Below are 127,580 nucleotides of genomic sequence, written 5' to 3'. Positions count from 1 at the left end.
CCTATGAGACAAAAAACATTAAATTATTATCAGCTAGCAACACCTAACATTTAGTTATTAGATTATAATAATAACAATAATAATGGCTAATGTCGGGGGAAGAGAGAGAATCTCCCTCTGCCCTTTCCCTTAAGGTTCTTCTGGCTGGCCAAATAATCAACAAGACAGGTTAGCAGGAGAAAATAATACCAAGTTTAATAACATGTATACATGGGAGAAAGAAGGGACACTGCGTTTTCTCAACACAATAGCAGAAATTCTCGTCTTAAATATCATTTTCAGCCAATGACAAAGGAGGATTTTGGGGGTGGGGGGAGTCAGTTACAGGAGATTACCACTAAAGCACAGTAAACAAGAGTAAGGTTTATTATGTAGCTCAAGGTCTCACCTTCCACATTGATAAGTCACTAGAAATGAGCTCAGCCCCCTCTCTTCTCCAAACAGAGAGGGAGATACCTTTACAAATGGAGGTTTCCCTTATAAATGTAAATGATTGTCTGGCAACTCTTCGCAGGGTCATCCAGAGAATGTGGCCAGAGAGACAGAACTTCTGATAAGAGGGGCTTGTTGGTGCCTTTCCTATTGTAACATTTACCCTACGTTATCTTTACAGCCATCATGATAGATCTGTTCCAAGAAGGAGCCACCATGTCAAATTCTTTAGGCAGTTAGTGGGGGAGGTCAAATGTCCCTCAGAGAAAACAATCAAGGTAAAGAGATATATTTCAGGGTGGCCAAATCTTGATCTCCCACAAAAGCAAGCCTGGGCCTAAAAGACAAGAGTTTTCTATCTTTTACATCTAGTAGTGAGTTCTATACATGTTACAAAAGAAAAGCAAGATATTTGCCTGGCAGAGGCAAAGTGACAATTTCAAGGCTAGAATCTGTCAGTGATAAAACGATGCCTCACACAGTGTTGTCTGGCCAATAACCAATCAAACTCAGAGCTACCACACTGGCCCCTCCTTGGATTCAATCTTAAATTCAGTCTTATAGGGGTGGGTAGGTTCAGTAGGTACCTACTTGGTATTGTGGGAGATCAAGATTTGGCCACCCTGAAATATATCTCTTTACCTTGATTGTTTTCTCTGAAGGACATTTGACCTCCCCCACTAACTGCCTAAAGAATTTGACATGGTGGCTCCTTCCTGGAACAGATCTTCTATCATGATGGCTATAAAGATAATGTAGGATAGAGGTTACAATAGCAAAGGCACCAAGCCTCTTTTATCAAAAACTCTGTCTCTCCCTGACCACATTATCTATAGATGACCCTAAAAAGAATTGTCCTCCTGCCCTCTGCAGTCCCAGGCCACTACCCACCCCCAACACGTTCCTCGCCTTTAGCTGCAATCCTTAAGCAAGCAGCTTAGACAGAGGGGCGAGTTGCTCATTTCTGAGTTTCTCCCATGTATACATGTTATTAAACTTGGTATTATTTTCTCCAGCTAACCTGTCTTGTTAATTATTTGGCCAGCCAGAAGAACCTTAAGGAAAAGGGCAGAGGGAGATTCTCCCTCTTCCCCCGACAGTGTGATTTGAGGAGAACTGAAATGCTATCACTAATCGAAATGACTTCTCCCACTGGCCCTGCCATGAGGCCTGCAATTCCCTATTAATCACTTCTTTCAGGTTAAGGCATCTGTCAAAATGTAAGTGCTGTCTTCAGTCACTATACATTATACTCATTAGTTTATCACTTTCATTCTAATCACCAGACAGGTGTGGGACACAGGGCAAATGATTCTGAAGGGGAAGGCAGAGGGAAAGATTCAATGTGTTGTATGATGGGTAGCTAGAGTCCAGTAGGGCCAGATCAAGACATTTAGAAGCCCCAAGCACTGAAGAGATAATGTTACAAACCCTACACGCCCATATATAATTGAAAAAAGAAATAACCTGTAACTAACCAGTAAAGTAAGCATAAGATGGTTCAATAAAATCTGATCTTTCCCACAATTACTACTGCAATTCTTTTTTTTAGTGTCATATCATTCACTCTTTTTTTTTTTTACCACATAACACATACTTTTTTTTTTAATTTTCTGTTTATTGCAGTAACATTGGTTTATAACATTGTATAAATTTCAGGTGTACATCATTATACTTCTATTTCTGCATAGATTACATCATGTTCACCACCCAAATACTAATTACAACCCATCACCACACACACGTGCCGTAATTCACTCTTTAAAAGTACAATTCAATGGCTTTTAAAATTGATCACCATGATCAATTTTAGAACATTTTCATCACCCTCTCCCACAAAAACAACCCATATTAGTCACTCCCTATTTCCCCCCATCCCCTCCCAGCCCTAGGCAACCACTAATCTACTTTCTGTCTCTGTAGATTTTCCTATTCTGGACATTTTACATAAATGGAATCATACAATATGTGGTCTTTTGGGTCTGGCTTCTGTCACTTAGCATAATGCTATCAAGGTTCTTCCATGTTGTGGCGTGTATCAGTACTTCATTTCTTTTTATGGCTGAATAATATTCCATTGTATGGATATACCACATTTTATTTATCCATTCATCAGTTGATAGATATTTGTGTTGTTTCCACTTTTTGGCTATTATGAGTATTGCTGCTATGAACATTTGTGCATAAGTTTTTGCATGGACATATGTTCTCAATTCTTTTAAGTATATACCCAGGAATAGAATTGCTGAATTATATGGTATCTCTATGTTTAACTTTTTGAGGAACTGCCAGACTGTTTATCAAAGTGGCTGTACCATTTTACATCCCACCACACCAATACTTGTTATCGTCTGTCTTTTTGATTATAGCCATCCTAGAGGGTATGAAGTGGTATCTTATTGCATCAATCCTTTTTTGAAATATCGAATATCTAGTTCTTTAAAAAAAATCTTTAATGCTTCTAGTTAGCTGGTTTCCTAAGCATATGCTTGATTTGCGTATTATTAGGCCATCCAGAACTGGCAATCACCTTGATTTGATTCGGTTCCTGGGGTTGGAGGGCACGTAAGGGAGGGCCTACCGTGTAAAACACTTCCAACACCAAAACAAGATAAAAAGATGACTAAGCTGACTCTTTGAGACTTGGCCTCATTACGTTTAGTCTTATGTCAACTTGTAGGACTGCACTGACGAATGGCTGTAAAGTGCTTTGTAATTCTAAAGTACGTTATAAATAGTAATCTCCCATTGCAACATTCTTAGCAACAACAAGCAAATCCTACTCCAGTAGTTCCTCATTGCCCTCTCTCCACTCTACTATTTTACCTGAATCGTTCCCATTACACCTCTTTGCATCAGTACACCCCAAGTTCTGGAGACAATGCTTACAATCAGCTAAGCCTTCAGAGAGTTATTGCAGTCACAGAAGCACTTTGATTCAGTATTTTGCTTTGGAAATAGAAAGCAAGCCAGAGAGATTGCTCCCATTTCATAAAGGAGATGCTGAGGCACATAGAGATTAAGTGACCCAATAATTTTAAAGAAATCATGTTATCAGACTGAAGTTCTGTGTGTCCCCCCGTCTTACCCCTACCTCTATCCATGAGAAATTGTAGTTATTAAGATTGTGGGTTTGGGGTACCTACTCCCCAGGTTCTAAGCCTTTCTCCTGAGAGTAGCTAAGAGTAAGCAGGCTGCCTGAGCACAGCTAACTCATATTCAACAGACCAGAAAAGGTAATTTCACTTTTGAACTGCTCTCTGCTTTTCTGAAGTGGGACTCAATTGTGCTTGAAAATGTCAAGCACAACCTAATTGCCCTCAACCATCTGTCTAAACCCTGCTCAGAGCAATGGGCCAGTGTGTTGTAAAAACATGTGACTCTGCCCAAGGGAGGCCTTGGGGGAAGCCCTTTGGAAAAGAGAGACCTCTAATCATTTATTTATTCAAATATTTATTGAGCACCTACTAATTTTAATACTTCAGAGTAGTAATAGCATAGTGTTTACCAGCAAGAGTTCTGAAGGCCGACTGCCTGGGCTCAAATCCTGACTCTAATGGCTGCTTATTGACTTTAGTTTCCCTCTTGGTTAAAATGAAAATAATAAAATTACTCAAGCCATAGGCTAGGTGTGAGGATGAAATGAGATCCATATGTGAAGTACCTAGCACATTGCCTGGCACATGGGAAGTATTCAATAAATGTTAGTAACTATTGCTATTCACACAGAATCAGAGCAAACCAAGGATCAATGGATAGGAGTAAAATTTTACAGCCCTTCAGTCAGCTTCATGAGCCCATTGCTGGAACCACTCTGGGGAAGAAGCACGTGCTAAGAGTGGTAGGAAAGGTGCCATGATTGGAGGAGGTACAGCAGAAATGACACTTAGATGCCAGAGAACTAATTGTTGCACTACTGAAGTTTCAGAAGAATAGCAACATCAAAGAGGAAATTATTGCACATCAGTACACTCTGTTCTAGGGTAAATGATTCCTGCTAACACAACCAAGCCCCTACCAATCTTGTTTTCCATCACACAACAAAGAGCACAATACATACTAAGGGCAGTGATTCTTGGGTGCAAAGCCCAGAATCTAACAAATTATTCCAACTTTCTCCCAGCAGTATTTTTCCTGGAATTAGTCCTGCGAGTCGGGGCACCCCAATTGACCCCAAGAAAAGGCAAAATGTGGCAGAGAGAAAATCCAATTGATGAGCTAACTGAGGAGAGGACTGATTTAGGACTACCTTGACGGGTAGAGGGTCTTTTGCTGGGAAAAGGCTCAAAAGGAACTGGAGAGGGTGGGGAGTGAAGGTGATATTACTGTTTTGATCATGCTAATGGCTGTCAAGCAGGAATCTTGAACCCTATTCCTAGCTCTCATGTTTATCAAGTGTCTACTCTGTGCACAGTAGTGCTAAGCATTGCAAAGGACACAAAAGAAGCAACAAATGAGCTTCCTGCTTCCAAACTGTGATTAAATTGCAGTGGGAAAAATAGTCTGCATTTTCTGCCTGTAACTTAATTCCTGATTGGACAGTACAATGGTAACAGCTGCACTAATTGCTTTTATTTTATATACAGCACTTAGAGTTAGGGCCTCTTGAACTCAGTTCACAAAGTGACATAAAACCATGCGTGGGCATTTCTGTTTGTTATAGGATTGCAGCCAGAACTGTATAAAATTCTATGTTTATGCTCTCTGCTGCACTAGTCTCTCATTGGACCAGCATTCCACAGTGTTTAAACAACGACCAACCCAGTGAAATATCTCTGGTCCTCCCAGGGAAGGGCTGGAGGGCCCCAAGGGCATACACACAGTGGGTTAGCATCATTGGGCACTCCTGTGCCAGCTCTGCTGTTTTCTCTCAAGTCCCTTTGCCATTTAGAGGCCCTGTTTTTGTTTTCCACTCCTGATGGGCTGAACCTCAGAAACAGTGGGCTGGTGAACGACCATTTGTGAACAATCTAATTGTGAGGGAACCAGGGCAGTGGCAGACTGAGCAGAATGAACCCTAAGCACCAACGAGCTACCGACCCACGCATTGGTACACTCTCCAGATTCCTGTGTCTGAGTTCCTCACACCTCCCACTTAGGGAAAGAAGGCTCAGAGTGAGGGGGAAGTACTAGGCAAGGCAAGTAATTTGCTATGATCATTTTTCTATTCTATAAGACATTCTCAAAAAGTTCTCCTTTGCTGGTCTGGGGTGGGTTAGGTGTTGTTCTGCTGAAAGCAAAGAGACGGCCTCTTGCAGCCATGTGAATCTCTGGTTACACTCCCTGACTCCCACAGAGATGAGCCAAGTTTAGCACCCACACTGTCTATTCTCTTTTTCTGTTCAAATCTACCAAGGGCCAGGCTACCCAGAAGATCTCTGCTTTTTGAAAGCTTGCTGCTGCTGCTACTACTACTACTTTTTTCACTGTTCCCTCCTCTTGGGGAATCTCAGCCCAATAGCACAGCCACTGAGGAAGTAATTCTGACCACAAGGGGAGAGAGTCTGTGAGGTTTCCAAGAGGGGCTGATATTTAAACTGGTCACCAGGCAGAGAAGGGCGTTCCAGGCTGACAGCAGCATGAGCAAAGGCACACAGGGATGTAAGTGCATGGCAGGTTCAAGAAAGTGAATAGCGGAGTGAGGCTACAGTGGAAGGTATCAGAGCAGTGAGAGTGATGCCCAAGAGACTGGAACAAGGGAGGGTGGGGCAGATTGTGAAGGGCATTGAAGGACATGGTGGGGTGGACTTACTTCCCTAGGCAAAGGGGTGTTCTAAGCAGATAAGGCACAAGCCAATATACATTTACAAAGAGAGCTCTGGTGGGAGTACATAGGCCTGATAGGCAGAGGTAAGGAGACCATTTAGGAGGCGCTACTAGATAAGAAATGAAAGCCGTATCTAGGGTAGTGGTAGCGGGAACTGAAAGGTGGCAGATTTGAACAACACTAAGAAGCAGTAGGGTGCCGGTAAACAACCAGCTATCCAGAAAAGAAAAAGAAAAGCCCTGATTTATAGGGTTGGTTGATTTCCATTGTGTAAATACTTCCCCACAGCTGATTTCAAACTACCGACTGGACGTCACTGGATGTGGAGTTGGGAAGAGATGTGATCAATCGGCTCTCTCAAGCCAGTGTGAGCCAGCCTACCACTATAAAGTGACCAATTTGATGTGGGGAAAAAGACAGAGAAATTAAAGTTGATGCACGTGTCGAATTTGGAGGACTCCGTAGATGTTCAGTTAATGGAGAGAGGGAACCCAAGAGGAAAAACAGACTTCGTGCATTTGTTTTTCTGTCTGGGGTTGGGGAGGATTAAGAGGCAAGAGGCACACCAGGAGGGAATTATGACTTTGGTTTTGGACAGGTTGAGTTGGAAGTGCTGGCCCTGGAATTCAGTTATCAGTGAGGCTCTGCCTTGTGACAGTAAGTCACATTAATGGAATACTTACACTGTGTTAAGCACATTATATATTTTTATGTTCATTCAGCTTTACAGCAACCCTATGGGTCTAGCAGAATAGGCGGCATATAGTAGTTGCTCAACAAATAAATGAATTATGAATTAAACGAGTGAACGAATTAGGTATTGTTTTCTTCATTTTACAAATAAGAGAAATGACACACAAATTGGTTAAGTAACTTGCACAAGGGCACACAGCTGGGACTCAAACTCAAGCCTGTGTGATTCTGAAACCACTTTGCTACACTATATATGTGTGCTGTGGAGACAAACCACGGCAGGGACCTTTTCTTTTTTATCTTTCTACCTCTAGTCTACCACAATGCCTATACATAGTGTTATGGACTGAATGTATGTGTTCCCCCCAAATTCATATGTGGAAGCCCTAACCCCCAATGTGACTCTATTTAGAAATAGGGTCTTTGTCGAGGTGGTTAGGGTTGGATGAGGTCATAAGGGTAGGGCCCTGATCTGATGAGATTAGTGTCCTTATAAGAAGAGGAAGAGACACCAGATCTCTCTCGCTCCCTCTCCATGTGCACGCACCCAGGGAAGGCTATGTGAGGTCAGAGCGAGAAGGTAGACATCTGCAAACTGGGAAGAAGGCTTTTACCAGAGGCCAAATTGTCCAGCACCTTGATTTTGGACTTTCCAGCCTCCAGAACTGTGAGAAAATAAATGTCTGTTGTTTAAGCCACCCAGTCTATGGTAGTTTGTTATGGTAGTCCAAGCTGATGAATACACATAGTACAGGATCACTAAATATTTGCTTAATGAATGAGGACTGATCTTAACATTTATATTGGCATCACTATTTTTCAGAGATAAGACCTAGTAGCACATAAGGAAGAAATAGGAGTAAAAAGAGGCTCCACTTGATAGATCATTGGTGGTGGATTTTTCTGTGATGGAAGCTTTTCTCTGGGGGACTAGTGAGGGGTTTCTTGTCAGAGTTTACAATGATCATTAGCCAAGCCTCAGAAATATCTTTTCCTGAGGATCATCATATACTGCTTCCTCCATTCTTGATTTACTTATGCCATTAGGAATGCAATGTGAGAATTAGAGAAGTATTTATTAATTTAACAAATATGTATTGAGTAGCTACTGTGCTATAATATGTCCATTATAGCATTTATTTTTTACCACAAGCCTTGAAGATAGTTTATATTATCCCATTTTGCCAACGAGAAAATTGAGGTTGGTAGAGGCTAGGTAATCTGCTCAAGATCACCTTATAAACGGAATCACACATTTAAACTTGTGTCTGACTTTAAAAAATTACCTTCTCCCTTTCCTTACCACTATCAACCAGCAGGGTGCATCCTCTGCTCAATAGACCTTTTCTCTACCTCTTGGCTTCTGCTTATTTCCACATGGGGGAACTGTGCTAATTGCTCTATATGCATTCTCTGATTTCATTCTCAGGACGATCTTATGCATCTTGTGCAGTAGCTAGCACATAGTATGTATTAAATAAATACTTTTTCGAAGGATGACTGTGTAATAATAAAAGTAACTAACATTTATTGAGTCTTCTATGGGCCAGCATCCATTCTAAACACTTTACATGCATTAATTCATTTAATTTCCATACCAACACAATGAGGAAGCGACTATTATTATCCACATTTTTATTTTTTTTTATAATTTTTATTTATTTATTTTTTCCCCCAAAGCCCCAGTAGATAGTTGTATGTCATAGCTGCACATCCTTCTAGTTGCTGTATGTGGGACACGGCCTCAGCATGGCCAGAGAAGCGGTGCGTCGGTGCGCGCCCGGGATCCGAACCCAGGCCGCCAGCAGCGGAGCGCGCGCACTTAACCGCTAAGCCACGGGGCCAGCCCTATCCACATTTTAAATATACCTAATGATAACTTTTTGGGTTTCACAGGCATCTCAAACTCAACATGCTTAAAATTGAGTACTTCTTCCCCATATCGCCTTTCCACACAACCACCCTTCCCCCTACATCTTGCTCCCCTGAGTAGACATATCTGTCTGACTAACATCCTATTGGCCTTGCTTCTGGAAAAAGCACACATCATTCTTTAGAGAAACTGGCCCTTTTCCATTTCATTGGTTCTTGTGGAATTATGAATCACAGCACCCTGATGTCCCTGCCACAGCAGTAGGCATGTGATCCGAGCAAGGTCAGATTCTTTCTTTTAGGAATCTGAATCTCAAGTGCATATGAAGACAGAAGTTGGCTAGGGTTCGGTTATCTAATGACAGCACCCTAAAGAAACATCCACAATTTCTTGCTACAGAGAAACCTATAGTTGCTCTGATCCTATCCTTTCTAAGGTCTGGTAGCTCAGTTCTTCCTTCAGTTGTGACCTACCCTATATCTTTCCAATGAATTCCACATTTTTTGTTTAAGTCAGTGAGAATTTTTTTATTTATTTTTTATTTTTTTATTTTTATCTTTTTGCTGAGGAAGATTCGTCCTGAGCTAACATCCACTGCCAATCTTCTTCTTTTTGTGTGTGAGCCACTGCCACAGCATGGCCACTGACAGACGAGTGGTGTAGGTCCATGCCCAGGAACCAAACCCGGGCCGCCAAAGTAGAGTGTGCCGAACTTAACCACTAGGCCACCAGGGCTGGCCCTATTTTTTATTTTTATCATTTTTTTTCTGTTTGCAACCAAAGGAGTCTGATTAAACCAAACTCAGTGAATGGTACCATTTTATTTACCCAGTAGTTTAGGTTAGAAACCTGAGAATACTGAGCTAATAACACACTTCTATATCATCAGTCATAAAGTCTGATACTGATTCTACTTCTTATTCATTTATTTTATTTATTTATTTATTTATTTATTCTGATGAGGAAGATCAGTCCTAAGCTAACATCCGATGCCAATCTTCCTCTTCTTTGCTGAGGAAGATGGGCCCTGGGCTAACATCCATGCCCATCTTCCTCTACTTTATATGGGATGCCACCACAGCCTAGCTTGATAAGTGGTGCGTCAGTGCACGCCTGGGATCCGGGCCTGCAAACCCTGGGCTGTGGAAGAGGAGTATGTGCACTTAACCGCTGCGCTACCAGGCCGGCCCTTGATTCCACTTCTTAAATATTCCTAATCTGTCTCTCTATTCTTATTGCTACTGCCTTGATTCAGGCCCTCATCTTGCCTTAAATGCAGCAAAAGCCTCTTAGTTGGTCTTCTTCCTTCTGGTTTAGTCCCTTCCAATATACACATGCTATAGTGCTTGCTTTCTGAAAACCCAAATCTGATCATGTTACTCTGCTATTTAATACTCTTTGTGGTTCCCCATACCATTTAAGATGAGTTTGAATTCCTTATCTTAGCACAAAAGGCAATTTATGACTAAGTCCCTGGCCACAATTCTCCCTCTTGAATAAAAGATAAGATAAAATTACTATTTTTGTGTTAACATTCAACTACCATCCCACACACACAGTACAAACCAATAAGCAGATGTTTTCAAAATATTCCCCCAAAAGACTTTAACTCCTGGAGGGGGGCAGACCGTGTTTTATTCATCTTTGTAATCACAGTGCCTACTTGTAGTAGACGCACGATACTTAATTCCCTTCACTCTCTTTCCCATGTTAGATATTCCTCAGTAATTCAGTGGCATTACTTCATTCTATTTCTTTGTTGCTTTGACTCTTCTGTACAAGCCAAAATGTACATATTATTATCTTTTCTTTCTGTGGTAGTCCCCCAATGAGCCCACGCCTCCCTGTATTCACACCTTATGTGACCTATCCCATATCCTTCCCTTCCTCTTGAATCTTGACTGATCTTGTGACTTTCTTTTGACCGATAGATAGAAGTGACTGTTTGAATGCTGAGGCGAGGTCAGAAGCCTTACAGCTTCTACCTGGGCCACTTGGACCACTCCCTCTCAGAACCCAGCCACTATGCTGCGATAAGCCCAGGTCACATGGAGAGGGAACGTGTAGTTGCTCCAGTTGACAGCTCTAGCTGAGTTTCTAGCCCACGGCCAGCATCAGCCACCAGTGATTTGAATGAGCCACCTTGAACATCTAGCACAGTTGAGCCTTTTGATGATTCCAATCCCAATCAAGAATCACCCAGCTGAGCCCAGTCAGCCCACAAAAGTGTGAGAGACAAAAATAATTTTAACTTTGGGGTGGTTTGTTACGCAACAAGAGATAACCAGAACACTTCCCTCATTCCATCCTGTATCTAAAGAAAAAAGACTCTCATAGGTAAACTAGCTCATGTTGTAGGATTGAATTTTCTTTCCTAGTCATACTATCATCTAGTCTAACAAGTTTTTCCTCCTAGGACAAGCATTCAGAAAAACTAACCTAGATGATTCAGCCTTAATCTACATCTTCTACAGTTCTCAGTTTCTCTTTAAAAGATTGAATATATTCATTTCGATTTTTGTTTTAATTAGGAATATTACTGATTATAGGATTTCAGTAATTGCAGGCTTGTGATGAAGTACTCTGAAATTCATCCTAAGTAATGTCTGGGTACTTTTTCTTTCAACTCTAAATGTCTGCCCTAGAACTCTTCTATTGGTAGCTATAGAACCCACAGACATCTTTATCCATACACTTGGTCTCCAGGAGCAAATCCCTCTTCTGTTTGCAGTAGAAAGATACTTAATAAAAGTAAACCACTGACATCTCATTCCCATTTCTTTTCCAATGCTTCCTTCTCCTTTTTTCCTTAGTGGCCAGTCACTGAATTGTCAGTTTATTTTTACTTGGTGCATTTTTCTGACAATATACATCAGTGGCAACCATTACTTAAGAACCAAGTTAACTATTTTCTCCATCTCACAACGTCTCCTTGCAAATCTTCAGTATCTTCTTGACTAAAAATTCTCACTTCAAAAGAGAATTGCTAGCTAAAGAATCCTGAGTTCATCAACTACTATCATTTTAAGCAAAATGTTTCCTTCAAAACCAATCAGATATAGGAACAATGAAACTTATTGTCTTCTCCATATTAGTGCTTAATGGTGGTAAACTGGGTGAAGAAGTAATGATAATAATGGTTAATATGCATCAAGTGGTCATTATATACTAAGCACTGTTCTAAGTGCTTTACATGTATTAATACATATAATTCTTCTAACAACCCTGAAAGGAAGGTGATATTATTACCCCTACTCTACAGATAAAGAAACTGAGACACAGAGATTAAATGACTTGCCCAAGGCCACACACCTAGAGTGCGGCAGCATCTAGGTTCTAACCTAGGCAATCTAGCTTCAGAGTCTGCTCTCTTAACCACTGTAGTATTAGGTCAAGTTTTTCTTCAAAGCTTCCAGACACTCAAACTTTTAAAAATGGAATAGAAAAAGCAGAATTATCCAGTATCTATTTTTCTTCTGTTTTCTCTGTGTTAGAAAAAGATTATTCATTGGTCTGTAAAGGGTAGAACAATTACTGGTATAAATATTATATCCAAAGATGAGTTAAACAGCTCCTAAGACAACATCTCAACAATCTGTAAAAATTAAATTCTAGGGACGTGGGCCAGTAATTTACCCATTGCTCCTCAACTCTACTGCAAAGGTAACCATTAACCTGACTTTTATGAGAATCACCTCTTCATCTTTCTTTATAGTTTTACCACCTAAGCATGTATCCCTGAATATTAATGGTTTAGTTTTCCTGTTTTTTGAACTGTTATATACATGTAATCAAACAATATGTATTCTTCTGTGTCTGGCTCCTCTCATTCAATGTTATATGTGTGAGATTCATCTATTCTGATGCAAGGAACCATAATTCATACATTTTATCGCTATATAATATTCTATCGCATGAACAAACATGGCTACCAAACAAGGTCTGATCTGAGATTGTATTAATAAAGTAGGTAACATTAGGTAAAATATCAATGAACTAGATGGTATGCTGTGAAGGATGACCAAGACAGTAAAAGTCTAGTTGTTTACACTGGCCTGGAAAAAGAGAAGGCTTGAGACATAGAAGAAAAGGAGCCACAGCTGTCTTAAAATTTTTAGAGTTACCATGTAGAAGAGGAATTGAACTTATTCTCTGCATTTTCAGAGGGCAGAATAGGTAGATGATATAAATAAGTATCTTTCAGCCATCTTGTCACTATATTCTTGTCCTTATCATCCCATAAAATTCTTGAGATAATCTGGTCAGACAGGCAGGCCATAGCAGCCTTCTAAATATGGATAAACTAAAATGATCTGCATGGCTAGTTGCCTGAGCCCAGGGTTTTCAAATGTAATAAAACAGTTATAGAAATAATCCTCTTCTCAGCATTCTCTGCAAGCTTTCTGTTGAGACTTTTCAGCTGGAGTAAGCAGAGGTGAATCAATAGAAAAGATAGGCTAGGAACTGTAGTAGATACTGACCATACGAATCACGGGAACTAAATAATGTGAAGACCTCTGAATTGAAAAATTAGGATGCCCTTTGAGTGTTACACTAATCTTAAAAGTCAATTCCTAATCTAGGTAATGTTGGGAATTTTTTTAACAAAAAAGGTGACCTCAAATATATAAAGTTAGAGGAAAAAGACAGCAGAAATTTCTTGGAGCCTCTGTGTGTGTATGTGTGCATAAATGATATCTGCCTTACAGAATTATAAAGTTCAAACAAGATAAAGTAAATATAAGCACTTCATAAACTCCAAGGTGCAATAAACTGGAAGATGAGCTTAAAAAGAATAAGGTTTCCAAGAACTCTCAGAAGAATTAGCCTGAAATTCCAAACCAGGGTTTGAATAATTTTTCAGAAATGAGGCTACTAAAAAATTACCTGATGAGAGTCTTGAATAAAATTAAAGACATAAGAAGAATTAACCTCTAGAGAGGGAGTTAATTTTGTGGATAATGAATAAACATAAGGAGGTATACCATTAGACTTAAGACTCTCAGGTCAAAATTTTGCTAAGAAAAAGCTTCTCCTAGCCTACCACCTCTTTAAATACACGACCAGAGGTTTCCCTTTTACAGGCTGGCCAAAGCACTAAAGGGTTGCTTAAGTGGTAACTGTAGAGATAACTGATAACCAAAGTGGTTTTTGCTAAAGTTTATTCCCCTAATCTAAGCATATTGAAGAAAGAGGAATGGAATCTGATGTTTATAGTCAGCAGAAGAATGAAAAAGCCCTCTCAGAGCCTTCAAATTCTAAAGATTTTGGTGAAGAATTTCAATCATTTGTAATAATATGAGTACAAGGATTTTAATTATACCTCTCTCAATTTACTATTAACCATAGTATGATGCCTCATTGTACTTAGATGTGGGGGGAAGAATGGAGATAAAGAACACGATATTTAAGAAAAATTCATGTCCAACAGAAAAACCAAATAGATGTGGTTGGGCTTTTTTTTTTTTTTTTTTTTTGAGGTTAGAGAAAATGAAAAGACAGAATAGAAATAAAAAAATCTTATTTAAAAGTTGCAGAAGACAGAAAAATTATAAAATATTGCTGAAATTTGGGGCCAGCTGGTGGCATAGTGGTTAAGTTTGTGCGCTCTGCTTCAGTGGGCCACGGTTTGCAGGTTCAGATCCTGGGCACGGACCTATGCACCACTTATCAAGCCATGCTGTGGCAGGTGTCCCACATATAAAGTAGAGGAATATGGGCACAGATGCTAGCCTAGGGCCAGTCTTCCTCAGCAAAAAAAAGAGGAGGATTGGCAATAGATGTTAGCTCAGGGCTAATCTTCCTCACACACACACAAAAATAAGGCTGAAATTTAAAGAAACCTAAATAAATGGATTAATATATTATGTCCATAGATTAGAAACCTCATTATTTTTAATACGCTAAGATTCAATACAATCTCAATAGAAATGCCAACCAGGTCTTGTTGTAGAAATAAACAAGATGATTCTAAAATTTATATGGAGGGCTAGTCCCAGCTGCCTAGTGGTTAAGTTTGGCACGCTCTGCTTTGGTGGCCCAGGTTCAGCTCCCGGGTGCGGACCTACAGCACTCGTTTGTCAGTGGCCATGCTGTGCGGGCAGCTCACATACAAAAAGAGGAAGATCGGCAGTGGATGTTAGCTCAGGGCGAATCTTCCTCAGCAAAAAAAATAATAAAATAAATAAAATAAAATAAAATTTATATGGAAATGCAAAGGTGATGGAAGAGCCAATGCAATCTTCAACAACAACATAGCTGGAGGGCTTACACTATCAGATGTCAAGACTTGTATTATAATGCTATGGTAATTAAGACAGTGAGGTATATGTGCAATGAAAGTCAAATAGACCAATGGGAGGAGTGACATCAGCCAGATGGTCACATAAGACGTCCTTTGCTCATATCCCCCTCTCAACATCAATTTGGCATCCATCTATAGACAAAACTACCTTTCTGGGAGCTGTGGATTCCAAGTAAGAGATTATGAAACCCTGGTACAGTCTAAGAACACAGAGAGCCATTTTGAGATGACAGGCCCGCACTCAGGCTGCTGACTTGCCTACCGCAGCCCTAGCTATAGACCTGGAAATAGCTCCATACCCTGGAAGCCTTGGCTACAGCCCTGTTTAGCCTTGGTTCTCTCACCAGCACCATATGCCAAGGGACTCAGGAGGAGTCTCACCCACCCATATGTTGGGTAATAGGCACACAGATCTCAGTCCAGACTGTGGATCCTGAAGTGGCCTGTGAAACAGGTACAGCCCCTCTTGGCCACAGTTCAGGAGCCCCTAGAGAATACCTATGGACAAGAGAGCCTTTGTGAAAGTCTAGGAATCCAGAAGACAAGTTCCAACACACTGTTGGAGCAAAAAAATCCAAGATTGGATGCACTGGAGAGAGTAAAATGAACAATACGACTTTACTCGCATCTCTTCTCCCTGAAGGCAGTACAGCTCAGTACCAAGAGAACACGTCTTGGCCTACGATTTCTCCCACAGCAGAAAATGAGAGCATGTGAGTGAGCACTCGGTTTCCCCAGCTGTGCAGGACACTGCCAGAAAGGTCCATATTTCTCTTGCCCCACCTAGAATACTGAGTCATGAGTTGCACAACTTGGGGTCAGTGAGCGGCTGGGAGAGCAGCAGCTGGGGCTAAGAATGGAACATATCGAAGGGACGTGGATCCTAATAACTGTGTTGGGAGTCTTTCCACGAGCTGCTGGGGACCATTCACCTGCAGATCACCCCAAGTGGCCCATAGACACCCCCATAGCTCCATGTGCCTCACCCACATCTCCCCTCACCCCTTGACCAGCTCCCTATGCAAGCTCCTGATGATGGCAAGACTGAGCTTTCGCAGATGGCTAGTGAGGACGTGCAGAAAGCCAGCCTGAATCTGTGGGCCTGGAAGAGATCACAAACTTGAGCATTTAGCACCATGCTTGGAAGAGCAAAAGGGAGGGCATCAGGACCTGGCCTGATGCTTTGCAGGATCAAGAGAAAGTACACAAGCTTAAGAATTCTGCCACAAGAGGGAGCAAGAAGTGTGGAGCAGGCGTATCTATAGAAGGTCTAAGAAAGCCTCGGAATCCCTAACAGGGCTGATGGAAGGTATCTCTCCCTAAGTCATTTAGTAAAGACTGAAGGAAGCGACAGCTACTTTGAATATGAAGACAGTACTGCAGGACTTCAAGGAACATGAAAAATCAAGGAAACATGACACCACCAAAGGTCAATAATTTTCCAGTAACTGACCCCAAAGACATGGAGATCTACAATTTACGAAATAAAGAATTCAAAATACCTGTTTTAAGGAAGCTCAGTGAACTATAAGAAAATAGACAATTCAACAAAATCAGGAAAATAATACACAAATGAAATAAGAAGTTTAACAAAGAGATAGAAATCATAAAAAAGAACCAAATAGAAATTCAGGAGCTGAAGAATACAATGAATGAAATGAAAAACGCAATAGAGAACATTAACATAATAATGAATCAAACAGAAGAAAGAATCTGTGAAGTAAAAGAAAGGACCTTTGAAATTATCCAGTCAGAGGGAAACAAAGCAACAAGAATGAAAAAGGGTAAAGAAAGCCTGCCAGAAGTATGGGATATCATCAAGAGAAACCATCTGTGAATTATTGGAGTTACAGAAGGAGAAGATAGGAAGAAGGAGGCAGAAAGTTTATTTAAAGAAATAGTGGCTGAGAACTTTCCAAATCTGAGGAGAGATTTGGTTATCCAAGTTCATGAAGTTCATAGGTTCCCAGACAAATTCAACTCAAAAAAGTCTTGTCCAACACACAATATAACAAAACTGTCAAAAATCAAAGACAAAGAGAGAATCTTTTTTTTCTTTCCTTTTTTCTATGTTTTAAAATTAAGTAATCAAGTTGTTTTCTAGATGATTTCTAGACAGAGAATAAAAACTCATTCAACAACTTGCAGTCCTGAACAGGAACAGAGGCAGCTGTAGGCACTGGCTCCTCTCTGAGTCTCTCTCCTGGACCAAACGTGCTTTCGCCAAGTGTCCAGGTACCCCAACTCCGGCTGCCCTCCTGTGCCACTGTCTGCTCTCTGCTTCCTCGGAGCTCTGCGTCTCTAACAGGGGCTTTTATGGCTGCTCTGGACCCTCTCTACAGCCACAGCCTGCCGGTTTCAGCCTCCACTGCTAGCTGTTTATTCTCTTAATGTTTTCTAGTTCCAGTTCCCCAGAGACAGATCTGTCCAGGCTAAGCCTGACCACAAGTAACTGGCCAGCACATGGACTGTCTGTCTTTGGTCAGGTGCCCACCCAGATCCAAGCAGCTGTGACCAGCAGGACCAGGGTCATGTGACACTCAACATGGACAATGCATCAGTCAGGGTTCTCCTGAAAAACAGAACCAACAGGACATGTATCTGTGTGCGTGTATATATATATACATATATACATATATATAGAGAGAGAGAGAGAGAGATTTTAAGGAGAGATTTATTGTAGAGGCTTGGCAGGTTCAAAATCTGCAGGTTGGGCTAGCAGGCTGGAGACCCATGAAAGAGTGGCTATCTGAGTTCAAAGGCCATCTGTTGGCAGAATTCCTTCCAGCTCGGGAGACTTCAGTCTTTTTCTCCTAAGCCCTTCAACTGATTGGATGAGGCCCACCCACGTAGTGGAGGGTAATCTGCATTACTGAAAAGCTACTGACTTAAATGTTAATCTCATCTAAAAAATACCTTCACAGAAACCTCTAGAATAATGTTTAACCAAAATATCTGGGTACTGTGGTCCAGCCAAGCTGACACAAAAAATTTACCATCACAGACACCCAGGCATGCTGGGATGTAGCCTACTTGTTACAACAAATACTGTAATTTAAACAATTCAACAGGTTAATTGTAGTTGTTCCTACAGAGAGAGACAGAGCTTGCTCTTTGAGTTCAGCAAAATAAACAGATAAATCATGTTATCCCATTGGGCACTCATCCAAGACTTAGCTAACTGGCAGGCAGAAGGTCACACACCCTCGGCACAAGCCAGGCCCAAGAAGTAGCCAATTTCAGGCTGTACCAAAACAAAATGATTTTTGCTTGTTGCTTTTCTAAAAGCCTCAAATCAGGTTAACTGTGTTTTAATTGCCTCCACTGAGGAAATGGATCATAAAATGGAATCAACAAATATTGATAACAAATAGTTACTCTCTACCCAAGGGGCTCTGAGAGCATCTAACCTGGGGGGCTTCCTATACACTCAGAACTCAAGAAGTTTTTAGGAAGACAAGAAATGCAATCCAAGTTAATTATTGAATGAGAAAACATTTTGAGTGCTAAATGAGATAGTTTCATCAATCAGAAAATATCACAGGGTCAAGAGGTGTGGGGCAGACAATAAACCCCAAAAGGAGCTGACAAGAGATGGTTTGAGGTGAATCATCAGAAAGGCTTCTGAGGGAACAAAAAGGAACCCTGCCTTATCCACAACTCTCTGGCTGGGATGCTGGAGCAGTCTTCTTTCTTTGCACCAAGTTTTCAGAGTTCTTCTCACAGGCCTTCTCCAGTGAGAAAATGAGAAGCCCTAATGCAGCCCCCACTGTATAGAAGGAGATGGTTCATCTCCAGCATCCAGATGCTAGCAAGGCAGGATCCTTGGAAGAACAGTATGTCACACAGTTTCGAGTATCCACATCCGGGAGCAGCGGAGCTGGCGATCTGGCCCCTCTGGGAGCTGCATGTCTGTTGTTGAAGGTACTATCCCTATTACTATATGGAACAGTTTTCTAGGGATACAAAAAGCCATCCAGGGGTCATACATACTAACCAGTCACAAATCTCCCCTACAGCACACTCGTGGACTCCACACTCATTTCCAAGTGCCTTCTAGACATCTCCACCTCAATATCTCACAAGAATTTCAAGCTTACCATGTCAGAAACCCAAAGCATTACTCTCCCTAAAAAAATGTATTTTTTCTTCTGAATCACTACTTTGATCCTCCAAACCACTTTCTCATAACTTCCAACCTGGAAGTTGTCCCCACCTCAATCCTCACCCATTTAAGGAGTTATGAAATCCTGTTAACTCCAGTTGCTCCTTGTTGCTCAATCAACTTCTGTTCTTTCTACCCTCCCACCTCATAACCACTGAGAGTCCTGGCCCTGCCCATCACCCCTGGACCGCCACTGAGACTCCTTTCTGGGTACCCTACTTCCTGTGTCCGCCCTCCCCACAGCCAACAGAAGATATGTCACAGCTTTGCCCCTGCCACTTCCCTGTCCAAACATCTCTGGGCCCCTCCAAAGAGAGAATCTTAAAAGTAGCAACAGAAAAGAATCATGTCACTTATAATGGAACCCCCATAAGGCTTTCAGTGGATTTCTCAGCAGAAACTTTACAGGCCAGGAGAGAATGGGATGGTATATTCAAAGTGCAGGGAAAAAATTCTGCCAATTAAGAATACCTTATCCAGCAAAGTTATCCTTCAGAAATGAAGGAGAGATAAGGACTTTCCCAGATAAACAAAAGCTGAGGGAGTTCATTGCCACTAGACCTGCCTTACAAGAAACGCTGAAAGGAGTTCTTCAAGCTGAAATGAAAAGACGCTAATTAGTAACATGAAAATATACAACACACTGGTACAGGTAAGTATATAGTCATATTCAGAATACTCTAATACTGTAATATGGTGGTGTGTTAACCACTTAACTCTAGTAAAAAAGTGGGACAAAAGTATTAAAAATAATACAGCTACAATAATTTAATGAATACACAAGATAAAAGGGGTAAATTGTGACATCAAAAACAAAATACGGGAGAGAGTAAAAGGATAGATTTTTTGTATGCAAAGTTAAGTTGTCATCCGCATAAGATAGACTGATATCTATAGGATTTTTTATGTAAACCTTATGGTAACCACAAAGCAAAAACCTATAGTACGTACACAAAAGATAAAGAGAAGAGAATCACAGGATACAACTATGGAAAATCATCATTTCACAATGGAGGACAGCAAAAGAGGAAGAAAGGAACAAAACAGCCAGAAAACAATGAATTAGTAAGTCTATACCTATCAATAATTATTCTAAAATGTAAATGGATTAAGTTCCCCAATCAAAAAGCATAAAGTGGCTGGATGAATAAAAAACAAGACCCAGCTATATGCTGTCTACAAGACTCACTTCAGCTTTAAGGACATACATAGGCTCAAAGTGAAGGGATGGAAAAAGATATTCTATGCTAATGGAAACCAAAAGAGAACAAGGGTAGCTACGCTTATATCAAACAAAATAGACTTTTACTCAAAAGCTGTAACAAGAGACAAAGAAGGTCATTATATAATGATAAAGGGGTCAACTCATCAAGAAGATATAACGATTGTAAATGTATATGCACTCAACACTGAGAACCTAAATATACTAAGAAAATACTAACAGATCATAGATCATTGGAACAGAATTGAAAGTCACAAATAAACCCATACTTCTATAGCCAACTGATTTTTGACAAGGATGTCAAAACAACTCAATGGGGGAAATAGCCTTTTTAATAAATAGTGTTGTGACAAATGTATATCTCCATGTAAAAGAATGAATTTGAGCCTCTAACTCACACCAAATAGAAAAATTAACTCAAAATGTTCTAAATATAAGAGCTAAGACCACAAAATCCTTAGAGGAAAACACTGATGTAAATATTCATGACCTTGGATTAGGCAACAGTTTCTTAGATATGATACTTTAAAGCATAAGCAACCAATGAAAAAATAGATTGGAGTTCATCAAAATTTTACAATTTTGTATACTAAAGGGCGCTATCAAGAAAGTATAAAGGCAACCCACTATTTGCAAATCATATATTTGATGAGAATCTTGTATTCAGAAAATATAAAGAAGTCTTACAACAACAACAAAAAGAGAAACAACCCAATTAAAAAATGGGCATAGGACTCAAATAGATGTTCAACATCATTAGCCATTAGGTAAATGAAAATCAAAGCCACAATGAGATACTACTTCATACCCACTAGCATGGCTATAATTTTAAAAAATGAAAAATAGCAAGTGTTAGTGAGGATGTGGAAAAAATGGAACCCTCATACGTTGCTGATGGGAACATAAAATGATTGCGGACACTTTGGAAAACAGTTTGGTAGTCCCTCAACAAGTTAAACATAGAATTACCATATGACTCTGCAATTCTATTCCTAGGTATATACCCAAAAAAACTGAAACAGATGTTCAAATAAAAATTTGTATATATGAATGTTCACAGCAGCACTATTCATAATAGCCAAAGGTGGAAACAACCCAAATGTCCATCAACCGATGAATGGATAACAAAATGTGTTAAACCCATACAATGGAATATTATTCAGGCATAAAAAGGAATGAAGTACTGATATATGTTGCATAATGTTGAAATCATAATGCTAAGTGAGAGAAGTCAGATACAAAAGGCCACGTATTGTATGATTGCATTTATATGAAACATCCGGCATACCCAAATCCATAGAGACAGACACAGATTGGTGGTTGCCTGGGGCTGGGAGAAGAGGGAGAAATGAAGAACAACTGCTCAATGGGTATATAGGGTTTCCTTTTTGGGTGATGAAAAAGTTCTAGAACTAGAGATTAGTGATGGTTGCACAACATTGTAAATGTACTTAATGCCACTGAATTGTACACTTTAAAATTGTTAAAATGGTAAATATTACATTATGTGTATTTTACCAGAATTAAAAAAAGTAATAAATGTAAAACAGAGAGTCATTTTACCAAAACTAGCCTTAAAAAGTGCTTAAGAAACCTAATAATATGAAAATATAAAATATGAAATGTTAAGAAGTCAAAGTTAAACCTTTGGTGATAGAATAAGACAAAATGCTAGAAAAAAAATTTAATGCTCGTTAATGTCAAGGAAAAATCTGAGACCTGGGCTAAAAAGAGCTAATGTAGTTATTAGCCAATATGTAAATGGCTCTTGCGTAAATGGCTGATGGGGCAGGGATTTTCAAGAAGTGTAGATCCCAGCAAGACTCAATTACTGTCTGACCCCTAGAACTTGAGTCATAAGCCAAGAATCCTCAAGTTCTTTAGGGAAACGGCTCTTTAAAGTCAGGAAGGGCAGAAAATCAGAAGAATTGTACTGTAGCTCCCCATTCAGCTCAACACGCTCATTTTCCCTACTCTAAGCTTTCTCTGCACTTACAGGGGCTAAGTTGCAGAGGTTGAATTCTTACTTTCTTGCAGTGGGGTAAATGTCCAGCAGAGGGAGATGGTAGGTTGTCCTAGATTCAGGAATAACATGGAATTCTAAACATGACTAAGATTTTTTTACACAGAGCATTTTAGAAACTGGATTAAGTTTTTGAAATAAGCCTAATTTTTAAAATTCTCACCTGAAATTAAATAGATTAATACTTTTTTTTTTTTTTTACAATTAACCATATAAAATGTGAAAGTTTCCCAATGCTACTTAAAATATCATTCACTCTGGCTGTATCTTCATGCAGAACAGGAGAAATTAACTAAATATTTTGTTAGAAATCTAATTGTCATTTGTTTAAATACAGCCATTATAGCTATATTATATATCTTATTCTTGGTAGAAACATATGCAAATTCCTCTAAAACTGATCAAAAACTTTAAGAGAAATAATATTACAGTGATTTTTACCCACATACAATTTCATAATCTATTTCTACTTACCTCTCTGTATTTTAGAAAATTATTCCAGTGTATCTGTTTTCCTTGCTGATCCTAAAATGTCTCAAATAAATATGTAAATATGATATTTACCTTTAAAGATTCTTAAAAATACTTGATAGATGCACAATTACCACATACAATTCACCTGGCATATTCCTAATTTCCTAGACTGGAAGAGGACAAGGTATGAGATAGAAGAGAAGCAAGTAATGATTTTATGACTATAATTTTTCTAAATTTATGTTATATTATACAGTTAAGATCATCATTATGCGAACACAAGATCTTTAAGATTACTCATCTCATCCTTTTCCAAAACAGGACTTAAAATAGTCCTTACAAGTTTTTTTTAATGGCTTTAGTGATGTAATTTAATAACATAAAATTCATCCATTTAAAATGAAATAAAATTCAGTAGTTTTTATTATACTTGCAGAGCTTAGAACACTTTCATCATTTTTATTTTTTGTGAGGAAGATCAGCCCTGAGCTTACATCCATGCTAATCCTTTTTTTTTTTTTTTTTGGTGAGGAAGACTGGCTCTGAGCTAACATCTATTGCCAATCCTCCTCCTTTTTTTTTTTTTTTCCCCAAAGCCCCAGTAGATAGTTGTATGTCACAGATGCACATCCTTCTAGTTGCTGTATGTGGGACACGGCCTCAGCATGGCCGGAGAAGCGGTGTGCCGACGCAGTTGGGATCCAAACCCGGGCTGCCAGTAGGGGAGCGCACGCACTTAACCACTAAGCCACGGGGCCGGCCCGCTTTCATCATCTTAAAAAGAAACTTCATACCATTAGCAGTCACTCCCTGTCTTAGTCCATTGCGGTTGCTGTAACAGAATACCATAGACTGGGTAGCACATAAACAACGGAAATGTATTTCATGCAATTCTGGAGGCTGGGAAGTACAAGATCAAGGTGCTGGCAGATTCAGTGTCTAGGGAGGGCCCACTTACTACTTCATAGACAGCCATCTTCTTGCTATAACCTTACCTGAGGAAAGGAGCAAGGGAGCTCTCTGGGGCCTCTTTTATAAGGGCACTCATCCCATTCATGAGGGCTCCACTCTCATGGCCTAAACACCTCCCAAAGGCCCCACCTCCAAATATCATCACACTGGGGATTAGGTTTCAACACATGAATTTTGTGGGTGGACAAACTTTCAGTCTATAGTACTTCCCATTACCTGCCACCTTATCGCCACCAGCTTTAGACAACCACTTACTACTTTCTGTCTTTATAGATTTGCCTATTGTGAACATTTTCATATAAATGGACCCCAAACAACATGTGTTCTTTTGTGACTAGCTTATTTCACTTCTCATAGTGTTTTTGAGGTTTGTCCATGTTATAATATGTATCACTTCTTCATTCCTTTTTTTTTTTTTTTTGCCAAACAGTATTCCGTTATATGGAAATAGCGTATTTTATTTTTCATTCATCAGTTGGACATTTGAGTTGATTCCACTTTTTGGCTATTATGAATAATGCTGCTATGAATATTTGTGTACAAGGTTTTATAAGGACATGTTTTCATTTCTCTCGGGTATACAGCCAGAAATGGAATTGCTCAGTCATATGGTATTTCTATGTTTAAATTTTTGAGGAACTGCAAATTATATTCCAAAGTGGCTACACCAATTATAGTCCAGTCAGCAATGTATGTGTTTCAATTTCTTCACATCCTCACTTGTTGTCGTCTTTTTTGATATTCATCCTAATGGGTGTGAAGTGGTATCGCATTGTGGTTTTGATTTGAATTTACCTAATTAATAATGACGTTGAGCATCTTTTCATGTCTTTATTTTCCATTCACATACTTTTCTGGGGAGAAATATTCAGATTCTTTGCCCATTTTTTAATTGTCTTATCTTTTTATTATTGAGTTGTATGTTCTTTATATATTCACAAGATACTAGATACAAGATTCTCCCATTCTGCGCATTTTCTGTTCACTTTCTTCATGGTCTTGTTTGAAACACAAAGTTTCTAATTTCAAAGTTCAATTCATGAATTTTTTATTATTTGTGCTTTTGTTATAGCTACAAAATCACTAACTCAAGGTCACGAAAATTTACTCCTACATTTTATCTAGGAGTTTTATAAGTTTTAGATATTACATTGAGGTTTTTGATCCATTTTGAGTTAATTTCTGTATATGATGTGATATAGCGGTCCAACCAGATTCTTTTGCATGGGGATATCCAGTTGTCCCAGCACCACTTTCTGAAAAAACTATTCTTTCCCTATTGAATTGTCTTGGCATCTTTGTTGAAAATCAAATTGACCCTAGATAAATGGGTTTATTTCTGGACTCTCAATTCTATTCCCCTATGTGTATCCTTATGCAAGTGCAACATTGTCTTGATTATTGTAGCTTTCTAGTAAGCTTTAAAATCAGGAAGTGTGAGGCCTCCAACGTTGCTCTTTTGCAGTATTTTTTGGTTATTCATGGCCCCTTGCATTTCCATTTGAATTTTAGGATCAGCTTGTCAATTTCTGCAAAATGCCAGCTGGGGTTTTGATAGGGATTGCATTGAAACCATAGATCAGTTTGAGGAGTATTGCTATCTTAGCAATATTCAGTCTTCTGATCTATGAACACAGGATGGCTTTGCATTTATTAGATGTATTTTTACTTTCTTTAAACAATGTTTTGATATGGTGTATTACATTGATTTTAAATCAACCTTGAATTACTGGGATAAATCCCAATTGGTCATGGAGTATAATCCTTTTTATGTTGCTGGACTTGATTTGCTATTTTCTTCAGCTTCTTGAATGTGTATTGTTTTTCATCAAATTTGGGGCATTATCAGCCATTATTTCTTCAAATATTTTTTCTGTCCCTTTGTCTCCCCCTCTGGTATACCTATTATGAGTGTGTTTGTGTGCTTGATAGTACCACATTTCTCTAAGGCTCCATTCATTTTTTTCACTTTTCAAATCCAGAATTTCCATTTGTGGTGTGTATGCACTCTATCCTTTACTGATATTTTTTGATAGGTCGTCATCATATATTCCTTTAATTATTTAAACATGGTTTAAGTTCTTTGAACATATTTATAATAGCTGCTTGTAAGTCCTTGTCCACCAAGTTCAACATCTGATCCCCTTCAAAAGAAATTTCTACATTTTTCCTGCATATGGGTGACACATTCCTGTGTCTTTGCATGTCTTATAACTTTTTATTAATCTGAACAGTTTAAGTAATAAATTGTAACAGCTCTGGATACTGATTGTCCCTGCTTCAGGGTTTGTTGCTATTGTTTAGTAACTTGGCTGGACTAATTCTGTAAAGTCTCTTCCCCAACAGTGAGTAGTTTCTAATTTTCCTGTTTGGATTATTTTCTTGTTTTTATCTTTAAACCTGGCTTCCTAAGGACGCCTGGGTCAGTACAGTTTAGCAGTCAGCCACAGATTAATCAGAGTTGTGCTTAAGCCCCTGAGCCAATACAGTTGTAATTTTTTGCTGTTTCATCTGTGTGGCTTGGAGACTGCTTTCACACTTCATGGAGTTTACAAAGTTTGTCCCACATTTAGTCAACGACTAATAGTAAAGCAGTTTCCTCTCCAGATGCTCCTGAGAGAGTGTGGCCTTAGGTCTGTGCACATTCTTCCCTATCCCCAGGCCTCCTTTGCTGTCTCTTTGATCTCCCTGTTTAAACTTCTGGCTGGTCTGCCTCTATTGGTATCATACCATGCTTCTGGCCTCAACTTATTGTTAGCTGATTTTTATTTTGGACAATTCCTTGATGGCATAAATTGTACCACAACCAAAATAAAGTCAGGCCCCTCAGGCAGGGCCAGGGTGTTGCCAGTCTTTGAGGTTTTCTCTGACCTCCCCCCTGGCAGAACCTCTGGATTATGGACCAGTATCTGGGGGAGATGGAAGCTGCCACTTACTGACAAGCCAGCTAGAATACCTCTTCTGCAACACTGAGTTGGGTGGGGAAATGGGTGTAGTCTCAAGCTCAGATCTTACAGCCTCCTACTACTGAGTTCTGTAGATTTTGAATAAATTGTTCTCAATTTGTTGTAAATCCTTTTATCATTCGCCAGAGACTTTGAGTGATTATCTTTGTTAATTTTGACCAATAAGACAGATATTTCTCTGGAGATCTCCATTGAGCTTTTCACATTGCCATCCAGAAGTCCTCCTCATTTCAATTTTCAACTAACTGCAGAAGCTGGTGAGCAAGTCTGTGAATTTAACCTAGTCCACAAAGCTGATTATAAGTAGAAAAATGATTCATTTCTAATTTTTTAAGTTGAAATTAATGTCTAATTTAAAAAATTATCTACTATCTTCTCCCTCATTACTCCAGGTAACAGCAAGTTGCCTACAAATAGATACAAGGGGAAAGTACAGCATATAAAAAATTCAGTCTTATTCAATTTCATATGGGATTATTAACTCTGTTATTGTATCCAGGGCTGGAATACTCATAAATTCCCAGGATGTCAGCCTATTAAATAGGTGTTTATTCATTCATACTTTCAGCAGTTTTTCCAGAAATTCTCAGGCAACCTCTATTCACCAAAAAGATAAAGTATAGAAAACGCTCATTACCTCAGTAAGCTGTTACCTTCTGGAATAGTCTTCAATTGCACTTCTCTAAGTTATACTTTGAATACATATACTTCAAAGGTAGGAAAAAATTGTTTTTCCCTCTTTTGGGATTTTCAATGAAATTTTACAGATTTTCTATCATTTTATATGCCAAAGCTTTGAAAGGTAAGACATTAGAATCTAAATTTTATTGAAGAGGGAATCAAGGGGCAAAGTACTTACCGAGGTCATACAATTCATTAATGATAAACTTAGAACTAGAAGCAATGGAAGAACTCCTTGACATCCAGCCTTCAGCTCTGTGCACCAAATCTAGTTAGATAAGCTAATATTCTTCCTGGCAAGCTGAAAAAATTTGTTTTCCTGTTACATACTTAAAAGTAGACTTTAATTTACACATACTATTATGCTCCTTGGGAAGTTATCCTTTTCCGAGTATTATAAAAATAAAGCATTGATAATTCAGGTCAACAATATATTCTGTTAAAACACTGTTGCCCATTGTCTTAGTCAGATCAGGCTGCTATAACAAAAATAGGATAGACTGGGTGGTTTAAAAAAAATAGAAATTTATTTCTTACAATTCTAGAGGCTGAAGTCTAAGATCAGGGTGCCAGCGTGGACAGGTTCTGGTGAGAGCCCTCTTTCAAGCTTGTAGACAGCTGCCTTCTTGCTGTATCCCCACAAGGTGAAGAGAAAGATCACATCTCTCTTGTCTCTTCTTATAAAGGCAATAATCTCATTCATGACAGCTCCACCCTCATGACCTAATTACCTCCCAAAGGCCCCACCTCCAATACCATCACACTGGAGGTTAGTGCTTCAACATATGAATTTTGGGGGAAACAAATGTTCAGTCCATAGCATCCATCTTTATTAGAAATAGAATTTTTTTACATGACAAAAATAAAGGCTCTCTATATTAAAAAACCTAATCATTCAAATGAAGTGAAAAGTAGTATCAATTGAAACCAGATTTTAAAAATATAATATAAATTTTAGAGAATAATTTTTCTTCTTTCTAGTAAACCATTTTGTGATGTAAGATGTATCTGATCTAAAGAGAGAATTTCTACTACGTTAATAAAAGTTACGTGAGGCACTATAGACTTATCCACTTTTCTTTCCAGATCGTCCCAGAGACCAAGAGAAAGAAGTTATGATAAAAAGGAAAATAAAATGTTAGAAATCTAATAGCAACTTTAGTATTGAACATTAAGCCAATATTTATAACACCAACAATTTTATACAAATACTGGGCAAAGACAGTATTCTTTTTGTACAATTGGGATACTAAACCAAATTTTCTATTTCTTTTCTTTTCTAGACATCTTTTGCACTGAAGCAAAATAGCTATTCTTATTTAAATCTTGTTTTTCTTTGCCATGAAGATTCCTCAAAGAAAAGTTTTCAAATAACTAGATTTGGCTTATTTGTATAGTCATATATCTGCTCTTAAATGGGTTAAAAAATTCACCAAGAGAAGACTATGTGCAAAAAGGTATCCAGGAAATCATTATTGAACAAAAAGACAAACCTAAGGGAAAATTTTTTTCTCCTGGTACAAAACTTAAGTTTAGAAGTTTCTTCCATGATCTGAAGATTGTTAGGGCTTAAATTTCATGAAAAATAACCAAATCCCTTCTCATAACTGAAAGTTCTACATTATCTTAAGGACAAAAATATCATGTTCTTGAAAAACAAGATGGTAAGTTATCTGGAATACAAACTTAAAAACAAGAGAATTCTCTATAAATGAGAAAGGTCACCCATAGGGGAAGCTATCACATTTACTTCAAAGCAGCTAAAACTTCTTTTTTCCAGGTATATAGGCAACATTCCGTATCCTTAAATACTCCCTCCATTTTGAAACACTTTCTTCACCTGGCTTCCTGCACACCAGTCTCCTGACTTTTCTTCTAGTTCACTGGTGGGCCCTTCTCAGTCTTTTGCTGGTTCCTCCTATTCTCCTCTACTTCTTACCGTTGGCATACCCCAGAGCTCAGTCCTTTTCCATCTTCTCTTTTCTAGCTGCACTAAGTTATCTCATTAAATGCCATGGCTATTCAGTAGTGACTCCCAAATCAATTTGCCAGTCCCATCTTCTTCCCTGAATTCTAGATTTGGATTATCCAACTGTCTACTCAGCATCTCCAACCTACCATGGCCAAAATAGAACTCCTGATTCCATACTTCTTCAGATCTGTTCCTCCTCCAGTATGCCTCATCTCTGCATCCCAGAATTCACCCAGCTGCTCAGTCAAAAACCTAGGAGTCATCCTTTACCCCTCTCTTTCCCTCTCCTTATATCCAAGCTATCAGCATATCCTATCTTCCCTCCCTTTAAAGTAGAGCCTGAATCCAATATCTAACCACCTCCTCCTCATCAACCACACTAGTCTGACTCTTGCCTGGAACACTGTAATATCCTAACTGGTCTCTCTGTTTTCACCCTTAATCCTCTTCAGTCCAACTTGCATACTGCAGCTCCATACAGGAAAGTCAAATTATGTCACTCTTCTGCTCTCAATCCTTTTAATGGTTTCCCATTATATATCCAGACCAGGCTATAAGGACCTTCATGAACTACTCTCTGGCTTTCTCCTTTATTTCATTTCTTACCATTCTTCTCCCATAATCACTATGTTGTAACCTTACTGGCCTCTCTGCTATTCCTCAAACATGCCAAGTAAGTTAACATTTTTAAGCCTTTTCACTTGCCTTTACCTCAGAATGCTTTAGCCCAGAATGCTCTTTCCCTAAACTTTCACCAGGCTCATACACTTATTCCATTAGGGCCTCTGTATGTCACCTTTTCAAATAGGCCTTCCCTAACCACCTTATCTAAAATAACAACCCTTTCAACATTCTGTCCCTATTCCTTGCTTTTTCTTTATAGCTCTTGATATTATGTATTTATTTACATTTTTATTGTCTTCTCCAGTGGGATGTAGTAAATTCCACAAAAGCAGGTACATTGTGTTGGTCACAGTTGTATAATAAGCACACAGAAGAATACCTGGCACAAAGTAAGCTCAAAAAACAGTCTGAACACTATCCAATAATATAGTTGAGGGTTTGTTTTGCTTTAAAAGAAAAAAAAAAGAACCACAAGAATGTGCCCTTCAAAAATAAATGCAGCTTGATTTCTCTCAAATGATATGAATTTTATTAAAACGGGGGTGGGGAGTTTTTCAGTAGCACTGAAGCAAAATTTTATAGTAAATTTTCAGCAGGATATTCTAGCTATTATAAAAATCTTAAAAAGCTTCAGAATTATCCCTGAAAATAAAGTTGCAGTTAGTTCATTTGGACCCAAACACTTAAAAATGGGATATATACATATACATACATGCACATACACAAAATAGAGCAATTTCATGAAATCAAACTGATATAAACAGGAATGTCTTGATTATCCCACAATCCTCTCCCCTTCCTTTTCTCATCAAATTGCTACCAATGAAGGCCCAGGAAGCTACCGACTACTTAGAGCCAGCTTTTAGAGTTAGAAATGTCGCATCCTGTTAACTTGGTGCTGGCACTGTTGTTCACAATAAGAAAAATGGCAATATCCACAAAGTTTCATAGAGGCAGCAGAGTATTTTGCATGAGTATGTCTATGGCTTAACCACCACTTGCATGAGTATGTCTATGGCTTAACCACCACTGTATATTACCTGCTCTCTTCCATCAATGCAGCTTATAGTCCACAAGAATGTGAAAAATCCCACCACAAAATAGATGTTTCTTTACGTATAATTTGGTGGAAGGCACAGCCTGATGACGAAGTCACTAGGAGGCTAAAGAATCTAGATCCTGAAAAATAGTTAGCCACACCGAGGCTCTCCTGAGCCATCGATGGAAGGCCAGTCCAAGCACTCTCTGAGGATGGCAGTCTGTTGGTGAAAAGAATATGGAAACTCAAGTTGGCCTTTCTAGCAACAAGGAAGGAATTTAGTCTCATGTGCTCAGTTTGTTTATGTCAACCTTCATTTAATGTTGATCATATGGTTTATGTTCTCTGATCAGGGGACAGAAGAACGATGAATACTACTTCTTATGAAAAGTTTCAAGCCTTGTAATCCCTCTGAAAATAAATAGTCCAAATACCAATTCCATTTCTTTCCCTGCAGGCACAAAAAAGGGAAAATTACTTATCAAATATTTACTATGCTTAGTCTCTATCTCTTCTTCTTTACCTAGGAAAAGTTCCCAGCATCCTGGATGCACATAGCAGGAGTTAGCTCAGAGAAGCCAGGTTCATAACCGGAACTCAGTCACTAAGTAACATTCAAACCAGAAAGTACTCAAAGTTTAAAGGCTAAACATTCCCCTTATTGGCAAAAAAATTTAGCTGTTCAACTTAATAAGTACTGTGAAATGAAAATGGGTCACCATTCCCACACTCCAGGAATTTAACATTTAAAATAGATAACGCAGAAGCAGACATTATTATATTACTGCCTGTATTAAATATGTACACAGCAGAGTTTCTATAATAATAGACCACTGCGCTCAGTTTTGTTAAATCAGCCTCATTACAGTCACACTCTGAATTCACGCAACTGTACTATAAAATGAGATAAACAGTCACAACAGCAAGAGTCAAACTATGAATAGTTATATCTTAGAGAAGACTGTAGAGGGTATGTGCCAATTAATTCACAGAAAGTCACGGGAATGAATTCAGAAGGCAAACACTTCACTTTGACTTTGTGGAGGCAGCAGACTCAAGATTTCGGAAAAAGTAAAGGTATATATTCTTTTGATGAAATGAAGCTGTATGAAATCCCTAAACATGATGAAAATAAATAAATAAATGTATTTACCCGAATAGAGCTCATGTTTACTGTCCTTTCTTCTGGCCATTCCTTAAAAAAACAAAAACAAAAACAGGAAGTGGGCAGATATGAGGATGGAAATATTTGGTTAGCAAAAAATAGCAGAAAATTAAGATAGTTCTTCATTGTCTGATTCATTTGCTACATTGTATTCCTACCACCACTCCTGGATTCCTTTTGAATCAACACCCACTATAACCTTCCATATTTCTCCCTAGAAGCACAAAGAGAAGGAAAATAAAATCATAGTGGATAACGTGAGCACCATTTTGCTAATTTATGGCTTCATTTTTTTTTATTCTGTACTCAGCCACTAGGGTGGAGAAGGAAGATGTTCGAGAAGGCTTCTTCTGAGGAATATGATACCCGAATTGAGTCTTGAAGGATGAGGAGGAAATCTGATGAGGCAGTCTGTGTACATAGTAGATTCTATGAGACTCCGTACTTCTTTATGAAAACTCAGACCTAGGTGGGCCCATTTATCCCCTGGCTTTAACAATCACCTACTGCATTTCATTGAAAAGCCATCAATTCTAACAAACAACATTTTTTATATATCACTAAGAAAAAACTCTGCCTATTAAACTATGTATCACACAATGTCTTTTTAACACTTAGAATTTTTTATTTTATAATGATTGAAAATTTTAGATGTAGACAGATTTTGATCATATATTACTTTTATAAACATGAAATGGTAAACATTAAGTAGTGAAAGTATTTCTAAAACTTCACATCAGAGTATAACTCTTCTGAATTACATTTCTACTCAAGAGTTGCGGATATCTATGTTTTTTTCACACAATATCATCCACTGTGCCAGAGTGTTGATTACGCAGCATTTCTTAAAAGAACTAAAAATTCCTGGTGCTGGGGTCCCAATTATGTAAAGCTAACCTACTTATGGCTCCTGCTTCAAGGAAAGTCTGTCACATGTATGGTTCACCGCTTCCTTCCCCTCTTTCTCCAAGTCATTTGGTTTTGGGGGCTTAAAACAGTGCTCCAACATTGTCTCCAATTTTTTTCCCCAAGCTGCTGCCATCCATTCGGCAAGGTCTGATTCTGGCAATTTGCCAGTGCACACTCAAAAACAGCAAACAACAACTAGTTCATGATTGCTGGCTGGCTGACATAGATCACAAGATGCATCCTCATCTCTGAGAAGTTCAAAAGTGAAAAAAAAGTGTGTGTTTTGGAACTGAAAAATATAGTCCATGCTGATGAATTCCATATTTATTTCTCTAGTTCCAACCTCTCTCCTGAGCTCCAAGCCCCTATTTCAATCTGCCTACTTACACTTCTTGGATGTCTAACAGGCATCTCAAACTTAAGTAGGTCAAAACAGAACTCGATTCTCAAATTGCCCTCCCCAAAACCAAAAATAACCTCTCTTGTTCTTTCATCAGTATTTCTCTTACTAATAAATGGAACTACCATCAATCCAGTTGCTCAATACAAAAAACTCAAAAGTCCTTTTCTTTGTCTCATTCCCACTTCTAATCAAGCCATCATCAGGTCCTATCTGTTCTATCTCAAATCAGTTCACTTCTATCCACCTCCACTACCACCACTTGTATACACATCACTATCAATATCTCTTGTCTAGACTTCAGCAATAACCTCCTAACTGTTGCCCCTGCTTCCACTCGGACCTCCTCTTATAACTACAACCTCCACAAAAAAGCCAGAGTAGTCTCTATGAAACATCAACCCAGACCATACTATAACCCTGCTTAAAAATCATTCGTTTCCCAATGCACTCCTAACAGATCTGTAAGATAGATGACCCTTGTATTATATCCAACCTTATTTCATTCCATTCTCCCTCTTGTTCCTTAAGCTCTAAGCCACACTGGCCTTTCTTTTTTCCTTGAATCCCTTGAGCCATTGTACCATTCCCACTGCCTAGAGCGCTCTTCTTCCAGCTATCCCTAGGCTGGCTTATTCTTATCTTTTAGAAGAAATCTCAGATAAAACGTCACCTCCTCAAAAAGGCCTTCCTTGAACACTCACCCCTGACAACTCCCGTCATTCTCTCTCTCATCTCACCCTGTTTATGTCCTTCATAGCATTTCTCAAAATTTAAAATTATCATGTCTACTTATTTCATTACTTGTTTATTGTTTGTTCTCATTAGAATATAAACTCTGTTTGGGTAGAAATCGTATCTATCTTCTTAAGTACTATATTCCCAGTGCCAGAAGCATAGTGGACACCAAATAAATATTTGTTGAATAAATAAAGAAACAACTAGTTATTAGTTCAAAGATAATTTATGATAAGAAAACGTAGAGCTTTAGAATTTCCTGAAATGTAAGTTCTACAAATGTTCAAAATATTTCAACTCATTAAAGTGAGCTGAGCTCTTTGATACTGAGAACTGATTGGCCAAATTAAATTTACTAAATTATCACTAGAAGTCTGGCTAATCTGAAATATTTACAATGTGATAATTCAATAAAATAAAACTGTCAGAATTAAATCATACCACCATGGTATCAGAGGTTATTTTTACTATCTCAAGGGTAAGATACTTAGATAGTAAGCAGTTAGCTACTGACGAGGGCTCAAAAGGCATTCTTTTTTTATTTGTTTGTTTTTTGTTTGTGAGGAAGATCAGCCCTGAGCTAACATCCATGCTAATCCTCCTCTTTTTGCTGAGGAAGACTGGCTCTGAGCTAACATCTATCGCCAATCCTCCTCCTTTTTGTTCCCCAAAGCCCCAGTAGACAGCTGTATGTCATAGTTGCATATCTTTCTAGTTGCTGTATGTGGGACGTGGCCTCAGCATGCCCAGAGAAGCGGTGCGTCGGTGCATGCCTGGGATCCGAACCCAAGCCGCCGGTAGCGGAGGGCGCGCACTTAACGGCTAAGCCACGGGGCCAGCCCAAAAGGCATTCTTTTAAAAGACAGACTGACATTAAAGCCTAGTATTTTCAGAACCATACAGAAACATCATCAATTACAAAAACGGTAGTTTCACATTTTGCCAAATGTGCTCTATGCTGCTAGAAGGTAATGTTCCAGAACCAACCTTCCTTAAACATTTTAAAAACTATTTTCTGATTTAAAAGAATATATCAATTCCTGATTCTCCAAAACAAGTTTGCTTACTTATGTCCAAGTTGATAATATTTGCTACTTTAGAGACTGAGTCTTATAATTAAGACACACACACACACTCTCTGTCTAGGAGAAAAAAAGAATTGACTTATGAAAATCAATTCTACTCTATTTATGATTCATTACATACTTTTCCAAATAAGAATTGGATGCAACTGTGTTGACAGGGTATGGAGAAATGGACACCCATTCATTGTTAGTGGTAATGTAAATTGGTATAAATTCTACTGAAAGTAATTTGACAATACCTAACAAAAGTAAAAAGATATACCCTTTGAAAGCAATTCCACTTGGAGCAATTTTATCCAACAGACATACCTGCATATGTATGAAATGATGTACATAGTTCAAGAACATTCATTAGAGTGTAATTTAATAACAAGATTAGAAACAACTTAAATGCTCAACTTGTAAGTTATATGCTTAACTTACATTAGATCCATACAATGCAATACTATGGAAATATCAAAAAGAATGAAAGCAGCCCTTTATGTACAAATATGAAACAAAAGCCAAGATATTAAGTCAAAAAATCAAGAGGCAGAAAAGTGTATATAGTGTACAGTGTTGAAAAAGATCATTTACACAGAAATGGAGAGTATGTCTCCGGAAGCATATTCAAGAAACTGAGAGTGGTTGCTTAATGATAAAAACTGTCCACGTGAAGTTCCACTTCCAGGATGAGATCACGAGGAGTTCTGTGGACCCACTCCCCAGCAAAATGGGCAAAGTTGGCAAAAATTATTTTTAAAAACCCAGCATTTAGGGGCCAGCCCCGTGGCGTAGCGGTTAAGTACATGCCCATTGCTTTGGCAGCCTGGGTTCGGATCCCAGGTGCGCTCCAATGCACCGCTTGTCAGGCCATGCTGTGGCGGCATCTCATATAAAGTGGAGGAAGATGGGCATGGATGTTAGCCCAGGGCCAGTCTTCCTCAGCAAAAAAGAGGAGGATTGGCAGATGTTAGCTCAGGGCCGATCTTCCTCGCAAAAAAAAAAAAAAAACACACACACGCAAAGGACCTGAATAGACATTTTCCAAAGAAAATATAAAGATGGCCAACAAGTGCATAAAAAGATACTCTACATCACTAATCACCAGGGAAATGTGAATCAAAACCACAACGATATACCACCTCACACCCATTAGGATGACTATTATCAAAAAAAAAAAAAAACCCAGAAAATAATAAGTGCTAGTGAGGATATGGAGATATTGGAACCCTTGTGCACTGCTGGTATGAATGTTAAATTCATATGGAAATGTCTATGGAAAACAGAATATACCCAAAAGAACTGAAAGCAAGGACTTGAACAGATAATTTTATGCCTATGTTCATAGCAACATTATTTACAATAGCCAAAAGCTGGAAGCAACCCAGGGGTCCATGAAAGGATGAACAGATAAACAAAATGTGGTATATACATACAATGGAATATTATTCAGCATTAAAAGGAAGGATATTCTGACACATGCTACAACATGACTGAACCTTGAAGACATTACGCTAAGTGAAGTGAGCTATTTACAAAAGGACAAACTGTATGATTTCACTTATATGAGGTACATAGAGTAGTCAAATTCACAAAGACTAAAAGTAGAAGGAAGGCTGCAAAGGGCTGCAGGGAGGCAGGGATAGGGAGTTATTGTTTAAAAGGTATAGAATTTCAGTTTTACAAGATGAAAAGAGTTCTGTGGATGGATGGTGGTAATGGTAGCACAATGTGAATGTACTTAATGCCACTGAACTGTATACTTAAAAATGGTTAAGATGGTAAATTTTATGTTATGTGTATTTAATCACAATTAAAATTAAGTAGAAAAAAATCAATGAAACCAAAAGTTGGTTCTTTGAAAACATCAACATCATTGACAAACCTTTAGCAAGACTAAATAAGCAGGGGTCAGCCCCGTGGCTTGGCGGTTAAGTGCGCGCACTCCGCTACTGGCCGCCCGGGTTTGGATCCCGGGCGCGCACTGATGCACCGCTTCTCCAGCCATGCTGAGGCCGCGTTCCACATACAGCAACTAGAAGGATGTGCAACTATGACGTACAACTATCTACTGGGGCTTTGGGGGGAGAAAAAAGGAGGAGGATTGGCAATGGATGTTAGGTCAGCGCCGGTCTTCCTCACCAAAAAGAGGAGGATTAGCTCGGATGTTAGCTCAGGGCTGATCTTCCTCCAGAAAAAAAAAAAAAGACTAAATAAGCAAAAAGGAGAGGAGATTCAAATTACTAAAATCATTACCAACTTTACAGAAATAAAAAGTATTGTATGGTATACCAATAAATTAGATAAACTATATGAAGTGGACAAATCCCAGAAAAACAACTAAATGTAGAGTGACTCAAGAAGAAATAGAATATCTGATTAGATCTATAACAAAACAAGAGGTTGAATAGTAATTTAAAACCTACCCACTAAAAAAAGCCCATGACCAGACGGCTTCACTGGTAAAATCTACCAAACATTTAAAGAAGAATTAATGCCAATCCTTCAGAAACTTTTCCAGAGAGTTGGAGAGAGAATACTTCCTAACTTATTCTATGAGGGCAGAATTAACCTGAAACCAAAACCAAAGATATCACAAGGAAAACTTAATATCCCTTATCCTTCACAAACTACTGGGAAACCAAATCTGGCAACGTGTAAAAGGTATTGTTTCCCATGACCAAGTGGGATTTACCTCAGGAATGCAAGCAACATCTGAACATCAATTAATATAATATACCATATCAATAGAATAAATGGCAAAAACCACATGATGTTTGTAGATGCAGAAAAAGCATTTCACAAAATCCAACACCATTTCATGACATAAACTTTCAACAAACTAAACATAGAAGGGAAGTTCCTCAACCTAATAAAGGGCAGCCATGGAAACCCCTAACATCGTACTGGTGAAAAACTGAATTGCTTCCCCCACCATCAAGAAAAAAACAAACTTGTCCATTCTTGCCACTTTTCTTCAACATTCATTGTACCTGAAGTTCTAAGGAATGCAATTAGGCAAGAAAAAGAATAAAAGGCATCCAGATTTGAAAGAAGGAAACGAAATTATCTGTTTGCAGAAGACATAATCTTATAGATAGAAAAATCTAAGGAACCCACTGAAAAGCTATAAAAACGGGCCGGCCCTGTGGCTTGGTGGTTAAGTGTGCGCGCTGCGATGCTGGTGGCCCGGGTTTGGATCCCGGGTGCGCATCGAGGCACCACTTCTCCGTTCATCCTGAGGCCGAGTCCCACATACAGCAACTAGAAGGATGTGCAGCTACGACATACAACTATCCACTGGGGCTTTGGGGGGAAAAAATAAAATAAATAAAATCTTAAAAAAAAAAAAATCAATTGGATTTCTATACAGCAGCAATGAGCAATCCAAAAATGAAATTAAGAAAACAATTCCATTTACAATAACATCAAAAAAAAAAATACTTGGAATAAATTTAACAAAAGGAGTGTAAAACTTGTACTCTAAAAACTACAAAACGTTGTTGAAAAAAACTAAAGAGGACCTAAATAAATGGAAAGACACCCTATGTTCATAGATTGCAAGACTTAACATTAAGATGCCAATACTATCCAAATTTATCTACAGATTCAAGGCATTACCTATCAGAATCTCAGCTGGTTTTTTGTAGAATCTGATGAGCTGATTGTAAAATTCATATGGGGGGGGGCTGCGCCTATGGCCTAGTGGTTAAGTTCAGCATGCTCTGCTTCGGCGGCCCAGGTTCAGTTCCTAGGCATGGACCTACACCACTTGTCGGCAGCCATGCTGTGGCAGCGTCCCACACACAAAATAGATGAAGATTGGCACAGACGTTAGCTCAGGGCAAATCTTCCTCAGCAAAAAAATAAATAAATTTAAAAAAATAAAATGAAATAAAATTCATATGGAATTTCAAGGGGCCAAGAATAGCTAAAACAAGCTTGAAAGAGAAAAACAAAGCTGGAGGTCTCACGTTTCCCAATTTCAAAGCTTATTACAAAGCTACACTAATCAAGACAGTGTTGTACTGGCATAAGGATAGACGCAGATAAATAGAAAAGAACTAAGAGTCCAGAAATAAACCCATACATCTATGGTCAACTGATTTTCCACAAGGGTGCCAAGACATTTTAGTAGCGAAAGAATAGTTTTTTCAACTAATGGTGTTGAGACGACTGAACAGCCACATGCAGAAAAATGAAGTTGGATACCTATATCACATCCTATACAAAAATTAACATGAAATGGATCAAAAATCTAAATATAAAAGCTAAAGCTATAAAACTCTTACATAAAACATAGCAGTAAATCTTCATGATCTTGAGTTAGGCAGTGATTTCTTAGCTATGACATCAAAAGCACAAGTGATACACTAACAACAAATTATTCAAAAAGGAAATTAAGAAAACAATCCTACTGGGGCCGGCCCCACGGCCGAGTGGTTCAAGTTCCATGCGCTCCGCTTCAGTGGCCCAGGTTCACAGGTTTGGATCCTGGGCATGGATCTACTCCACACATTAGCCATGCTGTGGAGGCATCCCACATACTAAATAGAGGAAGACTAGCACAGGTGTTAGCTCTGGGCTAATCTTCCTCAAGCAAAAAAAGAGGAAGATTACCAATGGATGTTAGCTCACAGCAAATCTTCCTCACCAAAAAAAAAAAACCAAAAAATCCCATTTACAATAGTTTTGAAAAGAATAAAATATTTAGGAATAAACTTAACCGAGGAAGTGAAAGACTTGTACGCTGAAAACCATAAAACACTGATAAAAGAAATTAAAGTATACACAAACAAATGGAAAGACATCCCATATTCATGGATTCGAAGAATTAATATTGTTAAAATGTCCATACTACCCAAAGCAATGTACAGATTCAATGCAACCCCTATCAAAATCGCAATGGCATTCTTTACAGAAATCAGAAAAAACAATCATAAAATTCATGTGGAACCACAAAAGACCCTGAATAGTCAAAGCAATTTTGAGCAAGAGGAACAAAGCTGGAGGCATCACACTTCTGATTTCAAAACATATAACAAAGCCACAGTAATCAAAACAGTACATGTTTTGTCCATTTTGTCCATTAGTATATATTGACTACACTAATGGACAAAATGGATTAAAGACTTGAAGGTAAGACGTGAAACCATAAAACTCCTAGAAGAAAATATAGCCCGTACAATCTTTGACATTGGTGTTAGAAGGATCTTTTCGAATACCATATCTACTTGGGCAAGGGAAACAAGAAAAAATAAACAAATGGGACTTCATCAGACCAAACAGCTTCTGCAAGACAAAGGAAACTACGAACAAAACAGAAAGACAACCCACCAACTGGGAGAAAATATTTGCAAATCATATATCCAACAAGGGGTTAATCTCCAAAATATATAAAGAACTCATACAACTCAACAACAAACAACCCAATCAAAAAATGGGCAGAGGATGTGAACAGACCATTTTTCCAAAGATATACGGAGGCCCAACAGGCACATGAAAAGATGTTCAACATCACTAATCATCAGGGAAATGAAAATCAAAACTACAATGAGATATCACCTTACACCTATTAAAATGGCTATAATTACCAGGACAAAAAACAAATGTTGGAGAGGATGTGGAGAAAAGGGAACTCTCACACACTGTTGGTAATGCAAATTGGTACAGCCGTTATGGAAAACAGTATGGAGATTTCTCAAAAAATTAAAAATCGAAATACAATATGACCCAGCTATTCTACTCCTGGATATTTATCCAAAGAACTTGAAATCAACAATTCAAAGAGATTTATGCACCCCTATGTTCATTACAGCATTATTAACAGTAGCCAAGACATGGAAGCAACTGAAGTGCCCATCAACTGATGAAATGGATAAAGAAGATGTGGTGTGTATATATACAATGGAATACTACTCAGCCATAAAAAAGACAAAATTGTCCCTTTTGCAACAACATGGATGGAACTTGAGGGTATTATGTTAAGTGAGATAAGCCAGACAAAGAAAAACAAACACCGTATGGTTTCACTCACGTGGAAGATAAACAAATACATGGACAAAGAGAACAGATTAGTGGTTACCAGAGGGGAAGGAGGCTGGAGGGTGGGCACAAGGGTTAAAGGGACACATATATATGGTGACTGACAAATAATAATGTACAACTGAAATTTCACAATGTTATAAACTATGACACTAATAAAAAAATAAAATTAAAAAAAAGAGAGACATATACACCAATGGAAAAGAATACAGAGCTCAGAAACACACCCATGTGTATATGGTCAACTGATCTTTGACAAGGGAGCCAAGAATACACGATTGGGAAAGGATAGTCTCTTCAATAAACAGTGCTGGGAAAACCGGGTATCCACATGCAAAAGAATGAAACTGGACCCCTACCTTACACCACTCACAAAAATTAACTCGAAATGGATTGAAGACGTAAATGTAAGACCTAAATAAAACTGTAAAACTCCTAAAAGAAAACATAGGGAAAAGGCTTCTGGATATTGGCCTTGGCTATGACTTCTTGGATATGACACCAAAGCATAGACAACAAAAGCAAAAACAGACAAGTGGGACTACATCAAACTGAAAAGCTTCTGCACAGCAAAGGAATCAATCAACAAAATGAAAATGCAACCTACTAAATGGGAGAAAATATTTGCAAACCACATATCTGATAAAGGGTTAATATCCAGAATATATAAGGAACTCTTACAACTCAACAGCAAAAAAAACAACTTGATTAAAAAATGGGCAAGGGAATTGAAAAGACATTTCTCCAAAGAAGACATACAAATGACCAACAGATAATGAAAAGGGGATCAACATCACTAATCATCAGAGAAATGCATATCAAAACCACAGTTGAGATATCACCTTACACTTATTAAGATGACTTTTATCAAAAAATAAAAGATAAGCATTGGCGAGGATGTGGAAAAAAGGCAACCCTTGTACACTGTTAGCGGGAATGTAAATCGATGCAATTGCTATGGAAAACAGTATGGAGGTTGCTCAAAAAATTAAAAATAGAACTACCATACAATCCAGCAATTCCACTTATGGGTATACATCCAAAGGAATTGAAATTAGGATCTTGAAGAGATATCCGTACTCCCATGTTCACTGCAGCATTGTTCACAAAAGCCAAAGACATGGAAGCAATGTAAATATCCATCAACAGATGAATGGATAAAGAAAATGTGGCATATACACATAACGGAATATTATGCAACCTTAAAAAAGAAGGAAATCCTGCCATTTATGACAATATGGATGAAGCTGAAGGCAATTATGCTAGGTGAAATAAGCCAAACACAGAAGGAGAAATACTACACGATACCACTTATATGATGAATCTAAAATAATCAAACTCATAGAAGCAGAGAGTAGAATGGTGGTTGCCAAGGATGGGTGGCAGTAGGAAATGGCAGGCATTAATAAAAAAGCAGAAGTGATAAAAGAAAAGATTCACAAATTAAGAGTTCATCAAAATTAAAAACTTTTGTCCCTTCAAAGGAAACCAACAAAAAAATGAAAAGGAGAAAACTTTTGCAAACCATATATCTGATAAGTGACTTAAGTCTAGAATATAGAAATGGCTCTTATAAGTCAATAACAAGACAAATAACCTAATTAAAAATGGGCAAACAGTCTGAATAGACATTCCTCCAAAGAAAATATACAAATGGGCAATAAGCACATGAAAAGATGCTGAACACCAATAGCTACCAGGGAAATGTAAATCAAAACCACAATGAGATACTACTTCCCACCCTCTAGGATGGCTTGAATCAAAAAAACAGATAATACCAAGTCTTGGGGAAGACATGGAGAAAATGGAACCCTCACACACTGCTGGTAGGAAAGTAAAATGGTGCAGCTACTTTGGAAAACAACCTAGAAGTTCCTCCAATAGGTAAACATAGAAACACGGCATGATCCAGCATTCCCACTCCTAAGTATATACTCAAGAGAAATGAAAACATATGTCCACACAAAACCTTGTACATAAATCTTTACAGAAGCATCATTCATAATAGTAAAAAAGTAGAAATAACCCAAATGTCCATCAACTGATGAATGGATAAGCAAAATCTAGCATATCCATACAAAGGAATATTATTTGGCAGTAAAAACAAATGAAGTACTGATACATGCTATGACATAGATAAACCATGAAAACATTATGCTAAGTGAAAGAAGCCAGTCACAAAAAACTATATGTTGTATGAGTTCATTTTTATGAATTTCCAGAAGAAGCAAATCTACATAGATATAAAGTAGATTTGTGTTTGCCTAGGACTGGGGAGATGGGGAGTCTGGGGAGTGACAGCTAACGGGTATAGGATTTCTTTTTGGGATAATGAAAATATTCTAAAATAGATGGTGGTGATGGATGCACAGCTCTGTGAATATACTAAAAGCCATTGAACTCTATACTTTAAATGGGTGAATTTTATTGTATTTGAATTATATCTTAATAAAGTTGTTAAAAAAAGGAAGAGAGAAAATTTTTAAAAAGTGTCTATATCCTTTAGAGGTATATAACGAAACATTTACAGTAAAATTGTATAACATTTGGTATTTGCTTCAAAATTGGGTATAAAACTGGATGGTAGGGGGCCAGCCCCATGGCGTAGAGGTGAAGTGCGCGTGCTCTGCTGTTGGCAGCCCGGGTTCGGATCCCAGGCGCGCACCGATGCACTGCTTGTCAGGCCATGCTATGGCGGCATCCCATGTAAAGTGGAGGAAGACGGGCACGGATGTTAGCCCAGGGTCAGTCTTCCTCAGCAAAAAGAGGAGGACTGGCATGGATGTTAGCTCAGGGCTGATCTTCCTCACAAAAATAAAAAAAAATAAAAAATAAAATAAAATAAATAAATAAAAAATAAAACTGGATGGTAGTAGAGACTGAGCTGGGTGATGGGTACATGGGGGTTCATTATACTATTCTTTCTACTTTCGTATATTTGAAATTTACAAAATAAAAGGTTTTGTAAAAAAGGTAACAAAGAGCTAACAATATGGTAAGGAATGCCAAAATCTATGGTAAGGTAAGCCAAAATCTAGAAGATGAGAACCCAGAGGGTAAACCTAATACCCAAAGTCACTCTTGGCCTGAGGAAATTTGCCAATCCAGAGGAATCAGTTGCAACACTGAGCTGCATTTCCACAGTCTTGAAGGGGTAAGGTGACTAAAGTCAAGCACCGGGTTTGCCCAAAGTGGGAACTCATAAACCAACCCCCAGTTTAAACTACAAACCCAAGGTAAGAGTGCACTAGAAGTAAATCAGCCTTCTCACAGGCTTTCCATCTGTCTGCCTATGGTCTGAGAATCTCGGGCATAGAACTTGGATTAGGGTGGTCCCAGACAAAGAGCACCCCTAGGTACCAGTGAGAAGCAAATGAAAGCCCTCTTTGCAGGAAGATACCATTCTAATCTTAATGATTCTTTCTACAAAAATATTTCAGGTGTCCAGTACATGGTCAAAAATAACCAGACACACAAAAAAACTATGCAACATGAGGAAGCAGCAGCAAAAAAAGAAGGCAACAGAGACAGACACACAAAAACCTGTGATACTGGAATTATCAGACACAGATTATAAAACAATGCTTACTAAGTTTAAAGAAAGGAAGTACCAGATAGAAAAAACAAGCAGCAATAAAAATGGCTTCCTAAAGGCAGAAAAAGAGAAAAAATGGAGGAGACAAGGATGGAAGTGGGATTTCTATAGTTTAGAATTTGGAATCATGTAAATGTTTTACATATTCCAAGAATCAAATTAAGTAAAAAAGAAAAAAAGCAATCTCTAAAACATGAAAACAAACTGAAACAAATGTAAACCTAACTGTATGTAAAATAGAGTATGTGCACTGTACATGTGTAGTAGGATTTAGTCCAGGGGCAAAAAGAACTAAAACTATTTCCAATTTCATCCAGGAGTCTCATTATTAATATTATTAACTTGAAACAAGTTTTTACATATTGTATGATAAATCAGGCAAGTTATTATGAATGCAAGAAAAAGAGGAATATCAGAAAATCACTAAACTACACTGTAGCCTCTGAAGCTCCTCTATGTACTTTAAAAATGTAATTTTTATTCATATATTGAAATCAATCAATGTTTTTGAAGACCTACATATTACTTTTCTCACCATCTCGTCCTTGACTACATTTCAAAACCTCATCTCCTACCATGCTATAGTCTAGACCAGTGGCTCTCAACCCTTGTTGTATATCAGAATAATTATATTTAATAAGCAGATCCTGGATGTCACCCGAGTTATTATTTTTTTTTTAATTTTTTGTTTATTGCAGTAACATTGGTTTATAACATTGTAAAAATTTCAGGTGTACATCATTGTACTTCTATTTCTGCATGGACTACATCATGTTCACCACCAAAATACTAATTACAACCCATCACCACACACATGTGCCGAATTATTCCTTTCACCCTCCTCCCTCCCCCCTTCCCCTCTGGTAACCACCAATCCACTCTCTGTCCCTATGTGTTTGTTTATTGTTGTTATTATCTACTACTTAATGAAGGAAATCATGCGGTATTTGACCTTCTCCCTCTGACTTATTTCACTTTGCATTATACCCTCAATGTCCATCCATGTTGTCACAAATGGCTGGATTTCATCGTTTCTTATGGCTGAGTAGTATTCCATTGTGTATATATACCACAGCTTCTTTATCCATTCGTCCCTTGATGGGCACTTAGGTTGCTTCCAAGTCTTGGCTATTGTGAATAACGCTGCAATGAACACCGGGGTGCGTGTACCTTTGCAAATTGGTGTTTTCAAGTTCTTTGGATAAATACCCAGCAGTGGAATAGCTGGATCATATGGTAGTTCTATCCTTGATTTTTTGAGGAATCTCCATACTGTTTTCCATAGTGGCTGTACCAGTTTGCACTCCCACCAGCAGTGTATGAGAGTTCCCTTTTCTCCACATCCTCTCCAACACATATTGTTTCCTGTCTTGTTAATTATAGCCATTCTGACGGGCGTGAGGTGATATCTCATTGTAGTTTTGATTTGCATTTCCCTGATAGTTAGTGATTTTGAACATCTTTTCATGTGTCTGTTTCACCCGAGTTATTAAATCAGAATCTCAAGGTGGGAGCAATCAAGGATGTATACTTTGGAAAAGCACCCTGGGTACTTCTGCTGCTCAGTCAGGGTAGAATCCCTGTTCAAGCCCTACAATTCTACATAAGTTCCTCAAACACAGCATGCTCTAACACAGGGGTCAGCAAACCACGGCCCACATCCAGCCCAATGCATGTTTTTGTAAATAAACTTTTATTGGAACACAACTATTCTCATTTGTTTATCCATTGTCTACGGCCACTTTCATGCTACAACGGAAAGGTTGAGTAGTCTTGAGGGAGACCACATGGTCTGCAAAGCCTAAAATATTTGCAATCTGGCCCCCCACAGAAAAAGTTTGCTGCTCCCATTTCCTCAAATACTGCTCCTGTCTTGGCAAGCTCATACTCATCCTTCAAAACTCCAATCAGCATCACTTCTGTAAAGCCTAAACCTGGGTTAGCACCTTTGTATATTTTTTAATTGTCCTCTGTACTTTCCCTATACTACCCAGCATTCTTTATTCTAAGATATCTGTTTAACTTCTCTTCCCCGACTAGACTGTAAGCTTTATGAGGGCAACACCCAGATGTGTCTTGTTCACCACGGTGCCTGGTTCATTGCATGTGTATATTAAACACTTATTCAATGAATATCTCCCCCATTCTGTACACTTTTTCCCCATTTTGTTAGATTTCTCAATGTTCCAGTCTGTTAAGGGAATTCTGAATCTGGATTCTATCAGTGTATTTGTAATGTCATCCAGTTGTGTCATCCACTCATTTCATATGCACACCATTTGAGTTCTTCCCCTAGTCACTGATAACGTTGAAAAGGACAGGGCTGATGATAAAGTCCTGAGAAGACCCTCCCCTGCCTGCATACTGATATCAACTCATTAAATCAGCAATCTTGAGCTCAGACTCCAACTCTGATTATAATATCTAGCCTACATTTTCCATCTTGTCTAGAAGGATTTTATGAGAGCTTTCACTTCTCCACAGCCCTTTCTTACCTGGCACCACCTCTACCCAAGCAGAACCGAACTAATAACCACTCCCTCATCTTTCTCACAACTGTACCTTTTCTCACTTCACCAGACTGTATTTTAATAATGTTTACAAGTCTGTCTCTGTCACAAGCCCAAGCTCTTGGAGGGTAGAGACTTACTTAAGTTAACTTTGAATCCCTAGAGCCTAGCACAATGCCTGAAATTTAGCTGATACTCAAAAAGGAATGACTGAACACATGTCTTACAATTCGGACACACTAAATTTATGGCATTTCCTGTTTCTGCCATCATAGTATTCCTATATAAAATCTAAAAATCCTTTACATACCCTTACCTGTAGCAGAAAGGAAACAGCATAACTCAACAGAGCAGGATGATGGACTAAATTTAAACTGTTTTTATACTCTGCTACTCCAGCTTTTTCTAAGACTTCGGGGTCAATATATAATCCTTTCTGGAACGGTCTGGATGTCCACAGACAACCAACCATGGTTGTCAAATAGTGATTAAATTCTTGATAGGTCTTGCTGCTGAAACTGAACTCTGATTTTGTCTATTGGGAAAGAAAAACAATTGTCATTATTATCTATTCTCCCTTTCCTTCTGATTCCCAACAGATCTTATATATCTGCACTCAATTTTTAAACAATTGTGCTGTAACACAGAGGTTTATCATCCATACCTTTTGTACCAACTCATTTTTCTTTGCAGCAGTCAAATTTATACGATACCTAAAAGGGAGAACAAATAGAATGAAACTTTTAACATTAAATGCCTTTGAAACGTAAACATAAACAAAAGCATACATTTTAAATGTAAATATATACAGCTGTGCACATAAACAAATATCCGTCTGTCTAGTTAAGGGTTTTATCCTTTTGCGGTACATTCTCCTCAAAGAATAAAAATACAGGTTTGGGGCCGGCCCGGTGGGGCAAGCGGTTAAGTGCACGCGCTCCGCTGCGGTGGCCCGGGGTTCGCCAGTTTGGATCCCGGGCGCGCACCCACGCACTGCTTGGCAAGCCATGCTGTGGCAGCGTCCCATATAAAGTGGAGGAAGATGGGCACGGATATTAGCCCAGGGCCAGTCTTCCTCAGCAAAAAAAGAAGAAGATTGGCAGATGTTAGCACAGGGCTGATCTCCTCACAAAAAAAAAAAAAAAGTTAATAGAGGCTCAAGTATTGAGTTGTACATTTAAGATCTGCACTTGACTGTAAATTATACTTCAATAAAAAAGGAAAAACCAATGAAGGAAATGCTTTTAATGTTTCACTATTAAAAATTAATAAAGGCTCAAAAGCAGTCAGTCACTGATACAGAACATATTTTCTTTTTCTTTTTTTTTTTTTTGATTCCCTCCCCCCAAAGCCCAGGTAGATAGTTGTATGTCATAGCTGCACATCCTTCTAGTTGCTATATGTGGGACGTGGCCTCAGCATGGCCGGAGAAGCGGTGCGTCGGTGCGCGCCCAGGATCCGAACCCGGGCCGCCAGCAGCAGAGCGCGCGCACTTAACCACTAAGCCATAGGGCCAGTCCAGAACATATTTTCTTAATGTGGGAAAAAAGGTGCAGTAGAAAGGCTACAGGGGAAACTTAGAAATGTAATTATTTTCTTGCCTGAGAACCAATATCCAATTAGTTTTAAAAAACATTTTAACTTTGGCATAGTCCTACAAGTTATGCCAAAAGGGTCTACACTTATGGACTAAGAAAAGTAATTTCAGTCCATAGAGGGGTAAGAAATAATACCTGTAGTTTCATATATGTGGCAATTAGCTCCCCTTATCTCCCAGAAAATGTTCTTTTTACCAGAGAAGCAACATAGACCTAAACCAGTTGTCAACAAAGGACTAATTTTTCTTTAAGACACAGCAATGAGAATTAACGCTGAGTACAGCTGTACCATTGCACAGATGATCCTTAACTATGAATTTTTTAATCCATATCCCCCACAGTGACATTTTAAAAACGACAGTTAAAATAGCTTCATGTTGGAAGGTCATTCCCAAAAGAAAGCCACGTTTCCTATTTCCATAGGCCCTGGCAGAAAATGGATAATAATTTTATTGTATTTAATATTTTATTGTATTATATATAATAAATTTATTGTGCTATATTTATAAATTATAATTTATTGTATAGTTGAAAAATGAAGATAGAATTATGATGTACTAATTCATAAAATGGTAAAAAGGCTTCATACCTGTGCATAATGTAACAGAGCTGGTTCAGGATACTGGAATCCAGGCTGAGGAGTGCAGAACAGAAGATCCCAGGAGGAAACAACACCACTAATGGAAGGTTATAATTTATATATATGTCACACACCTTTGGGAAGAATGATAACATCAGTATACAGATATTCCCCAGAACCCCTCAACCAAGTTCACCCAAAGAATCATCAGTAGAGAATAGGCAATGACATAACATCAGGTTTGGGCCTGCCTGTTTCATAAATAGAATAGGTAGCCACAAGCCTGCTTAAAAATGTACCTCACCAAATATCAACCTTACCATAGAGGATTATTTCTAGAAGATCATTATTAAAATCTTTCATTTTTTTCTGGGGAGAGATCTTAGAGTGGGGGAGAATGGGGAAGGGAGCATTTCTTTCTCCTTAGGTCCCAAAAATATTGATTTATCATATTAGTTAGCTGCCAACCTGGAAAACAAAGGAGCATGCTTCTAAGCAAATATAACACAAGACAACCAGGTATTAGTGAAGGAAGGAAGTGAGGAAAACTGAGATTAGTGGGTACTTCCTAGATAATGGTTCTGTCCAGGTCAAATACTATAAAAAAATAGAAGACCAGAATCATAGGTACCAGGAAAAATAAGGTGGTTGAAAGGTGGGAGTAGAGAGCTAAAGAAATAAGAAGGTATGTTGGTTTTTTGCCAGGGGTTGGCAATGTAAAATGGATGAACAAAAAGTGATGCTAGAGACAGACTTCTGTCTAGGGCCAGCATTATTCAGGGGAATGTCTATCAAAGTGGTACCTGGACTTTTCACAAAAAACATTTGTTTTTCCACTTTGTTTTATGAAAGTGAGTTATTCAGGCAAGAATACAATCATTAACTTCAAAACATGTAGCTTATTTTAACGATGCTAATAAGGTCACAGCCCAACTTAATGGTTGTACATAAAATTTAAATAATAGACCAATAAAGCAGAAAGCCATCAAAAAATCTAAATAGGGAAAAAGGAATGTGTGCTACCTTCTCATAGAAATCCAAAATGAAGTGCAGCAAGAAAGTGCTGTTGCTTTCTAAGCGCATTGCAGTAGTGGACAGCCACCCTACATAGTCAATCAGTTCAGACACAGAGTTCAAGGATCCACTTAAAGTTGTTTCTCTGCAATAAGGAACCATGACAGTCAGATCCACATTAGCAAAAGTCTTCACAATTTCCAAGCTAAAGTTGAATAATATATAGCAAAATATATTGGATAATACACAGCAAACAGTTGTTAGAGATTTCAGAAAACGATCAGTGCTCCAATGTATAATTCACTTTTTTAAAACCACAGTGATTAATCATAAACTACACAGGGGTTCCCTACACCCTCTAGGGAACCGTTAAGATCAATTCCTAGAACATCCTCAGCAACCACTCTGCTAGTAAATACCAGAGAAATAAAGGATTAAGCTCCAGACAGACTTTAGATAATATTACCAATGTCCAGAGACCATAGCAGTCAGCAAATTAGTTTCTAAGTACACAAATCAAAACTTAGTTTTGCCTGAATTCCTGAGTTAAAATGCTGTAAAAAATATTTTCACTTCAATTTAACTGGAATTCAATTTAATCCTAAAACTGAATTAGTAAAATTTTTGGCATCTTTCATTCTAGTAAAAACCAGACCTGGATATTTTATATTCTTCTCAAATCAATGAACTGTGTCTCTTTAAATCACACATGGGTATAAATGGTTCAGTCTATTTATCTACTTACCCCTGTCCTTCAATTTACTGTTGAGTGGATTAGGAAAAGACCTAGAAATGTGATTTCATAGCTTTACTCTCCAATCTAGGTAGCCAACAATGATTATGCACAAGGAAAAAGGAATAGTATATAGTCTTAGAGCTTGAGAGATGATGATGACTCTACCACTACCCGCCATCATGACGGTTCAGTGCCAGAGCAAGCAGGGAAAGATTAGGCGGGCACCCATATAGTCAGCCAGCCATTTGCAAAACTATATTTTAACTATGATTTTTGGCAGCACTTGGCAAATGCGTCTGAAATCATTTGAAACAGTGGTGATCACTCAGAACAGCGTCTCTTGAAATGCTTCTCTACAGGATACTAGTGGCATTTTGGATGAAACAATTGGCTGTTCAAGACTGCCTCCTACTTCCCATCTACTTGCAGCACATTTAGCATCCCTGGCTCCCACCTACTAAATGATGGAAGCACCCTCTCCCAGTTACCGGGCCAACCAAAAATGCTTGCTGGTAGACCACTGCTGAGAATGGTGTCCCACTCTTCTCTCCTTGTGATCTACAACCACAATTTACTCCCTCTCTGACAGTCATATGGCACATGGTCATACGATGGAAACATGGCATTACACTTATATCTCCAAAACAGAAGGAATTATTGAGAACTTAAGACCTATACTATAGGGGCCGGCCCCGTGGCTTAGCGGTTAAGTGTGCGTGCTCTGCTGCTGGCGGCCCGGGTTCAGATCCTGGGCGAGCACCAACTACTGCTTCTCTGGCCATGCTGAGGCCACGTCCCACATACAGAAACTAGAAGGATGTGCAACTGTGACATACAACTATCTACTGGGGCTTTGGGGGGAAAATAAATAAATAAATAAAATTATAAAAAAAACAAAAAAAGACCTATACTATATAATGTCAAGTAGTATTATGACAAGCAAAGTTATCTACATTTATGTCCATTTATTTGTTTTAAGAATTTTAGAAAGCAGAGCTCCTTTTTAAATGCCCTCCCCAAATTTATGACACTAATTTAAAAAGGATCCTTGGATTTTTGGAAAGAAAATACAGAAGTTCTGAGGCACCTATATTAGGGGTGCCTAAAACTTACATTGCAAGTTGGCTAAAGATTATAGATGTAAACATACTATTCTTAATAGAATTGAGGTGTTTGAAGAGGTTAAGCGTTTAAATAAAAATTCTTTACGACAGTGGTTCTTAAACTTTAGCTTGCACCAAAATCACTGAAGCATTTGTTAAATCACAGATTACTGGGCCCTACCTCCACAATTTACTTCAATAGGTCGAGGGTAGGGCCTGAGAATCTGCATCTCTAACAAGTTCCCAGGTGATGCTGATGCTACTGGTCCAGGGACCACACTTTGAGAAGCACAGCTTTACAAGATGTTTTCACTACCCACTAATGCTCCATTTCCTTCTAAAAGTGATCAGACATACATGATGTATGCAAGCGTTGCAATAATGAATATGAAGAATTGAAAACAATTTTCCAGGCTACTCCCAAGAAACTTCTATTGTCCACTCTCCTATCAAAGTAGGAGATTGCTATAGGGATAAAACATATAGAAAAATAGGTCTGGGCTAATCTAACCAAGTTAACCACCAGCTATTTACAACTGAAGCTAAGGGATCCTCATTTTATACTTATAAAGTAAGAATGTGACTAATAATATAGGGAATGTGAACACTGATTAGATATTTGAAGATATTAAGAACCATTCATTTTTTTAGGTGTTATACTGGTATCATTTTTCAAGAGTTGAAATGATGTCTGGGTTTTGCTTAAAAAAATCTAGTACAGGGCTGGCCCCGTGGCTTAGCGGTTAAGTGCGTGCACTCCGCTGCTGGCAGCTGGGGTTCAGATCCCGGGCGCGCACCGACGGACCGCTTCTCCAGCCATGCTGAGGCCGCGTCCCACATACAGCAACTAGAAGGATGTGCAGCTATGACATACAACTATCTACTGGGGCTTTGGGGGAAAAATAAATAAATAAAAAAATTATAAAAAAAAAAATCTAGTACAGAGGAGAAAGAAAGTGAGGATGTTATAGATGAAAAAAGTTAACCATGAATTGATAACTGTTGAAGCTGAATGATGCATACATAGGGGTAACACTGTACTATTTTCTCTACTTTCGATTATGCTTGCAATTTTCTATAATATAAAGTTTAAAAAAATTAATGTTAAAAAATAATGTGCCTGATAATAGAATATAGGAGAAGCCAAAGCTTTTAGGTAGAAAGAGTTAAAACAACCTGATTAGGCAGTTCCTTGAAATTCAGTCAGTCTTTTACTTTCACTTTGAGAGTAAAACACACATTTAACAATAATCAACATAATGGAAATGTAGGGTTCTTTTTTATTCCAAAATGAAAATAAATTAATGTATATGACTGATATATACCCAAGAAACATAAAAAAACAAACTGTACAGCAAAATGACAGATTTTCCTAGCTATCATCAAAATTGACTTTACATATAACTATGAATACATTTTATAAAGTGAGCTAAACTGAATGGAAGCCAAAGTTGTAAGTTCTAACATCAGCTCTCCAATGTTTCGCTATATTAACTCTTGCAAATCACTTAGAGGCTTAGGGGTTGCTTTCTGATTTATATAATAGAACTTGAAGAATTAACCTTCCTCACAGGACTGTGGGGAAGAAGAGTGAAAAGTAACAAAATTTTTTAGAAAAGTGCGACTAAGCATGTACATGAAACAATTAGGTCTCATGCCACACTATTAAACTCCATATGCAAACATTTTGTACAGATCACCTCTTGTGGAGAGTTGTAAGATAACTCACAGAGGACTGTTCATCACAGGTTTCATGTGGATGTCCGCAGAAAGCCACAACAGCCAATTCTGCAGTAGCTCTTTCAGACTCTGAAGAACACTACACTGAGGGGGCAAAACAAAAAATCATTCGTAAAATCATTCAGACATACCATAATGTTGAGAACTAAAAGACCAAACCAGAGGCTTAAAGGTGGAAGGAACCATGGAGATGACCGCATCCAATTCAGAACCCAATGGCTGCTGCTACAACCTGATCAGTCTCCAGGAGACATGAATGCAAGCAAAAGTTTATTTTGCCATTTTCTCTACAAGAAACACACCTCTACAGGGCTCTCCCCAACTTATCAGGCTAGGAACAGACTCTTGTTTCTCCAAATTACATTCATTTATAACACATACTACATCACCAAATACAGCATCACACACCCCTGATGGTCTCCCCTCAGAGATCCTTTGAAGTTGCTACAGATATGAGTCTCCCCCTTTGTGTCTCCAATTACAATTTACTCCCTTTTTGATGGCCAGAAAATTTATCTTATCTTCTGTGACTGTGGAAAACAAACAATTCTAGTCTTTCCTTTCTCAGGCCTTGCCTTGATTTCCCAGGGCCGCATTCACATACAAAAAATATAGTCTTGACAGAAGTGTGCCCAGGGCTTTTATGAGGGTAAGTCAGAATATCTATAAATTTGATAGCAATCCATACCATCCCAAAACCTTATACAAGAAGCCCTTTCTTAAACATCCTTAATAGATAATGGTCTAGATACTATCTGAGTAACTCCAGTGATAGGGTGCTCATTGCTACTTCACAGAACAGTTCAATTAATATTTTTTTTTAGAAATGGACACCTAGCATTCAGGTTATAAATATGTTTGAGTTGCAAGTAACTGGAGTCATCTAAAACAATCTTCTACTTTGGTGTCAACCAGGGAATTTAACATTTGAAAAGGTATTCAATATTACTATGTCATATCCAGAAAACAAAAATCCTTAATTCCCACCCACCTACTGTATACCATCTAGCCCCCATATTATAGGCAGGCATGAGATTTTTATGTTTATGAGAAGGGGATATTGGTTAAAAAAAAGGCTGAGAAACACAGGTCTACCCTACACATGAACCTTCTCTACATAAATATCCCCAGTAGACAGCCATTAAATCTATGCCTGCCCTACTCCACTGTTGGGAAATATACTACCTCTTAAGGTCCTTTATTCCATTTGAGTCTGTTCTACCTATAAGATACTACCCTATATATAATCCTGCCTCCTGCAGCCACACAGAGATCTGTTCTTTCCATGCGACAATCCTTCAGTCATGTGAAGGGAACCAGAAAATCTTTTTGTTCCCCCCAGGCAAAATATCCCGGGTCCCTTTATTGTCCCAAGCTAGAAATCTTGAGGTCGTCTTGTGTCCTTCATGCTGTATTTCCAGTCACCAAATCATTTTCCCTTCAAAATGTCCAACTTATCCATTTCCTTCCAATCCCTCTATAACTACCCTGGCCCAGGCCTTCACATCTCTGAGATTACTTTATCCTCCTAGTTGGTCTTCTTTACGCTGGTCTTGTCTCTCAAACCCCAATTCTTTCTCCATGGCTGCCAGACCCTCATTATTTAAGTATTCCACCCATTATATCCATCTTCCTTCAAAGAACTTGCATTGTACATCCCTTTGGTAAAGGAACAGCAGTACATATCAAAGTCATAAAAGTGTTCACGCCCTTTCCTTTCATCCAATAACCTCACTCCTGGAAATGTACACTAAGGGAATAGTTCAAGAGGAAAAAATGTATATTATGAAGTTGATCAATATAGTTATCTATTCCTACAATAGAAACAAATTAGAAATAATAATAAAGATTAAATAAATTATGGTATAATGTCCATGGACTATGATGTCATTTTAAAAATATTATGAAGACTATCTGGATACACAGAAATTGTTATACAATATTAATTTTGTATTCTGATTTTTAAATTTATGTCCACTATGTTTGTAATTGCATAGGAGATATAAATCAATATGGATAAAAATTTGAAAATTAACATGCCAAAATGAAAATAGCAATGTTACTGTAGATTTGTGGGTTTTTCCCATTCAAAATGCTTCAGTGAATAAAGTTGTCTGCTGACAGGCACAACTGGCTAGGCACAAACAAAAGCACTGAAAATGTGAAAATACTTTAATAGATTTTTAAAAATATTTATTTATCAGACTAAGCTGAATAATCACACTATACAATAATAAAGCAATAATTACTTACTAAAAGCCTCAGAAATCAATTGAATTTTTAGCTAATTCTACCACATGTCACATTACTGTTATCCTTAGTCACCACTCAGAGTGAAAGCCCCTTTGGTCACCTATCCTTTCTTGTACTCTATGCTGCTCAGTGCTCCTCTGCCCCTTTCACTGATCTCATCCTTCCCAAATCTTTCAATTGCAGTTTCCAGAACCTCTATTCCATGGTTATCTAAACCTACACCTTCCTACTCTTCAAAGTAGGCTTTCTCTGTCTTCTTACACTAATCATATCCTGGCTCTCCCTCACCACCCAACTAGGACACTGTCTCCTGTGAATACATTTCCATATCTCACTTCAACACCTGGAGGTAAGCACTGTCCTAGCGTCCCACTACTAATATTGGAACAGAATATAAGCCCCTTCTTTGAGAAGGTAAATATAAAATCAGAAATGAATCTCCTTTTAAAAAGGGAGTCAGCTTTAATTAAAAAGATATTAAAAAGAAATCAAATGAACCTTCTATTTAATCAGGGGCCACAGAAAAAATGGCCTTGTTTTACAATAGTCAGCCCTCTGTATCTGCGAGTTCCATATCTGTGGATTCAACCAATTGCAAACGATGGCTGCATCTGTACTGAACATGTACAGACTTTTTTTCATGTCATTATTCTCTAAACAATACAGTATAACAACTATTTACATTGGATTAGGTATTACAAGTAATCCAGAGATGATTTAAATTATACGGGAGGATGTACATAGGTTATAGGCAAATACTATGCCATTTTATATAAGGGACTTGAGCATCCATGGATTTTGGTATCCACGAGGGTCCTGGAACCAATCCCCTGCGGATATCGAGGGACCACTGCGTTTACAAATATTTCGTGAGCTACAGAACCTCATTAGCTAAATTACTGCTAACATTAGCTGAATTTGTTAGGCTAAGACCAAAGACCCCCATTTCTGATTGCACTTGGCTATAGTCGGTTTTCCTCATGAATTTGACTATCCTTTGGTTTTTTAAACACAACACAAAAGCTATCTATCTTCAACACTGTTTCCAAACTATTATTCCTCCTTTCTTATGTAAAAAAACTTTTCTCCTTTGATGTTTATACTATGCAACTACACTACCTTTTACTTTTTATCTTTCCATACCTCTGCTATCTACCCCCTGGAAACTCATCTACATTCATTGAGGACTTCAGCACTCTCTGCCTCATGTCCTGCCATCAACACCTCAGTTATGTCAGTGTCCATGAAGATGATGTGCCCAATACTTCAGCTTCACCGTTCCTTGACCTCAAACCAAATAATCTTCAGCTTCACTCTACCTTAGTTACACACTCCCACAGCCACACACTAGACTTTGTCATAACCTGAACTGAACCACCACCAAAATCGACTATTATCCTTTCTTTGTTATGACTTCCTATCCTTCCAGCTTTCTCACACCTCCAGCTCCAACTTTAGTTACTCTTGCTCTTCACCTTCAGAGACCTTCAATCCCTTGATTTCCTTCATTTTTAATCTCAATTTTTAGGCTCTTCAGCCTTCTCCTGGCCTCATCTCCCTATCTAGACTAGACCACATTGCCAGTCATTCACAACTCCCTTGCACTCCATTCAACCAGCAAAACCCCAACTGATTCAACCTCATAACTCACTTTCTCTGCTCCTACATCTGAGCTGAAGAAAAATACACAACTATACAGAGTGGCCATTCCAAATTTATGGTCTCCAACTTCATCTGGGCCCTTAATGAAGCTCAATAATCCTTTTACTTGTCTTCAATCAGCTCTCTCTTCCATTTTTCTCAGTGGCTTTCCTAAGCATATAACACCCTCCTTGAAGCTCCCGACTCAACTCTATCCTCTACAACGTGCTTCCTATTTTGAGAAATTGAACATTTTTAGGCACAAAGTATTTCAATTTCTTGCCCTTTCTTCCAACTATACAAACATATCTATATATCCACCCATCTATAAGTCCTTGACCCCAGTCTTAGAGAATAAGTGGTACCTCCCAACCCCCACCAGCCATTCAAGCAAACCCCTCTACCTAGTTTTAAACCAATACTTTCACGTTTCTTCTCAAATCCTGCACCACCAATTATCCCCCATCTTTCCTCCATTTTCAACCTCTCTCTCTTCTCAACTGGCTCCTTCTATTCTATCTACAAATGTGCTCAGGTTTCTCTCATTCTGGGGTCAAAAAAAAAATCCCACAACTTCCCCTTCATTCAAAGTCCCACTACAGTTATTTCTCTACCTCTTCTTTTTAGCCTACTTTTTAGCCTATGTTTTAGCCTAAAACATAGTCTATACTCATTGTCTTATCTTCATGTTTTAGCCTTCTTTTTAGCCTAAAACATAGTCTATACTCATTGTCTTATCTTCACGTCTCATTGACTCCTCAACCTCCACAATCTAGCTTCTACCCCTACACCCCACTGAAACCGCTCACAAAGGTAGCCAAAACCTCTGTATTATCAATTCCAAAAGAAATGTTTTTCAGTCCTTATCTTTCTGGACCTTCCTGGGATATATGGCAACATTATTCCTTCACTCCTTGTTGACACCCTGTATTCTCTTTGCTTCCTTGACACTGATGTTCTTCTGGTTCTTTTCACGTCTCTTGAAAAGGTTTCTTCATAGACTGTCCTTTTCAGCCGAGAACTAAGTACTGAGTAGTCCCCTGAGTTCTGTTCTTAGCCCACTGTCTATTTCCCTTCCTCTATCCCTTTCTCTCCTTGACCCACCATGCTCAAATATAAATATATGCATGTGCATAAAAATGTATATATACTTATTAAGTTGGACCATATGAAATTGCCAATTGTCAAACATCTTTAACCTACAAAAATGGCAATTTCATATGGTTCAACCTAATATTTATAAATATTTATGCTCTCGGGTCGGCCCCGTGGCTTAGCGGTTAAGTGCGCGCGCTCCGCTGCTGGCGGCCCGGGTTCGGATCCCGGGCGCGTACCGACTCACTGCTTCTCCGGCCATGCTGGGGCCGCGTCCCACATACAGCAACTAGAAGGACGTGCAGCTATGACATACAACTATCTACTGGGGCTTTGGAGGAAAAAATAAATAAATAAAATTTAAAAATAAATAAATAAATAAATAAATAAATATTTATGCTCTCTAGATTGGTGGAATAATAGAAGAAACAAAGAACAACCCAATTAGAAGATTGGAAGAGAATCACAAAAAGCTGCAAAATGAAGTTCCTGAAAATGTATTAGCTGGGGAGAAGAAGTGTGTATTGTCATGTGAATGAAGATATTGGTCAGGTAGTAAGTTACAAATAATATAAACAAACCTCAAATCCAAGTTAGTGTGATAGGTACTTAATAAAGTGCCATTTGATTATGACGAACATTAACCAGGGCAACATATTTTTCCTGTAAACGTGGCCAACGGTAAGTGATTTAAGGTGAAAAAAAGTTATAAAAGAAACATTACTTACATTGTCACCCTTTTGGAATAGAAATAACCATTCTGTAAGAAAGTAGGTCTCAAACTCAGTCAGGTAGAACTCCTGGAAGCCACAGCGGTCTTTTTGGAGAACACTCCAAAATAGTAACATTTTAATTATACCATATAAGATTAGAACAATTTTATTAGCAGAAAATGACTATATTATAAATATATAGTATGAATGTCATAGAGAGTTTTGTTTGCTTTGGTATTACTGTAACCCCAGTGTCAAGAAGGGCATCTGTACATAGTGGGTGCTCAATAAATACTTGTGAAATGAATAAGTATATCTAAAAAAATATCAACCACAAGAAGCAAACTAAGTAAAGTATTTCTCGGTTTATTAATACTCATTTGCCACCTGTTCATTCACTTTGTCATCTGCTGTAAGTGGAAACAGTTCAAGAAAGCTGTATGCAACAAAACCTTAAAAAGAGAAAATTCTATGCGTTAACTTTGATTTGAGTGATGCAGCACCTCAAGCCCAGGTCTAAGAGAATCCTGTTAGAAAACCATTGCTATAATGTGGGTTTTGAATCATGTACTGCCGGCCATAGAATAATACTTCCTATTGAATCGAAGCAAGACAGTTTTTTTTTTACCTTGAAATAAATGGTTGATGTAAAGAAGAACTGTGCTAGATGGTCAAAAAGAAGTGGTTTCACCTCTAGGAATTAGAAAAAAAAAGATTATTCAAGATCCTTTTAATTAATATTACATTGAATTAAATGACTCCAAATTTTCATGATACATACCAGAGAAGCTACTAAAAGGAATCCAGCTCACAAGCTGAAGGAACTGTGACCGACAACAGAGGCCATCCCAGAGAGGAAGACTCCTATACAGGAATGCTTCACAGGAATAAAACCCCTCCTGTAACACAAGTCGATAGCAGAACCTTATATGGAACCCTTCAGTCCATAACTACTCTAAACAACCAGCTCCTTTTGTACTATAGTTGTTTTATTTATACTACTTTTTCTGTCATCAACATAATAAAAGCCATGGGTTAGGTGCCAGACTTCCTCATAAAAAGGATCAGATGATTAATATTTGAATTTGGACACAGTACCATCTTTATCAACACAATTTTCAAACACCATATAACTTCATCAATTGGAAAGAAGGTAAAAAGTCAAGTTATGGAATATTTTCAAAGATAAATGAAATTGTACTACTTTGGAGTATATGCAGTCACTTGAACAGTCAATAAAATGTATCCAGTGTTATAATGGGGCTGGAATTTTATTAGAGGCCATAGACCAAATCAAAACTCTGGGAAGCTCCATCTGGAGAAGCCTGAGTGTCTAGGCTGCTTATGTTTCCACTAAAGAGAAGATCCAGGGCTTTCCTTTTTTCTTTTATTACCCTGAGCTTTAAATAGTGGCATGCAGCAGGACTCCATCCTAGACCTTCTTCTCATAATATGAATTCTCTGGACAATCTCATCCATAACATAGGTAAAAACACCACCTATATCATGAGTCCTAAATCTATATCTCTAACCCAAATCTCATCCCTGGGCTCTAGACTCATTATCTGCCTGCCTACTGGATATGACCTCTTAGACGCCCCACAGGCACCTTTTAAATCAAATTCATCTTTATTTCCAAGCCTGCTCCACTGTATTCCCTTTCTCACTGAATGCCATCATCCTCCCAAGCAGGAAACCTAAAAAGGCCTAAATTCAACCTAAATTCGTTTCTTTATCCTCACCACTATCATCCACACCCAACTTTCAATTCAACGGTTTCACACTAAATCCTTAAGACTTAGTCAACATTTATTGAGAACATCAGGTACCAAGCTAAACACCTGTACATGAAGAAAAGTTAGACATGGTTGCCACCCACCAGGAGCTCATAATGTGTGGAAAAACAGATGCTGAAAGTGTCATGATACAGGTAAACAAAGAGAGCTAGGGGAGCTGACAGAACAAACACCTAACCCAACCTGGGGTGTTGAGTCAAGGCTTCTTGATGGTACTGATTCCTGAGTTACAGCTTAAAGTACAACTCAGGGTTACCTAGGCCAAATAATTAATTGGCTGGAACATATTCAACATTCAAAATATACTTGATTCTAGGAACACAGGTAGTAACCCTATGAGATTTATCTTAACGGTTAATTCAATTAATTGAATGTAGTCAATTACACCTTCAGTTTGTTCTCTTAAATTATAGGCCTTTCCCTCTTATTTGCATAATTTAACAAATTCTTTCTTCAAATCCAACAGTACAAAGACAAACGTCAGTTCAACTCAGTTCTATTTATAATGAGTTTTGAATTGAGCAGATACTATTTACAAAAGATGTCAAGCACTAAAGAAAAGGTATTCAATAGATATCGAAATAAATTTTAGTAAGAAGTGGTGGAGCGTGTACAAAGCAAGTGGAATCTTACTTGTAAGAAGCACTCTGCTCTGATGATAGTGTCCAAGAAGCTGGTAAATTCTTTTCCATGTTCATAATTATTCACCTTGTACCAAATACATTCTGGAGCAGAATATTAAACATAAGCATCTAGTTGCACAATAAAAACTCTACAAAACATAATTACCACAACTGTAAAGTGACAAATATAAACAAACCATCAGTCTTATACACCCTAGCCAACTCACACTGTAGACAGTAACATGTATGTGGCGGTGATAGTCAGACGTTCCTCAAAAACTTGGTAATAGAGGGGGAAAGCTTATAGGAAAAAATAAACTGGTAAAATTCACATATAGTCGTCCCTCGGTATCTGCGGGGGATTAGTTCCAGGACCCTCCTGAGGATAACAAAATCCGCGGATGCTCAAGTCCCTTAGTTGGCCGCCGTATCCGCAGGTTCACATCTGCGGATTCAACAACCATGGAATGTAAACATTACACAATCCTTGGTTCGTTGAATCCGCAGATGCAGAACCCACAAATACAGAGGGCTGACTGTATAATGTGATTAGCTTTATGTCACAGAGTAATCCAAGAGACTATAAATGTATGAATTAAAAGTTTGAGAATGCCCTAAACTTCAATCAGGGTGAGCTGGGGGTAATTTAAGAACGGAAGGACTGGGCCGGGCCCGTGGCTTAGCGGTTAAGCGCGCGCGCTCCGCTGCTGGCGGCCTGGGTTCGGATCCTGGGCGTGCACCGATGCACTGCTTCTCTGGCCATGCTGAGGCCACATCCCACATACAGCAACTAGAAGGATGTGCAACTATGACATACAACTATCTACTGGGGCTTTGGGAAGAAAAAGGGAAAAAAAGGAGGAGGATTGGTAATAGATGTTAGCTCAGAGCCGGTCTTCCTCAGCAAAAAGAGGAGGATTAGCATGGATGTTAGCTCAGGGCTGATCTTCCTCACAAAAAAAATAAATAAATAAAATAAATAAATAATAAATAAAAGCTGTTTAGAATTTGGTACCCTTATAAAAGAAACCCATTTGTACACTATCTCGTTCCTTCCTCATTCATCCAATACTTTTAAATATCAATTTTTACCTTCTTGCAATGTTTGACTCAACCAGTGATAGAGCCTCAGTAAGACAGATTCATCTCTGACACAGTTAATGTAATGAAGTAGCAGAGAGTTGTTCAGTACTGAGCCCATCTGAGAAGGCAGCTGCAAAGACAGAACGACTGATCAACCATAAGCATTTGAAAAGTAGGTCAGAACAACAAGGAAATCATCAAATAGGAAACAGATAAAATAAAGGCCATGAAGATCAAATGGAAAATGTAAATAAACACATGGTCCAATCACATACCTCTAAGCAATGGATGTTCTGTAAGAGTTGAGGGAAGCTTTTAAGCTGTTCTAGTGGAAATGATCCATTGCTACTGAGATAATCAGAAAGACTCATCCCTTTTTTTCCACATTCTTTATTGCAGCTACTAGAATTTAGCACTGGTATAACTGAGTGAGAATTCCATTTCTAACGAAGAAAGATAATAAAACAGTCTATCAATGGACTAAACAGACTACAAACTATAAATATAAAAGCAGTTGTTAAGGTGGTTTAATTAATGGAGTCTGAACGTGGTTTGCATAGAATCCTGGGTAACTAAAATGTATTTAAATATCTACAATCTCTTCCAACATCTGAATGGTTATTGTTTGGGTTTAATAAAAGAAGTCCACACAAGTCATTTGAGGTTTTAGATACTTACTCTTTTTACAGGACGGACATTAGCTGGACCTAACATCAGCTTTAAAGGTTCTGGAGAAGGTCTTTGATTCCTTTGCCTCACAGCAAGTAGAGCCGTCTTCCATAGATTCTCTGAATTCTTAAAATAGATCTATAAATTTGGACGTAAAGTACATGAGAGTAAGTACCCACAACTCAGAGCAACATAAAATCTAAAACTCTTCATTACTTGAAAGTATATTATGAAATATTTTGCACCCATGCAATTCCATCTAAAGTTTTTTTTTTTCTGATCAGGAAACTATTAAATACATCAAATCGAATCAAAACGAAGTGCCAATCCCTAAAAAAAATTCCCCCAAACAGTGCCACAATGCTAGATCTTAAAACAGTCTGCTGTAAACATTTTAGTCCAAATCTATAAATTAACAATAAAAAATAACATATTTCAATCTCAATATGACTTATAGCTCCTTAATTCCTTACCTTCTTCCTTACAGGCAAAGATACAGAAATCAAAGTAGGAACAAAGAACTTATATAGTGACAACAAAGCCTGGAGATGAGGCTGCATTCCCTGAAATAAAATAGTTTTCAATTTTCAATTCTGTGGCAAGTAAGGAAAAAAAAAGTAACAATAAACAGATTAAATATATATTCAGACCCTAATTTTACTATGTGATGTAGCTATAGGAAGATACTTCAAAAAATCAAGGAATGAATAACCAGACATTTAAATCAACTCTCATAAAACAACCCTCACCAAACTGTGGTCTTCTCTTTTGTGACCTTTTCCCCTATTTTACCTCTTCCTTATATTTTCTCCCTTCTTCTCTTCCTATTTAATCTCCTTCTCTGCCCCTATGCCTTAGGCTTACCAGTTATACCTGCTAGTATGGCTTACTCTCACCGGCAGCATACTCAGGACTCAAAGTTTACTCATTCTTGATTTAGACAGCAAGGCAGGAGGACAAAAAAGGAAGCCAAGAAAACAGAGCAAAGGAAATATTAATACCTTCTTATCAGAATTCCCGGAGAACTGGGAAATCTAACAACTGGTATGCAGCAGTCAAGCAGCTTGATATAAATGAAACAAATCTTAACATTAATTTTACAATGACAGAAGTTATTACTGCTGGATACCTCTGTTTGAGATATCTGGCTATCCAGAGAAAGCACACCACTAAAATGAATTCTAAGGACGTAACCAAATTGTTTTATTATATTACAATTTTGTTGAATCAAATACTGTACACAAAAAAAGGCAGAAACTGGGGCTTAGAAATACAGTATTCCTATTTTATAACAGCTTCTTGAAATTAAATTTATTATAACAAAATCAAAATGATCCAGTTTATCTATGTTGAAATATCTTCTGATCACCGTACTCACTATCAATTAGTATCAGAGTGTTTCCTTTGAGTTGGAATGTTTTTTGGTAGAGCAAATATTTAGTAGTGGCGAGACCTTTAGAACTTATTGTCTAGTTAACTAAACCTATCTTTGTTGTTAAAAAGTTAATATTCTCTGTTTTTTTTAAAAGGAGACTTCCAGTTAAACGTGGCATATTGAACATACGTGTTTAAGTCTGGGTCCTCCCAAAGCCCCACTAAAAAGTAGAGGAATGAAAAAGGCATAAAGCACAAGTTCAAAGAGAACAAGAGAGGAGACAAAGCAAATGAGAGATCTCAACAAGACTTTGGAACCTAGAATGAAGATGGGCAAATAGTAACCAACTTAGCAGAACAGAGAAAACAAACTCAAAAGTAGCAACAGAAAAAGCCTTAAAAGCAGCAGATTCATGCTTGAGAACTCCCAGAGAGGCTCAGGAATTTGAGGAACTAGATATCTCTGAAAAGCAGAGGTCCAAGAGGGACAGAAAACAGGAAGATTGTTGAAAGCCTACATGTGAAGCAGTTAGAACTCCAAATTCCTTCACTACATTGGCAAACATCAAGGTTCTAGCTGGACTGAAGATGAAGCTGGACTCAGCAGGCACAGCTGAGGGAGGGTACTAGGATCTTTCCCATCCCTTTCCAGTGCTTATGTCCCAGAGTGCTAGTAGCCAGGTTTATACCCCTGTGACAGTTAATTATATGTGTCAACTTGGCTAGGCCACGGGGTACCCAGATATTTGGTCAAACATTATTCTGGGTGTTTCTGTGAGGGAGTTTTGGATGAGATTAACATTTAAATTGGAGGACTCTGAGAAAAGCAGATGGCCTTCCATAATGCAGGTAGGTCTCATTCAATCAGTTGAAGGCCTATACAGAACAAAAAGACCAGCCTCCCCCAGGCAAGAGAGAATTCTCCAGCAGACTGCCTTCAGATTTTATCTGCAACACTGGCTCTTCCTGATTCTACAGCAGACTGCCTGTAGACTCAAAATGGAATATCAGCACTCCTGAGTCTCCAGCTTGCTAGCCTACCCTGCAGATTTTAGACTTGCTAGCCTCCATAATCATGTGAGCCATTCCTTATAACAAATCTCTTTCTACATATATACACACATCCTATTGGTTACGTTTCTCTGGAGAAGGCTGACTAACAGAACCCCTAGGCAGGAAAGAGAATTCCTCTCTGGGAAAAAATAACAGTCATCTGGGAGGCTCCCCAATGAAACATCAAGATCCTACAATGAACAAGTCTTGCTCACACACATAAGTTTCCAATCACCATTTTAGTGCTTTACTATTAAATATGAACAACCAAGGTTTACCAAGCATTTGAGAAAAGACTCTACCATGAAAGACCAAACAAACTAAAGAAAGGAACTCTCAGGAAACAGAGACAAAGCTAGGAACAGAAAAAAAAAAATCACAGTCCAAGTCACACAGGCTCATGCTAGTGGGGGGACAATCCCAGAAACCATCTTCACCAACCCTTAAGATAAGACCTAACTCCTCCTTCCTGTCCCAAAGATTGTTCTCAACAGGGCCTGGTGCACGTAAGATAACAACATGCCTGCTCCACTTCCCACCATTCATGCTTGCTACCAGAAAGACAATTTCCATGTTTTGTTTCCTTCCATGGATTAGGAGTTATGGGGCAAGGATGTGTGGGAAATCAAGATTTGGCCACCCTGAAATATATCTCTCTACCTTGATTGTTTTCTCTGACCGATATTTGACCTCCCCCACTAACTGCCTAAAGAATTTGACATAGAAGATCTGTTCCAGGAAGGAGTTACTATCTGATGGCTGTAATATAATGTAAAATAGATTTTACAATAGGAAAGGCACCAACAAGCCCATCTTATCAAAAATTCTGTCTCTCTGGCCACATTCTCTACATGGCCCTACAAGGAGTTGCCAGACAAACATTTACATTTATAAGGGAAATCTCCATTTGTAAAGGTATCTCCCTCTCTGTATTGGGAAGAGGGGGGATGACCTCATTTCTAGAAACTTATCAATGTGGAAGGTGAGGCCTTAAATCTGCATAATAACCTTACTCTTGTTTACTGCGCTTTAGTGGTAATCTCCCATAACTGACTCCCCCCACCCCCAATATCCTCCTTTGTCTTTAGCTGAAGATGGTATTTAAGACGAGAATCTCTGCTATGGTGTTGAGAAACACAGTGTCCCTGGTTTCTCCCATGTATACATGTCATTAAACTTGATATTATTTACTCCTGCTAACCTGTCTTGTTAATTATTTGGCCAGCCATAAGAACCTTAAGGGAAAGGGCAGAGGGGGATTCTCCCTCTTCCCCCACAGATGGGTATAGAGGGGATACATGCCTGTGCATGTATTGGAAATTCACAGATCCAATATATTTGCTAGCATATGTTGATTACGAGTATTGCCATTATATATGTTCAGTTACATGTGAGCATGGCTATGTCTTCTTGGTTTGATATTGTTGGACTTAATCAAATTCACCAAAATCCAGGTATTCAAAACAATTTTATGAATGCATCTTTATAAATTGGCATTGATAATGGAATAATTTAGTAATGTACTATATAGAATGTTAATAATGAAGACATACATTTAATGTCTAGGCTTAAAATTTTTAGACAATCATATACTGAAGCATTTTTTTAACTTGAACATACACTGTCGTTTCAGTTAACATAAAACAGCAAGATTTTATTTGTGGTAAGAATTTTCTTATTCTGTTGAAACGTTTTGCTGTTAACATGGAAAAATGTAAATCTTTTTCACAATTTCTATTCATGTGAAATAAAATTCAATTTAGACAAAAACATTATTATTAATATCCTCAAAGAGCTAAGAAAAGATATGGCACCCATAGAACCAAAAAAGGAAGCTATAAAACAAGATCAATCATTGAATTGTACTAACAGGAAACCTCACACTGGAAAAGCACGAATGTACACATGTGTTTGTGTTTTTCATTAAATGTGAATGCCTTCAGGTAGGTTATGCAGGCTTCAGCAGTTAGGCATAGGAAAGCAATAGGTTTTATTGTTTTATACCCAAAGCTTCACAGACTTCTGTTACCTGGCAGGTATAGTGGAAATAACAATGCAAAAGAGCTGTTAAGGACAAGAGATAATGGTCAGGGAATATACTGAAGTTTAAGTACCCAGAAAAGAATGTTTTCCTAGATCACATCCACAAAAAAAATAGTCACTTTAATAAAATAGTCATTTTTGACTACTCTCTGACACGTATTTTCCAGCCATACCAACCAAGTTCCCTAAACAGTTTCTGCTGTTCAACATCTACATGTCTTTGCTCATGCTGTTCCCTCTGCCGGGAGTGCCCTTCTCTTCCTTCTTGTCCTAGTTAAATCCTATTCATCCCTTAAAATTCCTTACAAGCATCACCACTCCTTCTTGACCCTAGTCTGATTCTGATTTTTTGCTTTGTTGACCGAGCTCCCCAGACAACAAGTTCCTTGAAGATAATGACTCATTCGATTTTATATCCCCAAAGCCTAGCACACAGTACACTGGCCAGTTTTAGGTCTTTTCGGTACTCACCATTTTGGCCTGAAGATCAAGCAGTTTTCTCACACGAAATGGTTTAACTAAAAAAGGTAAAGGAAAGAAATACTACGCATGCAGTTCAGAATAAAAAGAAACCATGTGGTTCACATAGCTTCTTCTTACAACACATCAAGAATATTAACCCTCTGTTCAGTTAAGCCATTAAGCAGATGCTCTTAGATAAAAGTACTAAAAAGGAATTCCCACAAAATCCTGTCACAGAACTAATGCTAATAGTCAACTTTATAAAGGCCAATACAAATGCTAATTCCACAGAGTGAATGTCATACAACTGGAATGAAAGTACTCACCATTCTCTTTTTTGGTAAGTAAATATAACAAATGGCAGACATAAGGGCACTGTTAAAATATAAAAATTAACAAAAAGAGAAATGACAATATATCTTGAACAGAGCAGCAACACATTTTCCTCAAATGTCAATCTTATACTGATTAAGTAAAAGGGCTTCAGGACTTCAATGAACAATAGTTTTACAAAGCTTCTCTTTTTCATACTACATAGTAGTCATAAAAAACAATAGTTTTATTTGGTATCCATTATGCCATTTTTAAAGTTATTTTTGGAATATAAAAACACTGCAGACAATTTGAAAAAACATCCTTCTACCTAACAAAAATCCATGTATTCCTTACAGTAGTCCATATTTATTAAGACACTGTGGGAGATCAAAACTTGGCCACCCTGAAATCTATCTCTTTACCTTGATTGTTTTCTCTGAAGGACATTTGACCTCCCCCACTAACTGCCTAAAGAATTTGACGTGGTGGCTCCTTCCTGGAACAGATCTTCTATCATGATGGCTATAAAGATAATGTAAAATAGATGTTACAATGGGAGGGGCACCAAGCCCCTTTTATCAAAAACTCTGTCTCTCCCTGACCACATTATCTATAGATGACCCCAAAAAGAATTGTCCTCCTGCCCTCTGAAGTCCCAAGCCACTACCCACCCCCAACACGCTCCTCGCCTTTAGCTGCAATACTTAAGCAAGCAGCTTAGACAGAGGGACGAGTTGTTCATTTCTGAGTTTCTCCCATGTATACATGTTATTAAACTTGGTATTATTTTCTCCTGCTAACCTGTCTTGTTGATTATTTGGCCAGCCAGAAGAACCTTAAGGGAAAGGGCAGAGGGAGATTCTCTCTCCTCCCCCGACAACACAAACAAAACTTTTATCCTGATTTCCCACTTAAAATCATTTTCCCATGTTGTTTGCTCTTCACAATGATCATTTTCAATGATCTTAATATTCCAGTGAGTGGATACACCATAATTTAATTAACCATTTAGCCCTCATTTGGCAAATAGCACACACAATAAATTTGTTACTTAAATTACTGAATGATTGGTTCTCTTATACTATTTCATTTTGAGTGTCCACTTGTTGAGGTTTTATTCTAGATCAGGGGTCAGCAAACTACGGTCCACCTGTTTTTGTAAATCAAGTTTTATTGGAACATAGCCACATTCACTTATTTATTTATTTTGTGTGTAAGGAAGATTAGCCCTGAGCTAACATCTGCTGCCAATCCTCCTCTTTTTGCTGAGGAAGATTGGCCCTGAGCTAACATTTGTGCCCATCTTCCTCTACTTTATATGTGGGATGCCTGCCACAGCATGGCTCGACAAGCGGTGCATCAGCCTGCGCCTGGGATGCAAACCTGCGAACCTCAGGCCGCCAAAGCGGAGCGTGCATCCTTAACTGCTAAGCCACTGGGCTGGCCCCACACTCATTCATTTATGTATTGTCTATAGCTGCTTTCTCACTACAACAGCAGAGCTGAGTAGCTGTGACAGAGACTGTATGGCCCACAAAGCCTAAAATATTTACTATTTGGCCCTTCACAGGTAAAGCTTGTCGATATCTGTTCTAGAAGAAAACAGGGAGAATATCTTCATGACCAGAGGGTGGCCGTTTTTTTTCTTTCATAAAAGGAAAAAAAAATGATAGCCACAAAATAAAACATAAAAGAAAAAAAAAACAATAAAGTGAAGTTCATTAAATTAAGAACATCTGTCTATCAGACAAAGAAATAATACTCTATGGCAAAGATGGGTAAATAACAACCTGCCGGTCAAATCTAGCCCACTGCTGGTTATTGTAAATAATGTTGTATTGGAACAGAGCCACAGCGATTCGTTTATGTATTGTCTATAGCTGCTTTTGCGCTACATCAGCAGAGTAGCTGTGACAGAGATAGTATGGCCCTCAAGCCTCAATATTTACTACTTGGCTCTTTAAGAAAAAATGTGCTAACACCTACTCTAGATGTTAGGAAACTGAAAAAGTAAATTATTTAATAGGACTTGAGAAGGCAACAAAGACAAAGACTTTCTTTAAATAAACTCGTATTTTGCGAGTCATGACTCTAAACTTCGAAGTCTAAAGTACAGCATTCCATGTTGCCTCTCCTCAACTTAGAAATGGGTTCACAAAGACTCTGGATATATTTGTGAAAAGCATGAATTTAGATATCGGATCTTTTTTTTTAAGGGAAGAAGACATATTATGACCAAGTCTGCCATATTCTATACAAAATATAATAACTTTCAGTAAAAACCTCATTACCTCACATCCCTAAGATATGATCCATTAGCAACACTATTTATCATTTTGGATATGAAATTTGCGTCACACAATAACTTGCCCTAGGCTCCAGCATTATAGGAAATCTGACATCCTCCTTTAATCATATCTAGAAAGGGAAAACTCATATGCATCTAAGACTTTACAGTTGCCTTTCTGGCAAATACTTAACTACCACATCTGAATCACTATAATCAGGCTCCCACCAAATTATATGAAAATGACTTTTCTATTTATTTATTTATTTTTGTGTGTGGTGGGGGGGAGATCAGCCCTGAGCTAACATCCGTGCTAATCCTCCTCCTTTTTTTGCTGAGGAAGACGGGCTCTGAGCTAACATCGATTGCCAATCCTCCTCCTTTTTTTTTCCCCAAAGCCCCAGTAGATAGTTATATGTCATAGTTGCACATCCTTCTAATTGCTGTATGTGGGACGTGGCCTCAGCATGGCCAGAGAAGCGGTGCGTCGCTGTGTGCCCGAGATCCGAACCCAGGCCGCCAGTAGTGGAGTGCGCACACTCAACCGCTAAGCCACGGGGCCAGCCGAAAATGACTTTTCTGAAGTAATGCTTTTAAAAGTTAGGCTCCCTATTTCTTGATCTGGGTGATATTCACACAAATGTGTTTGGTTTATAAAAATTGAGATGATCACTAACAATATAGGCAATTATCTGTATGTATATTATACTTCAATAAATATTTTTAAAAAGATAGAAAAAAAGAAAAGAAAAAGGAAAAACGTACCCATACTTCTGATAAGGGCTTAATCTCCAAAATATATAAAGAACTCATGCATCTTACCAACAAAAAAACTACCAACCCAATTAAAAAATGGGCAAAGGACCTGAACAGACATTTCTCCAAAGAAGATATACAGATGGCCAACAGACACATGAAAAGATGTTCAAAATCATTAACTATCAGGGAAATGCAAATCAAAACTACAATGAGATATCACCTCACGCCCGTCAGAATGGCTATAATTAACAAGACAGGAAACAACATGTGTTGGAGAGGATGTGGAGAGAAGGGAACTCTCATACACTGCTGGTGGGAGTGCAAACTGGTGCAGCCACTATGGAAAACAGTATGGAGATTCCTCAAAAAACCAAGGATAGAACTACCATATGATCCAGCCATCCCACTGCTGGGTATTTATCCAAAGAACTTGAAAACACCAATTTGTAAAGGTACATGCACCCATGTGTTCATTGCAGCGTTATTCACAATAGCCAAGACTTGGAAGCAACCTAAGTGCCCATCAAGGGACGAATGGATAAAGAAGCTGTGGTATATATACACAATGGAATACTACTCAGCCATAAGAAATGATGAAATCCAGCCATTTGTGACATCATGGATGGACATTGAGGGTATAATGCAAAGTGAAATAAGTCAGAGGGAGAAGGTCAAATACCGCATGATTTCCTTCATTAAGTAGTAGATAATAACAACAATAAACAAACACATAGGGACAGAGATTGGATTGGTGGTTACCAGACGGGAAGGGGGGAGGGAGGAGGGTGAAAGGGATAATTCGGTACATGTGTGTGGTGATGGGTTGTAATTAGTATTTTGGTGGTGAACATGATGTAATCTATGCAGAAATAGAAGTACAATGATGTACACCTGAAATTTTTACAATGTTATAAACCAATGTTACTGCAATAAACAAAAAATTAAAAAAAAAAAAAAAAAAAGAAAAAGGAAAAACGTAGGCCCCCTTCCCTCCTGCCAAGCTGAGCAAGAAACTCTCTAGTCAGCGTCATGAAAACTACTCCAGTATACCGCAATTGATTCGATGAACATTTATGAGCAGTTCCTATTCATTCATTCCCTCACAAAACAAATATTTATTGAGCAGTGAATAAAAACAGACAAAAAGGCCTGCTCTCATCAAGTTTACATTCTATGTGCCATGAATAGTGTTACTAAATACTTGGGTTCCAGGCTCAGTTCCTGCCTGGAAGAACTCAGTCTATTGAGTTATTACAAGAAAGGGAAAAGCATGTTTTATTATTTCCCATTCTTTACAAAGTATAAACACAGAATTCATTTGTGTTGCAATTTAGCCAGTTTATGAACAAAAACAATATGAAGTTAAGAGAGATGTCAAAGGGAAGGGACAGTCAATCACATACTACTCATCATTCATTCACTCCTGTGCACCACAGGGCAAGCAGAAGGGATGAGCATTCTTACTTTCTCTTGACACTTAAAGGTCACTACACTTTCATCCTTGTATAGAAAAAGACCTCCTTTGAGACTTGGTCCACCCAACCTCACTACCTCTAACTTACCTATACCCTATCTATTCACTACTAATCTCTTAGTAACTTCTAAACATTCACTGAGGACTTAGGCATCTGACTTAGTCTTCTACTCTAACCCTAATCCCAATATCATGCCAGAAGACTTTAATGTCTATATCAACAAATCACCTTGGCCTCACAGCTTATTGACATTCTCAATTCCAATGACCTGATTGCCATTTATAGAAATATTGCATATTAGATAGCCTGAATGACCCTGCCTGCTTTCTTGCCAACTCAGCAATGCTTTTTACATTGTATCCAGCTGTTGAAGTGCATTTCTGAGCTGGCATGAAAGCAAAGAATCTACAGCTCCCAAAAACAAAATGAAAGTGGGAACATTGAATAATAATAATAATAATAATAATAAAATAATGAGCTTTCTCCTCCAAGATTTTCTGCCAAACCTTAGAAATTGTGAACTTCTGGCTCTAAGAGCTACAAAGGAAGGTAGGGGCAGGATAAGCAGGAGATAAAGCTTAGATTCCACCCAATATGTGGAATATGCAAGGGATGTATTAGAAAACTGGGACAGACCTCCCAAGAGCTACACCCAAAGTGTATGGATGTGAAATAAAAACAAACCCCACTGTGTTGAAGAGGACAGCAGGTCTACTTGACGGTCTTGACCTTGGGGTTGAATGAAAGAAAATAAAGCCTCCCCCAAGAATCTGTAACCACAAGCTGGCTCTATGTAGGTCTGCAGTTTAAATTTACACTAGTGGTATGACCTGGGAAACCTCAAGTGAAGAATTTAAAGTGGTTCCAGCTTAGTTGTACCTCCCAGACAAATCATATATCTGTTAAGAGACTTCTATCTAGAATATAGAAAGAACATTTACAACCCAATAATAAAAATACAAATAACCCAATTAAAAAACAGGCAAAGGGGAGCCAACCCGGTGGTGTAGCGGTTAAGTTCGCACGCTCGACTTCAGTCTCCCGCGGTTCGCAGGTTCAGATCCCGGGTGTGGACCTACACACCACTCATCAAGCCATGCTGTGGCAGCATCCCATATACAAAACAGCGGAAGACTGGCACAGGTGTTAGCTCAGGGACAATCTTCCTCAAGCAAAAAGAGGAAGACTGGCAACAGATGTTAGCTCTGAGCCAATCTTCCTCACCAAAAAAAAAAGGGGGGGGCAAAGGATCTCAATAGACATTTCTCCCAAGATGATATACAAATGGCCAATAAGCATATGAAAAGACATTCAACATCACAAATCAATAGAGAAATTCAAATGAAAATCACAATGAAATAAATACCACTTTACACCCACTAGGATGGCTATAATCAAAAAGTCAGATAAATAACAAGTATTGGCAAGGATGTGATGAAATTGGAACCCTCATACACTGCTGGTGGGAATGTAACATGGTACAGTCACTGTGGAAAAGTTTGGTCCTCAAAATGCTAAATACAGAATTACCATATGATATGGCAATTCCACTCCTAGGCATATATCCAAAAGAACCGAAAGCAGGGATTTGAACAGATACTTATACACCAATGTTCACTGCAGCCTTATTCACGTTAGCCAAAAGGTGGAACCAACTCAAGAGTCCATCAACAGATGAATGAACAAAATGTAGTATATACATACAATGGAATATTACTCAGCCATAAAAATGAAGTTCTGACATATGCTACAACATGGATGAACCCTTAAGATATTATGCTAAGTGAAAGAAGACAGACACAAAAGGATAAATATTCTGTGATTCCACTTATATGAGGTACCTAGAATAGGCAAATTCATAGAGACAGAAAAGTAGATTAGAGATTACCAGGGGCTGGGGGGAGAAGGAATGTGGAGTTATTGCTTAATGAGTACAGTTTCTGTTTAGGGTAATGAAAAAGTTTTGGAAATAGATAGCAGTGATGGTTGGACACCACTGTGAATGTAATTAATGCCAATGAATTATACACTCAGAAATAGTTAAAATGATAAATTTTATGTCATGTAAAAAAAATATAACAGGTTAAAAAAATGAAGTACTGGGCCGGCCCCGTGGCTTAGCGGTTAAGTGCGCACACTCCGCTGCTGGCGGCCCGGGGTTCGTATCCTGGGCGCACACCAATGCACTGCTTCTCCAGCCATGCTGAGGCCGCGTCCCACATACAGAAACTAGAAGGATGTGCAACTATGACGTACAACTATCTGCTGGGGCTTTGGGGAAAAAAAAAAGGAGGAGGATTGGCAATAGATGTTAGCTCAGAGCCGGTCTTCCTCAGCAAAAAGAGGAGGATTAGCACAGATGTTAGCTCAGGGCTGATCTTCCTCACAAAAAAAAAAAAAATGAAGTACTGATACATGCTACAACATGGATGAACCTTGAAAATACCCTAATGATTCCGTTTATATGAAATGTTCAGAATAGATAAATCTCTAAAGACAGAAAATAGATTAGGAGTTACTTAGGAATCCCTAAATACGAAGATGGGGCAGTGATAGCTAAAGGGTGTGAGGTTTTTGAGATGATGAAAATGTTCTAAATTGACTATGCTCATCGTTGCACATATCCGTGAACATACTAAAAACTAGTGAATTGTATACTTCCAGTGGATGGATTGCACGTTATGTGAATTATATCTCAATAAAGCTATTTTTAAAAAGTATCTGAGAGAAAAGAAGAAACGACAGATTACAATTAGACTGATTCAACAACAATGGAAAGGAGGAGTCACTGGAATAATATTGTCAATGTCCTGAGAGAATTTAACCGTCACCCTAGAGTTCTACACACAGCAAAATCAATTTTCAAGAACAAGGGCGTAGTAAAGATTTTCAAAGACAGAGAGTTTACCATCAAAAAGATTCTCACTGAAAGAATATTCTAAAGGATATACTTTTAGATAAAGAAATATGATCTCAGATGAAGATCTGAGATGCAAAAACAAATGATCAACAAAGATATTGATAAATATGTGGGAAAATCTAAACAAACATCAACTGTGAAGATAATAATAACACCTACTTTATGTGTATGTGGAGGAGGATGGAGAAGAACAAACTAGAACTAAAAATAGACAATAGCATATAATCTGAGAGAGGTGTGATCAGAGTTAAAGCATTTTAAGGTCCTTGTATCATTCAAGATGAAGGTAAAGACGTTGGTTACCTCTAGACTTTTAGAAAAACCATACTGGAAATTAAAACTGGAGGCCAGCCCGGTGGCATAGTGGTTAAGTTGGAGCACTCTGCTTTGGCGGCCCAGGGTTCATGGGTTTGGATCCCAGGCGCAGACCTACATACCACTCATCGAGCCATGCTGTGGCAGCACCCCACATACAAAATAGAGGAAGACAGGCACAGATGTTAGCTCAGGGCCAAACTTCCTCACCAAAAAAAATAAAAAAGAAATCTGGGGCCGGCCCGGTGGCGCAAGTGGTTAAGTGCACATGCTCTGCTGCAGCGGCCCGGGGTTCGCCAGTTTGGATCATGGGCGCGCACCGACACATCACTTGTCAAGCCATGCCGTGGCAGCGTCCCATATAAAGTGGAGGAAGATGGGCATGGATGTTAACCCAGGGCCAGTCTTCCTCAGCAAAAAGAGGAGGATTGGCAGATGTTAGCTCAGGGCCGGTCTTCCTCAGGAAAAAAAAAAAAAGAAAGAAAGAAATTAAAACTGAGAAAATTTTAAATGTTTATTAATTCATTAAAAAATAAAAAGCCCTTGGGCCGGCCCTGTGGCTTAGCGGTTAAGTGCGCACACTCCACTGCTGGCGTCCCGGGTTTGTACCCCGGGCGCGCACCAACGCACCGCTTCTCCGGCCATGCTGAGGCTGCGTCCCACATACTACAACTAGAAGGATGTGCAGTTATGACATACAACTATCTACTGGGGCTTTGGGGGAAAAAATAAATAAATAAAATTAAAAAAAAATAAAAAGCCCATTACATGCTAATGTGAATGACATATTTTATGAAAAATAACTATTTTCCAACAAAAGAAAAATAAAGAAGAGTGACATTGTTTTACATTTTATATTATATATGAATGTTAAAATAGGTACAATAACACCTAAAAGAACACACACAGAAGGTAAAGGGAAAGAATCAGAAAAAAGCAGATCATTTAGAAACCTCAAAATAAGATAGTTGAATTTATTTCTACTATATCAATAATTACTACAAAGGTAAACTAATTCCCCAGGTAAAAAACAAAAAATCATCAACCAGGATCTAAAAATAAAATCTAGCTACATGCTATTTAAAAGAGGCATCTAAGACATGAGGGCAAAATAGATTTAATAAAAAGCAAAAGATGAAAATATACCAAATATACCAAGCCAAAACAAAGCCAGGGTAGCAATGTCAATATTAGACAAAATAGATTAAAACAAAAAGCATTTCTAACAACAATGGGTGACTCCATGATAAAAGGTTTGATTCACCAGAATGATATGAAAACTATAATTGTGTATACACCTAATATTAGACTATTAGACTCAAAATATATGAAGCAAAAATTGACAGAACTCTAAGGAAAAACTGACAAATTTGCCTTCATAGTCAGAGATTTTCAACAAACCTCACTCAGTAATTGACAGATGAGCAGTGATGACAAGAAATGCATAAGAATACAGAAAATTTCAATTCCAATAACCTTCATTCCTTCACTCTTCTTCAGCAACTCACCCCATGGTCCCTCTGAACCTCGTCATCACATTGAACCATCCCCCTCCTGAAATCTTAAACTCCAATGCTACAACTTCCTATCATTCCAGGTTTTAATCCCATTACACATCTTAAACATCACCAGGGCATACTGAACCTCCGCTGCATGTGCTCAACCTGCCCTCTTCTGTCTTCACCTTCTTCTCTTTACTTTCTAGACCTCCTGGTCCATCAGCTCAATCACTCCCTTGCCTCCTTGTCTGACCCTGGAGAAATCACCCACCCTTGCATATTAGTAACATCACAAATTCATGCTCTCTAACCTCATCTGGGCCTTCAAAACTTCTGTGTTTCTAATCAGCTCCTATTCCCATTTCCATCAGGAGCTATTTCAAAATTTACACTCTCGGGGCCGGCCCCGTGGCTTAGCGGTTAAGTGCGCACGCTCTGTTACTGGCTGCCCGGGTTCGGATCCCAGGCGTGCACCGACACACCGCTTCTCCGGCTATGCTGAGGCCGCGTCCCACATACAGCAACTAGAAGGATGTGCAACTATGACATACAACTATCTACTGGGGCTTTGGGGACTAAAAAAAGGAGGAGGATTGGCAATAGATGTTAGCTCAGAGCCGGTCTTCCTCAGCAAAGAGAGGAGGATTAGCATTAGCTCAGGGCTGATCTTCCTCACAAAAAAATAAATCAATAAATAAAATGGTTTAAAAAAAAAATTTACACTCTCTCCTCAAACATAATATTCTATCTTTCCCTCCTCATTCTCAGGAGAAGACCTTGCCTCCTACTTAAGTGAAAAATTGAAAAAAAAAATCACCAAGACCACTGGGCAGGAATTCCCACAATTGCGTCCCTTACTAAGCCACAAATTTATTAGCATCAACACTCATCCTTTTTGCTTATTGCCAGGAGAGGTATCTTCCTGTTAAAAACAAATTCCTATAACTTTAACCCTGATCTCAAAATAATATACCTTATTTTGATGCCTCTCCTCTACACCCCCATAGAGCCCTGTGGATATCATCACAGGATTTATCACACTGTACTTATCTTTTCCCCTACTACGCATTTAGAGATCCTCAAGGCTTGGCCTCTTATTAGGTAGCTTACCTTAGCAAAGTTACTTAACTTCTCCATGCCTCAGGTGTCTCATCCCTAAAATGGGAATGATATAATTTTCTATAAATCCTGGCACTAGTCATGTGACCTTGAGTAATTATCTGACTTCTCTGTGCCTCAGATTCCTCATCTCTAAAATGGTGATAAAAGCATATACCTCATAAGGTTGCAAGAGGTTTAAACGGGGCCGGCCCCACGGCTTAGCGGTTAAGTGCCCGCGCCCCACTACTGGTGGCCCAGGTTCGGAACCTGGGTGTGCACCGACACACCACTTGTCCGGCCATGCTGAGGCCGTGTCCCACATACAGCAACTAGAAGGATGTGCAACTATGACACACGACTATCTACTGGGGCTTTGGGGAAAAAAAGGAGGAGGAGTGGCAGTAGATGTTAGCTGAGAGCCGGTCTTCCTCAGCAAAAAAAAAAAAGAGGAGGATTAGCATGGATGTTAGCTCAGGGCTGATCTTCCTCACAAAAAAAAAAAAAAGAGGTTTAAACGGGTTAAAACCACATTTTATCTGGTGCGTATTTTACACTTACAGCACATTTCACTTTGGCCTAGCCACATTTCTAGTGCTCACTAGTCACATGAGGTTAGTGGCTACCGTATTGGAGAGCAAAGTATAGAAAATAGTAGGTGTTCAATAAATGTCTTTTTTAGAATACTGATGTAAGATTAAAAAGAACTTCCAGACCCCCAGGATCGGAAAACAAATACTTTACATAGTCTAACATTTCTTTTTTCACATTTTAACATCTCTGAAAACAGGACTAATCCTACAATCGATGTCGTGACAGTTTTAACGGCAGCATTCTTTTGTAATGGTTCATAAGATAATGATTTATCTTACAACTAATGGCATCTTAGAGTTGATGAAATACTATGTATACAAAACACCTAGTGGGCCGGCCCCGTGGCTTAGCGGTTAAATGCGCGCGCTCTGCTGCTGGCGGCCTGGGTTCGGATCCCGGGCGCGTGCTGACGCACCACTTCTCTGGCCATGCTGAGGCCGCGTCCCACATACAGCAAGTAGAAGGATGTGCAGCTATGACATACAACTATCTACTGGGGCTTTGGGGGGAAAAAAATAAGTAAATAAAATCTTTAAAAAAAAAACAAAAAACACCTAGTGCCTAGCATATAAGCTTCACATAAATTAACTATGTCTTATTCATACTTGTATTTCTAATACCAGTTAAATCCCTGGCACAGTATGTAGTTAATAAATGTTCCTTGAGTGAATTTCTACAGGATGTCTTGTAACCTCAAACTCTGTACATCTAAATCCAAATATATTATATTCCTTCCAAAACCAACTCCTTCTCACAAATTTCGTTTTATTGTCAAAGGTACCATTACTCCAAGTCATGCTGACTTACAAACTCAGATTTTCATCTCCTGACTCTTCCCTTAATTCAATTTAGGTACCAGACCATGTCAATTCTTCCTTTAAAATTTCCCCTAAAATGTGTCCTTTCAAATTTTCTTTCTCATTGTCACCACCTTAGTCTAGGACAGTGGTTCTCAAACTTTTTGGTCTCAGGATCCTTTACATTCTTAAAACTTAGAGGACCGACCCCAAAGAGCTTTTGTTTATCTGGATTATATCTATTTATATTCACCGTATTGGAAATTAAAACTGAGAAATTTTAACACTACGCTAATATAAATGACATATTTTATGAAAAACAGTTATATCTTCCAAACAAAAAAAAAATGACTAGAGTGACATAGCTTTACATTTTTACGAATCTCTTTAATGTTTGACTTAATAGACGATAGATTCTCTGCTTTTGCATTAAATCTGTTAAGAGATGGGTTTTTTTTTAACAGTTTTATTTATTTATTTATTTATTTTTGTGAGGAAGATCAGCCCTGAGCTAACATCCATGCTAATCCTCCTCTTTTTGCTGAGGAAGACCGGCTCTGAGCTAACATCTATTGCCAATCCTCCTCCTTTTCTTTCCCCCAAAGCCCCAGTAGATAGTTGTATGTCACAGTTGCACACCCTTCTAGTTGCTGTATGTGGGACGCGGCCTCAGCATGGCCGGAGAAGCGGTGCGTCGGTGTGCACCCGGGATCCAAACCCAGGCTGCCAGTAGTGGAGCGCGTGCACCTAACTGCTAAGCCACGGGGCCGGCCCAAGAGATGTTTTGATTAAAGGACATGAAGAAAATCCAGTCTCACACAGATACGTAGTTGGAAAAGAGATAAAAAATTAATATCCTTTTCAGAAAATTGTGGATATGAGTCTTTGATACTATACCAAAACTTGCTAAGTGGTAGTCTCTTAAGGGTTAGCTGCAATGTGGAATCTGAAACTTTTATCAATAAACTCTTTGTACCGTATTCCATTAAAATTCATTGATATATCTGCACTTTGAATGGATCTTTTACCCATGCATAATTCTATAACATCATACTTGGTCATCTGGAAAATATTGGTTCACTGAGTTATACCGAGCTTCCAAATATTGACACATTTCATTACACAATATCTAAAAATCACATTCATTAATATTGCCACCAATCTCATTAGAAAAGTCTTTAAGTATTGAGAAGCTGTCACAGTGGCAGATACAAATTTTCCAAACTTGTAATTTTCGCTTGAAAGCTCAAATTTTATCATTGGCAACAAATATTGCCAGCTGTTTTCTTTGAAATGACAAGCTCACTTTGTTTATTTTCAAGAAAACATCTGCCAAATACCCAAGTCTGAACAACCATAGTTTATATGTCAGTCATTCTTTCAAGTAATAATAGAATTCCATGAAAAAAGCAGCTAGTTTAGCTCGCAACTCAATCATACAAGTGCTCTTCCTCAGGACAAGTACAGTACTTTAGGATGCAGGAGGACCTTATGTGTACTTCCCATTTCATCACACAGAATATTAAAGATTCTCAAAGGTTGAAATTTAATAAAATGAATGAATTAACTTTTACTGCTTCATTTGGGACATTCTTAAGTGAAATTGGCATTTCTGTTTTTTACTGCAGTGACGAATACAATGACCACTAATACAGTTTGGTCCTACTGTCCTGATTCGTGCTAAGGCACCAGTTTTATCCACCATCACTTTAGCACCATCAGTGCAAATGCCAACACAGTAAAAATAGCAGATAACATCTTGATATTGCTATGAAAATAATTTTAACCTCTCAGACCTCCTGAAAAGGTCTCAGGGAGCCTCAGGGGTCCGTCCACAGACCATACTTGAGAATTGCTAGTCTAGGGCTTCATCATGTTATACCTGCATTATCCTGTTAGTCTGCTAACTAGTCTTCCTTACTCTAGCCTCTCTCCTAATTCATAGTGTTTGGCACTACTAGATACAACTTCCTACAATGCTGCTTTCAACATGTTCTGCCCAAAGTTTTTCAGTGATCTCCCAACCAGATAGAAGATCAAGTTCAAATTCCTTAGCATCATATTCAAAGATCTCTACGATCTTTCCTCATCCAACTTTTTCAGCCTCACCACCCACCACCGCGTGATACTACCTGTAATTAAGTCAGTCTGATCTATTTAAGGTCTCCTGAAACACAATTTACACATCTTGCAACTTTGCTTGAAGTATTCCTGTCATATCAAACATCCTTTCCTTTTACCAAATCTCAAATCCTATTCAACCTTCAAGACCCAGCTCAATGTCCACATACTTTATGATGCTTTTTTTAATCACTCTGGTTTACAGTGCTCTCTTCCTTCCTGGAAATCTCACAGCAATTATTATCCTCACATTATCATATACTGTCTTTGATAATTTAACTCTTGAATTGTTATTTAACTTTATGTGCTTTCCTTAATCCCCCAACTAGATTATAAATCCCTGGAATACAGAAACTCTCGGCTAAACTTTAAATCTTCTACAGTGCCTAGTACAACGCAACGAACAGTGGAAACATCAGTTTTTAAAAATGAAATCAGTGAATGAATTCCATTCCCAAAGGCAAGAGGAATTTGGTTAGGTGAATGGTTCACATGGTCTGAGAACTACTGATGGTCCTTGAAAATCTTCCAGGTGGACAGAGTGATTTCTTAGAGTTATTAATGTTTTCAATGGGAATAATTATGCTAATCAAAATCAGTCCACTGGCATCTCAAGAAAAGCAATCTTCTCCTCGTTAATTCTGATGAGGTTTTTGCAGTGTTAATCAAGAAAATGTAGAATAAGTGACCCAAAGGACCCTGCTGAAGTGGTTTAAAAGGGAAAAGATGGCAATCACCACTCTAGATCAGCAAAGAGACTCCAATGTGGAGTCAATTCTATCTGTAACATTTTATTTCCTTAAAAGATATAAAGCAAATATGGTAAAATTTCATATTTGTTAAACTGAGAGATAGACACAAGGCTGTTTGTTATGTTATTCTTTAAACTTTTCTATGCTTGATATATTTTAAAATAAGTAAGGAGAAACACACTGTGTGGCACTTTGAGGCACATACAGTGCGTCAATATACAAGCACGTACCATTTGATCGATGCATGATACAGTCCAATTTTTACTTACCAGCGCATCATCTTGCAATGAAGCAAAAAAGAAGCCATAGAGCAAGTTAATTTGGTCCTTGTGATCAATGAAGTCAAACATTGCAACCAGCCAACGATAAAAAAGTACCTATTGAGAGACAAAATGCTTATCTTTAGAGAAATACAACTGGCACAGAAGAGCTTAATTCCCCCGTCAGGGCTGTTTTAGAAGCCTCTAGCACAAAATAGGATAATAGATTTTATTTCTCAGTAAAAATTTCTGTTTGAACAGAGTCCTTGCATCAAGCTATATTGCTCTAAAACTACAGGCTTTGCACAAAAGGCCACTGCCATTACTCCATAAGTGGCTCTTCCTTGCCAGCCCTTAAGTGGCTCTGAAGGACTTATAATCAAAGTGTTTAAAAAGATTACCTTGGTGCTACCAGAACACTTGCCAACACAAAGCCAGGAGACCGCCTTAACTACAGAATCTTCTGATATTAGAGTTGCTGGAATCATGCACTTCAATATCCGAGTGCTTACAGCACTCCCTGGAAAGCAGACAAACTCTAAATTAAACTACATTTTAGTATCTTGATTGTTCCCTTACTATTTTTCGCTCTTGGTCCTAAAAATCTCACTTTATATTGAAGGCAATAAAAAATAACAGTGAGTAATAGTCGATGTCTTATCATCACTACAAAACATATTTCAAAACAAAAATGTAATTAACTTCAATACAAATTATAAAGCAAATTTTTGGCTCTAATATTTCTATTTAAAAGGAAGGATGAGTACAGGGCTTCTTTTTGGGGTGATGAAAATGTTTGGGAATTAGATAGTGGTGATGGTTGCATAACTCTGTGAATATGCTAAAAAAAACTCAAAACCTGAATCATATACTTCAAAAGGGTGAATTTTATGGCACGTGAATTATACCTCAAAAAAAGGTCTTTTACTCACAGAAAAATTTCAAGGATTATTTTTTTATTTTGTTATCATTTTTATTTATTTATTTATTTTTTGTGAGGAAGATCAGCCCTGAGCTAACATCCATGCTAATCCTCCTCTTTTTGCTGAGGAAGACCGGCTCTGAGCTAACATCTATTGCCAATCCTCCTCCTTTTTTTCCCCCAAAGCCCCAGTAGATAGTTGTATGTCATAGTTGCACATCCTTCTATGCGGGACGCAGCCTCAGCATGGCCAGAAAAGCGGTGCGTCGGTGCGCGCCCAGGATCCAAACCCGGGCCGCCAGCAGCAGAGCACGCGCACTTAACCGCTAAGCCACGGGGCCGGCCCTGTTATCATTTTTAAATGGCACAACAGATTCTGATTTATCTAAAGCTACTAACAGACATTTTTCATGAGCTGCTACATTTAACAATAAATAAATATATTTGTATTCTCCATCCCCCCCAAAAATGTGGAGAGGATAGTAGAATGGAACAGTTATGCTTGGAATTAGCTGGCAGTAATATCATTCTGTACTGGTCCAATCTTTCCATCACACTCTCTGGCTTCCATGGTATTCTCCCATCTGGTAAAAGAACTGAAGTTGCAAATAGCTCTACATACATCTTATATCAACTTCTGCTTATTAAGCCTTCAAGAATTAAACGTATATCTCATGAATTTCTTTTTTATATTTAAACATCGTTTTATTTGCATCATAGTGTGGTGATCACAACTGTTCACTGAAAAAACACTGTTCTCAACTTCTCATGCAAGTAGAATTCTCAAAAACATCTTGGATACACGACTTGAACCCGTTTTATTTACATGTGTGACAGTGTGGTGATCACATCCATCCACTATAACACTGTTCTCAACTTCTCTGGCAAGTACCAGTCTTAGAAACATCTTATACATGTCTAAACACTGTTTTATATGCATTATAGTATGGTGATCACATCCATTCACTGAAATAACAATGTTCTTAACTTCGCCTGCAAGTAGCATTCTCAGAAACTTTTTTTTTACACTTTTTTAATATTTATTTATTTATTTATCGTTTTCCCCAAAGCCCCAGTAGATAGTTGTTATGTCATAGTTGCACGTCCTTCTAGTTGCTGTATGTGGGATGCGGCCTCAGAATGGCCGGAGAAGCGGTGCGTCCGTGCGCGCCCGGGATCCAAACCCGGGCCACCAGCAGCGGAGCGCACGCACTTAACCGCTAAGCCACCCGGCCGGCCCTCAGAAACTTCTTATATATCTTTTTTCAAGAGGTTGAAGACGTCTCTTCATTTTTTAAAAATAAAAATTGTATATGTTTAAGATGTACAACATGATGATATATCTAAACAGTGAAATGATTACTACAGTCAAGCTAATTAACAGATTATCTCCTCACACAGTTACCATTTTTTTGTGTGGTCAAAGCACCTGAAATCTACTCTCTCAGCAAATTTCCAGTATTCAATACAGTATTATTAACTATAGTCATCATGCTGTACATTAGATCTCTAGAATTATTCATTGTACATAACTGCAACAATGTATCTCATCAATTTCTACCCCCATCATTCTGTGGAGAAGAAAGAAAGTAGTGACGACAGTAATGAATCACAAGAATAAAAATCTCTGCTTTCTACCCTTGTAGTTTCTTGTTTGTATTTATTTCTCTTTCCTCCCCCACTCCCATCCCCTAACCCTTCTAAAATTTAAAATAGTCTGACCACTAACACTTTACACATATACCAAATTCAAAGGGGGAATTCAATACAGACTCTATTCTTACTTTCCAGTGAATTTTTTTTTTAATTTTATTTTTTTTCGAGGAAGGTCAGCCCTGAGCTAACATCCATGCCAATCCTCCTCTTTTTGCTGAGGAAGACCGGCTCTGAGCTAACATCTATTGCCAATCCTCCTCCTTTTTTTCCCCAAAGCCCCAGCAAATAGTTGTATGTCATAGTTGCACATCCTTCTAGTTGCTCTATGTGGGATGCCGCCTCAGCATGGCCGGAGAAGCGGTGTGTTGGTGCGTGCCCGGGACCCGAACCCAGGCCGCCAGTAGCAGAGCACGTGCACTTAATCGCTAAGCCACGGGGCCAGCCCCTCCAGTGAATTTTAATTAATTTTTAAAAGAGTCCCTTTGCCCCTAATTAGGATGACATTTCTAGCACACCTGCCCCTGAATATGCATTTCCACTTAGCAAAAGAGCTACACGTAAAGATCTAGTAGTGATGGGGGCTATCACAGAAACAACCAAAAGGGAGAAAAGAAATTTAGGAGGCTACATTTGACATCACCAAATTCCAGCTTAGCCGAAAAATGAAGTTAGACTAGAAAGCTAGAGATTATTTTAACAATTGTACATACAAGTTTCCAAGTCTGAGGCATGCATTTTGAAAGAGGCATGCATTTGCCACAAGACCTGGCAAACATCATGAAAACCTTCTAACCATTAATTTCTGAGATACCAAAAAAGAAAAGAGAAATTCCAAAATAGGAAACACCTGTACATTCTATACATGTTTTTTTTTAATAATTTTATTTATTTATTTTTCCCCCAAAGCCCCAGTAGATAGTTGTATGTCATAGCTGCACATCCTTCTAGTTGCTGTACGTGGGACGTGGCCTCAGCATGGCCAGAGAAGCGGTGTGTCGGGGCGCGCCCGGGATCCGAACCCCAGGCCGCCAGTAGCGGAGCGTGGGCACTTAACCGCTAAGCCACGGGGCCGGTCCATCTATACATGTTTTAAGGGAAGAAGGGAGAGAGAGAATTGTTCTCGATAGACACTGATCAGTTAAACACAGTTTCCTGGAAAGATATTAGAACCAAACAATCTGAAACCACTTACAAGAAGAAAAGCCAATTTTATTAGGTCAAATTTAACTTTCTAGAAAAACACAGAGAACTAATCAGGTAAAAGTATAGAACTAAAATATCCGGGAGTCATATACTGAATTTGGCTAGTAACATATTGTTGCTTTAAAACACACACACCTGCAAACATGATACTAGTGTATACATAAAGGAACCCAACATGCAAGGGCCAGGAAATAGTATATAAAGCATCCAGTTTTGATAGTTGTCTTAATTTAAAAAAAAAAAAAACCCAGAAGTAGAAAATCCGGTAGCAGTGTGGTACACTATAAACAAGGGGAGTTAGGAGACTGAGTTCCCCGGTTCTAGTTCTGACATTAAGCAAGTCTCTTTAATTACTCTGGCCTCAGTTTCTTCACTTTTAAAATTAGGATGTTCAGGGTTTAAATACCTTCCAAGTCTGAATTTGGATGAGAGTAGGTTAAAAAGTTCTTCTCAAGTAAAAAGAATACTGACTAGACATTATTTCTTTATAAAAACCTCTCCCCCTCCCCATTCCAAATGTTAAGGTCATGGACACTGGAATGGAGACAGTATCAAAAGGGACTTGTCATAGATAACTGAACCTAAAAGCGATATAGTAGACAAGTTCTCTCTTAAGGCGCCTTCCAGCAACATTATTTAAACTATGATCTACGCTTCTGAAGAGAAATACTAAAAATGGCTCCCATGTATTTGGTGACAAGAGTCTACACATTTTATTTGTAAAGATATGTGATAATCAACCATTTTCAGCATATGCACATAGAAACTTTTGGCTCATAAGATGGTTTAAAAACAAGAAAGACCCATTTTATAATCTTACCTGATTGGTTTTATGAAGAGAATAGTAAAAATGAAGACCTGCAACTGATTCCAATGAACAATCCAATTCAAAGTCTGAAAGGCAAAACTAATAGCAAACTGGGAGGGAAGTTCAAGATGGCAGCGTAGGAAGTTCCTGAACTCACCTCCTCCCACAGACACAACAAATATACAGCTACATATGGAACAAATCTCTCTGAGAAGAACCTGAGAACTAGCTGAACACCTCCTCCACAACAAAGGATGAAAGGGCCCAGAGACAGGTAAGAGAGGCAGAGAGGCACTCTCACCAAAAACCCCACCACCTAGCCCAGTGACCCACAGTAAGGAGGGATCTCAAAAAGAAACAAACAGAGCTTCTCTGTGAGGAGGAAGGGGCTTATATGCTACACCAGGCACCCTAACCCTTGGGTGCTGTATCAAACAGACAAAACTCCAGAATGTCTGGCTTTGAAAATCAATGGGACTTATATTCAGGAGAAACATAGGGCTGTAGACAATGAATATCTCTCTCTTAAAGGACTCGGGTGCAGGGCCGGCCCTGTGGCTTAGCAGTTAAGTGCGTGCGCTCTGCTACTGGTGGCCCGGGTTTGGATCCCAGGCGCACACCGAAGCACCGCTTCTCCCGCCATGCTAAGGCCGCGTCCCACATACAGCAACTAGAAGGATGTGCAACTATGACATACAACTACCTGCTGGGGCTTTGGGGAAAAAAAAAAAAGGAGGAGGATTGGCAATAGATGTTAGCTCAGAGCCGGTCTTCTTCAGCAAAAAAAGAGGAGGATTAGCACAGATGTTAGCTCAGGGCTGATCTTCCTCACAAAAGAAAAAAAAAAAAAAAGGACTTGGGTGCAGACCCAATCACTCTGGGACCCAGTGCAAAAAGCAGCAGTTTGAAAAGAGCCTAGACCATATGTGAAGGAGATTCACTTGCTAATCTTAAAGTGTCTGCCAGATGGGCAGAAGTCTGCTGGGACTCTCTCCAGCGATGGAATGCTGGCGGACACCATTTTTATGGGCTCCCTTGACCTTTCTGGTGCCGGTGCTGGCAGGCACCATTTTTGCACTCACTCAAACCTGCTAACAGCAGCAAGTGAGTAGCCCTGCCCCCACCCCCAGTCCTGCACTGCTCATGCATGGCATCAACATATGCGGCAGGCAACCAGCCCTGCACCCCCAGCCCTGAGCTGCTCCCACGTGACACCAACAGTCATGGTGGGCGAGCAACCCTGCCCCCACATGCTGCTGGCGTGATCCCACTAGAGCCAACAGGCACACACAGCCCACACAGGGGATGTCCCTTGAGCACCTAGCTCTGGTGGTCAGGGGGGATTGTGCTTCCGGGCCTCATGTGACATCTCCTATACAAGGCTGCTCCTTCAAGACTGGAAAAGATAGTTGATTTGCCTAATACATAGAAAATAACACAGAGAGTCAGGCAAAATGAGGAGACAGAGAAATATGTTCTAAACAAAAAAAGAAGACAAAACATCAGAAAAAGATATGAATGAAACAGAGGAAAGCAATCAACCTGATAAAGAGTTCAAAGTAATGCTCATAAAGATGCTTACCAAACTCAAGAGAAGAATGGATGAACACAGTGAGATCTTCAACAAAGAAATAGAAACTATAAGAAAGTTCCACCTACAACTAGGATATACAATGATGTACTGCGGCTTTGGGGAGAAAAAAAGAAAAAAGAAGAAGATTGGCAACAGATGTTAGCTCAGGGCCAGTCTTCCTCAAAAAAAAAAGAAAGTTCCAAACAGAAGTTACAGAGCTGAAGAATACAATAAACTGAACTGAATAATACACTAGAGGCGTTCAACAGTAGACTGGATGAAGCTGAAGATCAGATCAGTGAGCTGGAAGACAAGGCAACAGAACTCACACAGACAGAGCAGCAAAAAGAAAAAAGAATTTTAAAACATGAAGACAACTTAAGGGACCTTTGGGATAACATCAAACAGAATAACATTCACATTATAGGGGTCCCAGAAAGAAAAGATAGAGAAAAAGGGCCAGAAAACTTATTTGAAGAAATAATGGCTGAAAACAACCCTAATCTAGAGAAGGAAACAGACATACAGGTCCAGAAAGCCAAGAGCCTTCCAAATAAGATGAATCCAATGAGATCCACACCAAGACACTTTATATGGTCATGAGTAGCTTAACGATGCGGATATAGTCTGAGAAATGCATCATTAGGCAATTTTGTCATTTTGTGAACTTTCTAGAGTGCACGTACACAAACCTAAATGATATAGCCTACTACACACCTAGGCTATATGGTATTAATCTTATGGGACCACGACTATATATGCAGTCCATCATTGACCAAAATGTCGTTATGCGGCGCATAACTATAATCAAAATGGTAAAAGTTAAAGATAAAGAGAGAATCTTAAAAGCAGCAAAAGAAAAACAACTTATTATGTACAAGGGAAAGTCCATAGGGCTATCAGCAGATTTTTCAGCAGAAATTTTGCAAGCCAGAAGAGAGTGGCACAACATATTCAAAGTGCTGAAAGGAAAAAACTGCGAACAAAGAATTCTCTACCTGGCAAAGCTATCATTCACAGCTGAAGGAGAGATTAAGAGTTTTCCAGACAAGCAAAAGCTAAAAGAGTTCATCACCACTAAACCAGCCTTACAAGAAACGTTTAAGGAAATTCTCTAAACTGAAAAGAAATGGCACTAAACAATAACAAGAAAACGTACAAAAGTAAAAAAAAATCTCACTGGAAAAGGTAAATAAATAGTAAAGGTAGTGGATCAATCACTTATAAAGCAAGTATGAAAGTTAAAAGACAAAAGTAGTAAAATTAAATAAAACTACAATAATTAGTTAAGGGATGCATAAAATAAAAACATGTAAAATGTGACATCAAAAATATAAAACATGGGGGGGATGTAAAGTTATGGAATGTGGTCTAATTTAAGTTGCTATCAACTTAAAACAGACTGTTATAGGGCCGGTCCCGTGGCTTAGCGGTTAAGTGCACGTGCTGCACTACTGGTGCCGGGTTCAGATCCCGGGCGCGCACTGACGCACTGCTTCTCCGGCCATGCTGAGGCCATGTCCCACATACAGCAACTAGAAGGATGGGCAACGATGACATACAACTATCTACTGGGGCTTTGGGGAGAAAAAGGGAAAAAAAGGAGAAGGATGGGCAATAGATGTTAGCTCAGAGCCGGTCTTCCTCAGCAAAAAGAGGAGGATTGGCACGGATGTCAGCTCAGGGCTGATCTTCCTCACACACAAAAAAAGAGAAAACAATCCCATTTACAATTGCATCAAGGAGAATACAATACCTAGGAATAAATTTAACCAAGGAGGTGAAAGACCTGTACACTGAAAACTATGAGACACTGAAGAAAGAAATTGAAGACAAAATAAACAGAAAGATATTCTGTGCTCCTGGATTGGAAGAACTAATATTATTAAAATGTCCATACTACCCAAAGCAATCTACAGTTTCAGTGCAATCCCTATCAAAATTCCAAGGGCATTTTTCACAGAACTAGAACAAATAATTCTAAAATTTTTATGGAACCACAAAAGATTCCGAATAGTCAAAGCAATCTTAAGAAGAACAAAGCTGGAGGTGTCACATTCTCTGATTTCAAACTATACTACAAAGCTATAGTAATCAAACAGTATGATATTGGCATAATAACAGACACACAGATTAATGGAATAGAACTGAGAGTCCAAAACTAAACCCACACAAATATGGATAATTAATTTTTGACGAAGGAGTCAAGAACATACAATAGAGAAAGGACAATCTCTTCCATAAATGGTGCTGGAAAAAAAAAAAATATATATATATATACAATGTAACAAACCAATGTTACTGCAATAAAAAAATTAATTAAAAATTTAAAAATAATAATAATAAATAAACAAATGGTGTTGGGAAAACTGGACAGCCACATGCAAAAGAATGAAATTTGACCACTATTTTACACCATACACAAAAATTAACTCAAAATGGATTAAATGGATTGAATGTAAGACCTGAAACCATAAAACACCTAGGAGAAAACATAGGCAGTAAGCTCCTTGACTTTGGTCTTGGCGTTATTTTCTTGGATCTGACTCCAAAGGCAAGATAAACAAAAGCAAAAATAAACAAATGGGACTACATCAAACTAAAAAGCTTCTGCACAGTGAAGGAAACCATCATTAAAACAAAAAGGCCCCGCTTACATCAATGGATAGATCATCCAGACAAAAAGTCGATAAAGAAATAGTAGACTTAAATGAAAAACTGGACGAGATGGACTAGTAGACATATACAGAGCACTCCATCCAAAAACAGCTGACTACACATTCTTCTCAAGCGTGCATGGAACATTCTCTAGGATAGACCATATGTTGGGAAACAAAGCAAGCCTCAATAAATTTAAGAAGATTGAAATCATAACAAGCATCTTTTCACATCATAATGCTATGAAACTGGAAATGAACCATGAAAAAAAAACTGGGAAAGTGACAAAAATGTGGAGATTAAACAACATGCTACTGAACAACCAATGGATCATTGAGGAAATTAAAGGAGAAATCAAAAACTATCTGGAAACCAACGAAAATGATAATATGCCATATCAAACCATATGGGATGCAGCAAAAGCGGTCCAGAGAGGGAAACTCATAGCAGTACAAGCGCACCTTAACAAACAAGAAAAAGCCCAAATAGGCAACCTTAATTTACACCTAACAGAACCAGAAAAAGAAGAACAAAGCCCAAAGTCAGCAGAAGGACAGAAATAATAAAAATCAGAGCAGAAATAAATGAAATTGAGACCAAAAAAACAGTAGAAAGGACTAATGAAACAAAGAGTTGGTTCTTTGAGAAGATAAACAACATCGACAAACCCTTAGCCAGGCTTACTAAGAAAAAAAGAGAAAAGGCTCAAGTAAATAAAATTAGAAATGAAAGAGGAGAAATTACAATGGATACCACGGAAATACAGAGGATTATAAGAGAATAGTATGAGATATTATATGGCAACAAATTGGACAATCTAGAAGAAATGGGTAAATTCTTAGACTCATACAACCTCCCAAAACTGAACCAAGAAGAAATGGAGAATCTGAATAGACCAATAACAAGTAAAGAGATTGAAATAGTAATCAAAAACCTCCCAAAAAATAAAAGTCCAGGACCAGATGGCTTCTCCAGTGAATTTTACCAAACATTCAAAGAAGATCTAATACCCATCCTTCTCAAACTATTCCAAAAAACAGAGGAAGATGGAACACTTCCTAAATCATTCTACGAGACCAACATCACCCTGATACCAAAGCCAGACAAAGACAATACAAAGAAAGAAAATTACAGGCCAATATCGCTGATGAACATTGATGCAAAACTCCTCAACAAAATATTGGCAAACCGAATACAACAATACGTTAAAAAGATCACACACCATGATCAAGCGGGATTTATACCAGGGACGCAGGGATGGTTCAACATCCGCAAATCAATCAACGTGATATATCACGTCAACAAAACAAAGAAGAAAAACCACATGATCATCTCAATAGACGCAGAGAAGGCATTTGACAAGATACAACATCCATTTATGATAAAAACTCTCAACAAAATGGGAATAGAAGGAAAGTACCTCAACATAATAAAGGCTATTTATGACAAACCCACAGCCAACATCATACTCAACGGGTAAAGACTGAAAGCCATTCCTCTGAGAACAGGAACGAGGCAGGGCTGCCCACTCTCGCCACTCCTGTTCAACACAGCACTGGAGGTTTTGGCCAGAGCAATTAGGCAAGAAAAAGGAATAAAAGGAATCCAAATAGGTAACGAAGAAGTGAAACTCTCACTATTTGCAGATGACATGATTGTATATATAGAAAACCCTAAAGAATCTGTTGGAAAACTATTAGAAACAATCAACAACTACAGCAAAGTTGCAGGGTACAAAATCAATCTACAAAAATCAGTTGCATTTCTGTATGCTAATAATGAACTAACAGAAAGAGAGCTCAAAAAGATAATACCATTTACAATTGCATCAAAAAGAATAAAATACCTAGGAATAAATCTTACCAAGGAGGTGAAGGACCTATACAATGAGAACTACAAGACATTATTGAAAGAAATCCATGATGACATAAAGAAATGGAAAGATATCCCATGCACGTGGATTGGAAGAATAAACATAGTTAAAATGTCTATATTACCTAAAGCAATCTACAGATTCAATGCAATCCCAATCAGAATCCCAATGACATTCTTCACAGAAATAGAAAAAAGAATACTAAAATTTATATGGGGCAACAAAAGACCCCGAATAGCTAAAGAAATCCTAAGAAAAAAGAACAAAGCAGGAGGCATCACAATCCCTGACTTCAAAACATACTACAAAGCAATAATAATCAAAACAGCATGGTACTGGTACAAAAACAGACACACAGATCAATGGAACAGAATTGAAAGCCCAGAAATAAAACCACACATATACGGACAGCTAATTTTCGACAAAGGTGCTAAGAACATACAATGAAGAAAGGAAAGTCTCTTCAATAAATGGTGCTGGGAAAACTGGACAGCCACATGCAAAAGAATGAAAGTGGACCATCTGCTATCGCCCTTCACAAAAATCAACTCAAAATGGATCAAAGACCTGAAAGTGAGACCTGAAACTATAAAACTCATAGAAGAAAATATAGGCAACACACTATTTGACATTGGTTATAAAGGAATCTTCTCGGATGACATGCCTACCCAGGCTAGGGCAACTAAAGAAAAAATAAACAAGTGGGACTTTATCAGATTAAAGAGCTTCTATAAGACAAACGAAACCAGAATCAAGATGAACAGACAACCTACCAGCTGGGAGAGAATATCTGCAAAACATACATCTGACAAGGGGTTGATCTCCATAATATATAAAGAACTCACACAACTGAACAACAAAAAAACAAACAACCCGATCAAAAAATGGGCAGAGGAAATGAACAGACACTTCTCCAAAGAAGATATACAGATGGCCAATAGGTACATGAAAAGATGTTCAACATCACTAATCATCAGGGAAATGCAAATCAAAACAACACTAAGATACCACCTCAAGCCCGTTAGAATGGCTATAATCACCAAGACAAAAAACAACAAGTGATGGAGAGGATGTGGAGAAACAGGAACCCTCATACACAGCTGGTGGGAATGCAAACTGGTGCAGCCTCTATGGAAAACGGTATGGAGATTCCTCAAAGAATTAAAAATAGAGATACCCTATGACCCAGCCATCCCATTACTGGGAATCTATCCAACGAACCTGAAATCAACAATCCAAAGAGGCTTATGCACCCCTATGTTCATTGCAGCATTATTCACCATAGCCGAGAAGTGGAAGCAACTAAGTGTCCCTCGACTGACAATTGGATTAAGAAAATGTGGTATATGTATACAATGGAATACTACTCAGCCATAAAAAAAGACAAAATCGTCCCATTTGCAACAACGTGGATGGGCCTGGAACGTATTATGTTAAGTGAAATAAGCCAGAAAGAGAAAGACAAACACTGTATGATCTCACTCATATATGGAATATAAACCAACACATGGACAGAGAAAACTGTACTGTGGTTACCAGGGGCAGTGGGGATGGGGGGTGGGTACAAGGGGTGAAGGGAGTCATATTTATGGTGATGGACAAACAAAAATGCACAACCCAAAATTTCACAATGTTAAAAACCATTAAAACATCAATAAAAAACAAACAAACAAAAAACAAAAAGGCAACCTACTAAATAGGAGAAGATATTTGCAAATCATATTATCTGACAAGGGGTTAATATCTAAAATATATAAAGAACTCATACAACTCAACAACAGAAAAACAAACAACCCGATTAAAAAATGGGCAAGAGGACCTGAATAGACATTTTTCCAAAGAAAACATACAGATGGCCATCAGGCACATGAAAAGATGTTCAACATCACTAACTAGGGAAATGCAAAACAAAACCACAAATAAGATATCACCACACACCTGTTAGAATGCCTATTATCAAAAAGACAGGAAATAATAGTTGGAAAGGATATGGAAAAAAAGGAACCCTCGTACACTGGTGGCAGGAATGGAAACTGGTGCAGCCACTATGAAAAACAGTATGGAGATTTTTCAGAAATTAAAAATAGAACTACCAGGGGCCAGCCCGGTGGCATAGTAGTTAAGTTTGCATGCTCTGCTTTGGTGGCCCGGGGTTCGCAGGTTCGGATCCCAGGTGCGGACCAACGTACCACTTATCACACCATGCTGTGGCAGGCATTCCACATATAAAGTAGAGGAAGATGGGCACAGATGTCAGCCCAGGGCCAATCTTCTTCAGCAAAAAGAGGATTGGCAACAGATGCCAGCTCAAGGCTAATCTTCCTCACCAAAAAAAAAAAAAAATAGAACTACCATATGATCCAGCATTCCACTTCTGGGTATTTATCTGAAAAATACAAAAACACTAATCCAAAAAGATATATGCATCCCTATGTTCATTGCAGCATTATTTACAACAGCCAAGATATGGAAACAATGTAAGTATCCATCGATGGACGGATGGATAAAAAAGAGGTGGTATATATACACAATAAAACATTAGCCATAAAAAAGAATGAAATCTTGCCATTTGTGAGAACATGGATGGACCTTGAGAGTAGCATGCCAAGTGAAATAAGTCAGATAGAGAAAGCCAAATACTCTATGATTTCACTCATACGTGAAATCTAAAAAAACAAAACAAACAAAACAATAACAAACTCATAGATACAGTGAACAGACTGGTGGTTATCAGAGGGCAAGGAGGTTGGGGGGTGGGCGAAATGGGCGAAGGGGGTCACTTGAAACTGTATAGTGATTGATGGTAACTAGATTTTTGGTGGTGATCACTTTGTAGCATATACAGATGTCAAATTATTATGCTGTACATCTGAAACTTACATCATGTTATATACCAATTTTACCTAAATAAAAAATACCTAACAGCAAACTGATGACAAATGTAAGCCCTTGACATACCAAATTTGCCACTGAGCGCCACATTTAAAAGAATGTCAATTCCTTCTGGAGCTAACCCATTCTTCCAAGCCACATTTTCCACAGTTTTCAAGTGTTTTTCCAAGGTTTTATCTTTACTCCGTGAAGTTTTAGTGGGACCTGGAAAAAGGAACAATATTAAATAGGTGGGACCTTTAAAATTCTTTCAGTCCTCAGCCTCAACAATTACAATTTAGGATACTTTAAAGGAATAGTTTTATGTAAAACATGTCTCCCTAAAAACCCTTCAAAGCCTTTAAAACTTGAGAATATTTAATACCAATAGCACCTTCAGTGAGGAACACTGAATCATGCCCTGGTTTCTCTGCTCTAAACTAACTAAACGCTCTGAACTTCGACTATAAGTTGTTTCAATACTAGGGCAATGGTCCCCAAACTTTGCTGCACATTGGAATCACCTAGGGAATCTTTAAATAATCCCGATGCCCAGGCTGCATCACATACCAATAAAATCAGAATGTCTAAGAGTGGATGCCAGGCATCAGTATTTTTTAAAGATTCTCAGATAATCCCAACATGCAACAGTTCGGAAACCACTCTGCCAGCAACATGCTTTGTTGTTGTATCCCTAGTACTTAGCATACTGATACGTAGTAAGTGTTCAACAAATGTCTATTAAATAAACAAAACCATGAATGAGCAAAAATATGCTTTCCTTTACAAATCCTTAAGAAAAAAGTCTAGAACATTTTTAAAGAAATTGGATTTTCATAAGGAAAACAATCTGTCTTACCTTTCTCGAAGTATCTTACTGCTATTTGCAGAGCATCTTCTGCTTTATCATCAGCATGTTCATAATATTCCACTGGGTTGTTTTGTCCATGTTTTGAGACGCTCTTTGAGTCGTTTAGGTCCTCTTTCACTCTCCAGGCTGAGAGATTAGTCTGATAACTATTACTACCTTGTGAACTCTTCTTTTGTGCCCGAGAGTTCTTAACTCTCTTTTGGGATGACATTACTGCACATATTCTATACAGAAACAAGTTTCAAGTTACCATTAATCAGCCAAACAAACAGTCCCTTTTTACTCCACAAAGACAGGAACCATATCTGCCTATATTTCCAACATTTAGTACAGAGTACCTAGCATACAACAAGTACACAATAAAAGAAACTGACAACAATCCAGGAAACAAAACTTACAGGTTAACTTTCTCAGAAAGCCCTTGACCTCAACAGGAATAGAGAGAAACAACTCTCCAAGGTAACATTCACCAGCTGAACTGGCCTTCTTGTGGGACAAAAACATAAGGGTACAGGTAACACAGCAAGTTCTCTTTAAATGGCTATATCACATAAGCGAGTCCAAAAGTAATCCATCTCATAAAATCAATCTTCCTTTCTCTACTCACTCCTACTTTTCTCCACCCCTCTCTGATTTTGCTTTTAATCTTTCATGCTCCCTACTTTGTCAGTGCTAAGTTAAAACTGCATAGTTCAAAAGTCAAACTGGTGGCCAAACTAAGGATTCTCAGAACAGAAACATTCCCCATTAATTCACTTCTTCAATAAATAATTACTGAACATCATCTCTATGCCAAGCATAGTTCTAGTTACCAGAGATAAAATAATAAAACAGTCAAGGTCTGTGCTCTAAGGAAACTTATGGGGGTGCGGTGGGCAGGAGTGTGAGACTCAAAAAATAAGTAAATAATTAGTAGTGAACATCTAACAGTGATGTGACAGAAATGGGGCTGGGAGTGAGAAGCTACTAAGGAATAAGTGTGCAGAGAAAGCCTCTCTGAAGCGACCTTTAAGCTGAGATTTGAATGCCAAGAAGGAACCAGCCATGTGAAGATCTGATGGAAGAATACTTCATGGAGAGGGAAGAGCAAGACATGCTAAGACCTTAAAAGCAAGAGCTTCCTGTGTTAGAGAAACAGCAACACTACTGGGGGGGCGGGGGGCGTGTAGAAGCATGAAAGGGCTAGAGGGCAGTGAGTGGGAGATGACGTCAGAAAGGCAGCCAGGGACTACCATTTTGGGACTTGTAGGTCAGAGTAAGGAGTTTGGGTTTTAAGTGTCATGGGCAACTATGGGGGAAGGGAGGGGTGAGAGAGGGGAGTGATACTATCTGATTTATGTGTTAAGACCATTTTAGCTGCAGCATGCAGAATAGAATGTTAGCGGTCAAGGAGTGGAAACAGACCAATTAAAAGGGTCTTGCAGAAGTCCAGAAGAGAGATGACTGTAGTTGGAGCTAGGTCTAAGGTATAGCGCTGGAAGAGGTAGAAAATATTCGTATTTGTGATATGTTTTGGAGGTAGACTGGGCAAAGGCCACGATAACAGAACTGGATGTAGGGAAAAGGAAAGAGAGGAACCCAGAATGACTTCAAAGTTTTTGGCTTCAAACGGGAAAAACTAAGAGAATAGTCGGAATGACACTTACTCAATCCCACCTCCCCAGAACAGATGAGGCCAGAGCTGGAGAGCAATATGTATGTCTAACCCAGTGGGAGGTTCCGGGTTCCGAGCTGTTTCCCAGGGTCCTAAGAAAGAAGGGCGGGAGTGCAGCTTCTGACCTCAGCCGGTTGAACTGTTCCATCGCTTCCCAAGAACCCCCCTTTCACAGCCTGCCCCAGCAGGGAGCGAACTTGGCCACTGCGACTGACTCACTGAGCAGATTCCTGGGCTGGGGGAAAACTCGACCCCAACCACACTTTGCAGGATAGTCCTGCTCAGAAGTCAGGAGATTCCCTTCGCTCTCGGGGGGCCCCCATTTCGCGCAGTGTTTAAAAGTACCTCACCTAATACACTCAGCGGTCCTAAAGCCTCCAGCGTCCGAACACCGCCTCCCGGATTCAAAAGAGCGGGCCCCACCCCGCGCATGCGCTTCCGCGGAGACCCAGGCGGCGACTAGGCGGAGCGGCATACTCTGCTGAAGCCTGATTGGTTGGGCTACAGCTCAACGGCGCGAGGTGGCGCGCGCGCGCCGACGCTGACGCAGACCCAATGCCAGAGAGCCGCTTGCCCCACCCTCCCCGGCCCGGGGACGCGCGGCAAGTGGGCCGTTGCTGCTGGAGCCAGCTGATTGGCTGGCGTTCCCACAGTGCTAATAATGTTCGCGTTCGTCATTTTGCTTGAAACGGGACAATTAATGTCTCGATTCTGAATTTAACAAGATCAATTATAGCGATCATTTAGCTCAGATTGACCCCACATGTGGGACTTTGTAGGAAAATATGAAACTGCAAACTTCGCAATAAAGGCTGCTTCTCCCGTGCTGGGCAAGGGACTTAGGTTACAAGGTCTGTGACCTCTGAAGCTGTCGCTTTCCCCAAGTAAAGCTAGGGGGTGGGAGGAAAGCATGGCTGCCTGGATCTGCCCTCCTTTTACCGAGGATGGTCACGCGCACCTTCCAGGATGTGCTAGAAACGTGTCCTGAGCCAGATGTGGCACCTTGCACGTAGCCGGCCAGTCAACATGTAAAGATTCCTAATTCTGAGGAATCGATGGACCTTAAAGAAACTGGCTAAAACAGCAACAAGGGCTTTGTCTGAGACTGAGCTTGGTTCCTAGTTTAATCTCTTAGTAGACTAGGAATCAGAGAGGAAAGATATAAATTTAATGGCTCTGTTAACTGTAGGCAAAACTATAAGAGGAAACTTTGCAATCTTAGGGAGAGATGAAGAATCAAAGATCAAGTTGGTTTGGGAGACACTACAGCAGAAATGACTGTTCACCGCATTTTATATTTATATGGTTTTCAGAATACTTTCACGAACTCTTATTTAGTCATGCATGAGAATTGTGTTCAATATTTTCCATGGTAAGTGCTCTTCCTTATCTAGTAAAACCAAAAATTTCTTCAGTTATTTTTCATACTTTTAATCATTTCATAGACTCATATAAATTGGAAGGTATTTTAAGCCTTCAATCCTCTTCTTTTTTATAAATGGTGAAACTGGGGCCTTGAGTGGTGAAAAAATTTGCTTAATGTGGCAAATCTGTGGCACTGGCACTTGTGCCGCTTTGTGAACACATATATAGTGAGAGGTACTGGTTCACCTTTATTTAATACACCTGCGATTTTCTCTGAATTTATTCTTCCGCCTTCCCTTGTCATCACCTAATGAAGCAGAACTCCCAAAACCTGGAAATTGTATTGAGATCCTAATTCTATGGCTTTCTGTCTTATGTGCTAACATCACAGAGGTGTGGGGGAACTTAAATGAGATTGGGAAGTTGGTAACCTCATTAGTATATTAAGTGATTATACTCCCTGTTCTCTTTCTTCTCCTCCTTCATCCAGACTCAAAAATAAAAGAGCCTGACTTCAGGGGCCAGCCCAATGGCATAGAGGTTAAATTCACGTGCTCCACTTCTGCAGCCCGGGGTTCACAGGTTCTGGGTTCAGATCCTGGGCACGGACCTACACACCACTCGTCAAGCCATACTGTGGCAGCACGTCCCACATACAAAATAGAGGAAGACTGGCACAGATGTTAGCTCAGCAACAGTCTTCCTCAAGCAAAAAGAGGAAGATTGGCAACAAATGTTAGCTCAGGGCCGATCTTCCTCACCAAAAAAAAAAGTCTGAATCCCTTGATATGACTGTTTCTTTCCAGATTTTCATTATTTGTCCAGTTTCCTCTAAATTTCAAAAATTTTTATTTTGTAAGAATGAAAGAAATAAGACAGAGAGGTATCAATTAACAAGAACAATGACATTGAAGAAAATACAATAATTTGTACTCCCCCCACACACAACACCCCCACCCCTTTCCCCATCCCTGGCACAATAATATTAAAACCATCAAAGCACATCAACAAGGACACACAGCAGTATGTAATGAAGAAAGCAAATTTTCATACTGCTCAATCCAACTAACCCATATCAAATGTCCTTCCCCCAGCTAAACTCCACCCACCAGAATGATAAAAAGGTGTAGGGGAGACAACCGTGGGGGTAACTTGGATCTTTGTTTACACTAGCAAAGTTCAGTGAAGATTCAGTAGGAGTAGTGAATCTGTTTGGCGGGGAAACACTGGATACAGCTCCTCTGTCAAATTTCAGATGATTTAAGAGAACGGTAGAGTTTGAGATTCACAGACTTCTAATAGGACTAATCCCTGCTCCCTCAATCGCAACAATGGAGCAGCTGCCAAATGCTGGTTAGCTGCTGAGAACAGTGGAAGTGAGGCAGCTTTTGGCTTAAGAAAATCCGAAAAAGATGTCTGGTAACAAATTTACTGCTTCAGTTTCAAACTGTGAGTAAAGGAGCTTAGTAGGTTGGGTTCAGACAAAGGCAAGGTGAAACTTCCAATTTTATCACTTGAAGGATTAGATTATCTAATGACTGCATATATCCCTTATTTTCATTAAACTCAATATGGAGTATTTAGAAGTTAAACAACTGTTAAAGTCGAGGCTAATTAATTTTTCATATAACTCAGTGTCTCAAATTGAAGAAGCTTTTTCCTAAAGTGGTAGGTTTAAGTTTTCAGCTTAATCTATCGAGGGATTCCCCCATCCCATGGGAATACATCATTTGTTTTATACCAGAAGCAGGATTCTCTTTATAGGAGGTTTATTTTATTCTGCCTTGGCTAGAATCAGTCTATAAAGGGAAGGATACCAATGCAGGATTAGTTCAAGATCAGAGCCTTCTCCTCTGCATGTGCGTGCGTGCACACACACACAGTAAATACATTTTCCCACACACAATCTCACAGTCACATGCTTGCTGGAGTCCATCTCACAAATACACTTCAATAGTTAGCCGTATACATGTACATGCAGCAAGATGTGAGCGTTGCCCCAGAGTGATTAAAAGTGGTGCACATATGTCTATGTGGGGAGGTCATTTTAGGGTATAGGTGTACACAAGCCAATAGGGCCATTAACTTGCAGATTATATTTTTCCCTTTCCCCCAAGATAAATAAATCAAATGAAAAACACGGTAAGATCTTCCTGGGTGTCATGGAGGCAATTGCCTGGAAGGTCCACTTTTAGCACTTCCGCTTTCCTATGACAACTTCATTTTGCCCTGAGGGGCTTTCTCATATAAGGAGGGCTGCTCCTCGGCATTCCCTGCATTCGCTGGTGGTGGTGAGGGCTTCTTCTCAGAAGACCGATCTTCCGGCTTGCGGGCAATCAGCAGGCGGCAGGTGAGCAGGATCCCAAACACCAGGGCATGGGCGTAGCGTTTGAGAGGATCACCGACTAGCTGGTGGAAGAAGAGCACAGCCAATACCAGCAAGAGTAGGAAGAAGTTGGCCACATCTTTGGGACGCCCAGGCACAAGGGTCATGACAATGCCACAGGCCACCTCAAGAGCACCAATGCTTTTGCGGAGGAGAATGGAATTGATCCCCATTTTCTTCAGCAGAGGGAGGGCTCGGACATAGCTCTTGTAAGCACGTTTCTGGAGTGGAATACCATAAGGAAATCGCTGCATTAACCACGATTGTAACATTAGAATGAAGAAAACACAAGCAAGGTTCTCCTTCCCCACCATTCCCTTTCCACACCGGCCAAAGCTGTCCCATTTTTTACTTTGTCCCCTAAATAAAAGCCTTGTAATTGAGATAAGAAAAAAGCAAGAAATCTGCTGAGATCCTTTTGATTTAAACCTTAGTAAAAGCACCAAAGGTAATAGAATTTGGCTTTATAGTTTAAATTTTTTGTGTGTGATTATAAATCATAAACAACATTAAGAATTTAAAAGAAAATTCATTGAGCCCATAAAAACTGGTACAGATTAGCCACATCCACATTTTCTGGTGCCTGCTTTGTCCAAAACCAGGTGTATATAAATACCAACAAAAATGAAACAAGGCGAGGCACGGTGTGGTAGAACCTCACTAATCTGGACTTCCCTAATTTGGAATCTGTGATAATTCTGCAAAGAGCTGAGCTGGAGTTTATATTTGTGGAATCTGTAAAAATTTTAAAAGTGTGTGCTAAGCAAATAGAAAAATATAAATGTATGCAAATGTTAGCCCCTTATATATCATTAGAATATAGTAAGACAAAAATCATTCTCATGTTCATTGAGATAAATCCCCAGGCCTTTACAAGACACTACTTTGATTAGCCTGGGTCAAATTCATTAATTTTAATTCAACAAATATTTATTGAACACCTACTATGGATTATGTGATGGAGATATAGAGATGAATAAGACAGAGTCAAGAAGCTCTCGGTCTAGTGGGGGGAAACATAAACATACATAGACAACATTATAAAGCAGCATGGTTAGTGGTATATAATAGAGGACTGTACAAGGTCTGATTGTAGCCCAAGGGAGACATGGGACAGAGGAGGAAGTCACTAGATATATTACAAAATAATAGAATTATACTGACCTTAGAGTAACAGATAATCATATTTTTCACTATTCAGATTGGCCTGATCCTCATTTTGGAGTAAATTGATGAGATTTTATCAAGTGTCTTATTGGGTTGGCCCACTGCTTTGTTTCCATTAAGTATCCATTAATTCATTCAGTATTTATTAAATGCCTCCTTGTGCTAGGCACTGTACTAGGTACTCTGTCAATCTGAATGCAGATGTCAATCATTCAAAGGCCCTGCCTTCCTGAAGCTTGAGTTTATTTATTTATTTATTTATTTATTTATAATTTTATTTATTTATTTATTCTTTCCCCCAAAGCGCCAGTAGATAGTTGTATGTCATAGCTGCACATCCTTCTAGTTGCTGTATGTGGGACGCGGCCTCAGCACGGCGGAAGAAGCAGTACGTCGGTGCACACCCAGGATCCGAACCCGGGCCGCCATCAGCAGAGCGCGCACACTTAACCACTACTGAAGCTTGAGTTTATAAGAGGAGGAACAGTTATGTAAACACATAAGTGCAACACAGTGTTATGAATGCTAAATAAAATTATGTAGTGGGTACAGTGGAGGTGCACCAGAGGGAGTGGTCAAGTCTCCCTTGATGAAGACTGAGAAAAGCTAGAGTAGAATCTTAAAAGAAGAGCAAGTGTTTGTAAGATCAACAGGGGAAGGGCATTGCAGGCAGAGGAAGCTGGATGAGCAAAGACCCTGAAGCACAAAATAGACTGGTGGGTTGCAAACACTGCCCCAGTTCAGCATAGGTTGGGGGAGGGAGGGATGGGAGGCGAGACATGAGACAGGGGAGATAGATATGAATCAGATCATGGAGAACTATATATGTTGTGTTGTGGAGCTGCACTTTATTCTATAAGCCAGGGGAAGCAGCATAATTTGCTTTTAAGGAAGGTCCCTCTGGAAATAGTGTGGAAGATGGATTGGGAGAAGTATGCCTGGAAGCAAGGAGACTGGGTGAGAGACCTGGACTAGAGTAATGACAGTAAAGATAGAGGGAAAAGGACAGAGTCAAGGATACTTTGAATGCAAAATCAACAGAATTTGATGCCCTATTGGGTGTGGACAGTGAGGGAAAGGGAGAAGTCAAGAAAGATCCTCTGGTCCCTGGCTTGGGTGCCTAGGTAGAAGGGTGTTACCATTCTCCAAGTTTGGGAATGCATCCAGAGGAACAGATTTGGGAGGTGCAGAGGGCAGGAAGGAATAAGGAACTCAACTTGGGGTTTTTTGAGTGGAAGTATCTCTAAGACATCTAAGTGGAGAAGTCTGGTAGACAGCTCAGTAAGAGAGGTCTGGGGTAAAGATACAGAATGGATACTTATCAGTATGGCCAGGTAAAGTGTATACAATGGAAAAAATTGTGTGACAGACATTTAAGAAATGGGAAGAGGGGGCCGGCCCCGTGGCTTAGTGGTTAAGTGCGCGCGCTCCGCTACTGGCAGCCCGGGTTCGGATCCCTGGCTCGCACCAACGCACTGCTTCTCCGGCCATGCTGAGGCTGCGTCCCACATACAGCAACTAGAAGGATGTGCAACTATGACATACAACTATCTACTGGGGCTTTGGGAAAAAAAAAAGGAGGAGGATTGGCAATAGATGTTAGCTCAGAGCCGGTCTTCCTCAGCAAAAAGAGGAGGATTAGCATGGATGTTAGCTCAGGGCTGATCTTCCTCACAAAAAAAAAAAAAAGAAATGGGAAGAGGAAGACAGTCGATAAAGCAAACAGAAGAAAGTGTGGTCAGAAAAGTAGGAGGAAGGGCCGGCCCCGTGGCTTAGCGGTTGGGTGCGCACACTCCGCTGCTGGCGGCCCGGGTTCGGATCCCCGGTGCACAGTGACGCACCACTTCTCCGGCCGTGCTGAGGCCGCGTCCCACATACAGTAACTAGAAGGATGTGCAACTATGACATACAACTATCTACTGGAGCTTTGGGGGAAAAATAAATAAATAAAAATTAAAAAAAAAAAAAAAAAGAAAAGTAGGAGGAAAACCAGGCGAGACAGAGTCATGGGGGCCAAGAGGAATTTTAAGAAGAGAATAGTCAAAAGTGCCAGATGCAAGATAAGTATTATAAGAATCAGGCAGAAAGCCAACTTGACCTCTCAGAAGCATCTGGCGCTCAGAATAGTGTTCATACACTCTAGGTTTGGAACAAATGTTAAGTCATTTCTCTCACTTCTGGACAAGTGAATTCCCCTTTATTTCATGGATTAATTATCATGAGTGGCACAAGATAATCCTCTATGAGGACTGTTAAAAGACAGATGGTTTAGAGAAAAAAGCATGGGTTTGGATTCAAACAGACTTTGGCTTCAAATCCCCTGTCTGCGACTCTCTAGTTGGGTGTCCGTGGGCAAATTATTTGACTCTCTGAGCCTCATTTTCCTGAGCAGGGCTGGGACTAAGGTGAAGTGAGTGAGACTATTTGCCTTGAATGCAAAATTTGAGAGGGCACCAAAAACACTCATTGATCAAGGTAAATAATATCCATGATGAACAAAATATCAAAATTGTAAATAAAGGCAGGATCTGACTCTCCACTTGCACAATCCTGCCTCACTCACCTCTTCCTAATTCCAGCCCTGTCAGGTCCTGTCTTCATTTAAAATTTCACTTCCCCCTAGTCCCTACCCTATTCCTGAGCATATAAGGAAATACAAAGTGTTAGTCATTCTTCCTCCCTCTTCTCGTCTTAGGTTAAATCAGGGATTTTCAGAGAGAAATTAGGAAAGAGGTTGACCAGTTGGCATAGTAAAACCGTGGGCTGAACTGAGCCAGAGCTGCGTGGAGCAGAGCAGAGCTGAGGGGTAGGGCACCTGGTCGGGGGGAGAAGCCTGCCTGTTTCCTCTCACTATTAACCTAGATTCCACCTGCCCACTCTCTCCCCCATGCACTCTGGTGATGATAGCAGGGGGACATTAGGGAGAGAAATCTAGACCCAAGAGGCTTCCTTAACACTTTTAAATAAGGACTACTTCTAATTAGTAACACAAGGCTTCCCAAGAGGAAATTCCTAAATCCTAAGTGTAAGTTTCTAACATGATGAACACAGGAGGCAAGATGAGTTTCTTACAGTCAGTTTGGAGCCAAGACTTCCAGATGCTGGCTCAGTGGCTTCTGGAAATGCTCCTTTTTTGGCTAGGGCTAACCACTCATCATTCAAGAATAGATTCTTATCTATACTATAGTGGAATCTGTAGCCTGGGACCAAATTCCAAGTCTTTAAACCAAGTCCTATAACTTCAGTGATCTTTTTTCTCTCCATTTGGTGTAACTCCATATTACTTTTTCAGTTGTTTTTCTAACCTCTTAAACTGCAACTATAGATATTTTTATGTAGCTGTTGCCTCTTTCTTTTCTCCTTTTCTCCAGAGGAATGTGGATAAGTCATTTCATTAAATCTTTAGTTCAAAGCTGAGTAGGTACAGATAGCATCTATTCTCCAGGATTCCAGACAGGGAATGTTTAATTTGTAAGAGATGGGACTAAGCTTGGATGAGGTCTTGACATTATAGGAAGCCCTTTATTCTTTCTCCTGTGGAGTAGGATGGAGACATCAAAAGAATCCTATTGCCAGCTCCATCAATGCTTGGTTGGGCCACCTCAATTCTAACAATAGAAGGGTCACATGTCTTGAGTCTATAGTAACTAGATCTCTAAAGACTTGAATTGTTCTGATAGTAAGAATAGAGAGTTGACTGAGTCACTCTCCCAAAAGGTTCTTGCGATTCAGTTTGTTAGGTCTGTTTCCTTTCCACTGCAATGACCCAGACTCTGTAACCACAGTGTGCTTATAGGGGAATGAAGCAGGAAAGAGAAGGCTTTAGTCAATGTTTTAAATCCCGTTAATCAAAGTCGATCATCCAGCAATATCCTTGAGTTGGAATTCTTAAGTAAGCTAAATTCCAATTTGAGTTTTGCCCCTAAATTGCTTGGAGAAAATTACTAAGTATTTTATTACCTCAGTTTACTCTTTCGTAAATTAAATGAGCATTTTGGAGATTTAGACAAAGAATCATAGCATCAACCAAGGGCTACACACACACGTTTTATCATTAATGAACCACAGAATTAGAAATCCATACATTTGGAAGCCACAGTAATTATTTTAATGATAATAGCGATGATTCTAGCAGGTCTATACTTATGGTATGAGGAGATATGATTCAGACATGAGTCAAAAGCATATGGAGCCTTTCTTTAGTCATACCTTTTTCTTTTTGTTATTTATTCTTCACAACACCCCATGGTCCATGATCTCATAATAATGACATTGAACTTGAACAGCTCAAAACTGTCTAATAATATTCATCTTCGACTACAATTAATAACAGATCCAAGCCAGCTATCAGGACAAAATGGGAACAAAGGCAAGTGGTTTGGTCCACTTGAGTTCACTTAGTGCCAATTAGGTAAAAGAAAAAATAATTTAGCTAATATACTGTATGATTCCATTTATCTAAAGTTCAAATCAGGGCCGGCCCCGTGGCTTAGCGGTTAAGTGCGCGCACTCCACTGCTGGCGGCCCGGGTTCAGATCCCGGCCGCACACTGACGCACCGCTTCTCCGGCCATGCTGAGGCCGTGTCCCACATACAGCAACTAGAAGGATGTGCAACTATGACATACAGCTATCTACTGGGGCTTTGGGGGGAAAATAAATAAATAAAATTATTTAAAAAAATAAAATAAAGTTCAAATCAGGTAAAACTAACTTATATTGTTAGAAGTCAAGATAGTAATTACCCTGGGGAGGTAGTAACCAGAAGGGGCCATGAGGGAGGAGTCTGAGGTGCTGGTCATGTTCTGTTTCTTGATATGGGTGCTAGTTACATAGCAATATTCTGAGAATACCTTGGGCTGTACACATATGTGCATGTTTCAATAGGTATGTTATACTTCAATAAAATCTACAGGGAAAAAACTATATGAAAGCAGAAGAGGGCACTGACAAAAATATATTTTGGCTAAAAGTCTCACTCTAGTTGCCATCTTATACCATAAAGCCTACATAAGTGCTGCAAAATTTACTGACTCAAGTATGATTTTCCTGAATCTCTGCAGAAAAAAAGCCACATGGGAATCACAGATAAAATGCAATAAAAAGCCATCAAATGTTTAATTGCGAAATATCCATGTGAATGATAAACACCTTTTGAGCAATTCTACTTTCCGCGGTCATATAATGCCCACCTAAAGAGGAAGCTGGCAAACCTGGTCCTACTAACCAAAGTAGATCCCTCCCAGATTGCATCTTAGGGCAGAAGAGTCTGACTTCTACTGTCAGTCAAAGGTCACTCCGAAACAAACACAGCTGTTGACCATTGAGATGCTACAAGCTCCCTGGCATAAGCTCCATTGTTGTTTAGCTTGGGATGGCTAGCTGTGTGAACTAAGCAAAGTCACTTCACTTCTCAGGGTCAGTTTCCTCTCTGAGAGAATAAACATACTATACCACCTCAGAGAGCAGTCTAAGCATCAGTGAATTACTATCTTATTACCTAGTTAGAAAGCAGTTAATGGCAGTGATTGGAAGGACAAAAGATTACTATGGACATTAAATAAACTGCCCAAACACATGTGGAGTGTTTTCCCAGGCTCACACAAACAGGAGGGCATTTAACTATAGATAAGCAAATCAATCAAATCAATAAACCTTCCCTATGAGAGGATGCAAAGAAGAAGAGATTTGCCCTGGCTTTCTCAGGGCCAAAATCCCTTGGCTTCAATGTGACAGGATTTTGGTGTTTTCTTACCACTCCATATGTGGCCCTTTGTGCTTACAGGATGGAACCACTGCTGAATACCAAATTTAGAGGCAAGTCAACTGCTGAGCATTTGTAAGCACTGTCTCCCAATTTCTAGTGAATTAATGAAGGCATTTAGTCAACGGAGTGGTGGTTCACGTTGAATTCACAAGAGATTTAGAGTACTCTATAATGACACTAAATCTGGAGGAGGTACGGGGCGACACACACCAAATAGGCTATTCAGAGATGCATCTGGAAGTACTGCATGGGATCCACTGTGCATTATCCAGCAGCAAGTGTGGGTTTTCAATATTAGCTGATTCCGATAAAGGTCTGTTCTCCAGGGCCCATGAAAATAGCATCTTGCTCTTCTAAATGCTTGATGTGTACCCCTTAAACTGGCCATTCAAATTAGTTAGGAAACCACTGCATAAAATGGAATCAATTATCATCATCACCTCACCCAGAGCATTTCTTGAGTACCTACTATATGTAAACACTGTACGAGATACTTCCATATGAAATCTCAGTTAATATTTACAACAACTTTCTGAGGTAGAAATTATTTTCTCACTTTACAGATGAGGAAACAGAGACACTAAGAGTGTCAGGACATGAACCCAAACCCATATAAGTCAAAGCCTGTTCTCTTTCCACTACCTTTCCTGGTTTCCCCAGTAGAGACAGGAAAGAAGTTCATAGTCATTTGTCTGTTTGGTTTTTAGCAGTGATTCTCCATGGAGGGGACAACACCTATGCATAGCACTAATGGTTTTAGAACAGGAAAAAAATAGTTGTAAGAAAAGCAAAAAAAAAAAAAATCTAATTTTGAAAAATTGGTTTCAAAGTAAAACAAAACCCCAAAGTATGGATTGGGGCAGTTGAACTGGTACAAAAAGTGAGGGAGAATGTGCCAGATCTTTTTAAGAATCAGTTGTAAGTTCTGACGTCCAAAAAAGCAGTTGTAATCATTAATGACTCCTCTACTGAGGGTATTGAGTCACGGACGTGGTTTCTAATATGTGCACCAACAACAGTTTACCCTACAATCTTGGATCAGTTTATCCATCAGTAAAATAAGAATAACTAATAAAATGAATCTTTCTCACAGAGATGTTTTAAAGAACAAATAATCTTAAAGCAACAACAACATTTTGAGATCTTATAAGAAAAGTCACTGCAGTTAATACATGACTAACTCCATCAAAGCAGAGGAATCACTCCTAAACGGAAAACAGAAAATCCCAGATAATCATCCCAGATGATCTAGGGTTGGGGTCCTGAGGAGCTGCAGCCCCCTTCTAAGAAGAAATGGCTCCTGAACTGCATAATCAAGAGCCAACCAGAGAAATCCAAAGGGTGGTGACCAGCCAAGACAATGCTACAATGACTCATTCATTCACCCATCCATTCAACAAATATACATTCAGCGCCTTCTTTGTACTAGAACTGAATTTTCCCCATTTCCTATGGGTTCAAGAATAAAGCTGGGGGCCGGCCTCGTGGCTTAGTGGTTAAGTGCGTGTGCTCCGCTGCTGGCGGCCGGGGTTCGGATCCCGGGATCGCACAGACCCACCGCTTCTCTGGCCATGCTGAGGCCACTTCCCACATACAGCAACTGGAAGGATGTGCAGCTATGACAGACAACTATCTACTGGGGCTTTGGGGGAAAAATAAATAAATAAAATCTTTAAAAAAAAAAAAAAAAGAATAAAGCTGGGCCAGCCCAGGCACAGCGCAGTGGACTCTATGCCAGACAGCTATCTCCAGCCTGGGGCCCAATGCTCAGTGCAGGAGGGGACCCTGGAAAAGGGCAGTCTGAAAATCCTCTTCAAGTTTCATACTACTGTGGAGTCTACCTCCCAGTTACATATAGTTCTTTCATTCCCTCAAGATGCCCCTGAGCACAGAAACAGAATTGTGTGTACACACACACAGTGGTTCTATACTGCTATATTAGATTATACCTATTTAAATATATGTTCTTCTGTATGATATGAAGTCTTCATATTTGTTTCTTCTGCCTTCATTAGACTGCAATAGACAGCTCCACTCCCTGGGAAAAAATCTACTGTAAACCCATTTGTGGCTGGTCCTCCTCGTGAGCTCCTGCCAAGCTGATAGGAAGCTTCCCGGTGACTCCATCTTAGTTGGATTGCCTGCAGAGCCTAACACTGTACTTAGGGTGCAGCTTGGGGGGCCTCTAAAGCAGCTGAGCAGGGTCTGAGAGACAGGGAGTATCCTGAAGAAGGGTACTCTGTCCCTAAGGAAAGGGAAAGCCTAAAAATACCTAAGGTGCACATACAGACATATACAAATATGTATATATGAAAAGTAAAGAAAAGCAAGAGCATATTCATTTATTTATAATCTAACAACAAACTACTACCGCTAAGACAAAAATATAGTGGCATTTCCCCTCCACCCTGTCCCTCTGCCCTAGCTCTTCGAGCCCTTTGGTGGCTTCAGCTACCCCACCTCCCCTCCTTTCCCCAATGCAGGCTGCCTTGAATACTCATTTTGACCTGATTTCAATTCCATCTGGTCAAACATGCTGGGAGGAGGGGAAAGGAGAAGGAGAAACACATTAGGATTTGCCACTGGGGCTAGACCTTGGCCCTTGAGTCCCAGCCACCATCCCCCACTCCAGGGTGATCCTGTGGTGAGGGAGACGTGGAAAGCACCAGCTCAAACCCTGAGACAGAAGCCAGAGCTGCCTGCAAACGTTTTCTGAGCATTTACAATTTGCCAGTCTCCATGAATTTACAGCTCATGTTGAGGGGCCCTGGAAGGCTCTGCTGTGGTCTCCAGGAGAGTTATTTATCCTGTCAATGTGTGAGGCTATTTCTCCTGCCTCAGCCCTAACAGGGAGTCTCTCTTGCCTCTTTTCTCTCTCCCTTCCTGTTCTCCCCAAAGCTCCTTTCTGTGTTGACCTTGAGAGCCCAGTAATGGGCTCCCTCCTATTACTGGCAGTCTGGCAGAGACAGTGAGAAGCAGGTTCCCTTCAGCTGGGGCGGGGAAATAAAGAGGCAAAGAGACAGGGGGAGAGGCGAGAGACCGAAAGTGCTGGAAACATCCCCTGCCATCTCCTCATACTACACAGCATAGGAACAAGTCCTCCTCACGCCCAACTGGGGAGAGCAGCCCAGCCCCCAGGTTGCAGAGTAGATGTTTTGGCCAGTCACCTTCGGTGATTCCAACTCTGCAGAGGGGAAAACCTGCAGAGGCCCTGGCTCTGGGCATCCACAGGAGGCAAGGTGTGGACTACGGACTATTTCGCAGGAGAGAGAAGGCAGACTTTGCAGATTAGCCCACAAACAAAACAAAATAAAACAAAACATCCAGCTCTCCCTTGAGAGAAAGGAAAGGAGCAGGCGCTCAGTGACCTTTATTTGGGCCAAGACTGCTTTGTCTCAAGGATACAGACACATGCCCAGGCAGCTAGGGGAACACCGTCAACTCTCCGCTTGGGATGAGGAATACCTTTCCCGTCTCTAAAAATTGCTTGTTTTAGTAGCCCATTCTCCCCCAGCCCTTTCCGTCCTTCCCCTTTGTTCTTCCTGAAGATTATAAATAAACTCTCCAGCTTGCTCAACTCTAGCTCCAAGAGAAGGAATCAGACTTGCAGACTGGATGCCCAGACTTTGGGTGTGCTGGAAGGAGGGAAGGGCTCCTGCCAGTGACAGGTGTTACGCAGGTCTCAGCCTTCTGGTTTACTTGGGGGTGGGGGGACTCGCCGGGCAACCCCTCCCCCACTGGCATTCAGTGGCTCCAGAACAGTTGCTCCCGGCATAGCCCACCAATGAAATCGCTCTTGTCCAGCTGCTCTTTCCGAGCCGCAAAGTTGTTGGGGAGAAGGGAGGGTCCGGGTTGGGGGTAGGGGTTAAGGGGATGGGACCAGGACTGGGAAGGAAAGAAGGAGAGAAGTACTCGCAATCCGTTGGGGGGTGCGCTCCTCATCATCCATTTGCTTCACTTACCATCTCACTGTAGGCATCCTTGCTGAGCCTGGGGGTCAACTTGATAGTCCCCATGAAAACAAAGAAGAGTCCCAGGGCCACTGAGAGGGCCACGACAGTTACGGTTCTGGGGGATGCCATGGGGTCACCAAGGCAGGTCCCAACTAGTCCTTCTGCTTTGCGCACCCTGTCTGTCTAAGGCGCAGGCAGTTAGCACAGAGAGAGCTAGAGGGACGCTGCGGAGGCAGCAGGCAGCTAGAATGACAAAGGGAGAGGAGGGAGCTGGAGAGAAAAATTGAGAGATCGAGATTCAACCTCTCACTACAACAATCGCTGGGTCCTAATGCCCTACGCTTGCGCCTCACTGGCCAAAAGCACAGTCTCTTAAGTTAAATGAAACCCTAAACTAAGCTGGAAATCTGGTCTTAAATAGGGAAAAGGTAGGTTATGCTTCAAGTTCAGTCCCTGAGCTGCATCTGGAATGAGGAATTAGGGAAGACTTCCTTTCTACACTTCCCACGAGGCGCACTTTTCATCTCTATCCACCTCCAGCTCTTCACTCTCTTTTTTCAACCTCTCTCTCTCTCTCTGCTTTTCCTTTCCCTCAGTCAAAACATTAGTCCTCAGAGCTGCTGGTTTCTGCAGTTGGTAACACTCAAGGATAAAACTGAAAAGTTGTCAGGCTTGATTGCAGCTGAGGAAGGCTTTATCTTCCTCTTCCTGGAAAACTTTTCATGGCTCCCTTTGTCCAGTGGTTAACTCCAGAGTTTTTAAATTGGCATTCAAGGCCCTCCACTTTTTGACCTCTGCCTCTCTTTGAGGGTTTATATTCCAATAGCTCCCACTGCCGCGTGCCACCCCTCATGTCCTGTGTACTCGTGGCCCTATCCAACCTGAGCTTTCCCACCTCCCCTGCCTCTGGTCATTCCCTTTCCCTACTCCATCACTCTTCATTAATATTCTTTATTTATAATATTCTTTCTTCAATGTCACCTCCTCCATAAAGCCTTCCTTGATTCATTCCCAGCTGGATATGATTTCTCCCTCCTCTGATTTCCTGTAATAATAACCAATATTTATTGACTGTTTACCAGGTGCTAGACACTGCCCTTTACTGTGAGCTAGATATGAGCCCCCATTTTATGCATGGGACTTCGATGCACAGGGAAGTTAAGTAATTTGCCCAAGAGTATACAGCTAGTAAGAGAAGAGCCAGAATTCAAACCTAGGCAGTCATTTCCAGAGCTCAGGTTCTTAACTGTTGCTCTACTGCCTCTCCATATACTATTTTGCATTGTTAGTATGGCACTTACCTGATATTGCTTAGCACTGTAATTACACACACAAACACGCATGCACCTTTTTGAGAGGCAATGTTCATTAAGGGAGAGAGAATAGTCTGGAGTCAGACCCAGAAGGTCCAGGGTTTAAACCCCAGCTCTGCCACTAAGTCTGTGAACTTGGATAAGTCATTTAGCTTCTCTGAGCCTCTATTTCCACATTTATGAAATATGGATGAAAATTCTGCCTCAAAGGTTTGTTGTAAGAATTCCATATAAGTAAATTGTCTAGCACAGTGTCTAACATATAATGATACCTTAATGGATGTAGTTCTCTTCTTGCTTCTTCTGCCTTCCTAATCCACTCCACGGTTAGCTTAGATTATAAGCATTTAAAAGGTAGGAACAACTTCTGTGTATCTACTATAGTACTTAAAACAACGCCTTTTGTGCACTAGATCCTAATAAATCTTTTTGGGGAAAAAATTGATGAATTTAAATACAAATATCTTTGGGAGTGGTAACACTTTAAGAGTTAGCAATCATTTACACCCTATGGTGGAAGAATTTCAGACTCTCTTCTGATTATGATTCAACCTATAAATTACTGAGTGCCTACAATGTGCATACAAGTGAATTAGGCACTGTAGGAATACACAGACAAATGAGGCATAGACCCTGCTCCCAATGGGCTTGTTGTACAGTAGAGAGTAGGATTTGTTAGAGAGGAATTTCTTTATGCATAAAAGACTGGAAAGAATACACCAAAATGAAATGTTTGTCTTTATAATTTGTTTTCCAAATGTCCTACTTTGAATATGGCAGTAAAATGAGCACTTAGGGAAACCCATTCATATAGTTGAGCAACTGATCATTAGAGATATATATATATCTTTAATGATATATATGTACTATTTTTCCTTTCAAATTACATGATAATGGGAATAATACATATTCATTATAAAAAATGTATAAAATACTGAATAACATAAGAAAAAAATAACTCGTGATCCCAACATGCAGAGATAAACATTGTTAATATGTTGATTGGTCAATATTTTAATTAACTTTTTTCTTAAATACCTCTTTATGTACAAAATATATATAAATTAGTTTTTAAAAATTTGATCCTACTTTAGAGTCAGTTTTATACTCTGCTTTATTTTCACTTGTTAACATGTTTCCGTGTCATTAGACTGTCTTCAATAACACCATCTTCTTAAAATGATTGTATAATACTTCAGTGTCATTTGAATGTACTATAATTCATTTAACTATTCTCTTATTGCTAGATATTGAAGTTGTTTCCATGGTTTTTGCTTCTGCAAATAAAGATATGATGCACATCCTTGTATGTAAATCTTTGTCTGAATTCCTGAATTTTTCCTTAGGATAAATTCCTAGAAGTTCAATGGGTCAAAATTATGAACATTTCATATATACATTTATATATATATATAATATATTTAATAATAGCTAACATTTACATATCACTTAAAGGATGGCAGAACATATGCTAAGTGACTTGCATGTATTGTGAGATTAGTACCATTAATTCTCTCTATTTTATGAATGAGGAAACCGAGCAAGGAGAGAATCAGCAACCCAAGTCCAGAGCAGAGCAGCCACGTGTTGGGGTAGCCAACTTAAACCTGTGTTGTTCCTCAGTTGACTGCTGCTTCTTTAATCCATTTAAAAGATATGAATGTTTAAAAGACTCTTGATATATACTACTAACGTGCTTTCCAGAAAGGAAATTTACCCTCCCATCAGCAGTATAGAAGTGTGTCCGTACCATTACATCAGATCTGCATTGAGAATTTCAATGTTTTTCCTCTTCACCAATTTCATTCATTTAAAAATTTGTATTTCATTGATTAATAGCATGTTAGAACATTTTTTCATTTATTTATTGCCATATATATATCTTCTGTTTACGTCCTTTTTCCATTTTTATTTTCAGTATTGGTGTTCTTTGTTTGATTCATAAGAGCTCTTTATATCATACTGACATCAATCATGTTTTAAATATTTTTCCTGGTTTGTGTTTGCCATTAAATTTGATGGAGTCAAATCTAGCAATACTTTTACGATTTTTTCCATTGCTTTTATGTTTTCATTTTTTTTTACATTATCTTTTTACTAGGTCAGTCTCAAGGCTTTCTGTTCTGTCCTACTGATTTGTTTGTTGATTCTTGTGACGGTACTATAATGTTTTAAATATTATAACTTATGTATATATTTAAATATCTTATAAGCCACATCTCCCATCATTATTTTTCTTTTTTGAAAATTTCTTTGCCTTTCTCCTTTATTAACTCTTTTAGGTGAACTTTAAATTCACTTCATCAAGGTAAAATAACTTTGAATTTTGACTGGATTGAATTAAACATGTAATTAATTTTTAAAAATTGATATCTTACAAAATTTAGCTTTCACATCCAGAAATATGGCATCAATTTCCATTTATTCAAGTTCTGGTTGTTGAAAGATATACAAACATTCTTGTTTTCTCTGTGCATTTTTTTTTTTAATTTTTATTTATTTGTTTTGCCCCCAAAGCCCCAGTAGATAGTTGTATGTCATAGTTGCACATCCTTCTAGTTGCTGTATGTGGGACGCGGCCTCAGCATGGCCAGAGAAGCGGTTCATTGGTGCGTGCCCAGGATCCAAACCCGGGCCGCCAGTAGCGGAGCACGCGCACTTAACCGCTAAGCCACGGGGCCGGCCCTCTCTGTGCATTTTTTAAAAAGTAATTCCTAGGGATTTTATGCTATTTTTTTCATCATGAATAGATTTTTTTCTCTCCATTATATCTTCTAACTGGTTGTTGCTGGCTTACAGGAAAACCTTTTTTTTTTTTTTTTTTTGCTGAGGAAGATTCACCCTGAACTAACATCTGTTGCCAACCTTCCTCTTTTTTTGCTTGAGGAAGATTATCCCTGAGCTAACATCTGTGCCAATCTCCCTCTATTTTGTATGTGGGTTGCCACCACAGCATGGCCAACGAGTGGTGCAGGTCTGTGCCCAGGATCTGAACCTGTGAACCTGGGCTGCCAAAACGGAGCACGCCGAACTCAACCACCAGGCCACGGGGCTGGCCCCAAACACCAGATTTTTTAACTTGAACTTGAAACTAACTGAGTTTAGTTAACTAACTCCAATACCTGCCTCCTACAAAGAGGTGGCCCTCTTTGTTGTCTCTTAGGGCCTGAGAAATTCTGTTTTTGATCCATCTTATTCCTCAAATCTTACCACTTGGATATTTGTAGATTTTTGCTTCAGCCGTAGAGGTTTTTGCGTGGTGACTGCGCCAGGGATCACAAACTCCCTGAAGAGTTAATATACATGTGTAAATCTGGTGAGACATTAGGCAACAGATATTAAGTTTTTTTGTACTGTGACTCCTGAATGCTGTTGAAATTCTGGGGTAACTGCTAATGAGGCCACCAGTTATTGTGCAGACCATCGTGCATTTTTTCGGTGGTTCTCAAAGTGTGGTCTGAGAACCCCATGGGGAAATAACCCCATGTAGTCTATTATTTCCTTGAGGTACTTTGTGGGCTGGTCTCTTCGAGTATTAGTGTTACCTTGTTTCTGGTTTGCTTTCACCTAGTGTCTTATCCAAAGAAGCATCATTTTCCTCATTTGTTATGAGAGAGGTTGGCGGTGACATGTACAAGGTAGATGTTCTGCAGAGTTGTTTGCCTTGTCATAATGGTCCTGACTGAAAGACCATGAGATGTGCAGCAGAATGGATACAACACCCACACCTCCCATAGGGTCACAGCCTCATGACACGCTCTGTAGGCTGAAGTGGGATGCCTTAATTTTATCACTAGCTACCACCTAGCGAGCCATTACTCTGTGCTAGGCATTGTATAGTTACAGTGCATTACATACACCTGCCCATTTGATCCTCAAGACAGCCCTGTGAAACAAGTCCAATGGGTTCTATCATTACACCAGTTTTTACAGATGGGGAAATTGAGGCTCAAAGATAGTAAGCCATTTGCCCAAGGTCACCTTCTCATAAGTGGCAGAGCTAGAAATGGAGTCTGGCCAACAGCAGAGCCTATTTTTTGGACCATTATTGGTTCTTAACCTTGGCTGACATTAGAATCACCTGGAAATTTGTTTTTCATGCCTATAAGTGGGACCCATCTACAGAGATTCTTATTTAATTTGTCTGGGGTGGGGTCCCCAGCACTGGTATTTTAAAAAAGCTTTCCAAGTGATTCTAATGTGCAGTCACGTTAATGAACACTGCACTCTATTTTGTTGCCTCAAAACTCAGAAACCTCAACTGTATCTCAGGGAAATACAAGGCACATGGAGGAAAAAGAGTGAAAAGTGAAAAGAGAAACAAGGTTATGGTGGGGTGAGTGTTATGTTCAAATATGCCTCTCTCTGTCTACTGTAGGCAATATATGTTCTTTATAAGGTAGGTGTGAACAACAAGCTCTGAGGAGAGCTTGCGTGGTAATGGCTCTTTCCTCAGCTTCACAAGTAGTGCTAATCGAGACCCTCCACGGCACTGGACTGAGTGTGTCAGTTATATCAAAATCCCAACTGACAGGTAGCTATGCTTGGCAAATACTGCCCTTCAATTTTAACTCTTTGAGTTACTTCTAAAAGAGAAGCAAGATGACACTCTACATGCATCAGCCTTTTGTAGCTGTCACGTCTAAATTAGAAACTGAACCTAACCCAGGATACGTCCAGCACTTTGCAGAAATATTGTGGTCTGTGAGCACAGCCTATACACTGTGTTCTCCCTCAGGGTGGAGTCTCTAGCCAGTCGTCTAGTCATCCTGGGGAGGCAGAGGCTGAGACTGAAACCTGCAGATCAGAAACAAGCCCTCTGTGCTTCATTACAGCCTTAGGCTCTCTGCCCTTGTCCAGAGGCAGTCGAGTTCAGAGTACAGGTCCTCTGCTCCAGCAACATCAGCAAACTTGTTAGAAATGCAAATTCTCAGGCCCTGCCCCAGACCTACTGAATTATAAACCTTGGAGATGGGACCCAGCAATATGTGTTTTAACGAGCCCTCCAGGGAATTTTGATGCACACTAAAACTTGAGAACCTGGTTAAAAGTTAAAAGATTAAAAGTGGAGACGCAGGCATCAGGCAGCTGAATTCAGGTTCTGGTTTTACCACTGACTGGGTGACCTTAGGCAAATTATTGATCCTCTGTCTCGGTTACCTCATCTGTAAAGTACAGCTACCAATTTTCTTGTCTGTAAAGTAGGTACCTACATGGGATACTGCATTGAGCACAGTGTGAAGCACAAAGTAGGGATTCAATAAATGTTGGGATACTCATTATTATTATTATTATTAAAGGGCTGTTCTGGATAATCTCATTTCCAACGTGATTGCATTCCTTTGGAAAAAATCCTAGTTATAAGATCGGAAACCGAATATTATATCTAACTCAATGGGGATGGGGCAGAAAGTATTTCATCTACTAGTTTCGTCACAGAATCATGAAACATAAAAGTGGGGGGCACCTTAAAAGCAATCTAGTTCTACCATTCAATTCAACCTAATAATGGCTCTTAAAAGAAATCTAGTTTGACGCCCTCCACTTCAGCGGCCCAGGTTTGGTTCCTGGGTGCTGACCTACACCACTCGTGGGCGGCCACGCTGTGGTGGTGACCTACATACAAAATAGAGGAAGATTGGCACAGATGTTGGCTCAAGGCAAATCTTCCTCAAGCAAAAACAAAAAAAAGGAAGGTTGGGGCCGCCCGGTGGTGTAGCGGTTAAGTTCGTGCACTCTGCTTGGTCGGCCCAGGGTTCGCGGGTTCAGATCATGGGTGTGGACAGACACGCTGCTTGTCAAGCCATGTGGTGGTGTCCCATATAAAGTAGAGGAAGATGGGCACAGATGTTAGCCCAGGGCCAATCTTCCTCAGCAAAAAGAGGAGGATTGGCAACAGATGTTAGCTCAGGGCTAATCTTCCTCAGAAAAAAAGAAAAACAAATCCAGGTGCATAGCATCAGGAAAGAAAGTAGAGATGAGTGTCCTTATTATTAAGGATTTGCTGAGGATGGTGATTTGGAGAGGATTGAAATTATAGCCTCTAAGTAATTGTAGAATTTGTGCCCTTGGTGCTGAGTACCAGGCATGAAACCGAGGTTCATGTACTGATGGTGTTCCAGTGTGGAGCAAGACATGGGATAGGTGTCCCCACGTTATTTCTCTACATCTAGCTCTGAGGGATGAGCCAACAGGGCTGGAATGCTATTAACATTGAATTGCAAATTTCAACACTATAAAAAGCAAAGCACTGGGAACTTATTAAGTGAGAAAATGAACATCAACACCAGCCATGTAAATGTAAGGTAGTAAATATCTGTGTTACCCTAGAAACCAGAACATAAAGGTAGCTGGGTTGTTGGGTGACAGTTTCCAGGGTAATTCCTCCCACATACAACATAAGAGCTTTCCTTTTCTGTTAACTCTTTCTCTACATGCCCACTGGACCTTCACTTGATGTTCCACTATCACCTGCCTCTCGCCAAAGACTCCCTTTTTGACTTCCCTATTTTTGTAAGTGGCAGTGCCATTCTCCTAAGTACTATGGTCAAAAACCCTTGATGTTTATCAGTGAACTGTAGGACCCCAAAAGTATTATCTATCTCCAAACCTAATAGATACAGGTTAAAAAAATTAGACACATAAATCAGGAAATGATAGACTCTTCAATTGAAAAAAGAAGAAAGGCTCACAGTGGATGAAACTAACCATCTGTGACTCTTCCCCAAAGCGACGTCTTGTAGGTATAATTTGTAGATATACTGCAGACGAGATTAAGATGCTTCCCAATATCTCACCTGGGAGCTACCAACCTAGAATGTAATTCATGTAAGATGAGCTGTTACCTTGGCAACTGTGACATGTAATGAGGATAGGAGGCAGGTAATATTGTAATGACAGAAGATTCTGGCAACTAGTTAGAGATGGTAGAAAAAAGAACATTGGAGAGTCAGCGTTTATCCAGCACTGTTCAAGTAACAGGAACTCTGGTCTAGTAGACATGTTATAAATAACCCAGTCAAAGAGCTCCCTCAAAACCATTCAGCTCCTTATGTTCAAATTTCAAGTGACTGTCTGATTACTAGTTTGGTTTGTCAGGTACATTAATAGCTGGTAGGTATAACCCTAGATTGGAGATAAGAATATTTCAGTCACTAGAAACTATATTCCTCACTGGTATTTGGCTTGTAAGCCAGTCTCCTATAAACCCGCTTAGTGTAAGTTAGTCCTTCAGAGTCTAAATCACTTCCATTGGAACTAGTAAAATCTAGTTCTGTTTCAGAGTCTGGACTATGGGGGCTTCACCAAGATTCATCAATTCACTTTTTCCTCTGATATTTTACTTTTTTTCTTATTATCAGTGTAATGCATGTCCATTGTAGAAAATTTGGAAAGTACAGAAATGGAAAAGAAGCTCACAAATGAATCACCTCCAAGCCCACTATCTAAAGACAACCACTGTAAACAGTCAGCATATTGCCTCCCAATGCATTTTTTTTCTTTACACATTTAAGATCATACTGAATGCACAATTCTTTATCCTGCCTTTTTCACTTAAGGTTGCCTTCTACACATATTTCCATGTCATTACAAACTTTTCAAAGACACAATTTTAAGTTAAATTTTTATTGAAGTATAACATACAGAAAAGTACAGCTTGATATCAAAAGAGTACAGCTTGATAAATTTTCACGAAGTGAACACATTTGTATAACCAGCACCAAGATGAAGAAATAGAATATTTTTTTTTTTTTTTGTGAGGAGATCAGGCCTGTGCTAACATCCGCCAATCCTCCTCTTTTTTTGCTGAGGAAGACTGGCCCTGGACTAACATCCATGCCCATCTTCCTCCACTTTATATGGGACGCCGCCACAGCATGGCTTGCCAAGCAGTGCGTCAGTGCGCGCTCGGGATCCGAACCAGCGAACCCCGGGCCGCCGCAGCGGAGCGCGCGCGCTTAACCGTTTGCGCCACCGGGCCGGCCCCAGGAAATAGAATATTAATAGCACCTCAGAAGTCCCCTTGTGCCCCCTGCCAGCCACTCCCCACACCCTAAATGAAATGCCATCTTGACTTCTAACACTGTACCATGAGTATAATTTTTAGTGGCTCTGCAATAGTCTATAGATAGACCATATTTTACGTAACCATTCCCTATTTTTCTAATGTTGGACCTTGAAGATGGTTTTTTTTTTTTTTTTTTCACCCTCCTCCCTCCCCCCTTCCCCTCTGGTAACCACCAATCCAATCTCTGTCCCTATGTGTTTGTTTATTGTTGTTATTATCTACTACTTAATGAAGGAAATCATGCGGTATTTGACCTTCTCCCTCTGACTTATTTCACTTTGCATTATACCCTCGATGTCCATCCATGATGTCACAAATGGCTGGATGTCATCGTTTCTTATGGCTGAGTAGTATTCCATTGTGTATATATACCACAGCTTCTTTATCCATTCGTCCCTTGATGGGCACTTAGGTTGCTTCCAAGTCTTGGCTATTGTGAATAACGCTGCAATGAACACATGGGTGCATGTACCTTTACAAATTGGTGTTTTCAAGTTCTTTGGATAAATACCCAGCAGTGGGATGGCTGGATCATATGGTAGTTCTATCCTTGATTTTTTGAGGAATCTCCATACTGTTTTCCATAGTGGCTGCACCAGTTTGCACTCCCACCAGCAGTGTATGAGAGTTCCCTTCTCTCCACATCCTCTCCAACACATGTTGTTTCCTGTCTTGTTAATTATAGCCATTCTGACGGGCGTCAGGTGATATCTCATTGTAGTTTTGATTTGCATTTCTCTGATAGTTAATGATTTTGAACATCTTTTCATGTGTCTGTTGGCCATTTGTATATCTTCTTTGGAGAAATGTCTGTTCAGGTCCTTTGCCCATTTTTTAATTGGGTTGGTAGTTTTTTTGTTGGTAAGATGCATGAGTTCTTTATATATTTTGGAGATTAAGCCCTTATCAGAAGTATGGTTTGCAAATATCTTCTCCCAATTGTTAGGTTGTCTTTTCGTTTTGTTGATGGTTTCCTTTGCTGTGCAGAAGTTTTTAGTTTGATGTAGTCCCATTTGTTTATTTTTTCTATTGTTTCTCTTGCCCGGTCAGACGTGGTGTTTGAGAAGATGTTGCTAAGACTGATGTCGAAGAGCGTACTGCCTATGTTTTCTTCTAGAAGTTTCACAGTTTCAGGTCTTACATTCAAGTCTTTAATCCATTTGGAGTTAATTTTTGTGTATGGTGTAAGGTAAGGGTCTACTTTCATTTTTTTGCATATGGCTATCCAGTTTTCCCAACACCATTTGTTGAAGAGACTTTCTTTTCCCCATTGTATGTTCTTGGCTCCTTTGTCAAAGATTAGCTGTCCATAGATGTGTGGGTTTATTTCTGGGCTTTCGATTCTATTCCATTGATCTGTGTGTCTGTTTTTGTGCCAGTATCATGCTGTTTTGGTTACTACAGGTTTGTAGTATATTTTGAAATCAGGGAGTGTGATACCTCCAGCTTTGTTCTTTTTTCTCAGGATTCCTTTAGCTATTTGGGGTCTTTTGTTCCATATAAATTTTAGGATTCTTTGTTCTATTTCTGTGAAAAATGTTGTTGGAACTTTGATAGGGATTGCATTGAATCTATAGATGGCTTTAGGAAGTATGGACATCTTAACTATGTTAATTCTTCCAATCCAAGAGCACGGAATATCTTTCCATTTCTTTGTGTCTTCTTCAATTTCTTTCAGAAATGTTTTATAGTTTTCGGTGTAGAGATCTTTCACCTCTTTGGTTAAGTTTATTCCTAGGTATTTTATTCTTTTTGTTGCAATTGTAAATGGGATGGTATTCTTAATTTCTCTTTCTGCTACTTCATTGTTATGGTTTTTTTTTGTTTTTTTTTTTAACCATGGGATCCTTTGAGCGTATATCTTTGTCCACATCTCTATTTCCTTAGAATAGATTCCTAGAGGTGGAATTTCTGGGGCAAATGGTATGAAATTTTTAAAGGTTTTTGATTCTAATTGCTTTCCAGGAAGGTTATATCAATTTACAATCCCACCAGCAATGTGTGAGAGTGGCAACCTCACTGTCTATGGTCTACTTTCAGGAATGTCAGTTCTTTTTTAATTTTCACCAATTTAATAGGTAAAATAATGTTATCTAGTTGATATACTTCGCATGTTCTGTCATTACTAGTGAGGTAGAACAAAGCACTTTTTGACCAATTATATTTCTTTTCCTGTGAATTATCTTTCCATGCCTTTGCCAAAGTCTCTATTGGGGTCATCGTATTTTTCTTAGCAGTTTATATAAGCACTTTATACAATAAAGATAATGACCCTTTGCCATACTTGTATATATTTTTCTGTTTGTTGTTTATGATTTAACTTAATTATATTTTTGTTATATAGAAGTTCTTAAGGTTTATGTAGTAAAATCTACCTATGTGGTGATTTTTTCCTACTGCTTTTCAGTTGAGAAAGCCCCTCTACATCCAGATTTCAGATGCATAATCATCTATATTTTCTTCTAGGGCTTTTGTGATTTGATTTTTCTTGACCTTCAACTAATTCATCTGGAATTTCCATTGATGCGTGGTAGTGGGGCTCAAATTTTAATGGCCATCACCTGGGATACTTGTTACAAACCCAGATATTCCTGAGCCCTGCCCCCCTGAGATTTTGATTCTGTAGGTGTGGGCTGGGGCTCCAGAACCCACATTTGTTACATTCACTCCAGATGATCATGTTGCAGATGGGCCCCTGACCACACTTTGAGAAAGTCTTGCAGAATGCAGTGTAGCTTGCCTTAGTACAGAGACTTAGCACCTCCTATCTGGATGACCATAGCAGTCTCCCTTAGCTTCTAAGTCACTACACCCTAAAATCCATCCTACACATAGCTCCAAGAGTTTGCTTCAAACACCTCATGAAAAACTTCATTAGATGCCTGTTAAGGGAACTAGTTCAAATCCCTCATCTCAGCACTCCAGGCCCTTCATTATCTTCCCAGACATACTGATCTAATCAGACAGCTCTCCAATGACTTCTGCACCACTCACTTCATCTATCAGGGCCTGCCCCCTCATGGGCCTTTGTCACATATTGCTCATTCCTATTGATATGCTGCAGCCCCC

The 127,580-nt window shown here is 39.2% G+C and overlaps 2 protein-coding genes across 5 annotated transcripts; both read right to left on the bottom strand.

The window, feature by feature from the left end:
* Positions 1–31,171: 31,171 nt before the first annotated feature.
* Positions 31,172–100,902, bottom strand: CENPI (centromere protein I). Of its 4 annotated transcripts, none has more exons than XM_058536340.1 (21): positions 100,844–100,902; positions 98,828–99,063; positions 98,056–98,193; positions 84,806–84,924; positions 84,414–84,521; positions 69,539–69,587; positions 69,222–69,268; positions 64,754–64,843; positions 64,290–64,418; positions 63,887–64,054; positions 63,621–63,741; positions 62,539–62,630; positions 60,891–61,008; positions 60,738–60,802; positions 54,397–54,491; positions 50,838–50,973; positions 49,824–49,948; positions 48,301–48,349; positions 47,953–48,171; positions 32,361–32,402; positions 31,172–31,658 (listed from the first exon to the last, which is right to left on the bottom strand). In XM_058536340.1, the coding sequence occupies exons 2-21, from the start codon at positions 99,048–99,050 to the stop codon at positions 31,557–31,559; spliced, it is 2,235 nt and encodes a 744-aa protein (XP_058392323.1). In that variant the 5' UTR covers positions 99,051–99,063; positions 100,844–100,902; the 3' UTR covers positions 31,172–31,556. The 4 variants fall into 4 exon arrangements, with proteins under 4 accessions (XP_058392323.1, XP_058392322.1, XP_058392321.1 ...); XM_058536339.1 differs by lacking the exon at positions 100,844–100,902 and adding an exon at positions 100,486–100,809; XM_058536338.1 differs by lacking the exons at positions 64,754–64,843; positions 100,844–100,902 and adding an exon at positions 100,486–100,585.
* Positions 100,903–102,787: 1,885 nt separating this feature from the next.
* Positions 102,788–115,351, bottom strand: TMEM35A (transmembrane protein 35A). The gene is made up of 2 exons (XM_058536333.1): positions 115,140–115,351; positions 102,788–104,465 (listed from the first exon to the last, which is right to left on the bottom strand). Exons 1-2 carry the CDS (start codon positions 115,257–115,259, stop codon positions 104,067–104,069), a joined length of 519 nt encoding a protein of 172 aa, XP_058392316.1. The 5' UTR covers positions 115,260–115,351; the 3' UTR covers positions 102,788–104,066.
* Between the last annotated feature and the right edge of the window lie 12,229 nt (positions 115,352–127,580).

The sequence above is a fragment of the Diceros bicornis genome, chromosome X (assembly GCF_020826845.1).
Source record: "Diceros bicornis minor isolate mBicDic1 chromosome X, mDicBic1.mat.cur, whole genome shotgun sequence".
Classification (NCBI taxonomy): Eukaryota; Metazoa; Chordata; class Mammalia; order Perissodactyla; family Rhinocerotidae; genus Diceros; species Diceros bicornis.
This window is presented reverse-complemented; position numbering and strand designations above follow the sequence as displayed.

What these genes read in the sequence shown, in the direction of transcription:
- CENPI (XM_058536340.1), bottom strand. Translation starts at nt 99,050, where the DNA reads ATGTCATCCCAAAAGAGAGTTAAGAACTCTCGGGCACAAAAGAAGAGT. An exon ending in TTGATCTTCAGGCCAAAATG is followed by an intron (nt 64,844 to 69,221) that starts GTGAGTACCGAA and finishes ATTTTATTTCAG; the next exon opens with GGAATGCAGCCTCATCTCCA. An exon ending in TAAACATGAGCTCTATTCGG is followed by an intron (nt 31,659 to 32,360) that starts GTAAATACATTT and finishes TTGTGCCTGCAG; the next exon opens with GGAAAGAAATGGAATTGGTA.
- TMEM35A (XM_058536333.1), bottom strand. Translation starts at nt 115,259, where the DNA reads ATGGCATCCCCCAGAACCGTAACTGTCGTGGCCCTCTCAGTGGCCCTG. An exon ending in AGGATGCCTACAGTGAGATG is followed by an intron (nt 104,466 to 115,139) that starts GTAAGTGAAGCA and finishes ATTCCACTCCAG; the next exon opens with AAACGTGCTTACAAGAGCTA.